The following is a 142517-nucleotide window of genomic DNA, read 5'->3' as shown; positions in this document are numbered from 1 at the left end:
TGGCCCTGGAGGGACTAGCGACTGCCTCTGAATAGAGATGAGGCAGTAGGCAAACAACAGTTTATAAAGGGAGTGGGGGACTCTGTGTCAGGATGTGTTGGTTTGTTTGGATTAGACAGGTTTGGTTAGTACAGCATTTTGGTGCCTGTACCTTGGTGGTCAGCCTCAGGCGGAGAAAGTGACCAATTAAGGGAGGAGACCTTGGTGGTTAGCTAATGGCTTAGCAAGGAAGAGGGAATGGGGGAAGGGCAAGACCTGCCACAGCCATACTTGCCATGCTCAGGCCTATTAGAGCCCTTCAGAAATAATCATCAGTTTTTTGTGTATTATATAAATAATTTTGAACTTGAATGATAACTAAAGCTTTTCTCTAAAATACTAGTGAGTTATTTTGTAAATAAAAGATGCAATTGGGTAAGAAGTTACTACAATTACAATAAATATTTCATGCAATGGTTTAATTTGAGTTTTACCACTTGATTATGTAAATGTTTATTGATTCTAGAAGCAGTCATGGAAGTTTCTGATCTGATGGTTTTTATCTAATCTATGCTGAAGCTTGGTGCTTTTGGAAAGTATTCCATCTCCATGTACCAGGCCCAGCTCCTAAGGTACTTACTTGTTCTAAATTCACAGCATTGACACAGTGAGCAAGGACAGGCTGTAAGCTGAGAACCAAGGGAAGCAATGACTTATTGCCAAATTATCCTCAAATCAACAACCCAGAACAGCCCCTTTGCTGACAAGAGTTGTAAAGATACCTGAGGAGTTGCATGGACATAAGGTGTGGATATCTTTAAAGTAAGTAAATGACTAAGCAGCCAGGTGAAGCAGAAACAAACACCCTTACAATGTGTTAGAAGTAAAAAAAGAAACTAAATCTTCTGGTACAGATAAAATGAATATAAAAAGGTAATTTAATGAAACATTTGAATATAGTGAAAATACATTTTACGTGAGGTAGAGTGAATAACCCTCCAAGGTAACGCAATTTGTCAAAAGCAATGGAAGAAAACCCCCTTAATAAATCAATAACATTGAGAGAATTGGAGAAAATTATCAAAGAAGTCTTCTAAAGTCCTTCATGAAAGCGTACTGCTTTCATGAACCAATGCTTCAAGCCTTCAGCTAGCAACAATTACCCAAACTTCGTTCTAATGATCAGTCAGAGTGCAGGAAACGTGCTCTCCTTTTTGTCTCATAACTAGGCTCGCTAAAGACACAAAAGCACAGGCAGTATGCAGCAAGCTTCATCCTACACATCCGTTCAGTGATCCAAGTCCAGAATAAGCCATTGACAAATCAAACCAAAAAATAAAGTATTATCTATACCCAAGAATTCTATCTGGGACAGCTTCTGTCCTGGCAGGGCTTCCTCCTCTGTGCAAGGGAATCACTCAATTGATTTTTAACAGGATGTTAGTTTTTTCTGCTTTAAGAACCTCTCTGTAAGCCTTCATTACAATGTAGTTCTGTCTTTCTTTTCCATTCAGCATTGTATTTCTGAGTTCCACCATGGTTCTGTGTGCTGGTGTGTGTCAGTTGTCACTGCAGTAGCAACAGATTGTGACTTTCTACTTATCCATTGTTGAACGGGCAGTTGAATTGCTTCCTGCTTGTTCCAATTCCACCCCTACATATGTGTACATTTTCACATATGTGTACTTTTCTGAGTGAAATATATGAGTCTCAAGGTGTAATTTAAATTAGAATGATACCATGTCAAAGTTCATCTGCTCCACACCTTACCAACACTGGAGATTTTCATACTTTCATTGTACTCATTCTGATAAGTCTAGTGATATCTTTGTTGTTTGAGTTTTAGTTTTTGGAGACTAATGAAGTTGAGCTTCGTTGTTTTTTTTTTCTATCTCTTTTTTTTATTGAAAATGAATGTTATTTTCATACAGTATATTTGGATCATGGTTCTCCTTCCTCATCTCCTTCCAGATCCTCCCCACCTCACCATCCACCAAAATCCACACCCTTTCTTTCTCATATTAGAAAACAAACAAAACAACAAGCCACACAAGAAAACCAAAACAAACAAATCAGAATAGGACAAAACAAAAAGAAGAGCCAAAGTAAAAGCACAAGAAACACACACAGATGCAGAGACACACATTCACACACAGAAATCCTATAAAACTGGAAACCATAATATGCAAGCAAAAGACCTGTAAGGAAAAAAAAAAAAAAACACAGACAAACCATTATGAGACAAAAAACCTTAAAGAATACCATTGGTTTTGTGTTGACCATCTACTGCTGGGCATGAGGCCTGACCTTAAGTGTGCTTTGTATACCCAGTGAAACTACATTGGAGAAAACAAATTTTTTCTTTGTGAAGGAGTGCCTATTGGAGAGAGCTTCTGGGTTAGGGATGGGGGCTTGTGTCCACTTCCTGTCTCAGCACTGGCACCCCGTCTGGCTTAGAGGGGGGACAGTGTGTATATGATGCTTCCACAGTCTCTGTGAGTTCGTAAGTATATCATCCCTGTTGTGTCGAGAAGACTTTGTCTCCTCGTATCTTCCACCCCCACTGGCTCTAACAATCTTTCTACCTCCTTTTCAAGTTCCTTAAGCCCTGAGGGGAGGATTTGATTGAAATAGCTCATTTAGACTGAGTGTTCCAAGGTCTGTCATTTTCTGAACATTGTCCAGTTGTGGGTCTCTATGTTGGTCCCCATCTACTTCAGGAGGAAGCTTCTCTGATGATGGCTGAATAAGACTCTGATCTATAAGTATAGCAAAATATCATTAGGAGTCATTTTATGAAGCCATATTCCTTTAGCAAACAATAGTGTTTGGCTTTTCCCTAGGTCTGTGATCTATCTAGTCTCAGGTTCTTGCCTACCTGAGCATTCTCAGGCATGGGTTGCAGCTTGTGGAGTGGACTTCCTTAAATCCAGACAACTTTTGTGCCACTATTCACCAGTGTATCACTCAGGCAGATGACTATTGTAGATTAAAGGTTTTTAGCTGGGTTTGTGTTTACTTTTCTCCTCTGGTAGCATCAAGAATGCCTTCTTATATCGTGAACTGGTCAATAGGGGGGAAGGTGCTAGGAAGGCACCAGTTTGACTTTTTTGTGTTCAGTGAATCATGGGGACGCTGTCTTGAGCAATAGGGCCTAACCATCAGTTTGTGGAGAGTAAGCAATAGCCATGGCCATAGCCTGGGTTGTTTGGGGGTTTCCATGGGGTCTTTCTGGCCAACAACTCAATTAGAGAGCATTGGAGGCTTCATTTGGTGGTGAAAAATGTCTGATTAGTTTTGTCTAATTTTCTTCTAAGTGGAATCATATATATGGATGAAATTTACATATGAATTCATATATATGGATGAAATATATATATATACTTTAAGAAGCTTCTACTATAGGTTTCCATATGACCCCTCAAATATGCCTTAGTTTTAGCTGTCCCTCCTTATATCTCCTCTCTTACCCACCTCTTCTTTCCCCTTCTCCATTTAATCCTCAGACTATATATATATATATCATACAAATATGTGTGTATAACAATACATATATGTCCCTATAACCACAGAAGTTAGGTATTGAGTACAGGATTCTGAGGAGGGAAGGGCTTCCTGAGGAAGAAGAAATAGAAAATATAGCCAAATAAAAAATTTAGACTGGTTGTGGGGTGGAGGCTGGAATAGGAGAATTTTTTTCCTTTTTAGTTTTTAATAGGACACTTAGGACAGAATTTCTTTTCTTTGAATCCCTGTTATATGCCTATTTTTCTCTTGGAGTCTCTCTCTCTTCCTTCCCTCTCTTCCTTCTCTGTCTTCCTTCCTTCATTTGTTCATTCATTCAATCCTTCCTGAGCTCTCTCTCCCCTCAAATATAATGTGTCAATTATTATATTACCTCTTTTTCCATGCTGCTTCTAGTTTACTACAGACTCTTTCTCTGTGTATGATCAATATTCAGGAAGCAGAACCAATGTGTTGTCATCTCAGCATCGCCCTCAGGACCTGACACCAACTGTTGTCCTTACAACATTTGCTTAAAGTTACCTCTTGGTCTAACCCTGACCCTGATTAGAAGATTCTCTTCCGCTGATGAGTTCGTTGAAGGGTCTAGTCCTGTGGTTGTTTTGAAATTCTGAACATGGTTTTTAAAATACTATTTTTCTAGGGAAATTGAGGCAAAACCACAATGAGGCAGCTGTGTGGAGGTAACTTGGTATATTTTATATATCAAGATATAAAATCAATTATTACTGTTGTTGAAAATTATTATTTGGGAGAATATGAAGATCACATGGACTCTCTCTACTATAAGGATGAACTTCGCTTGTGCAGTTTCTTCCCATGTTTCTCTCCAGCTCACTTTACCCTTAATAATTTCTTCTCAGTGGAAGTTACCCACTAACTGAAAGGTGATTCTGCTTCCTTGTCCTATTTTTACCATGTGACTAAACTCTTCCAGTGTTTTGGGGTGTTCATCTGTTCTTCTCATGTGGTAAGTATTCCAATTTTGTTATCTCTCTTCCTGTTTAGGTTCATTCATTAAATCTTTTTCTTGTCGTTTTCTAGTAATAACCAAGAAATTAGCTAGGATTTATAAATATCGTTCCATCTTTATAATTAACCCTATTCTAGGTAGTTTTAATGCACTCTGTTTAATCTTAGCATGTTTATTTTAACAACATTTAACCACATAAACACCTATGTTTCCTGGAGTACCCCAAATTGATAGCTGGGAAACCAGCATTGGACTGTTCCAGACCCCCTGAATGAGGATGTCAGTTGGAGGTCTGGTTAATCTATGGGGCCTCTGGTAGTGAATCAGTAATTATCCCTAGTACATGAATGGACTTTGGGAACCCATTCCACACAGAGGGATAGTCTCTCAGCCTAGACACACAGGGGAGGGTCTAGGCCCTGCTCCAAGTGATATGACAGACTTTGAAGATTCCCCATGGAGGGCCTCACCTTCCCTGAGGAGCAGAAAGGGGATGGGATGGAGATAGGTGGGGGGCAGGAGAGGCGGGGAGGGTGAGGGAACTGGGATTGACATGTAAATGAAGCTTATTTCTCATTTAAATTTAAAAAGGAAAAAAAATAAAAAGAACAAAGTTAATTCTTTGTTATAGGTTTAAATTCTGTTCTCTGCTGAGTTTTATAGCTCATAGATACAATTCCTGGAAGATCTTTTCTGTGTTCATAGCAGTTCCCATGAAGTATTTATCATATTTTTTCAGATATATTTTTATTTCATCTAGTATTCTCCAAAGAGGAAAATTCAAAGGCAACTTGAATTGACTTCAAATTTCTCTACCAATTTTCAACCACAGTTGCATGTTGGAAAAAAATCCTGGGGAGTCCAAAATGTAGTGGCATATGGGACTCCCTCAGATAAAGTCACTCTGAAATGTAGTCTGGGCATATGTGTTTGAAGTTCTTTAGGAAAAGCTAGCACTTAGCCAGAATAAAGAAGTGCTTTGCTATAGTCATGAGTATGAAGAAGCAAAATGTGTTAAGAAGTTAAGGGTCAGTACTTCATTTGGATCTCCAACTCTATATCCTCAGAGGCGGGTGATCATCCTTTCTTTGGCCCAGTTCTGGATTTCTGCTTGTCCAAATATAAGGTAAAAGATCATACCAAACATGTTGACAGCAGCAGACAAGAAAAACACATTCCTCCATCCAGATTCAGAATCCTGAACACAGAAACACATAATAATTAATAATTTTATAAATTACTTCAAATCCTCTACTTTGATGTTGCAGTACTCATCACAAAAAATTTAGGGGGCAAATACAGAACACACTTAGCATCTTGTTACCCAAGAGGGGCCATAAAACTGTTGGGAACCAAATGACTCTAAAAAACATATTGGGTCCTGTTATGTGGTATCTATTTCTTCAAATAAAGACAAATTAAACAATATTGACATTTTTCCCAGAAATCTTGGTTTTAACAATTATGAAAATGATGCTTTATAGTTGTGATTAAAATGCATCATTAAGATCGTTTGTTTTGTTTAGTTTTTTGGCTGCTAAATTCCATCAGCTCAACTCCTAAGGAGGACCATTTAATGCAGTGTGAGCTACACTTGACCTGTTTGAAAAACCCTACTGTCATGCCAGTCATAGTTCATTGTTGGCATTATCACCATAGTGAATTCCTACAAATTTACTAAGAAATCAGCCTGGAATCTAGGTTACCTAGCTGTACAAAACACAAAGCAAAGATTTGTTTTGACATTCTTCTATCCTAGCCCGATTCTCCCTTTCCTGCCTTCCCTCTTGCTCACTAGTGCACACCTTCAGGCATGGAGCAAACCTCCCAACCCACGCTCACTGAGCTCTCGCAGCCATTCTCTTCCATCTACAGTTTAAAGTTCTTAAACTGACTCTGGGATACTTAGTTTTCCCTTTTATAAAACTGTCTATGATTGGTCTGGTTGGACTTCCGTGATCTCCTTCCTTCTTCCTTCTGTCTTCATCCCTTACTAATTCTCGACATGTCTCTATCACTCTAATCACAATGAAGGCGTCTCTCTTGTCTGTTTGGTTGTAAGCCTAGTCTTTAATTGCTGAGCTATCACTCCAGCCCCCTCTCACTCTTCTCACCACCTGGAAGTCATAGAAAAACTTTCATTTGCATCCAAACAGCTCATTTTCACAAAATGAATATCTATCCCTCTTGTAAAATTCAGCTTCCATTTTTCTCTTTTGGGAAGCATGGCGCCACAGAGTCTGATTTAGAGGTCTTCGGGAACTGAGTGCTCAAATGCATGCTTGCTTCCCCTGTCCAGCCATACCATCCTTGAGAGCACAGTGTATATATTTTCAACACCTAAAGCAATAACTGCCATTTTCGAATGTTCAATAACATGCCCAACCTGACTGATGAGGAATCCGGTGGTAGTAGAAGAGATGATCCCTGCAGTAAGGCCAAATCCTCTTGAGATGCCCATGAGGAAACTTGCGTATCTGTGGAGATGATTTTATGTAGAAACTACCTATGACAACTGAAGCACTTGAACTTTCATGGCACACATTTCTAAGGGCAAGGTCACTTGGTCTAGTGCAGTGTTTATTCCTAAAGACATCCAAAGGGATGTCTGCTCCCCATCTTTGAAATTATCTGTCCACTGAAGCAATAGCTAGAACAACCAGGGAATTAGTCTCTGTGGGAAATGAGTGTTTTCATCACAGTACTGAGTGCAGAAGGCAGTTTGCATAACAGGCAGGATTTTGACCTCAAAGCTTCACTCTGCCTTTAGATCCTGTCTCAACTCTGTGTGGTCATTGACTTATCTTGTATACCCTTGTATACAGTTTGTCTCCTCTCCCTGAATTAGAGGGTCATAATAGGATCTACCTAATGTATTTGTGATGATGACATGTATTGATTTATGAGAATGTATTAGCATAGGTCTGGTTCATGGTGAGTAGCCCATGTGTGGTGGCTGATAGGATAAACACCCTGAAAATTTCCAAAACAGATGTCTGTGGCCTTTTCCCAAAGCACACAGTCTAATCTCTTATCGGGAAACTTGAAAAACTTTCATCTAGCCAGGAATGAGACATGTGGTCATGGCTGTGAACCAACATTTCTAGTTATCTGTCACTCATCCTTGATTTAGTATACTTCAGCAACAGACAGGCTTTGCACATTGATATTTGACGCTGAGATCTGCCAGGACTTGAGTGGTCTGATGAAGGTAAGACAGAAGCCCTTACCTGGGGGCAACATCTAGGGTGTTGATGATGAACCCCGAGTCACACAAATTGCTGGTCCCAGGAATAAGTATCAACAAAACAATGGTTGTTATGTAACTGGAAGTCACAAAGGGCAGGGCCACAGCACAAAGCGATGGAAGAAGGAGCCCTGGAGAATGAGGACACAATCAAGTGGCTTCTCAAACCCCATGTGGGATGGGGGTGGTTACCTGAATCCACACACCTATTCTTACCCAGGGATGAAAAGAGTTTTCGAACTGTGATTAGGCTGAGAAGATTCCTGGACAGAAGGAAATCTGCCATCTGACCTCCTAAAACTGTACAGCTTGAGGCAGCAATAAAAGGCAGGGAGGACAGAACCCCACTCTGAAAGAAGGAAATGGACACAGAGCATCACAGAGCAGTGCAAGGCACCAGCATTTATCACACAGACCGATCTTAGCCTAACTTCCACCACTCCAGGCTGTTCGAGGGAAACCAGCACCTTTGTCACACTGGGAGAACACTGTCTTTGGTAAGAGAACAACTCCTAAAAAAAGCTATGTCACTTTCTGGGGGAAACTTTTGGACCCTCGTGAGTGGCAAAAGACCACAGTGATTAAAAGCCCAGATGCACAGCAGCTCCACTGTGCAGTAGCCACAAAACCCAAGGCAAATTATCTCACCTCCGAGTGTCCCAATTCCACTGCTGAGGAATGGGAATCATGGCACTGCCTCAGTTACCGTCATTGTGGAGGTTAAATGATTCTATACACTGGAATATAATGGACAGCAAAGGCTGACAGTCATTAATATCACCGTAATAGAAGAGGAATGTACTCACATCTCTGATGTTAACGTGGAGCACCGTATTGATGTATGTCGGTAGGTATGTTATGATTATGGTGCATAGCCAGAAATGACTGAAAAAACCCATGAAAATGGCCCACAGTGGCAGGCATCTGACCATAGCCTTGATGGGGATGGATCTTCTGGGAGAACTAGACTGAAAAAAACATTAATCAACATTGGCATTAGGACAGATCCGCCTAGAAACAGTGCTCTGCAGACCTCTGCATGGCCCATGGGTGGAAGGAGAGGGTGCAATGTACCTGCTGAGCCAGTGAGGATGTGATATGTTCCTTTTCCTTCCCACTTATGCATGGGTGATTCATGGGGTCATCATAAATCACTGTGAACCACAGGACACAGCAGACACAGCCAATGCTACCTGGGAAGTAGGGATGAAGTTAATGTTCAGGTAGATCCATATTTTGAAACAACAGGTTTTTTTTTTCCCCTGAAATATCCCATCATTTCTATCACATATATCAACTTGGGATTATTCCACCATAAAAACCTAAATTTTTCCTATCTTCTTTTGCAGCCTGCAACACTCTTCTACTGAACCTTCTTAGGTGTCAGAATCTTGGAGACATTGTGAGCATGAATAAATCACAGCACAGCTGAGGCTTAGGGATCTAGTGTTTATACTCATGTGGTCTTAACAGTAATTTCTTAGCACACATATCATTGTCTTGTTTTGGTTAGAACTGAAGAAAAAGTAGTTATGCATGCATGAAACTACTGGCCACAAAGTCAGTCATTGTGGCACAGAACTATTTCTAATACGTCTGCAAGAGATTGTAATTTGTATTCAAACTATAGATCCCTTGTAGAGTCCCAGGAGGAGCAGCTCTCCATGCCTGGTTAACATATGTTAAACAAAATGACTGGATTCACATCGTTAGTGAGAATGTACTTCATGCCAGGAACAAGTTTCACAATACCATTTGGGCTACAACAAAAGAACAAACTGTAGAGAGTTGTCTACTTATTGGGATTTTTGTCATTTCAGAAAATATTCTGTGTTAAAAGATTTTGGTGACTAATGCTCTTTAAATCCATCACTTATTATTGGATTAATCTATTATTTTATTGGGAGCTAAGTATCAGAAGCTATGATCACCAAAGTAATCTGGAAAACACTATATAATGAACTATTTGATGTGAGCATTTTCCAGCTTAGTGAGGAGACGAGAAACACATTAGAACCTAAAAAGGAAGTACTAGGAAGATCACAGAGGGGAGAAAGGCTGGACCTGATGGATAAGCCACAGAAGGTTCCATGAAGGAAGGAACATCTGAATTAAGCTTTGCATGATTCACTTGGTAGAGAACAGGCTAAAGACATAGTGGAAGAAGGTACTAGTTACTACAAAATGTGGAGACACACTGAACCAACCAGCTTTGATGTCTTAATTGTACAGAGTCACAAGGCCAGGCACTTCATATGTGGTGGTAGAGATTCTGGGGGCGGTGTGTGTGGCAGGCATTATAACTGATTTCTCATAAGCTGGAATGTGAAGAGTGATCTTGTCTGCCCTGTGCATATGTATTGTCCACACCACTAGGAAGGTGTGAGACCAAGGTACATGAACTACAGTAGGAAAGTTACCATCCTCAATATTTTTCGACACTTTTCATTTGACAAAGGACACGGTGAAAGTGATGTATGTCTTAAAATCAATGACTGAAAGATGGAAGCATGATTTAAATTTAAATTGGGATTTAGGAGACAGTGACTCACCAAAGATATAGAAGACAAAAGGCCAGCCCAGTGCTTGTGAGATTAATCCCCCCACACAGAGGATGATGAAGGACCCAAATGCAGCCCCTAAAGAGAAGACAGAGAAAAGTCACTTATGGAAATATCAATGACTAGATTGTGCACCTTGTGCCTGCAGTGAGGTAGCTGATTTGGGGTTACTGGGTGATGAGAGGATTCATCCTCTTCACTAGACTCTTCCAACATCACGTGAAATAACAAGCACTGTAATAAGCAATAGTTTACCTCAGTGGCTCCTTAACAGTAATGTGACCAGTTCTAACTGCTCAGTTTGTGATAGAAACTCTCTGCAAGTACTACTTACCAAAATTAAAGAGGTATCGTCCCTGCCTTCAAGGAGATTCTGGCTTAATTGGTGAAAAAATAATGAACAAAATTCACTCTTACAAATGTATTCCAACTCAATTACAATTGGACCTTGGGGTCTACACTGACAATAGTAACAATAAGGCATGGTGGTACATGCCTGCAATCCCAGCAATCAGGAGTCTTAGGAAATAGGAGTAACATGAATTTGAGGCCACTCTGGGCTATATCAAGAGTGCCAGCTATGGCTATCTACTAAAACCTTGTCTCAAGAAATAACACCCCCTCCAAAGAAAACAAAACCAAACAACAGCTTTATATTTACAGACTATGCATTTCACAGTAGGAAATGCATTTTACATAGCAATATGACATATACCTAGTATACATAAACACTTGCACATACAACCACAAATACAGAAATGTTTCAAGTCACCTGTGCGATCTGAGAGCAATCCAACGTATTTCATTCCATTCAATTCTATTCTCTCCAACCCTATTTTATCCTCTCTGTCCATTTTCATGTTTTAAATTCTAGGCTTTGCTGCCACTAAATTGGTATCATGATATAGTCATATGTCTTCAATTTGAAAAGTGATGTAGAATGTGTGATAATAAGATTATATACTGTGCAAAGGGAATGAAGTTAGATTAATAGCAATTGGAAGGCTAAACAATTGCCTCAGCAGAACAAAAGCATTGATGGAAAGAGAAAAAATCCAGCCAGAGAAGAAAGATTAGCTGGGAGAATTTTGAAATAGAGGCAGTAGTGACAACGCTGCTGGAGAAGCAAACAGGACATCTATAAGGGAATAGACTTGTGCTGGACACACAGGTGAGGTGTTGCTAGAACTTCACTTCTGTTCTTCACATATGTGTTCTCAGATTTGCAAGCTGCTCTGGTCTTCCCTGAAAACATTATAATATAGTCACTGGCATTAACGAATAGTAGTGATGCATTGCCATGATTCTTCAATGACTCCTCAATACCAATGTGACCGAATCTAAATACCTCAGTCTGCCATGCATCCTCACCTGAGCCAGCAATGCTGGTGAGCTTGCTCCGTTCAAGTGGAGGAGCCCACTTTGCCCAAATTGTAAACTGCCCGGTCCATGCCATTCCCTGTAACAACAGTCATTAAAATCTTTGTTCTTTTGGAGATGTTGGAAATCTGTATCCCACTAGGTCTGAGAAAACGTCTGGATACCTGGGCCATCCCCTGAACTGTGCGAATGGCAATGACCAAAATCACCCCAAATTCAGCAGCCATTGGAGTAAACAATGTGAGCAAGGATGAGATGAGCAAACCAGCACCAAGTATGTGTTTTGCTCCAAATATCCCCGCTAAATATCCACTTGGTATTAGCGTCAGTATGATTCCATAGCTGATGGAGCTAAAGATGATGCCCTGAGTCTCTGTGCTCCACTGATAAACAGCAGCCTGGAAAGGAAGAAAAAGAGCAAGTAAGTGAATCCTCTTTGCTAAGTCTTGATTTGAAAAATCTACTTTATATTCACAGTTGTCAGGTATTCAAGAGATTCTATTATAAAAACACTTAATTTGGTTTAGGTTTATTTTCTCTCAAATTTTTACCTAGCATTATTTTTATTTGTTCTACAAGTAAACAACTTTGTCCCTAATTTGTTTCCCTTAAAAAGAGAAAATTTCAAGCATAAGAGATAAAGATACAAGGGGTGGTGGTGGCACATGCTTTAATCCCAGCACTCGGGAGGCAGAGGCAGGCGTTTTTGTTTTTTTGTTTTTTTTTTTGTTTTTGTTTTTGTTTTTGTTTTTGTTTTTCGAGACAGGGTTTCTCTGTGTAGCTTTGGAGTGTATCTTGGCACCCACTCTGGAGACCAGGCTGGCTTCAAACTCACAGAGATCTGCCTGCCTCTGCCTCCCGAGTGCTGGGATTAAAGGCATGTGCCACCAACGCCCAGTGGGTATGTGCTACTCTTACAGAGGACTCAGATTCAGTTCCCAGAGTCCACGTGGTAGCTTACAACTGTAACTTAATCTCCAGTGGATCTGATGTTTTTTTTTTTTTTTTTTTTTTTTTTTTTTGGCTTCTGTGGACACCAGGCACATATGTATGTAGAGGACATACATACACACTGGCAGGTGTCCATACACAGAAAATAAAAATAAATCTTTACGAAAAAGATGAACGATTGCATAGATGAGAGGATGAAAACAGTAACTAACCACAGCAAGATGGCTTAGTTTCTAAAGAGATTCTTTTATGTATTTTTTTCATTTTTAGTTAAATTAGAAACAAGATTGTTTTACATGTTAATCCCAGTTCCCTCTGCCTCCCCTCCTCCCCTGCCCCCCACTAACACCCTACCTATCCCATACCCTTTCTGATTCCCAGAGAGGGTGAGGCCTTTCAGGGGGAATCTCCAGAGTCTGTCATATCCTTTGGGATAGGGCTTAGGCCCTCCACTGTGTGTCTAGGCTGAGGGAGTATCCCTCTATGTGAAATGGGCTCCCAAAGTCCATTCCTATGCTAGGGATAAGTACTGATCTACTACAAGAGGCCCCATAGATTTCTGAGGCCTCCTCACTGACACCCACGTTCATGGAGTCTGGATCAGTCCTATGCTGGTTTCCCAGCTATCAGTCTCGAACCATGAGGTCAGCTGTTTCTGTGGGTTTCACCAGCCTGGTCTTGACATTTAAGAGCACTGGCTTCCAAAGGACGTGGGTTCAATTCCCTGAATCCACATGGCAGCTCACAACTGTCTGTAACTCCGGTTCCAGCAAATCTGACACCCTCATACAGACATACATGTAGGCAAAACCCCAAACTACATTAAATAAATAAATCTTTAAAAAAAATTTAAGAGCTTCTTTTAAAACCTGAGTGCCATTGGCTCTCATTGAATAAAGTAAACACAACTTTGCAGATTTCTTATCAAAATTAACCCCCCTGATTGAAAAAAAAATCTAATTTTGTGTGATGTGCCTGGAAGAGCCAAGTTATTATGACATGCATTATGAATCAATAAATTCTTCTGACATAACTCAACACATAATTTTGATAGTCTCTAGATATCTAGATCTGGAATCATATTATAAATTGTATCATCAAGGAATGTAAAACAAGAAACACTTTCTTCACTTAAGATAAAACTTACCAGCTGGGTCTTGGTGGACCATGCTTTTAATACCAGCCCTAGGGAGGCAGTGGCAGGCAGATTTCTGTGAGTTTGAGGCCAGCCTGGTCTATACAACAAGCATCAGGACAACCATGGCTATACAGAAGGGCCCTGCCTCAAAAAATAAACAAGAAAAAAGAATTATTATAACTCGGAGTATATGATTCATGTTAGAATTAACATTTGAGGATCGACATAAATAGAACAGAAAATTTGAGAAAGGGAAGACTTTTTGGGAAGGTCCAAGAGAGGGAACAATTTTGAAGAATGCCTGTGATATGTGTAAAGAGAACACACACAAAAAAATGCACTCCTATTGTATAAAAAGAAAACTAGGCGGTTACATCGGGGATCTGAGCTGCCTCCATACTGACAGGGACAGTGGCTGGCTGGCTGAGAGCAGAGATTTTTTGTGGCCATTTATGGATGGGAGTGTGCTGAGGAGGAGGACCAGGCTCTGGTGGACCACAGCATGTCCTGACACATGTCAATTAACTTGAAGGTGCCCTGAGTTCCCGAACACAGGAGTGTGAATGAGTATGTGAAATATAATACAATCATAAATCATGAATTAGAGGGATGACATTAGGAATGTGTAGTAAATGAGAGGATAAAGGATGCTTGAAAAAATATGATATCTCAATGATTCTTAAACAAACTCGATGAACATGTTATGGAGGTATTATTTAACTGATTGGTTAATGACAGAATTGGTTAAAATGTGGTAGCTTGTGAAAATGAGAATGAAAAGCACCACACATATTTAAGTTGGACAGAAAAGCTGGCATGGAATTTAAATAGATGACACACTGCCTTATTCAGCCACAGTGGGGGGGGGGGTGCTGACTGGGGAAGAGTAGAGATCAAGTTTCCACAGGACTAGAATCATAAGTATTTTTATTCATCATATAGAATTTGAAGAACGATATCTAGAAACGATGAAGGCTGCGGGGACTCAAATAGAATTGGATAACCCAGAAGGGTTCCCCCAGACAGCAACTAGTTTTTCTCTGAAGATTCCCAAGTAGTTCTTAAATTGTTAACATTTTCTTAAAACTTGTCCATAGTATTGCTATAAAGAATGATTATTACTATCACAGACTCAAGTAATGCCTCAAAAATCATTTCAGTTCTTTTCCGTTTACAGTTGAAATCTATACTCAGCGGAGTTAAGAGCAAGCCTCCTTTCCTGTTCCTCCTTCTTGTTAAAGCTGTTATTTTCTCTCAGCAGACAGCCTTCTCTCCACCACACTCACCCGTGTGCCAAAGTCCTTGACGCTTCTGCTCCGGTTACTGAGGGGGTCTGTCAAAGGCCCCTCAGTGGCTGCATTAGCTGGGTCCTGATGCTGTGTGCTGTTCACCATAGCGATGATGGCAATGCTCAGACTCACACGCTGCGTTATCATGGTGAAGTTGGAGAAGTGCATGATGAGAGCCAGCCCATAGCGTAATGAGCAGAACCCTGAATCTAGGCGGTACAGAGTTACACAGTGAGCACCCTGAAGGACACTACTCCTTTTCATTCTTCCACAGTTAGATCTGAAAGAACTCCAGACCACACAACACAATACAACTGTCTTGGTTTTGTTTCATTTTGTTTTTCATCCTTGTTTTCCTTCTTTCTTTCTATTAAATCCCATCTTTGCATATGCTTACCAGGCAAGCAGTCCATCACTGAGCTTCACCCCCAGCCCTTTTCAGAATGCTTTTGAGACTGTTCTCATTAAGTTGCTCAGAATTGCTCTGAATTTACTTTGTATCCAAGGAAGGCCTTGAACTTGCACTCTCTTCTGCCTCAGGCTTCCGTGATGCCAGAACTACAGACCAGTTGCCATCAGGCCCAGCTAATCCCGATGACCATCTTTCACCTCCAAACTCCATTACCATACTATTTTGCTAGCTTTGTTACAGTGCATATGACGAGTTTGGGATCTTGCAAATATGGTCTCCTTTTAGAAGTATGGAGATAGGTGATGAGTAAAGGAAAAACTTTAATGCAAGGGTCTCATGCTACATTGCTTCAAAATCACAGACTGGAGGAAGCAAGGTAGAGCCAACCATGAATGCTGACTCTGCATTACAAGTAAGTGGTCCATCTCATTCTTTTCTCAGAGAGCTTTGTGAGATTATACACTGACAGCCGCTTTTCAGAGACACTACTTCCCTGTCTGAGAATTCTCCTTTAAACTGTCAGAGAAATGAGGTTCTTGTCCCTTCCCGTTCTCTCTCCCTTACTATCCTGGTTTTCTTCTTCTTTTCATTGAGACAAGGTCCTGTTTTGATGCCTAAGGTAGTCTAGAACCCCTAGGCTCAAGCGAGACCACCAGCTCAATCTCCTGAAGATCTGGGAGCACAGCTGTTGACCACTGTGCCCAGCTGAGAGCTGATGCTTCACAGTCCTCTGAACACTCTGTTGACTCCTTTCCCCCTGTGTGTTAGTAGAGCCTGGCTTCATGGCTCTTCTAACTTTCAAACAAACATGTAGAAGCAATTTTACTAAACATATCAGTAAAATGATACAGAGTAGTATTCATTGGATGTGTAACACACATGTATATATTTATGCATTCAACAAACTTCCAATATATATGTATGTATCATGGTTGTACTGATATTCTATATCTATTCCTAATAAAATAAAGCAATGGGTCAATGTTCGAAGGATTTCCATGTGACTGATGGGTTAGGCTTTTTCCCCCCTTGTATGTTTGGAAAACTGAATTGTGGGGCACAAACAGGATCTGTGAAGAAACAGAAAAATAAATGGTAGAAATCTCCCAGTAGCCTGAGGGGTAGAAGTAGTTGCCTGCAAATGAATTAGTTCATTATCAATCAGTTTGAGTTTCCAAGCTCAGAGGAAGCGGTCAGCCACTTGACAAATGTGTTCCTCAGGGATCTGCGCATAAGTTGGCAGTTTGCTTTAAAATCACTTGTTCAAACTCATTACATTCCTTAGATACAGGATTTATTGATCATTTGGTTCAATTTCTGTCACATTAATCCATGATGTTTCCTAACAATAAAGCAGCAGATGACATTTTGGGATTGAGGCTGGGTCTGTTTCGATTAGTCCAGCCCTCAGGAGACTGATAGGATCAGAGGTTCACTAAGAGCATCTGGAGGAGCAATATAATGAAAAAGCAAGGAGAGGACAACAGGCAAGGGTGAAGAAGCTGGAGCCAGGCAAGGGATCTTCTCTAATGACCTGCAAACGAGGACAGTGACCTTACCTTTCTTGGTTGTAGGCTTCTCATCCATTTTGCTTCTCTGGGGAATGGTATGTACTCTGGTGGAGTTCCCCTCTGTCCCAAATCACTGTCACCACGACAGACTTTGACCTATGAGAAGAACATCATACAAGAAATGACACACAAACCCCTCCTGTCAGGGCTTCCTCCTCTGGGAATCAGGAAGAGGGGGGCATCTTTATGATTTCCACATTCTGACTCCCATAGATTCTGACTCTGCTTGCAGTAGACTATGGTATTATGAGGGAATCTAACTATACACCCTTAGAGCAAGGTGTTTAAATTCTCTAACCACCCATTTCTGCATCTGTTTAATAAGTTTGCTTTCTGAGTGGTGCTATAAAACTGAAAGAAGGAAGCTGCAAAGGCTTTTTCAAATCACAGAGAACCATGCAATGCTAGGAAGCATCGTACTTATAGCTGACCGTAAAATATGACAGTTGAACTCAAGAGCAGCCTTTGCTCTCATCCTGGCCATTTTTCTGTTCCCTCTGGACAAGCAAGGTGTTCCGTGGCATCTTCTTTGAAGATGCTCCATGACCTTCACAAGTTCTGACAGTCAGTGCTAATTATCAACTTGGTAGAATCTAGAATCACCGGGGAAGATGGACCTATGAGTACCCTTGTATGAGATCTTGATTATGTTAACTAAGATTAGAAGTTTCATCCAATATGGGTGGCACCATTCCCTAGGCAGGGAACCCTGGACTACAAAGAAAGTTGAGCATTAGCATACATGTATTACTACTCCCTTTGTTTGATTGAGGACCGATGTAATATGAGTAGCTGCTTGGAGCTCCTGAGGCCTTGACTTCCCTTCCATGATTAAAATAGTCTTTACTACACATCAAATGACCATTCGACTGAGCTGACAATATCTTTGAAACATTTATAAAATTATAGTAAATGAGGCCTTCTGTTGTAATCACAAATGAATTTACATTGAAAAGCCAATAAAATTTATGGACCCAAATATGGATATGCTTAATTCAGTATTTGTATATCTTTGGAAGGGATATATTCATTTGCTTCTTTTGTTTGTTTGTTTGTTTGTTTTTTGTTTTGTTTTTCGAGACAGGGTTTCTCCGTGTAGCTTTGGAGCCTATCCTGGCACTCGCTCTGGAGACTAGACTGGCCTCGAACTCACAGAGATCCACCTGCCTCTGCCTCCCAAGTGCTGGGATTAATGGCGTGCGCCACCAACACCCAGCGTCATTTGCTTCTTTTAGGAAAATATGTACATTCTAAGGATCTTGTACATTATATCCATTTTAGACTGTATCTTCAATGACTGTTAAAAAAAACTACCAGCATTGTACTTATGTTTCAGAATTCAGGATTTTATATTTTCTGAACCCAAATTTAAAGAGATATTCCCATACTCGTGAGAGTCTCATAATCTGTGATCTTAGGACAGAGGACCATGATAGAAGATATAGATGAAAAATTTTATCGAAAAATATTCATGGTAATATTTTTTATAACAGCAAAATATTGGTGACACAGTAGGAGGTACTCTTGACCGAATTGGTACAGGAGACCACTTCCTGAACATAACACCAGTAGCACAGACACCGAGATCAACAACTAATAAATGGGACCTCCTGAAACTGAGAAGGCAAAGGACACAGTCAGCAAGACAAAATGGCAGCCCACAGAATGGGAAAAAATCTTTACCAGCCCCACATCTGACAGAGGACTGATTTCCAAAATATACAAAGCTAGTCACCAAAACACCAAATCATACAACTAAAAAGTGGGGTACAGAACTAAATAGAAAATTCTCAATAAAGAAATCTAAAATGGCTGAAAGACACTTAAGAAATTGCTCAATGTCCTTAGTCATCTGGGAAATGAAAATCAAAACAACTCTGAGATACCATCTTACTCCTGTCAGAATGGCTAAAATCAAAAATACCAATGACAGTTTATGCTGAGGAGCATGTGGAGAAAGAGGAACACTCCTCCATTGCTGGTGGGAGTGCCAACTTGTACAGCCACTTTGGAAATCAGTATGGTGGTTTCTCAGGAAAATGGGAATCAGTCTACCTCAAGAACCAGCAATTCCACTCTTAGTTATATACCCAAAGGATGCACATTCATACAGTAGTATGTCTGTTCAACTATGTTCATAGCAGCATTATTTGTAATAGCCTGAAAGCAACCTAGATGTCCCTCAACTGAAGAATGGATAGAGAAAATGTGGTACATTTATACAATGGAGTACTACTCAGCAGAAAAAAAAATGGGATCTTGAAATTTGCAGGCATATGGATGGAACTAGAAGAAACCATCCTGAGAGAGGTAACCCATCACAGAAAGACAAACATGGTATGTACTCACTCATATATGGATTTTAGACATAGAACAAAGGATTACCAGCCTACAATCTACACCTCCAGATATGCTAGGAAACAAGGAGGACCCTAAGAGAGACACAGTAATCAAATTGTATGGGTCTGGATAGCCAGTTTTGAGGACTTCTTGTCATGGACTGTGCTAAAACAATGCTTTTAAATCTATTGAAATAATATCAGAGAAATACTTATATTCAGAAAGTGTAAGCAGGATAATGTGTAACCCATATGCAGAGAAAATTTTACACAAGTAGAACCATCAATGTTCCCAAGGGCCACTCTGAGAGTTACTTTAACTTTATTATTCATTATTTCTCTTATTTATGAAGTTTTATGTGCATGTGCAAGTGTATATGTTCATGTATGTTCAGGTTCCATGCATGTGTGTGTGGGTGCATGGGGAGGCCAGAGGTTAGACTCACATGTCATTTCTCAAGAGCTGTACATCTTGTTTTTTTGAGTTAGGATGTGTCACCAGGACCTGGGTCTGCAGAATGGGCTAGGCTGGTTGGCCAGGAAGCGTCAGGGTCCTCCTGTCTCCGTCTCCCTACTTCCTTACCTCGCTACATAGAAGGAGCTGAGTTCACTTACAAATAACTATTAAACTTCTCAATTTTGAGATAGTCTTGTTAATTTTTCCCTTTCTTTTCTTTCTTTCTTTCTTTCTTCTTTTTTTTTTTTTTTTTTTTTTTTTTTTTTTTTTTGAGACAGAATCCACTGTATAGACCAGGCTGATCTTGAACTTCTGAACCTCCCATTTCAGCCTCCTGAGAGCTGGGATTAATTGAAACTTTATTTTATTACAATGGACCCACGTCTAGGCTCAACTGCTATGAAGAAAAGATGAGTACAGGGCTGATGCTGGCTGGCTGTTCGGACCTGAAAGGCTTCCAAGTCTCAATAACGTCTGGATGATGCCAGGACTCATCCCACTTTTCTACATGTAGCTGTAGAGGAAAAGATACCTGATAGGTGATGTCCTGTATAACCAGGAGGGACAGAAACTCCATCTACAGACACGGGTCTTCTGCTAAAGGTGCACTTCACTGGTGAGGAAACGTGTGGGGAAGATTGGAATGTTGCCTCATCCTTAGTTCCCAGAGTCAGCACATGGTCTCTGAAAGGCCAGGCCACTTGAGATTCTATCTATAGTAGAATCTCCTTTTATTTTCTTAACAATTTAAGTTTAAGCTTAAAAAACCATAACTAGCTTCATTCTGAAGTATTCTAAGCTTTAATCATTTATTCCCAAGGGATGATTAAAAAGTTTAAGCTGAATTTTGATTTGAATATTAAAGAAAAACAATCCAATTGTCTCTTGCATTTTCTGTTAGTGCAACTGTATTATAAACCTATTCTGACCATGGTTTCAGCCCAAGCCTAAAAGGAATGAATGGTCTTAAAAGCCTTTTGTTTCCCCCCAAGGATTGCTTCTAGAACCTCATGTGTGCCTTCAAGCACTCTGGGCTACATTCCACCACCCCAGGTGGTGTCACATGGCTTATACTGCCTGCAAGTATTGCTTTGAATTTTGTCTGAATAGTTTTCTGTTGCTTTGTTGTTGCTGGCATTTCCTTTTCATAAAACAAATACAAAAACTGGCCATTCCAAAAGGTAGTCTTTCTGTGACATAATCATGAAAACTATGCTTCTAAAACAATCACTAGGTTTACAAAGTCACAAGTCATCAGTGTGATTGATAAAAACAGTCTGGTCATTCTAAGTCTAACTGTAAACAGTTGACACCATGGAAATTTTCAAAGACCTTCTGCTTCAGGAAGTGATAGTGAATCCTAGTAACAGTGTTTCAAGGAGACCTAGAAACGCTGATGTGAAATTAAGTTAAATTTATGTTTAAAAATTTTTATGACAGTAGGTTGTATTTAGGGAGAAAGGAAAATACAGACATATGGTCATGCATATAGGGTTTTATTTGAGGGGGAATCAGAATATAGACATTATGGTTACATAAGGGGCTTCATCCTATTCTTCTTAGTCTAGAACACATTATTTTGTTGCAACAGTGTTTCTAATACTCTTTGGTTTTCCCTAACAAACTGCTTGTCTTGCATAATTTTGTTAGTCCAGTCTCCGGGTTTACTCAGAGTAAATGTTGCATATTGTTCAAATATCAGGAGCCAGTAGTTCAGAGCCTGAGTTCCCACTCTGTGCAAATCATAGCAAGTTTCATATATTCTTAGAGCCTTACTTGTTTCAGAGAGGACGATATTACTTCATGGGACTGTTTGTGTGAACATAAAATGTGAGGTGTGCCTGGATCACCACAAGGAGCAATACGTTGTCAAATGTCACTGGTATTAACAACAGCAGTAACTGCCACTATGTCCCACTCAGACCATGTTAGACCATCTCAGATCCATAAACAAATATGGACATTTAGCAAATAGAAGAAACCATCCCGAATGAGGTAACCCAGTCACAAAAAGACAAAAATGAGTTTTCATCCAGTAGGTGATGGAAGCAGAAGCAGACACCCACAGCTAAACATTGAGCTGAACCCTGGAACCCAGCTGCAGAGAGGGAGGAGTGATGAGCAAAGGGGTCATGACCAGGCTTAAGAAACCCACAGAAACAGCTGACTTGAACAAGGGGTTGCTCATGGACCCCAGACTGATAGCTGGGAAACCAGCATAGGACTGATCCAGACCCCCTGAATGAGGATGTCAGTTTGGAGGTCTGGTTAATCTTTGGGGCCTCTGGTAGTGGATCAGTGTTTATCCCTAGTACATGAATGGACTTTGGGAACCCATTCCACACAGAGGGATACTCTCTCAGCCTATACACACAGGGGAGGGTCTAAGCCCTGCTCCAAATGATATGACAGACTTTGAAGATCCCCCATGGAGGGCCTCACCTTCCCTGGGGAGCAGAAAGGGGATGGGATGGAGGTTGGTGGGGGGCTGGGGAGGAGGGGAGGTGAGGGAACTGGGATTGACATGTAAATGAAGCTTGTTTCTAATTTAAATAAAAAAGAAAAAACATTCTGATAAAATAGTTGGTTTTAAACTTTTTAAAAAGTGAGTTCTTCTGCCTTGGAATCTACAACATGGATGAAGAGGGTGTTTATCTTGCCACATACCTGAAAGAATGTGGGGAAAGCAATCCTGGGAGTGTTAGACAAAATGAGGTCTTCATATGCTCTCTACTTTTCTGAGGGACTGAAATAAAATAACCTATTTCACATCTTATTATGTCACTCAAACAATGCATTTATAAGTTAAACCATGGCAAAAAGAAAAAAAATCTCCTAGGGACAGAGGTGGAAACTTCTAGAAGTCAGGTTATGCCAAAAAGCCAAGCACACTTCAACTGTACCACTGTCCACAGGGGCTGACAGATTAGGAGGGGCCTCACTTGGTTCCACTTCCCAGTACAGAGCTGTGCTTTCCAGTCAGGATTCCCTCCCGGTAGGATGGATCGAGGCTTGGCTCCCACTCAAGCAACAGTCACCCACCACAATCTCTCTGGGAACCTCTTAACTGTACAAAGGCAGCAAGCCTTCTAGAAACGTTCAAGTTCTCTGGATTTCTGTCTTACTCAGACTTTGTCAGTCTCGTTTTCTTGAGAGCCAAGATCAAGTATCTTGAAACCAGAAAAGACTAACCCCAGTCCCAAAGCTAAACCTCATCAGCGCATTTTTCATTTCATCCTACAGCCAAAACCAATTGAACTCATCTACCTACCGCAGTCAATACTCACTAGTTCCTCTGGCTAGTAACCACTGACCACCTTGGCACCAGTAGCCTCTCAAGCTTCAGGGTCTTGATTGGATGGTTATTTTGTAAGAAAGCCTCTTCTTCTCTTTGGAACCAGGCACCATTTCCAAAAGGAGATCCTCAGGCTGCAGTTGGTATGTTTTTGAGTGCTTGTAAAATTAATGAATGCATCTCTGATAGTTTAGTAACTAGCATCTTATTTAAAAGAAGAAAAGCACTTACCTTCACCATTAAACTAGTATTTGAAGCCCTAGACTAGAAAGCTAGCTTGGGGAAAGAGGGCGTTCCTGTCTCTCCTTCCCTCCACAGGGAAACATAATGAGTCACATGGGAATGGGACCCCGCCAGGTTTGACCCTGTGTTCTCAGGACAGGGAGTCTGCATTTGGCTTGGCCGATTAATTTTTAACTTCACTTTCAAGTTCTCACTAACCTAGTGAGTATTTCAAAGATGTCACTATGTTTTTCTGCTTTGAACTGTGCACACAGCCATTCAGTCAACAAGCCATTTAACTGAGTGGCATGGAAGGGAAGCAGGAGTGTTTTCAGTGTTCACAGACAAAGCACTCCACCTGTTAGAACTGGTTGTCTGTGTTAAGGAACTAGGCATGAAATGTTCACAATGCCGAGTTCTTGAACAAAGGACATGGAATCTATTTGCTAACAGGTAGATGGCCTTAATGAGATGTTCCTGCCAAGGGAGCCAGTCAATCAGCTAGACTGTCCTATCTCTAGTGCCCACAATGAATCAAAGAAACTGTGGCTCTGAGAATTTCCCTCCTCCCAACCTTCTATGTCTCTGTCCACCTGATGTGCTTTACTCGGTTTGTGCTGCTCCTGGTTTGTTTTGTGACTTTTAGGTTTTGGGATATGGATCTTAGTAGATTTTTCTAGTTTGTCTTTTGGCCTGCCTAAAACAAGTAGAGGGCCTGCTCTCTCTACTTTTAGTCACCGCAGCTGAGCTTCTGACCCCAGTGCTGTCATCATAGTCCCCCAAAGAGCCTATACTACACAGCCCCTGAGCCAGACTGAGTGGTCTCTGTTGATTTTCTTTTTCTTTTTCTTTTTTTTAATTATTTAATTTTTTTCAAACTCTACTAATTTTATTTTCATTTATGTATGTGTGTGTGCTTGAGTAAATGTGCAGTGTGTGAGTATGTAATGAGGCCTGAAAACCCCTGGAGCTGAAGATACGGGTACCTGTGACACTGCTCTCATGAGTGTTATGGAAACCTGTAGGGGACACTGCAACCACGCCTGCCTACAGGTGTGCCTGAAAGGGCGGGGTCAGGGTGATATAGGGAAGGTTCAAGAGTGAGGGGCGCACTTGTGGGCTGCCCTTCTTCCATTTCATCTTCGGCTTGCTGTACTTACTGCTGCCCTGCCAGCTGGCTAGATCGCTCTGTAAGGCTTTTTCCTAATAAATTCCTTTGTATTTTTACCTGACTCCATATGGGTAATTCCCACAAGAGAAACCAAACTCAGGTCCTCCAGAAGAGCAGTATGTGCATTTGGCCACTGAGCCATCTATTGTGTGACACTTCTTCCAGGGGAGGACATGAACAAAGATCTGCTCAACCAGACAGGGGACAAACAACAGACCAAAATAAGGAGACCACCAAAGCCCAACTTGGCAAACAACTGAGCTCTGTTGGGTTGCTTACAGGAGTATAGGTGAGGGTGTTTCTTATAAGAGCTGCACTACCAGAGGCTAGTCCCAGCATGGCTGACAACTCACAGAAACTAGAAATCTGGAGTTCACTGACAGGTATCTCATTTGACCTGAGATTCTTTTGGGCTGCTTAGCTTGTCTGAATAGTGGTGTGTTGTGTGTGTGTGTGTGTGTGTGTGTGTGTGTGTGTGTGTGTGTGTGTGTGTCTGTTTGGAAAGGGTGGGACCTGATGTATCTGGTAAATTTCAGGGACTTCCTGAAGCCTTTCAGTTGTTTACTTCCTGAGTTTGTCCCCTGTCTGTCCTGAGTTTAAGGTGGCCCCCTGCAGTACAGAATGTTTCACTTCTCTGTGATCTCAAGGCGTTTCCCTCAAGTTGTATGTTCATCTGGCAGGACATTGCTACACAACACCATCTCTCCAGCTTCCATAATTTTCTATTAGTACTGTATTTGATCACTTACAAACTTAGGGTGTTTAAAGCAATTTATGCTTATCTTCTTCAAAATGTGTTTCACTAGGACAAAACCAAAATGTCTGCAAGACAGAGCTCCCTCCAGAGGCACGGTATAGCAGCTGGAACAGGATAAGACAGTGTGTGCTCAGTAAACAGTAGTTTATAGGATGAATAACTTCTTGAGTTACACTTACAATGAAAAAAAAATCAAGACTTTTAGAGCTGGCTCAAACTCCTTACCCACACTGTGATTTTCACATGATAAACTCAGTATGGCTCACATTTAGACAATTTAGATTTTGGGAGGATGAGCAGGAGAATTATGAGTTTAAGGCTTGACTGAGCTACATAGTGAAATCTAGGGATATAGCTCAGTAGTAGAGTATTTGCCTAGCTTACAGGATGCCCCCAATTTGGTCCCTAATACTAGAAAAAAAAAGTTGACTCTATTACATCAGTAACATTCATAAACACCAAGAGTAATAGAAGAAAATTGGTAAAGTCTTAAAAATATAAGTTTCTCTGGATTGTTGACAGCTGTCCTCAGTTAAAGCTATTTAACTGCAATGCTTTTCAATGCTTTCTAAATTTGGTATGTTCCAGACACGATGCCTGCTTTTTGAGAATATAAATTAGTTTAATGCCTGCCCTATGATCTACAGAGCCCAAAGTCCACCGAGTGGGGCTGTACACAGGATGAAAGGTAATGAGCGTAAGCCACACAATCTTGCACAAGGTAGTAGGAAAGAGCAAACAAGGACCCCTGCCAACATGGGAAGGCTTCTCGGAGAAGGTGGGGCTGTGGCTGGTTTCATAGGCTATATGAATAAATACCACGAGGGAAGGGCCATCCAGAATGATCAAAGCCATGGAAGGTTGGTATGGTTCCTCATGACTGAGGATTCCTCATGACTGGGGATTAAACTGCAAAACCATCAAGGGAATTTGGTTAACTGACTCGAAACATGATCATTCTTTTCAGGAAATTGATTGCTTGTTCTCAGTAGTAGAAATAGATTTTCCAGAATAAAAATAGAAAAATGTTGTAATGTTTCCTGCAACAAAACTGTAAATTTTTCTGTTTGCCTTGGTCATGTGTTTTATCAGAGCATAGAAAAGTAACTAAGAAGCACATACTATGTTCTTAGATAAAAAATCTTAATATTACAAAATATTAACCCTTCCTAACTGAATAAATGCCCCCCCATAAACAATTTGATGGCTATTGGGTTAAAAGAAAGGAAAACAGAAGGGCATGATAGATATAGCCTAAGGTACCCAAAGGAGACAGAATGAGTGACACATGAGGCCTTCACCCCAGCAAAGGAGGGATGAGTCACATCTATCATGTGGATTTGGTGCTTTTACACACATAAATATGGGTTTTTGAGTCTTATTTGTTATGTACACCAACCTGTTGTCAAAGTGGTGTTCCTCTTGCCTCAGCATCTGGAGTGATAGAATTACAAGCATGTGCCCCTATGCCGAGCTAATGCAATGTAGTTTTAAATAAGTAAAGAAATAGAACATGCATATAAAGGGTCTAATAGTTTTCTAAATGTTTTCTCCCAAAGACTCCTCTCTCTCTCTCTCTCTCTCTCTCTGTCTCTCTGTCTCTCTGTCTCTCTCTCTCTCTCTCTCTCTCTCTCTCTCTCTGTGTGTGTGTGTGTGTGTGTGTGTGTGTGTACTTGATTACATGAGGTAGATTACTAGTCACTTTGGGACCTAGTAATTGTCTTCCTTCAGTTAGAAAACTAAGCAAAGAAAAAGATGACTATAAAGGCTGGTGGGATGACTCAGTGGGTAAAGAGTGCTATCTTAGGGCAGTGTAGGAGTAATTGGAAGAATATACTCAGCAAAGAAACATAGACAAATGGGGAAATAAATTTTCGAGTCAGAGGCAATAGACAGAAAACTCTGAACACTGCTGATGGGTGTGTCCAGAAGCACAGAAGAGACATAGTTGAAAGAATAGTAGCCAAAAGTTTTGTGGAACCAAGAACATTGCTTTCTTAAATCATGAATGTATTGCATGTCCTGGGCAGTAGAGACGGTGACTCTGGCTTCTCTTTTACCGTCTCACTTTGTTGTACTGTACCTCCATTGATCCTTATGTTGTCTTAACAAAGAGCCTTTTCCTTGTGTATTTCACCATGACAGCTTTTAACTGTCTCTCATTGCCATGGCATTCAAGTCAGAGAGCTGCTTTTTCCTTAGTGGACCTCACCCTGGGTTGGCTTTCTCTTGTCTCTTCTTGACATTTGGGACCTAAGATGTTGAGGGAAGAACTTAAGGTGTGAGTCTGGGGAAAGCTGAGCAAGATGTTCTTGACTAGAGTGATCAGATGCAATCACACTTGGAGTTTCCAGTGTGGTCCAAGCCAGATCACAGGGATGGAGAGGCTGCATTCAAAGTTCTTGTGGTCTAAATTTTTAGAAAAGATTAGTGCTTTCTTGCTAACAGACCCCCCCACAATGTCTTTGTGAGGTTGAGGTAGTTCTTGGTGATTTTTTTTAGAGCCTTAGAAATCTTGGTCTATAGTTATCTCAATTTATTAGCCATTCCAAGTGACAAATGCATTTGCTCCCTCACAGAAAGAAGTGCCTGTGTGCAGCCTCTGTAACATTTTCCTTTGCTTTGTCCTCATCCTCACTTGGGTATGGTTAGTCTTTGCTCAGGAGCAAGTATCAGGCTTAATTCTGTGACTCTCATGGCTGATTTCTCAGTCCTGATTTCTCACTTTGAGATGTGCTCAATGGGATCTGCCAGACATTGTTACAGAATTCATATGCCTTCCCAGTGAGAAATCACTCCACTAGAAGGTTAATAAAGGAAAATTCTCCTTAATAATACATGCAATGGTTCTGGCTAATCACAAAAGGGAGTCAGCATCAAACAGAAAAGTTTACCTGCTTATATAGGCTTTGAACTTGCACAGTCCACATACACTGTTATCCTTAAACGCCTCTTAGGTCCTGGTCCCATGTTACACTTGGAACAATTTAAACAAAGACAGGAGGCTACAAATCTAGCCATTTGGGCAGAAGGGAGATTTCCACAATAAAGAAATTGCCAGAATTATTTCTGAAGTATACCAGTGCTGTTCTTTTTGGTATAGTTGTTACCCAAGTTCAGGAACTATGGTTCTCCTGACAAGACCACATGGAACTTGCAGCAGACCACGACTTGATGGTGGTTGTCACTCTACTGTCTCCTGAGATGCCCATTAGAGGCATGTTCTTTGATAGGGGGATGAGTCTCATGGCTGGTTGCAAGTCAGGCTTTTCTCCTTTTGTTAAGGGAATGGTGCCTAAGTGGGGGGTCAGTCTTGATAAAACAAGCATTATGTTTTCTCAGCCACCCTAACAACAATCCTAAACTTCAATAATGCCATAAATTTTTCTTTCCTATAGTTTCTAACAGGTCTGGTTAGTGCACTACTCATCTCCAAGTCATATTGAAGGGAGTATTCTTTAGCTAAATTCTACTTTATGTAACTTATTATGTCCTAAGAGAGTTTATTAGTAAATCCATTATACCAAGTTTACTTCAAGTTTTTATTGTGTCATTCCTTTTGGTTATAATGATTAAAATAAAGCTCCAGTTTAAAACTTTGTGTTACGAATGGCTGAAAAACAAAGTCAACATCCTTTATCATCTGGAAAATGCAAATCAAAACTTCTCTGAGATTTCATCTTACACCAGCCATAATAGCCAAGATCAATAAAACAAATGACAGCTCATGCTGACGAGGATGTGAGGGAAGAGGAACACTTACCCACTGCTGGTGGGAGTAAAAACTTGTATAGCCATTATAGAAATCAATGTGGTGGTTCTTCAGGAAGCTGGGACTATATCTACCTCAAGATTCAGTGACACCACTCCTGGGCATAAAACCAAAGGACTCTATACCCTACTACAGAGACACTTGCTCATCCATGCCCATTGTTGCTCTATTCATAATACCCAGAAATTGGAAACAGCCTAAGTGTCCATCAACAAATGAACGGATAATGAAAATGTGCTGCATTTACACAATAGAATATTACTCAGATATTTAAAACTGAGATCATGAAATTTGCAGGTAAATGAATGGAGAAAAAAATCCTGAGAGGTAACAGGCTCCAAAAGACAAATGCTGTATGTATTCACTTATATGTGAATACTAGCTTTTAAACCTTTGATAGGCATGATAGAATCCATATAACTACACAGGTTAGGTACAGAGTAAGGGACTAGGGAGGAGGGAAGGCTCTCCCAAAGAATGGGAAATAGAATATATAGTTATGGAGAGACAGAATGGAGACTAAAATTGGATGATTAAACAGAGAAGGGAAGAGAAGAAGGGGGCAATGGAAGGAATACAGGAAGGGACAACTTACACTAAGGGCCATTTAAGGTATCAAATGGAAACTTACTATTGTAGAAGCTTCTTAAGATATATACATATATGAAAAAAATCTAAATGGAGTCATCAAATAATGGGGAAGGCAATGTCCTAGCTAGTCATCTTTTGTCACCAAGAAAAACTTCCAGTGCCAGGAATAGGTTATATTTGAGTTTTTGACACTTAAAAGGATCTCATGGACACATACAAATAATTCAGGCTATTTCCAAGGTTGCTCCCTAAAAATTGATGGTGAGGCCCTATTGCGGAAGACAACACACACACACACACACACACACACACACACACACACACACACACACACACATCTTATTGAACATAGAGAAATGAAGCTAGTGCCTACCTAGAGCCTTCACCCTACTGACTAGTGTTCGGAGTGCTGAAAGGTACTCTGCATGCTACCAGAGGAGAAAGGTAAACACCAAGCTATCTAAAAAACCTTCAAGCTACAATAGTGACTTGCCTGCACAATATTCTTGTGCAATTGTGGCAAAAAAAAAAAAAGTTGTGGGAGTAACCAACTATCTGACCGTATTTATCTCCCACTCTATGAGATGGAACCCATGCCTGACACTGCTCTTGTGGTCAAGAACCTGAGTCCAGATAGGCTACAGGCCTAGAGGAAAATCAAATACTATTGTTCTGCTAAAGGAACATAGCAATAAAAGCATTCATAATGACAATCTGCTATAGATATAGATCAGTGTCTCAGTCAGTCACCATTATAGAAACTTCCTCTTACAGTAGTTGGGAACTAACAGAGACGCACAACTAATATAGGAAAATGTACAGAGAGTGAGAGACTTTGGAGTACTCAGGTCCTAAATGAGATGTCTTCATTAAACCCCTCCCACAAGGCTCAGGGAACTATGAAGAAGGGGAGGCAGAAAGACTCTTAAAGCCATAGAAATGGATGGCACCAAGGGAAAAGTGTCTTCCAGAGACAATAGGACAGACACATGAACTCACAAAGACTGTGGCATCATGTACAGGGAGGATTGCACAGGTTCAAGCCAGATAGGGTCCCAGTGCTGAGATGGGCAGTGGACAAAAGCTCCCATCGCTAAACAAGAAGCTGTCTCCAATTGACAATTGCTTGCAAAGGAAGTACTAGTTTTCTCTAGTGGAGTTTCACTGACTATATAAACCACACTTAGGGGTAGACCCCAGAGCCAGCAGTAGACGGTCAATACAAATGCTTTTTGTATTTTTTTAGGTTTTTTTAAATCTCATATTACTTTGTTTGGTCATTTTTTATCTTATTTATCATTTGCTAGTCTATTAAGCTTCTGATTTTCTGTTTTATGGGTTTTGTGTGTGTGTGTTTTGTTCTCTTTCTTTCTTTTCTTTTTTTTTCTTTTCTTTTCTTTTTTTTTTCTTTTTTTTTCTTTTTTGGTTTTTTGAGACAGGGTTTTTCTGTGTAGCTTTGGAGCCTATCCTGGCACTGGCTCTGGAGACCAGGCTGGCCTCGAACTCACAGAGATCTGCCTGCCTCTGCCTTCCGAGTGCTGGGATTAAAGGTATGCAACACCAATGCCTGGCCTTTTTCTTTTTTTTATTCTGTTTCTATTAGCTGGTTTATTTTCTAAAGGAATTGAGAAAGAATTTTCAAAAGGAATTGGATGGGTGGGGAGGTGGGGAAAATCTGGAAGGAAATGGGGGAGAGAAAACCATTATCAGAATGTATTGTATGAAAAAATATTTTTTCAATTAAAAAAAAGCCCACCAGTAACTAAAGAGACTAAAAATGATTCTGTAGAGCCTGCAGCATTGTAATTAGATCAGGACCCAGTCTCTCTGGCACTCACTGGGTCTGCTGAATGAACCTGTCAGCAAATTAAAGATGAGTTGTCCAACTCTCAAAAAAAAAAAAAAAGTCTGTGTAGGGAATTGAACATTCAGGGTCCTCTTGTTTTACCATTGATAATTTGACTCTGAGTTAATAACCATTTGTAGCTTTACAGTAGCATTTTTCTGAGAGATGACAAACTGGGTCAAATAGCTCAGAAGGTAGGGTCTGATAATATTCCTAGAATGACCAGAAGAGGCCCTGTCAGAGATTAGCCAAGCTCTCCAAGTACAGTAGCTGCTCCAAGAATTTGAGGAATTCTCCAGGACCTCTCTTATGTTGGCTATGTATTTTTTGTTGTTGTTGCTTTTACCACAATTTGATTACTCCTGGTTTGGTAACATATCAGCACTTTTTACTCAGAATGGCACATAACCCAAACAACCCCACCCCTTTTCAGCAGTTAGTAGTCATAAGGCTTTATTCAATTTTAGGAAAACATTTTTATCATCTACAAGGACCAACTTTATTTGGATGCATAGCCAGTTATAACTCATTACAGAAATTAGACATATCTTAATTTTTATAGACCTACTATTTGTAGATACAACACAACTAGTAAAATGTTTTGTGTTAGAATCTAGACCTGGGCCAGAAACTGGAAGCAGCCTAGATGCCCCTCAACCGAAGAATGGATAGAGAAAATGTGGTACATTTACAAAATGGAGTACTACTCAGCAGAAAAAAAAAAACAAAAACAAAAAAAAAAACAATGGAATCTTGAAATTTGCAGGAAAATGGATGGAACTCGAAGAAACCATTCTGAGCGAGGTAACCCAATCACAAAAAGACAAACACGATATGTACTCACTCATATGTGGACCTGCTTTATGATACATAGTAGTGACCGTGCTTTATCAGAGCTGTTTTTAATGATGTTGCTCAGAATTGTTTCCTTCCAGATGATGATTGAGAAGCTAATTTTTTTAAAAAATGGTGCCAGGTACCACAAGAGTAACACAACTGTGCTATTTCCTGGGATTTTGTTTTTTACTTTTTGTTGTTGTTGTTGTTGTTTTTAAATGGAGTATGCTGGATGTCTCTACAATTTTGTTCAAATGACTGCAGAACCTGGAAAAGCTGTTGCTGCTATTGATGCATAACATACTGCCATTATTGGTCTTTTATATATATATATATATATATATATATATATATAATTTGAATTTTTGGAAACTTTAGCTGTGCTGTCAACTTTGGAAAAAAGTATCCCAGTTTACCATGTTGAATTTGCATTGTACAGAAATTAACAGCCATATTGGTCTAGAAATGTTGAACTTAATTTTTCTCCATTTGTACAGGGGTAACACACTGTATTAAATATGTAAGGTCTGATCTACGTGGGTTTGATTACAAAAACTAATAAAATATTCTCTAAATAAAAGAAAAAAAAAGAATCTAGTCCTGGGGGAGCCACTGTGGCACTCCCTGTAGAAGCATTATGGCTAATATTACCATGAATCCAAAGAGAAGAGGGGGCATGGTGACTCCTGTCTCCAAGTGTCCCCTGGGAAATTCCTCAAGCTTCAGCCATGCATAGAACCATTAGCATAGACCCATTAGCATGCACAGACCCATTGCAGCCAGAGCAGGGCTGAAGACCTAACTAGTGTCTGAGTCAGAGGATGGTCTGGATGGACATTCACAGGTCTCTTCCTCCTCAGGCAATGCTCCTTGCTTTCCACAGGTGTGGTGGATGACACCTGTAACTTAGTGTTTAAGTGAGTGTCCGTAGTTCAGCCTGATATGATGACTGGTTCTATGGCAGAGCCTCTGTCATATTAAAATCTCCTTGGAACTGAACCCAGCGATCCATAGCCAGTGTGTGTGTGTGTGTGTGTGTGTGTGTGTGTGTGTGTGTGTGTGTGTGTGTATGAAGGCAGACACCTTAAGATTTTATTGTGCTCTTATCATCCAAGCAAACTCAGCCCTTCCTCTTGGGAACCTGGTACAGTGCATTATTCCTCTGGCTCTTTATGCAGGTGCAAAGGTCCCTTTAAGAGACAAGCTCTGCCCACTTTCGCCCTCTTCTGCTGTTTCTTCTTCTGCTGCTGCCTTCTGAGGAGGCAGAATAATATGATAATTCAATGAGGCTCCCTTATGGTTCAGACATTGTAGCACTCAGTCTGAGGATTCCTGGAGACAGGATCGCCCATTTGGTTTGGTAGAGGTAAGAAGTCTTTCTTGTGATTGGCTCTTTTACTTCTCTTACCTTTTAGCTTTTACCTTGATATCTGACTCCGGGTTCTTAAGGCCAATTAAATTCGTGCTGTAAGACCTCCAAAATATTTTTTTCCTCTGGCCCTTTTAAAACTTGTATCTGTAACCTTGAGTCAGTTAAATAGAAAACCACAAAAAACAGACCTCTAAGAAATTCAGAAAGTGGTGCCATCAAGTTGATTTTTTCCTTACTCTGTCTATGTCTATGTCCTTATAACTGAAAGTAAAAACAAAAACAAGACTATCCAGACTTGGTGGAGTAGAAACAAAGGCAGACCACAGGCACAGGGTAAAGGAACCCCAAGAAAAGAAAGACTATCAGTGAAAGGAAGCAAGCTGGGGTCAGGTCCAAAGGACACTCTGCTCCCCAAACTCTGGCACCCATTTCCAGCAGCCTACCAAAGGAGCCATTCCTTATCACTGCAAGAAAGGACAAATGACTGTCTTTGGTACCTATTAGCATACCAAAGCATGCTGGCCTCTGGTGGCTTTATCTGGTGTGAGATCCTCTCTCCACCTGGCTTAAAATCTGTGTCCCCTCCTGTTGGGAACCTGAATCCTTATGGCTCTGCCAGCTGGCCCAGAGAAAACACACACACACACACACACACACACACACACACACACACACACACCACCAGCAGCAGCACCACCACCAGCACCACCACCAACAAAACAAAAACAAAAACAAAAAAACCCTCCACCTGTCCCCTCCAGGAACATGAACACTTGCTTGTTTTGTTGCTTGACTCCTGCTCACAGTCAGGGTTGGTCCTTGTGTGGAGGTGGGAGGGGCTGGGCCTCTCATCCAGGCCCTCCTTGTCATCTAATGGGAATGCACACAGGGAGGGGGAAATAGTTCCTCCAGGTGAGCATTCCCTCTGCTCCCTGCTTGCTCCAAGCAGCCCTGGGAAGGAGAGAAGTTCCCCCGGACTAAACTGAAGGAAAACAGAAATTTCCACTCTTTTCTCTTTCATGATTTATGTCACTTTTTTTTTTGTTTTTGTTTGTTTGTTTGTTTGTTTGTTTGTTTGAGACAGGGTTTCTCTGTGGCTTTGGAGGCTGTCCTGGAACTAGCTCTTGTAGACCAGGCTGGTCTCCGAAGTCAGAGAGACCCGCCTGCCTCTGCCTCCTGAGTGCTGGCGTTAAAGGCGTGTGCCACCACTGCTGGGTTTTTATGTCACTTTTTAAAACCAAGAATCCACATATAATTGGAAAAGCCCATCATTATCTTAAAAAAAGAAAGGAATGAGCATTCAACACACATTTTGAGATGACAGTTCTCCTGACTTCAGATGAACTTTCTTCTCGCTAGAATGAAAGAGAGAGGAAAGAAAGAAAGAAAGAAAGAAAGAAAGAAAGAAAGAAAGGAAGGAAGGAAGGAAGGAAGGAAGGAAGGAAGGAAGAAAGAAAGAAAGAAAGAAAGAAAGAAAGGAAGAAAGAAAGAAAGAGAGAGAGTCACTCACACACACATTGGGATTATCTGTACTTCTCTGCCATTTGCGGATGGTGAGCTGTCTGAAGTCCAACTCTCACCCTAAACGGCATACCACAGTCATTGAGATATGCACTATGGGTAGAATGCCACTAAGGACCCTAAATGTCACTGAATGATTCACACAGAAGAAATCTGAATGACACTACAAAAACTTTGAGAGCTGACATGCCAAGGAATAAAATAGGATAATGAAATCTGAATCTAATGAGATTGATTTGCTAAATTAAAATAAATCAATAGAACTTAATAATTATAAAGATCAAAGGCTCTTATGAGGTATTATTTAAAGTCGTCAAGGTGCCTAGGAATGTATTATAACTTAGTTGGTAGAATGCCTGCCTATCATGTATGAAGCCCCCTACTTGGCCATCAGATTCACATAAATTGGATGTGGCAGTGCCCACTTATTTCTAGCATTCAGGAGGGAGATGCAAAAGAATCAAAAGTTCAAGGTCATCATCTGCTACATAGTGAGTTTGAGGTTTGCATGGACTACACAAGATCCTGTCTCTAAAAACTAAATCAATTAACCAGCCAATAAATCACAGTTGTACATGGTAGCTCATACCTATAATGTCAGCGCTCAGTACTTGGAGGTTGATGCAGGAGGACTTCCATCCATTTGCAGCCAGCCTGGGCTACATGGTAAATTCCAGGACAGCCTAAGATAGAGTCAGACCTTATCTAAGAGAAATAAAAAAAATGTTTATGTGAATAAAATTTAATATTATTTCCAGGTGTGCTGTGTATGCCTTTACTCCTAGCACCCAGGAGGCAGAGTCAGGCCAATGGAGCTCACAGCCAGCCTGGTCTACACAGCTAGTTATAGGCCAGCTAGAGTTACACAGTGAGACCCTGTCTTGAACAAAAATGAAAAGCAGAAACAACGAGAAACACCAAAAATATTGTTAAATTAAATTATTTAAAATAAGTTGTAAGAATAAGATGAATTTTTTTATTTATTTGATCTTGGTCCAAAAAGTATTTATGTTTTATTAATGACAAAGCTGCATGACCAGAGCCACCAAAAATACAAGAGTGCCATCTACTGGTCATCAGATTACCTAACAGCATGGTGAAGCTGCACAGACTACTTCAGATTGTGTGCCTCAGGTGTAGAGTATGTAAACTATGAGAGAAGGATGGAATAAAAATTGAGAAACATGGCTTTGAAATTTTCAGGAAACTGAAAAATATATACTCAAAAGTTCACACAAAGTATATTGTCAAATGTAGAAGAAAATGGTATAAAATATCTTTTCAGTTCCCATGCCTCTTTTCCAGAGTAGAAATGAAACATGGATATCAACAACCACGATATATGCATATATATGTACAGTATGTTTAGAATCATTCAATAGTTTAACACATTTTGAAAGAGTTATTTTAATATGTTGAAATCTGCATTTTTGTAATGTGGTAGTCTAGTTGGCATGTACCAAATGGTTTTACACACAACTTTGACTCTTGTGTCCTTTCAGAAAAAAAAAACAATAATAACAGCAAGAACAATGGTTAAGTTGATGTTATTTTTAGTTCTTGTTCTTTTATTTAGTTAAAAGACACGGTCATTAGTTCATCTCTAACACAAGAGTTTGATGCGCATTGGAAACAACAATGTAAAGACTCACAATTTTGACTCTGGAATATCACAGCTCTAAGGAGTATTGCAGATCAAAGTCCTGAACCCACAAAAGGCAGTAGTTCTCAAAAGGTCACTACTTTTCTTCTGTCTGCAACAAATTTACATTATGATTCATAACAGTAGCAAAATCACAGATATGAAGCAGCAACAGAAATAATTTTATGGTTGAGGGCCACCACAGCATGAGGAACTGTATTAAAGGGTCACGGCGTCAGGAAAGCCGAGAACCACCACACAAAAGGGAAGAACAAAAGATACAGTTGTCACTATTATTTTGCTTTCCTTTCACTGACGCTGACCATGTATGGTATTTTTAACATTTCTATCAATCAAATCAATGCACATTTACTGAAGGTTCAGTAAAAGCATTGGAATAGCAGTGAAGAAAAGCATTCAAGTTTCTTCCTTATGGGATTTATGCATTTTCTGTGCTACTTAAACCGTGGGGATTTTACCTCTTCCCTTGATCATTTCTGGCAGGCAGGAACAAAGGAGAATTTTCATAAACCTGGAAAAAGAGCCTTAGAGTATCCCAGAAGGAAGCCTTGGGGAAGGCGAAGATGTGCGAGCCAGTGGTTATGTTGTAAAAGGAGACAACTCCAGCCTCGTAGTCTAGGAAAACTCCACAAGCTGGGGCTTCTCACTCAGGCAAAGGGGAGTAGGAGTGGAAGTGAGAGCTACAAGGCCATCCTCTTCACACATCTTGATGGTCCAGTATCCCAGCTCAGGCTCCTTCATGTGAAAGCCCCTCGGCACATCCTCTGTACAGGCTCCCATATCCCAAGTGCTTGCATTCTCAATAGACACTTCGAAGTAATATCTTCCTGAAGGAAATTCCTTACTGCCCAGGACACAGGGCAAAACATAAAATCTCTTGGCAGAAGCCTCAAGCTTCTTGTGGTAGTGTCTATAAGTCACTTGTCTTTGGTCTTTAGACAGAGTTAGGTCACGATGGGCTCTACTGGGGTCCAGAGTCACACTGACTGTAAAACAATCACAACCTGTCTTTTGGGAGCTGGAAACACAATGCTTTCCAAAGAAAAAAGTCTGTGCTCAAATCTGGGCATGATTTGAACATTTAACTTTTAGCTACACAGCCTATAATAAAATAACTATAAAGGGGAAATCATTATGCCTATTGTAGACATCAGTGGGGAGAGTTAAATGAGTTAATGTTTCTCTGGGATACAGTACATGCCTAATAAGCTGTGGTAGCAATACCATCAATCCCAGCATCTTGGGTCATTCCGAGATGCCAAGGATCAGAACTATTTGGAGTCATTCTGGTTCTGTTCTGCCTAAAACTCCCCTGCATTTGGAACTTTTAGGATTTCTGACATTGATTGTAGAGCATAAAGGAACCCTTCCCCTCTCTGTTCATGTTTTATACAAACACAATCTCAAAATAAAAGAAAAGAAAACACAAATAAGCAGAAACCACAAGCAAAATAATCACCAGCCGAAACAAAACAAGTGACTTTCCCAAGCTTTTATTGACAAGAAGTTTTTGAATTTTGCTATCATGGAAAAGAAGCTATCAGATGTAGCAAGCACTGAGCAATAGAACTGAGCAGGAAGCTTATTCACTGGGATCAGTAACACTTCATTTTTATCTTGTATCTAACATGTGCATTCATTATCTGAGAAGAGTCTCCGTCTTAGTTAGGGTTTCTATTGCTGTGGAGAGACATCATGGCCACAGCAACTCTTATAAATAAAACCATTTCATAGGGCTGGTTCATTTACAGTTTCATAGAATCAGTCCATTACCATCATAGTAGGGAACATGAAGCATATAGGCAGACATGATGATGGAGAAATAGCTGAAAGTCCTACATCTTGCAGGCAACAGGAAGTCGACTGACACCCTGGGCGGTATCCTGATTATAGAAAACCTCAAAGCCCTCCCCCACAGTGACACACTTCCTCCAAGTCACACTTCTTAATAGTGCCATCACTCCCTTTGGGAATTATTTTCTTTCAAACCACCCCATTCCCTAAAATCATTTCCAGCATACTACATACTGATTAGCTACTGTGGTGTCTGAGTGACAATGGCCCCCATAGATTCATATCTTGGAATACTTGATCCCCAGTTGGTAGAAATCTTTGGTAAGGATTAGACAGGGTGGCCTAATTGGAGGAGCTGTGCCACTGGGGCTTTGAGGTTACAGAGGATTCTAGCCATACCCAGTCTCTACTTTCCACTGACTACTTGCAGATCAAGAAGATGTAAGCTCTCTGCTGCTCTTGCCGCCATGCCTGTGCTCTACCATCATGAACTCTAACCCTATGAAACCATAAACCCCAAATTAAATGCCTTCTTTCATTTACTGTTTCCTTACTGTGATCAAATACCTAACAAAAACAACTGGGTGGAGGGTGAGGGGATATATTCCTCCATATTTCAGAGGAATGCAGTCCATCACAGATGGAACGTGTATCTGCAGGGATGATTTGGTCCCTAGCACTGACTAGGAAGCAGAGATCTGTGATAGGCTTGCTTTCTCTTTTTTCTCTTTTCTTTGTTTAAAGACTCCAGCCCATGGCATGATGCTGCCCACATTCAGAGTGGACCTTCCTTTCCTCATTTATTTCACAGGGAGAGACTGGTGTTTCCTGCAAAGACATGGCTAATATTAGAAAAGCAGGACCTAGACAGCTCTGTACAGAGCTGTGCATAGTATGAAAAGGATGCTAAATACTAAGAAGCAAGAGTGTGACAGCTCCTCGAAAAGCAAGCAACCAGATCTTCAGATGTGAGTAATATCCTGGAGCAACTGTAGAAACCAGGAAATTAAAAATGGACCATTTCTGGGATGGGGAGGTGTTAGGGAGCAATAGAGAGGAGAATAGTACTGTATAAGTGATCTGATTGGGGAAAAGGGAAAGGGGGGTCTTTGGCGTGGAATGAGGGAGGTAAATCCAGAAGAAGGAGGGAGGATGGCAAAATAACAGTAAGGAGGTCTTACGAAAGTCAAAAGGAGTCATACTATTAACTATCTTTAATTTTAAAACAAGTAATTCTGTGCATAAGTAATAGATACATAGTTTGAGTGAACTTTTCTCATCTGGATTGACAATGTTTCCTTCAAGATTCAAAATGGTCTAACAAAAACCACAATTCCAGACATGAGAGCTCTTGAGTTGCTGGTCAGGGTAGATCAAGAGATTTCCAGAACATACAGCCTATTGCTATTGCCCTTACAGGTGGAAGGTAAGTCCCTATTGTTGAAGACACCATGAACTTCAGACACAGGGATCAGAGGCCTCTTGTCTGCAACTGACCCGACTGCCTCCTCCCTAAGGACTAGTTTTCATGGTACCAGAGGTGTCATGAAAGCTTCCAAATGAAGGAAGCAACCAACAGTCCTACCCAGCTATGATGCCTCTGAACAATGACCAACATTACACAGTAACCACAAGGGAATAGTAGTGGTACACACACCTTGGTAGTAACCAACAGCTCTCTAATTGGACTTAAGACCCACTCAACAACGGGGAAACTATGCCTGGTTACTGGAAACTCAGCCAGCTACTCAGTGTTAGTGAATTCATGGATCTTGGAGGGGAACCCACAATCACACCTTACTAAACCAACACAGTCTCTAACTACAATCTAAATATTTGTTCTTGTACCCACAGATAAGTGTAAAAAAAATAGAAGTGAGGAGGTGTTGCAGCAGGAGGTGAGACTGTCTCCTGTGTAAGATCCTCCAAGCCATAGATCACACACCTACCGTGGTGGTGTCTTACCAGTGTCTCCACATCAAAGTAAAGCTCAGAAACATTACATGTCATATTAACCTTCAGGAAATCAACTTTCAGTGTTTCTAGGTTCATAGCCTCACACCTAGGAGAAACAGAAGACGGGGCTTTCCTCAGTGTTGTATTCCAGTCAGCAGTATATGCCCTGACCCCTTCTTTTGGGTGTTCATGCAAGACTTACCTGCTCAAAGTATTTTTCACACCCTGTGAATAAACAAAAGCAGGGGATTGTATTTACATTAGGTCTCATGGAGTTTTCCACATGAAGCTACTTTCTGAAAAAACTCTCACAGAAGGAATAAGAATCACCTACCGCCCCATAAGATGGACACCGAGGGGTGTTTTACATCCAGTCTCTGGCCAATAAAGTAGGAGCCTGCTTCTCTATTGTAGAAGCTTGTTGACCTGTAAGACCTACAGTGTGGACTTCTTGGAATTCGAATTAATGTCTTTGCTCATCCTTCCTCTGGCAAGACTGCTTTCGGTGACTAAATCTCCTTCATAGAGAATTCTCATTAGAGATAACTAGTAACACAAGTCTCTAGTGATCCATGCACAGCTCCTGAGGCTGGGCCACTGAAATGGAAAAGAAGCTATCGTAGTGGAGTGGAGCTAGGTGCACCATTCTTAACCTCATGCTGTAACCAGCAGCCCCAGCAGAGGAAGGAGAACTCAGAGCTCCAGATGTTTATTTTGATGGAAGGGACACATCAATCATACAGCTGTGAGTAAGTTCTGGATCAGGAACCCTAGAGGAAGTCGTGGAGTTGGTATTATTCTCTTATGTGTCTACACTGTCACAATCTGTCACTTGGAAGAAGATTTTAAGAATAAGTCTATCAGATACCTCAGTGGATAAGCTAATGTGAGCAAGATGGCAGAAATTATCCCATTTAGTTATTCCATGTTCAGCCAGAGAAAGTGAATTTTTCTAATTAACCTAAAGGATCCTGTAGCCTAGTGGAAGTCACTCTGATGCTACTCAAACATGACCCTAAACTTCCCACTCCAATATTACTGCCATTCTGAGTGGAGGTAGGCCTCACCAATCTCCATATTCCTTTACTGTTGGGAGCCAAATCTCAGGGCTTGGCAGGCCACATAGTTAACCCTTACATAGCAGCTCCTTCGAACCTCAGCTCAAGAAAAGAAACAACCTGACCCAGTCCTCCACCCACAGGCTCAGTCACCTAAGCAACCCTTCCTGGACCTCTTACTCATAAATTCTTTACCCTGCCAAACATCCTCTTAGTGGCTTCCTAAAATCCCACCTACACTAACACCTGGCTCACAAACAACCCATTCTTCCCCTCCCCATATCCTGCTCTGTTGACTGTATAAGCTAGCCTGAGAGAAAAATAAAGTTTGCCACTTGATCAGAATCCTGTCTTGTGGTCGTTCTTTCTGCGTCTCTTGTCCCCATTCCCTATCCCTGACTCTCTTGCTCCAGGTTGACGTCCTGCAGGTCGGGATACTTTACCATTGTCTTCTCGTTAATCATATGCCTTCTTTCCCAACTCCTAGCCCACACCTTTACCTGTAGTATTTTTCTGGGTGAGCCCTGACATTTTGCCTCCAGTTCCTGTCAATTTTCTCATACTGCTGCTGTAGATTGGCCTCATAGCCCTTCAGTCTCCTCAGCACCTGTTCTTCTTCATTCTCCAACCTCCAAAGGTAAGACTTCTCTTCTTCATGTAGAAAATTCTGGATATTCTTGAAGCTAGACTGGATCCTATATGGCAGCCTAGAGTCAATGAAAACTGATCAAACTTGGGAACACAGCAATCTTTGAATTAACCACTAAATAAACAAAATGTGGTGTAGAAAACTCAACAAGGAGGAAACTCGACGTCATCCTGCTAATTGAAATAAGTACAAAACTTGGGAAGTAATACTTTTACAATTCTTTCACTCACATCACCAGCAGTGGTAAATTTCATAGACACAGATTACAGTGGTTACCAAGCATTGGGAGACAGGAAGAATGGCAGTTCCTGTTTCAGTTTGAAGAGTAGAAAAATGTCCTGGAGATGAATATGGTGATGGTTATACAACAGTCACAAAAAGCTCTTAATGTCCTCAACTGTATAGTGGACCATGGCAAATAGTTAACCAAGGCAAATATTATGCTACATACATATCACCACCACCAAGCCCCCCAAAAGAAAGCAGGATCAGCTTCACTGAGGTAAGTTCCTAATGAGTCACTCAAACTGAAAGAATGCTTTAAGTGCCTACCTGGCACTCAGAAGTTGGTGGAGATAGTGTCCCTAATACCTTAATTAATTTAATTCCTGATTACTTTTTCTTCTGATTCAACCACGATATGGGAGAAAGGTGGGGTAGGAAATCTGGAAACTTGAATTATAGAAGCAGGGCATTGTTCAAAACAGTGGTAAGGGGAAACACAAATTTGTATTTGATGAGTAAGAAGGCATCTCTGAGGCTGGTGGAATTCCTTGCAAGCTGTGAAGAACATCACTAAGAAGGAATTGTAAGACAACTACACTGGTACAGGAGACGCCTTGATTCCTGGAAAAGGAGGTACTGGTGTATCTGGCTTTTGATACGGCTGGGGACCATTACCCGAAGCCCAGGGTCACTGTTCATTCCTAGGCATAAGTCAGCAAGACCCAAATGTTTATGTGATGGGATTTGACTTTCACTTTGAAGTCAGAGACTTGAAATGTTCATGAATGCTCTCTGAAGTTGCTTCACTGACTATCATGCTGTGATATCACCATGGTTTAAGATTAATGGACATTGTATGTGGGAGACAGGCACAGCTGTAGCCTTGATACAGATGAAGTTCTCCATATATATTAGATACTATTGGTTCCCTCCATTCCCCACAATCCAGAAAGACAGGAAGTAAAGGAAAACATGTTCAGGAAGTTAAACATCCGTATGTAAAGGAAACTGAGGGAAGAAACGGCACTAGCTGTGGAAACTGACTTTAGAGTAATTGGTAAGTCTCAAACCCAGGGTAAATGACTCACTGGGGTACCTATTTAACATATCAAAGTGGACCTGGCCACCAGGTTCTTCTAGCATCCCTCAGTCTCTACCTGTTACAGGGTCCTTTTGGCTGGCATGCCGCATCCTTACACTAAACTTCTGCAGCCCAGGAGCAAGGTCATATGAGCAAAGTTCATGTGAATTCAAGTTGTAGACAATCACAGCAACAAGGCATGCCTGGAAACACTATCTGAATAGCAATTATAAGATAGTGGGAAATCCGAAATAAATCCACTTCTATTTATTACACCTTGGAGGGGCAGGAAAGCACATTCCAGGAACAATCCTGTGTGGAGCGCTGAGGTCACAAGACTCTTGTCCTGTTATCTCACAAGCACTCAGAATCACTGACAGTGTTCCACCACTCAGGCATCAACTTTCTGACCTTGCTATGATAGTCAGAATTCAGCTCTTGAGCTCACCAGGTCAGAAACCAGTCTTTGAGAGAATTCAGCAAGAAGAGTCACTCCAGGTTGAGTATCATGAGGGCAGAAAAGGAAACCTATGTGATTTCTAAGACAAAGGGGTGGGTATTGCTGTAAAACCTGCATACCATGGCTGCAGATCATAGAACTTAAGCCATTTCCATGGCTGATTGTTGAGACTGCCTACATGTCTGAAGTATTTTCTTTCTGGAAATTACTTAACGAAAACAAGGGAAGGGCATGTCTGCTCCTAGATATGGTACAGAAGAAGGTTTAATGTGGATATGAGGAACAGTATAGCAAGAGGCAGAGACATCTAAGAGAGTCCAGAATGAACATGATCCTGAGGCAGGCCACATGAAGGGATGGGGGAGTGGAGAGCAAGATAGCCAAGAGAGTAAAGGGTGGACCAAAAGAGCCAGGTAACCAAATGACTGTATTATATTGGGAGAAACATAAAAATAAACTGGCAAAATATAATATAAATTATATAAAATATATTATATAATCATTAAATACAATTTAACATAAATAAATTAAAATATAAACTGTCTGATGCTCTTGGTTGGCTATTGCATGAGACTTTAGTCCACCTCATTTTTAGGCTCCATTCTTCCAGGTTCCACCTCTTCCACAACACTGACACCAGAGTACCAGGTTAATGCATTTAAAACATGAAACAAAATGTGCCACAGAGTGAATCAGTATTATTGAGTATTAAAGATGAAAGTCTTGGGGCTAGAGAGATGGCTCTACAGTTAAAGAGTGAATACTGCTCTTACAGAGGACCTGATTTTGGTTCCCAGGACCCAGGTGGTTCACAGTCACCTGTCACAGTAGCCCCAGGAGATCTGATGCCCTCTCCTGGCATCCTTGGGTACGTGAACTCACACACCCGAAACTCATACACACATATATTTAATTTTTTAAATAAAATATTTTCTTTTAAAGAATGAAAGCTTGGGCCACAGAACAAAGATGGGGGTTGAGGACATCCTACTAGGTAAAATGTGTATGAGATGTTGGTACATTACACCTAAGTACGGTGGCAACAAGTTCATATCTTAGAGAGGAGGCTGAGTCCAAGGAAACTGAGAAGCCAGGTTAGCTTCTGACTGGATTATTAGAAATCCCATTCAGATGGGAGGACTTGGTGACAATATTTCACGGATGTAAACAACTAGGCTATGGAAACAGTACTGCGTTCTTTGGGTTTCCTCTGTATTGGTGATAACCAGCCATCCTGTGTTTCTCCCAGTCATCCTCGATGCCTAGACTCACAACAAAAAGGCACTTGATACCAGTGAACTTAGCTTCCAGGTATTTATTTCAGTTGTCATGAGATGTATCTGAAATTTGTCATCTTTTCGGAGTTCACTCAGTTTTGTCACAGTATTCTCATGCTTTTCCTGATGAAAACACAAATTCATATCAATCATTTTGAAGCAGGGTGATCTTGATCTCACTGAGTAGTCAAAGACGGTCTTGGACGTCCTCCCTTCACTGTTTGAGCACACAGAACATACTTGCACCACCATACCCTACTTTATGCACCATTGGTGAACATTGAACTCAGGGCTTTGTGCAAGCTGAGAAAGCACACTATCAACCTACTACATTCCCTCATCCTCAATTTGATTCTCCACTAAGCGTTTAATATGCATCTTATACTCTAAGATGTGGTAAAATCACAGTGAATAGCTATTGAGCTTTTAATAAATTTCTCACAGAGCATGCTGAAGGTTGTATATATGGTAACTTACTGAGTGCCTTAGCAATCCTCACAGTTGGTAGGATTCTTAACATCCTTGCTGTGCCATGGGGAATGAGGTTTAGAAAGGGGTCAAGTAACTCGCCTCAGGAGCCATAACTGGGAATCTCAGGAGTACAACTGGGATTCCAGTCTCATTTGCTGAACCACCTCCATCACCACAGACTCACTTGGGGAAGGTTGTCCTAGATTATCATAACCATTCTCAGGGAGAGTTTATAAAATATGAGCAGAACCAAACGTAGCCAATACTGAGATGGTTGACACAGCTGGGACTCTGTATGTATTATGGGTGAGTTAGAAAGGAAAGGTCATGATATTAATTGAATTTAGTACAGTTTGGAGAGAAGAGGGATCTGGAGATGGCACCAAGAAACCACCTTCAAAGAATTGGTGTCCTTGTCAAGTTTCTCCCCATCCTCAGGTTAATTTCCAGTGTGGTTTCTCATATTTTCACTGAGAGCAATTTGAGGCTACCAGAAACTGCCAGTAAGGATCAAAGATAAAATAGTTGACTTCAGTCCTCTGTGAACTCCACAGATGTGTATGCATTGATTTCCAAGGGATCTCACAGAGTCTGTGACTGATTTAGAAATGCACACTATTGCCTTTGCTGTATGTCACATGTTCTAAATTTTACATAGTATAATATCTATAAACAAATATAACCCACAGCATATGTGCTGAGGACTCCAATGCCATCATATCTGTTTACAGACAGGAATAACAAGATAGTAAAACTTTAAGCAAATTAGCACAGTTATCTATCTGCTCAGTGCCCAGGTATAGCTCCACCCTATCAGTCTGCCTCTGTGACTGGTCACTGTCACCCTGTTTTGCTCCTTTTCTTACTACTCAGTGGAATAATTATCCAAATAGCAATCTCTGCATTGCAGTTGTTCATGGGAGGCTAAGGAAGAGCCCTGTGTGCTGAGTGGCAGTTGGCACTAATCCATCCTTAGGAAAGACCTGAGGCCTTTATATAAGACTGAGCTTCATGGAAGAGAACATGAGGAGCCCACACTGAGTATGTCTTCCTGCAAGTCACAAGAATAGACTAGGATCAAGACAGCAGTCAGGTATGGTGGTGCATGCCTTTGATCATCACAGCACTGGGAGGCAGAAGTAGGGAGAGTTCAAAGCCAGCCTGGTCTACATAATGAGTTCCTGACAGCCAAGGGCTATGTAGAGAGACCCTGTCTCAGAAAAACAAAACAACAACAAAATCAAAAGAGAGCATGTGTCAGAGCAGAAGGCCCTGTGCTCTCAAGGGAGGGCCTAAGAGCCACGGCAATCCTCCCTCCACATAAATACCACAAGCATTTATTTTGAGATCTTTGATTCTTCAGGAGTCTTGTTTGAACCTGCCCTTTCACACTCTTAATTATGAAGATAATTTGAAAAGTCCCCTTGATGTTTAAATTTTACAGCACCAGATCATCTCAGTGCCTCTGGCCCTTCACTTCTCAAATGGACAGTCCTCCATAGTTTGTACCATTTGGCCTAGGATTTAGAATTGGAAGTGGTGGGAAGGGTCTGGGCTTTGGCTTTTTTTCTCCATGTAATCACCTCCCTTTCCTTCACAGGGCTGCTTGGCTTGGCCATGATGATCAGGAAGTTTCTATGGTGTGACTTTGCTTGTGTAGAGTCTCTCCTACAATCTTGGTGGGTGATGATGATGATGATGATGATGATGATGATGATGATGATAGGCTTTTATGTGGGTGCTGGGATCTGAACTTGGGTCCTTGTTACACGGCAATTCTCATAAGAGAATGGACACTTTTAGAGCCCCCCCAACCATTATACTTACCTTATAGCCCTGGTACATATCTTCCACAAGAGCCACAGAGTGACCTTTGTGCCAAGCCTCCCAATTACAGCTCCAGCAGAGGAGCTGACCCTCATCTTCACAAAGGAGATCAAGCTTCTCATCGTGGTCTTCACACAGCATCTCATCATCCTTCCCTTCCATCTCCTTGATGACATCAATTATGTTTTCCAGCTCCTTGTGGGGCCGGAGGTTCTCTAAACTAAATGGACTCCTACACAAAGGACAGCCCAGCATTATCTTCAATTCTGTCTTTGGGCTGACTTTGTTATAGTAGCTCTGGATGCAGGATTTCCAGTAACTATGTCCACAGTTGATACTCACTGGGTGAGTTCTTTGCAGATGGAGCAAGAAGAGATCTCTATCATCTTTATCATGCTAAAGTTTAAGCCCATGGCTTTTCCTGAGAAGTTTGCAAATGAAGCAAACAGAAGTGAAGAAATAGTTTTTATGATGCTAGATGTACAGCTCACCTAAACTCAAGTCACTGGCAGATACTGGTTTTGGAGGTTTGAAGTCTCTAGAAAAGAGAAACATTGGAATTGAGAAGATGCATAAATGGTCTCATGGTATTTACATAATAGCCACTATCCCATTGGGCCATTTACATTCAACCTAATAAAAGTTTAATCATTTTAAAGTCCAGTTTCTCAGTCTTCCTGGGCACATTCCACTTTCCTAATTGCCACACAAAGCTGGTGATGACATGATAACCCAGACATAGAATAGTTCATTTTTGTTCAGTGTTCTCTTGTGCCATGTGTTGAGAAAGGCAGAGGCAAAACTACTTCTCAGAAGTTGAACTCAACTAGAGAGTGTGAAAAACTTTCCCATTCCAATGAGCTCAGGAATAGTGCAATAGATGTCATTATTTACAACTGCTGGGACATTCAACCTGTCTACTCAACCAGATTTTGCACATTCTTTTCCTGGGTCTAGCTGGGTTAGTGTGCCTGATTCTCCCCTCAATGGACCTTCACTGAACTCCCAGATCTAGCCCTGCATGCATCCCATACCCAGTGTCCTAGCCTAGTCTGGCCACCCCTACCTTTGTCACAATCATCCTCGAAGCTTCCACCAGGAAAGGCCCCCTCTGCCCCCACCCATAGGCTCCTCCCACATCACATCTGGCTTCTCCACTCAGACAGATCCTGCACATCCTTCTCCATTGTCTAGCCTGGTAGGTCTGCCTAAGTTGTCCCTTCGCATACATTCCTCGCTACCCAGCTCTAGCCCCAAACCCCAGGATTGGACCAGGACACATACTGTACACCAGCCCAGCCCATGTGTCCATTTGACTTCATTTCATCTAAACCATACCAAGCCTCTAGGCCTAACCCAGCACACACCCAACCTCCTCTGTCTGTATCAGATATAGACCTAACAAAAGAAGTGCACATACCCAGATCCCATTGCAAAATTACAAATAACATGGAACATCAAGGCTGTATCTCCCCACCCCTCAAAAAACTCACTGTTCCTGGAGAAATGTTTGCCAATGAAGTGTTCCCAGCTGAACCTCTAGACACAGAATTTAAAAGAAGAACCACAAACCTTATCATAGAATTAAAGGGGTTTAAAGAAAAAATGAAGAAACAGCTCAATGAACTTAAAGAGAAAGACTTGGAGAGAATAAAAGTGATGCTCAAGAAAACACAAACATATGGCTGATGGAATTGACAAAGAGAATCCAGGGTTTAAAAACAGAATTCAGTAAAGAGATAGGAACATTTAAGAAGACTCAAACTGAAATGAGGATGGAACTAAAAAACCCAATTACCCTACTAGAAAACCCAAACAAAAGCCTTACAAGCAGGATGAATCAAGTGGAAGACAGAATATCAGGACTCAAAGATAAAGCAGAGGATCTAGACAACAAAAGCAAAGGCTGGTTGACTAGATCCAGAAACAAATTTCATTTATCTTTTATCTACAAGAAAACATAGCTTTAAAGATAGGCACTGTCTTAAAGTACTTCAATTAAATGGGACCAGGAAGCAAGCAGGTGTCACTATCCTAATATCTAACAAAATAGACTTCAAACTTTATAACTGTTGGGAATACTCAGATGGTCAATGGAGATTCCAGTCAGATTATCAAATTTGAATCTTCCTAAACCCCTACCCCCAAAGATCACAATGCATCTTGATAGTAAAATCTCAGTGAAGACACAAACAGGAGGATGACAAATATAACTGGAGCAACTAGAACTGATTTATTGGTGAGACTTTTTTGTCTGTTTGAGACATGGCTTACCTACATAGCCCTGACTGGCAAAACAAACAAATCAACCAACCAACCAACCAACCAACCAACCAACCAAACAAACAAACAAACAAACAAACAAAAAACCCAAACTCTACGTTTATCAGTCTGATTTGGGAGGTAGTTCATATGTTTGTCTTTGCCTCTGAGTACTGGCATTACATGTACATACCACCAGACCTGGCCAAAGATTGGTTTGATTCTTGTGCCAAGAGAACTGAAAAGATGCCTGATGAGGGGAGAATGGTACAGGGAGCAGCATTCCTTAAGAACTAGGGGGTTTATATCTCTTCTCTGTGCCAGAACCTGTTCCCAGAAGTTTAGGTGGTGAGAACTCAGGGAGTGTCATGTCAGAGCCTAGGATATAGAAAAAGTGGAAAGGAGGCCAGACCTCAATGAGAACCACAGTTCTGATATGCCCCATGAGGACATGACCAGAGGGAGTGGAATGGTGTTTAACAGCAACACTTTCTGCTTCCTGTCCTATGGCAGCTGCTTCTGAGACCCATACCAGTTCTACACATACACACACACACACACACACACACACACACACACACACACAGAGAGAGAGAGAGAGAGAGAGAGAGAGAGAGAGAGAGAGAGAATTAAAACAGAAATTCAACTAAACTGAAAAAGAGGCTGCATTCCTCTTAAAGCCAAGACACAGAGCACAGAGCCACAAAGGATTTCTTCAGAAGCCTTCTGGTCACAGGTAAGATACTGATACCATGGGATGCAATTGGGCCTTCTTTGTAGGGAGATACCACATTCCTGGCAAATGGGCTTCCCCAATTCTTCAAAGATCCCAGCAGCCCAGCCTAAGCTTCACTCACCTGTGTTTTCTGAGATTGCTTGTGTCATTTGAGAAGTAAAAGCAGACTCAGATGTGAGAGGAGCTTTTTCCAAGCTGTGGGGAGGGGGCCTCTGTAATGTGGAGACACCACTCTCCACTCAGCTCTCCCCACATTGCATATTAGTCACCACGTTTAACAACCTTCCCTCCCGAGTACACAGGCTGGCATCTCAGGAAGACAGGCATGGATCTAGTACTGCCCTGCTGAGCAGTTGTCAAGCCCAGAAACCCTAGGAATCACTGCTGAGTCACTTCACAATCCAAAGCACTGTGGGAGGCAGGTAGACGGCCAATGGAGTTGCTCCTGTCCTTTGACCCCTCTTATCCTTAAAGAAAGGAGAGGACAAAAAGAACACGATGTAAAGTATTTAACTCGAGGAACAAATTAGTGACAAAGCTCAAAACTCTCTTGTGACCCAGCAGGAAGAGTACAGAGGGTCAGCACATGCTCCGATGTGAGTTCTCTCTACTTTTACTTCCAACCCTCTTGGGACTCGAAAGGCTTCTAAAGCTATGTTATATCATTGGCATTTTGAGGTCATTTATTGATTTGCAACTGCTCCAGTAGCAGTCGTGCAAAGGGGAGGTTGTCATAGTTCACTGACATTACAAAATTTCCCCAAGCCAGCCAGCTGTTTCTCTGCCCTGCTCGGGAGTTACCTTTCCTCTTCATCACGCCTCTGCAGGATACAAATCCATTTCAATGAGCAGACTCAATGATACAGAACAGGGAACAACAGACACTACTGTTGAGACAGTCAAGACACTCCTCATAGATACCTACATGCCAGTGTGCCCAGTGCTTTATAGAGAAAAGCTTTATAGCTGGAGGTGAGGGTATCACATACTGAGTGATTCAGCTCAGCCTCTCTATTCCAAAATCCAAGCAAGAGTGATATTACTAAGATAGAATTATTATAGAAAGGAGGGAAATGAATTATCCTATTCAATCAAGGCCTGACCACATTTGTAACTCAGGTTAATGGGAAAAGTACAAATACCTTTTCTGCTTGCTTAAGTAATAAACACATACAATGGTTCAAGGGAGCTGAGGGCACAGGAGGGAGCATGAGTTAAACTTGGATTCTGGAGTCACCTGAGGAATGATCCTGATAGTTGCTCGTGTCTGGTGCTGGATCCTGAGATTGCAAAGTGTACATGGAGTTCATTCCAGCCACTGTGGAATTCAGAATAGAAGCAAATGTTAGACCAGTTCCTACCTCCCCATCTCAAATAGAAGACTCTTCAGCACTGTGAGGTCTAGAGGCGGCAACAGTGCCACATACCATGTGATGAGGTAGAATGATCTCCTGTGTCCTGGATTCCAGGATGACCCCCCACACACACCCATGACTTTTGTTGTGTACTTGTGAGTCTGTACTCAAGTATGATTCATCTCAAGATCAAGAAATGGAAGTTTATGAATGCCAAAAACAACTACCACTACCCCAAAACCCACCAGCAACACAAAAGCAAGAGTCTGTCTCATGACCGCTTTCCCTCACACCTGTGTCCTATCTCATGAATAACAGTGTTGCAGAATCCCAACTGGTGTCCCTTCGGGGTGGGGGAAAGGCATAGGCAACAAGTTGAAACAAGAAGCTCAGTTTATTCCGGAAGGGGTTAGCCTTACATACTCTTCAACCCTGTCCTAGGGCAAAAGAGTCACTGAGCTGACATCTGCTGAGGTGATGTGGTCGCTGTCCAAAGGTCCCTGTCCATGTGGTCAAGGCCCTCTGGCAGACCCAGGTTGGCTGTCAGGAAATATCTACTGTGCATCCTCTTACTATCAGTCTAGTCTGGCTGTTAAGGAGATTATCTACTCTACGTGCCCTAGGCCAGCTGTCAGGCCCATTAAGGCTTAGTTATCCCCCACAACAGGGCATAAACAGGGAGAGAGGTTTTCAGGTAAGACTTCAGAGATATACTGCCAATGCTAAAGCCCAGAAACACTGTCCTGTGTCGTTTTATGTCAACTTGACACAAGCTAGAATCATATGAAAGGCTAGAACATTAACTGAGGAAATGCTCCCATAAGACCCAGCTGTAGGGCATTTTCTTAACCAGAGAGTGATGGGGAGGGCCCAGCCCACTGTGTGTGCTGTCATCCCTGGGCGGGCGGTCCTGGCTTCTATGAGAAAGCAGGCTGAGCAAGCCATGAGGAGTGTGGTAGTTTGAAGGTAATTACCCCTCCCCCACCCCCAGTGTCATAGAGACTGGCACTATTAGGGAGTGTGGCTTTGTTGGAATGGGGATGGCTTTGTTGGAGGAAGTGTGTCACTGTGGGGGTGAGCTTTGAGGTTTCCTATGCTCAGGATGCCACCCGCTGTATCAGTCAAATTCCTGTTGCCTGGAAGACGTAGAACTCTCAGCTACAACTCCAGCACCACATCTGCCTGCCAGGCTCCTAGCCATGATGATAATGAACTGAACCTCTGTAAGTGTAAGCAAGCCACCCCAATTAAATGTTTTCCATTTATAAGAATCTCTATGGTCATAGTGTGTCTTCACCACAATAAAAACCCTAACTAAGACAAGGAGCAACCAAGTAAGCTGCTCCCTCTGCCCCAACCCCATGGCCTCTGCATCAACGCCTGCCCCAAGTTCCTGTTTCTGTCCTGTTTGAGTTCCTGTCTTCCTTCAAGGATGGACTACAATTTGAAAGTATAAGCTAAATAAAACCCTTTCCTCCCCAGCTTGCTTTGGTCATGCTGTTTCATCACAGCAATGGTAACCCTAAAACACCAATGGGAGCTTCTACATACGGGAATTCACAACATTCAGCAAGGAAAGCTGGCCTTGGTCCTCGGAGCTTGAGACACAGTAATACAGAGACTAAGGATGGAGAATAGGCCAGAAGATTGCCTTGAAAGGCCCACCTAGGATTGGGCGTTCTCTCTGTGAGGAAGGGCCAGCCCCAGACAGCCCTGATGAGTCTGCCCTTGTCTGTTTGAGGATTCCCTTCGCCACCAGGCCTACCCTAACTAACTGTTAAAAGCTGTACCCCTCTGTTATTCTCAATCCCTCTCATTTCCAGATATCTTTTTTTTTTATTCCATAGCACTTTTCCTTGACTTTTTATTATGCAAGATCTACATGGGTATTTTTTTTAATATTATTCACCCATGAATCACAAATATCTGTACAGTTTCTAGCATATGCTGAACGAAAGAGAAGCTTTCAGACTGGCACTAACCACACACCTAAAAAGATGTGTGTGTACACACCTGTGTAATTAAGGAGAGGGATGTGATGTAGTTAGTATGTGGTCTGTGTGGTGACGCAGGTTGCATGTGTGTACAGCACCTATGGGTGATGTGTTAGCTACTACTCTCGGGTGTTACAAAATAACGGACAGAGCAACTTAAGGAAGGACTCATTGCAGTTCCTAGTGTAAGGTGGGATGCCTTCTACATTCGAGGGGAAAGCACTGCAGGAGATAGAATCTTCCTCAGTTCATTCAGTGTGAGACCCCAGCCCAAGGAAGAGTGCCACCTAAACACAGCGTGAGTCTTCCTTCCTCAGTTAAACTCCAGAAGCACTCTCTTAGCTGTTTCCATGGTGGCTCCACATCCAGTCAACCTGACGATAAAAGCTAACCATCACAGTAGAATGAAGCTTAATGTGGCAAAAATGTATCAGAAAGTGCTAGAATTCATATTACCTCCTGACTGCCACACACGTGCCATGGCATGTGTGCCCATACATGTAATAAGAATAATACATCAATAACTTTTAAAAATTGAAATCGTATAAGAAAATACCTATTGTATACAAAGTAAACCAGTAATGGAAGAAAATAATAACTAACATGTTAATAATATATATTTATCAATGTAGCAATTTATCTGTATATATGAATACCAAATTAGCAGTTGCACATCTTACTTTATCAGCATCTATACTAAATAATTATTTAAAAGGTTATATTGGCCAAATAAGTAAGATATGTGATTATATACTATCAGTGACATGGATTAAACTGGGAAACAGAAATAGGATGAATTAATGGGTGGGAAAGGTATAACACAATCAGTACTCCAAAGAGAGCTCGAGTAACTGTCAAAAACAGGCAAGATAAACCACAAGAAAACCATTATTACAAGAGATTAAATATAGCATTGTGTAAGAAAAGCATCAGTTCATCAAGAAAACATACCATTATACACATACACATATATGCTCCTAGCAACAGAGCCAAACATTCATGGACAAAACTGAAAGAACTGAAGTGAATAATGGGAAGCTCAACAGTAGAAGTGAGAGACTTCAGAGTTCCTTTTTCAATAATGGATCCATCAAGTAGATGGAAGATCATCAACGAAGTAGAAGGTATCATAGGGCTCTAAGAACCATATACTGTACCTATGGAATGCTTTGTCCTTATTTTCATCAGGTGTACCCAGACCATTACTGAGTATAGACCATATAGTTGACCCTGGAGTAAGTATCCATAGATATAAAAGGATTGATATCACCATGGAGTAAGTATCCATAGATATAAAAGGATTGATATCACCATGGAGTAAATATCCATAGATATAAAAGGATTGATATCACCCATTCTATGTTTTCTGGCCACAGTAGAATGGAAGATCAATAACAGGAGAGAGAAATAGAAAATTTATAGACAGACAAGTGGTAATTAAATTACATACTCCTGAATAATCAATAGCCTAAATATGAAAATCACTAAGAATAATTAGGAAATACTTTAATATGAAAGAAGATAAAAACAATATATGAAAATCTACAAAGCACAGTGTCTTAGTTAAGGTTTTTATTGCTGTGAAGAGACACCATGAGCTTGGAGACTCTTCTAAAGAATACATCTATTTGGGGTCACTCACTTACAGTTTCAGAGGTTCAGTCCATTACCACCATGACTGGGAACATGGTGGGGTGCAGGCAGATGTGATACTGTAGTAGCTGAGTGTCCTACACTGTTTGCAGGAAACAGGAAGTTGACTGACACAGTGGGTGGCATCCTGAGCATAGGAAACCTCAAAGCCCACCCCCACAGTGACACACTTCCTCCATCACGGCCACACCTACTATTAGTGCCACTCTTTATGAGATTGGGAGAGGGCAATTACACTCAAATTACCGAATACAGGAATACAAGTAATAAGAAAATGTCTACCTATAAATGCCTACATGAACAAAGAAAAGACTCTCTAGTAAGTAAATTAACTTCTATCTAAGAAGCCAGAAAAGAAAAGTAAAATAAATCCAGAAACAAGAAAGAAGAGAAAATGAGCAAATGCAACTAAGAACAAGAAACGTATTTTGCACATAACAGTTACATGGGTCACAGATTTTTCATGGGTATAAAACAAACAAGAAAGGTCAGTAATAGCTAGGCATAGTAGCATACACCTTTAATTGTTCTGGGAGGCAGAGAAAAGCAGATCTCTGTGGGTTCAAATCCAGCCCGGTCTACATAGTAAGTTCGAGAACAGCCAGGGCTACATAGAGAGAACTGTCTCAGAAAAAAAAAGTCATTAAAATCAGAGCTTTTGGACAGACATGGTGGGGAACACCTCTAATCCCAGCAGTTGGGGGACAGAGGCAGGTGGATCTCAGTGAATTCGAGGCCAGCCTGGTCTATAAATTGAGTTCCAGCCAGAACTGTTATACAGAGAAACCCAGTCTCAAAGAAAAAAAAAAAAAAATCAGAGCTTTATCCAGAGGTTTTTGTTTGTTTCAGATGGAATGCTAAATTATTACAATCATGGATTACTTTAAACTCCATTAATAGCTTGAAGGGTTTTCTCCAAGTATGTAGAAAAGCTGGTAAACAGTTGATTACAGTTTTCTAGATGTCATGGCTATTATTGGTTATCAACTTGTCTACATCTGGAATTAAGTAAAACCCAAGTAGCTTGGTACACCTGTGAGGGATTTTTTTCTTAACTAAAACATTTAAAGTGGAAAGATCTGTCTTTAATTCAGACCTTTTGAGGTGGTAAAATCCACCTTTAACCAGGGCCACACCTTCTCAAGGCAGTTTATATAAAGGACATGGAAGAAAGACATTCTCTCTCTGTTTTTTTTTTTTTTTTTTTCCTGCTTGAGTTCCATATTTCTGGCAAGTTCATTTCTTCATTGGCATTAGTACCTACCTCTTTGGGATTTCAGAGTATTTCAAAGACCTACTGAGACATCTGGCTTCATGGACTGAACAACTACTGGATTTTTGGACTTTCCATTGGTAGACAGGCATTGTTAGACTAGCTGAACAACAGCCTGTAAGTCACTTTAACGAATTCATCGGTGTGTGTGTGTGTGTGTGTGTGTGTGTGTGTGTGTGTGTGTGTGTGTTTGTGTGCTTTCTGTTTGTTTTTTGGGGGATATCACTGCTTTTTTGTTATCACTGTTTATTAGGCATGTACCATATCCCAGACAAACATTAACTCATTTAACTCTCCCCACTGATTCTACAATAGGCATAATGATTTCCCCTTTATAATTATTTTGTTATATGTTGCATAGCTAGGGTTTAAATGTTCAAATCATGCTTAGATCTGAGCACAGACTTTTTTCTTTGCAAAGTATTGTGTTTCCAGCTCCCAAAAGACTGGTTGTGGTTGTTTTACAGTCTGTGTGACTCTGGACCCCAGCACAGCCCACCATGACCTAACTGTCTAAAAGATCAAAGACCAGTGACTTACAGACAATGCCACAATACAGACAATACCACAAGAAGATTAAGGCTTCTGCCAGGAGATTTTATGCTTTACTCTGTGTACTGGGCAGTAAGGAATTTACTTCAGAAAGATATTACTTCAAAGTGTCTATTGAGAATGCAAGCACTTGGGATGTGGGAGTCTGTACAAAGGATATGCTGAGGGGCTTTGACGTGAAGGAGCCTGAGCTGGGATTCTAGACCATTAAGATGTGTGAAGGAAGAGGGTGCCCTTGCTGCTGTCACTTCCATCCTTACTTTCCCTTCTCTGAGTGACAAGTCCCAGCCTGTGGGAGTTTTTCTAATCTATGAAGCTGGAGTTGTATCTTTTTACAATGTAACCACCGTCCCCCACATCTTCACCTTCCCCAAGCCTTCCTTCTGGGATCCTCTGATGTTGTAGAGGATGTTTGTGCACTGAATGACCAAGAGCTAGGCAGGGAGAGGTCAGGGGGGACTTCCAGGGATGGAGAAGGCTCTGGGAAAAAGAATGTCAGAGTGCCTAGCCAGATGGAGAGGAAACAGGAAGTGCATGATGAAAGAGAGGTAATGCTATGTAACAGAATGTAGATTAATATAAATGGGTTAATTTAAGTTATAAGAGCTAGTTGAGACAAACCTAAGCGAAAGGCTAAGCTTTCACAATTAATAAGAAGTCTCCATGTCATTATTTGGGAGCTGGCTGGCAGGACAGAAAAAGACTTGTTTGTTATATTTGAGACCCCTTTCCCCAGGTTTATGAAGAGTTTCTTTTGTTCCTGCCTGCCAGAAATGATCAAAGGAAGAGGTAAAATCCCCACGGTTTAAGTAGCACAGAAAATGCATAAATCCCATAAGGAAGAAACTTGAATGCTTTTCTTCACTGCTATTCCGATGCTTTTAATGAACCTTCAATAAATGTGCATTGATTTGAGTGATAGAAAGGCTAAAAATACCATACATGGTCAGCTTCAGTGAAAGGAAAACAAAATAATAGTGACAGTTGTATGTTTTCTTCTCCTTCCCTTTTGTGGGTTTTGGATTTTGATTTTCAATGCTCTTTAGGGTGATGATAAAGTGACCCCAAGGTCAAAAGTTTTTGTCTTTCCTCTTTATTTGGTGTCCATCAACCTCCTGTGTAAGGAATGAATGAATGACAGTGTCTTAACTGAATAAAAGAACAAGAACTCAGAACAGTATTAACTCAACCATTGTTCTTGCTGTTGCCCTTGTTTGTTTTTTCCTTCAGAACACCAGAGTCAAAGCTGTGTATAAAACCCCTTCTCATACCCCAATTGGCCTACCACATTTCAAAGAAGTAGATTTCAATATATTAGCATAACCCTTTCAAATGCATTGCAATGCTGAATAATTCTAAACAAACTGCACAGCCTTTATGTTCAAAGGAAGAATTTTAATATAGCAATTGCTTTCTGTTAATAGTGACAAGATTAGAAATGTACTATTGTTTATATTTTGTCTACCTCAAGGGAGGCATGAACTTGAGTAAGTCAACTTTGTATGAAATTCTGAAAAGAATTCAAGAAATACATATTGGAAAGCTGTGGTAGAAGCTCTCTCCAACTCCTTCCTACCTAAGCTTCTCGTATATTCAGCCAGGTAACCCCTCATGAGTATGCAGAATTAGTGGGTATTATTTTGTACACACTTAGCTAAACATAAAAGGAGGATCTTTCCTCAGAACTCCTATCCTTACTTATTTGTGACAGTCCCTTCTCCTGTAATTGAATGGCAGGTCTCGCATGGGTGGGGCATGGAGAAGACCAGACATATAGACAGGGCACAGCAGAAATGTTAGACAGGGACAACAGCTGAGACTACTGGAGGAATATAAGCAAGATAATACACAGAAGTCCATTATTGGGTCAGACTGCGCTCCCTGGCACAGTTCTGGTCCCATAGACCTCAATCTATTAAATTCTAGTAACATTAACGGTAGGATCTTCCTGTAAACATTTTTTATATTTTTGTTCTTTAATCAGTTAAGGTGTTTTTCCTATTTGATTTGATTCCCTTATTGATAGATGTTAGCCACTTTCCAGGTGCCCCTGCTGTATAGGAACCACTCCTGGGTCCCTCCTTTAGTGCACTGCACATTCTGGGTCCATTGAAAATAGTGAGAGCTAATCATGCCCCTAAAATCTTGCTATGGGACAGCCAGATCTCCACTGATTTCTGGTTATCTTGATCAATGGAGAGATAATGGACTAGGGAACCCTTCCCTCTGGTCTCTGCTGGAGCTGTGATCTTGGGTTCCCATTGAGAAGTGCAGGAAGGAAGTGCTAGGCATTTTAATGACATTAATGAACTTCACCATCAAATTATTTAATTATTGAAAAGCATATATCCCTCCCCCCACCAAACTAAGTAGCTGAGGATGACCGCGAACATTTGCTCTACTTCTCAAGCACTTGGATTATAGCTGTATACCACCATGGCCAGCTAAAATAGAACCACCCCCAAACAACAGGGAAAAGATTTGAACTTCCAGCCTTCCCATGGTAAGTCAGATACAGTAAGCAGCTCCCTCTCACAGTCTCTCTTCTGGGAGGCAGTGCCTCAGTTGGTTGAGGGAGAGGCCTAGGGGCTGTGAGGCATACTGATTCAGGGTCTTCCCCATCAGCTGTAGGGGGCCGAATCCAATTATCCAGAGAATCCTCAACTCAGGAGCTGACCAATGAACTGTAAGGGGACTTAAGATCTTTTTTGCTGCCAATTCACAATTTAAAACAATAGGTTCTGCAAGGACATGATCATGAGTCTGTTTCTTGTTAAGATGTTTGGAACCAGAAATCATGCTAACCCAAAGAAAATGGACACAGAGAAAAATAGTGGCTTTTATATTCCTTCAATTCTTCCAGATATATGACTTGTATCGGTACTGGTTTGTATCTTAAACATGATCCCTTCCTTCCTCTGTCTGCTGCTTTCTGCATCATCTTAAATTGAATCATTAGCCACTTAAGCCTTCTGTCTCAGTAATGTTTCTATCGCTGTGAAGAGACCATGACCAAGGCAACTTGTACAAGTGTAAGACGCCCCAGAAGCTCAGGCCTCCAGGATCTCAGCCCAGGACATCGGTCACCCCAATCACCAGCTGGAGTCGAAAGCTTGATGGAAACAGCATGAGGCGCTATTATAGTTGTTTAATGAGCCAACCCCACGTTAGCTCAGGCCTTCCATCCATCCAATGTGGCAGATGGCTAAGAAAGACAGCTCGAAGCGTCTGCATAGAGATCTTATAGGGCAGCGTAAGGGGAGTATCTAGGGGTACGCACAGGCTCAGGATTGGTGTGCCTCCAGGCTTGAACGGTTTGCCTTGTGTTGATTGGTCAACTGGTTGTTATGGCCCATAGGCCCTCCCAGGGTGGTTGCTATGCTCTGCATGTCATTGCTGTGCCCTTGTCCGTAAAGCACACCCAGAGCTGTAAAGCATAGCACCACCAGCTAACTTCTGATTGGTTCCTTGCCACGAGGCAGGCATCTAACCTCGTAGTGACTAAGACAAGGTCAGACAAGCACGTGTTAGGCTGTTATGGCTGCCGAAAGTGGCAGGCATCTGACCTTAGTGACCAAGACAAGGTCAGGCAAGTGGGTGTTCGGCTGTTATGGCTGCTGAAATGGGGAGCTGGTCCCTTCACAAGAAAGAGTTTATTGGTGACTTACAGATTTGAGGAGTTAGAGTCCATGAACATCATGACAGGGAGCATGGCAGCAGGAAGGCCTGGGATGATACCACTTATAATGAGCTAGGCCCTCCCACAACAATCACCGATTAGGAAAAATGCCTTACAGCCAGATCTTATGGAGACATTTTCTCAACTGAGGTTCCCTCCTTTCAGATAACTAGTTTGTGTGTCAAATATGTTGGGGTCCATAGAAATGGCTTTGCTTCATTTTGGCTTAAGGTCAGAGAGTTCAAAACTATCCTTACTCTTCCAAGGTTAAAGTCATTAACAACTAAAAGTCTAAGGTGTTAGCTCTTAGGTGTGTATGTCTTATCTAAATAACAAGAGACTTAGTCTAAGGTGTGGTTACTCTAGCCCTCCATGTAATGCTGCCCCATTTTTATTGCTGAACTACTCCCACCAGATAGTGAACTAACAATGTGACTGAAGAAACACGGGTCATGTAATATATTCACCACTCAAGGTACACGAGAGGTGTGAATGCTTACCATATAGTTGGAAGAGGAGTTGAATACCTGACTTTAAAAATATGTTATTTAGTTATAACTCATACACTTCAAGTAACCACTAGACTTAACAATGGGCTCACAAAATGCCTGAAAAATTTCCAGCTGGCTCTTTCAAGCTACCAAATGCTAGGATGTGACCTTTATCACAGATGATATACTCTTGCTTGAAGTAAGATATGTTGTTATTATAACCCAGGCTACAGTTTCTGGAGGAGTAAGCAGATGGTCAAAGCTCAGTGTTCAGGAAGAGATAAAGCAAGTGCAACTTTATCTTCCTACTATCAAAGCTTGGGGAATTTCTGAACACTCAAACCCTAATAGCTGAGCAGTGGGTTAGGCATTGATTCCTATCACTAAGAAGGCATCCTCTGGGTGTTTGATTTCCCAAATTGGCCTTCCTACTGGAAGAGGAAGTCCAGAGCAGCTAGGGTGGAGATGGGGCAGTTCTATGATTTAACTTAAAAATATAAAAATAAAATATAAAAATATAAAAAATAAAAAATTTAAAAATAAAAATATAAATTACATAAAAATAAAGAAGATGGTGTCCTATGCTATGATAAAACACCATGACCAAAGCAACCTAGGGAAGAAAGGACTTACTTTTTTGTCTCCTCATCACCGAAGGAAGTCAGGACAGGAAATCAAACAGGGCAGGAACCTGGGGTTACAAGCTGATGCAGACACCATGGAAGAGTGCTACTTACTGGCTTGCTACCCCTGTCTTGCTCAGCCTGCTTTCTTAAAGAACCCAGGACCACCAGACCAAGGATGACACCACCCACAATGAGCTGGGCTTTCCCCTATCAATCACTGATTAGGAAAGTGCTTTACAGGCTTTCCTACAGCAGGCCTTATGGAGTCTCTTCTCAGATGACTGACTATAGCTTGTGTCAATATTCACAATTAGCACAGGCAACACAGCAAAATTCATCACAGGCAATTCTGAAAGACATATGACTATCTTGAAAAAAAGAAATGTAGTTTGCATTTTTGTAATATAAAATAAGGACTAATTTCTTACATATACACATTCATCTATAGACAGATACATGCCAGAATAAAGTCTTGTTACGTCACATAAGGTATGCCACGTATCACTGACAGTAAAAGAACTGTTTCCCTTTACAGATTCAGCCCAGGGACAGATAGCACAGAATGTGTATGTATTATCCCTACAAAAGGGTGAGAAAAAAAGAGAAACATTTGTACATGCTTTTTATTTGTATTTGCATAAACCATGGCCAGGACAGAAGCATGAAGATCAGTGTGTATCTTTCCACATAGTTTTGACTTTTGAAATCATTAATATTACCTACTAAAATTAAATTTTAAAAAGCTGTGTCAATGGTAGTTGAGGTCTGTCAGCATTTTGTCCTTCATTATTTGTATTTCAAAGAACTATATAATGATTTCATGAAAAACTGTAATTTATTGTCACTTTTTACCATTTGTTTTCACAGAAATCCTATCTCTGGGAATCTCTTTTAAGACATACTTGACAGTGACCATGTAGGTTTGTTAAAATTTTAAAATGTGATAGGTTAGCTAGTTAAAGCAAGGGAGCATACACATGAGGGAATGCTACAGTGAATTGCTAGGCAATGCTTTATTAAACATCTAGCTAGCGGATAATATTTCTGTCTTAATCTGGCTTTGCTTTTCAAAATTTATAAATTACATTTATTTTTGTGTGGGGGAGGGTGGGGTGTGAGCATGTCATGGCACACACGTTGAGTTAGAGGACTTGTGAGAGTTGAATTCTCCTGCAATGTGGGTCACAGGGATCACACTCAGATCTTAGGCTTGCAGCAGAAAGTATCTTTACTTCTGTTGCATCTCACCATTTCTCTAGCCATGTTTTATATGTAGATTAGGATCTTCTAATTTACACTCCATTGTACCTCATCAAAAAGCTGAAAATATAAAGAAAACAATAGATTCTCCTCCTTCCCCTCAACATTTTCCTTTTGTAATTTGGCTACAAGACACAATAAAACCTGCCTGAGAGCTTCTCCTCTGACTTCCTGGCCCATCTTTCTCCCATCTGTGTTGTGATTATTGTAGGAGCTAGAAAATCCCATTATTTATAGTGTACATGTATTCCTTTATTGAGGTCCTACGGGTCTTCAGTTATTTTGGGTGATTTTTCTCTGCCTTCCCTTTCAAAAAGCTCTAAAGGTAGAAACAAAGCAAGTAGTAAAGGATAGAATTTGGGTCCCTAAGATTGACTCAGCCAGAAAGGGTGCCTGACCTGCTTTTAGTCTTGCTCCCCCTAACTCCCAACTCCCATGGTAGGAGAGGACTGATTCCCGAAAGTTCTTCTCTAACCTTCGCAGGAGACTGTGTCATGTGCTCACTCTCTCTCCTTCCTCCTCCTCACCTCTCTCTTACTTACAAAATAAATAAATGGAATAATTTAAAAAAATAGAATATGTGTGTGCCTGCTGTCAACTTGTAGCCACAGGAAGCTCTGTTAAAGTCTCTGCTGCTTGTATGTATAGGTAGATCTGTCACTTCTGCAGTCAGGACATCAGTCTAAACATAGACCCTCCAGACTGGAAGACCATGGTCACATCTCAACCACAGGCTTTCAGAATATTCCACAATGACCACCAATATGAAATATTGCTGAAAATGATGCAGAAAATGCATGTACACAGCTAACAACATAAATGTCTAAAATACATACTATATTCCGAGAAGACACTTCCCCTCTGTGATGGGACATGCTGTAACATGTTCTGTTTTATTCCATTCCTACCAGGCTAGGATCTCCAGTAGAAAAACATTACTTTAGCCAAGCACGGTAGGACATATTTTTTGTAATCATGGCACTTTGGAGGTGGAGGCAGGAGGCATTCAAGATCATACTCAGCTACACACTGAGCTACATGAGACCCCCGTCTCAAACCACTAAAACCAACTAAAGAAACCAGATTACTTTAAGCTTTTACTTTGAAGTAAACAAATGGAAGCTCCCCAAATTTAGACATATATTTATAATTATGTGTAACAAGTGTTCAAGGCCAGATTTCCCTCACCCTTTGACACTGAATGATTCAGGAACCAGATCTCCCCACCTCCTCTCTTTTTCTCTCCGTACTACCTCAGTCACTACCTTGATGGCCTGACCCAATCTCCTAGCTTTAAAAACACATATCAAAAATTTAAATTTATAACTTCATCCTCCCACAAGCTGTTATCAAAGCCATAAAATGATTCCGAGCAGGGAACTAAGGAACTCTGACTTACATTAGTCCATCAACAGCATTTGACTCAGCTGTGAGTCCAAATTCTACTTGGTAATTTCCCAGGCTGCAGACTCACAGAACAGATTTGCCCTTTCTCAACTCCATCTCTTCCTTCTGCATCTCTCTTAGAAAAACAAGTTTCATTCTTCTACTCTTAAGTCTTCCCATCACACCATGTTTGAGGGCCTAACATTTAAAAAAGTACTAAACAAATTAAAATTATATCACTATATAAAGAAAATCTATCAACTATCCAAACAATTTAAGTCAAATGAAAATGAAATGGAACTACTTAAAATGCATATACTAAAAAGTTAATAAGGAGCCAGGCAGTGGTGGCGCATGCCTTTAATCCCAGCACTTGGGAGGCAGAGGCAGAGGCAGGTGGATCTCTGTGAGTTTGAGACCAGCCAGGTCTGCAAGAGCTAGTTCCAGGTCAGCCTCCAAAGCCACAGAGAAACCCAACTCCCCTCCCCCCCCCGCAAAAAAAACAAAAGTTAATAAGAAATATGCTAATCAGCATCCAATACAATGTAAATTAAAACCAGGAATTAAAATGCCTGTTAAAATCAATACCTTTTTTTTGTAGCAAAAGCAACACAAAAATGGATGGGATTAATACTGGGACTTTTAAAAGGTGGATTTATTTATTTTGCTGTAAACTATGAAAAACCCCCACGTTATTTTTAAAAGAAAAAAAAATAGCTGCTCTTATGCTAGTCCTGACCATGTTCCATGTCCTCAGTGGTAGAGACCACTTCCTGCACCTTAAGGACCTGAGTTCTCAGCCTGTTGGCAGCACAAAAACACTTACCTGGGAGAAGTACCTGTCAACCATACTAATACACCATCTGGTAAGGCTAACTTATCGACCACACCTGAAGATGGTGTGGTTCCTCCCTGGGTTACCATTTCGTTTAACTCCACCGAGCTAAGGTTATTTCGCAAGAACTTGGGAATGCTACAGACCAACCATTGCCTGTCACTGATGGGTTTAGTGGGGAAAAACCCACAGCTACCTAATCAGACGTACAATGTTTACCCAAAACTTCAACATAGCTTGTACCAAGTACAAGAAAAGTGAGGTGAGTGCCAAGCTCTTTTGAGTTATGTAGGTGGCTCTGAAAAGAGCCGTTGGGTTACTGGAAAAAAAAAGCCTCCAACCGAACTGTTCACTTTTTCTTGGGCGCCGCCTTCTTGGGCTTAGCCGCGGTTTTCGGCTTCGTCACCTTCGCCTTTGCAGCCTTGGGCTTCACCGCCTTAGCCTTGGCGGGGCTCTTGGCCACTTTCTTGGGTTTCACCACCTTTGGCTTTTTTGGGCTCTTGGAAGGCTTCTTGGAGACTGCAGGCTTCTTTGGCTTTTTCGGAGTCTTCACAGTCTTCTTAGCTGCAGCCCCGGCGGTCTTCTTGGGTTTCTTCGACGCCCCCGATGCCTTCGCCTTCACTGACACCTTGGTGGTGCTAGACTTGGCCTCTGCCTTCTTGTTGAGCTTGAAGGAGCCGGAAGCGCCGGTGCCCTTGGTCTGCACCAGGGTGCCCTTGCTCACCAGGCTCTTGAGCCCCAGCTTGATACGGCTGTTGTTCTTCTCTACGTCGTAGCCGGCGGCAGCCAGGGACTTCTTGAGCGCGGCCAGAGACACGCCGCTGCGTTCCTTGGAGGAGGAAACAGCCTGCACGATGAGCTCAGACACCGAGGGTCCAGCCGGCTTCTTGCGAGGTGCCGCAGCCTTCGCCGGCTTCTTAGTCTTCTTTGCAGCCGCGGGCTTCTCTGGAGCAGCGGAAGCAGCCTGAGCGACGGGTGGGGTCTCCGACATGGTTGGTGCAGATGATAGCACAAGTAATGCCAAGGCGAAGAAAAGAAGTAAAGAGACAAGGCCTCCGCGCGGCGTATTTATAGAGCAGGGCCGCGCTGTGATTGGTGCACGCTAAAGCCCGCCCCTTAGACCCTGGAAGCCCCGCCCCCACGGTCCCCGACGCGTTTGCAAGATCTTTGCTCCTAACTAGTTCTGAAGTCCAGGACTCTAGGGACCTATAATCACACTGCCTCGCTGCGCGCAGAGGCCCTCCCAGACCTTTCTGGCTGGCTGCTTAAGGTGGGAATTTCAAGCACAGCAGGGACACCACAAGACCGTAGATGTCTATCAAAAAGTAGCTGAAATGGTGAAGGGTGTCTAAATTAGCCAATCAGAACCCAAGCAGTTTGGCTGTTGAGGTGTTAGAGATAGCTTGTAGATCAATACTTCCATGGTTAGAGGATCAGAAAACCAGGCTGTAGACCTTGTAGACGAGCTTCTGTACTGAAGAGCTATGTAACGTCACTTTATATTTTAGTTAAGGTATAGTTTTTTAGGGATTTAAGAAGCTTCTTGCTATAGTGATTTAACATTTCGAACCAATAGCGCTAATAAGATGTGGTTGAACTGTTCACTACAGTTCTGACAAAGCACCCATTATTGGTCGGGAAAGCAAGGCCATGACATGAATTCTCATCCCGACAAGTCCAAAATAGCTAGGAGGGGGAAAAAAAAAACTTGTCTAGTTTCTTTTAAAGAAAATACAAAATAATATAATCATTATGACCGGTAATAGTGTCTTATAAAAACAAAAGTTGGAAGGGTGATTTCTGGCCAAGAATACTGGAAAATGTTTGAGTGCAAGAACTCAAAGCATCTAAACAGATTCAGCTGTTTAGTGGATAAATATGCAAAATAACGTGACTCAGATTTCTGTACTATCTTAATGCCATGTTTCTCCCCATTGTTTTAATTGTAGCTACAGACCAAAGGGAGACCGGGCATGCAAATAAGGGATTCAAGATCTGCTTTTTTAGTGGCTACTGAGGAAAACACAGTAAACCAATCAAAACGTAGAATCTGGCCTACCGAGGCAAAACGCAGAATTTCATTAAGCATTTCAATACTCGAGACATCAAGTTTGTTCTCGATTCTTTAGTAGCAGCAAAGCAAACTTTCTATGTGTTGGCCGGCAGAGGTGCTGGAGAGATTGACAGTCACCACAATCTTATTTCATTTTATTTAAAACACACACGCACACACACACACACACACACAAGGGCGGCTGAAGACTAACTTAGGGAAAATGCAATGGCAGTTCTTCAACCAATCAGAGTCTTAAACGTCACAGGTGAGCAGTCGTTTCACCCAATCATTAGTTTTTGTAGACTATAAATACTAGCTCGGTAGGCATCCAGAGCCGCGTTCCAAGTACTCAGTCTTGCACTGCTACACTCAGTCTTGTACTGCTACAAGTGTCCTCTATGGCTCGTACGAAGCAGACAGCCCGCAAGTCCACCGGCGGCAAGGCCCCGCGCAAGCAGCTGGCCACCAAGGCTGCCCGCAAGAGCGCACCGGCCACCGGCGGCGTAAAGAAGCCTCACCGCTACCGTCCCGGCACTGTGGCGCTGCGCGAGATCCGGCGGTACCAAAAGTCCACCGAGCTACTGATCCGCAAGCTACCGTTCCAGCGCCTGGTGCGTGAGATCGCCCAGGACTTCAAGACCGACCTGCGCTTCCAGAGCTCGGCCGTCATGGCGCTGCAGGAGGCCTGTGAGGCCTACCTGGTGGGTCTGTTTGAGGACACCAACCTGTGCGCCATCCACGCCAAGCGAGTCACCATCATGCCCAAGGACATCCAGCTGGCCCGCCGTATCCGTGGGGAGAGGGCGTAATTAGTTACGTTTTAAAGTGTCAACCAAAGGCTCTTTTCAGAGCCACCCACAATTTCAAGTAAAATGGCTGTGAAAACGCTCGGTCCAGTTCTCAAACCAAGCTGAGCTTGGTTTGAATCTAAAACCATTATAACTTCTCAATCTATATCATCTGAGTTTATTCGATTCTAAGTTTGAACAACCCCTCAAGGAGCGGAGTGGCGTTTTGAGCGTCCGGTTCTACCCTCATGGTTTTATTCTCAGTTTTTAAATAAAAACTTCCCTTGGAATGAGTATATTTAACACACGCTTTACATTGAGATTCCCAAAGCACTCGGGTAACGCTCAAGGGTGGCGGCTGTGGCGTCACTTCCCGCCAGCGGGCTTTCGGTTATGTTGGGCAAAAGACCCGGATCTATGTGCTCAATTTCCCGCCAGCGGGCTTTCGGTTATGTTGGGCGAAAGACCCGGATCTATGTCCTCAATTTCCCGCCGGCGGACTTTCGGCTCTGTGGAGCAGGTTAAGGGCGGGGTTGGTGACGTTACTTTCCCGCCGGCGGGCATTCTGCACTGTGGAGCAGGTTAAGGGCGGGGTTGGTGACGTCACTTTCCCGCCGGCGGGCTTTCGGCTCTGTGGAGGTTAAGGGAGGAGTTTGTGACCTCACTTTCCCGCCGGCGAGCATTCGGCTCTGTGGGGCAGGTTAAGGGCGTGGTTTATGACGTCACTTTCCCGCCCGCGGCTTTCGGCTCTGTGGGGCAGGTTAAGGGCGGGGTTTGTGACGTCATTTTCCCGCCGGTAAGTTTTCGGCTCTCGCGTTCTGTTGGGGTGGGGACTGAGGCAAAGCAACTATATAAGGACCCGCTCCCTTGTACCGCTCATTTTGCATCGCTCATCTTGCTTTCAGCTTTGCTTATTTCTCTAGCCATGTCTGGTCGCGGCAAGGGCGGGAAAGGCCTGGGCAAAGGCGGCGCCAAGCGCCACCGCAAAGTCCTCCGCGACAACATCCAGGGCATCACCAAGCCCGCCATCCGCCGCCTGGCCCGCCGTGGCGGAGTCAAGCGCATCTCCGGCCTCATCTACGAGGAGACCCGCGGGGTGCTGAAGGTGTTCCTGGAGAACGTGATCCGCGACGCGGTCACCTACACGGAGCACGCCAAGCGCAAGACCGTCACCGCCATGGACGTGGTCTACGCGCTCAAACGCCAGGGCCGCACGCTCTACGGCTTCGGCGGTTAAAAGCCTTTCCATTCTTTTGTCTATTCTCATAACCAAAGGCCCTTCTCAGGGCCGCCCATCTACTCTGGAAAAGCGTTGTAATGCTGAGCCATGCAGCTTGCTTTGGATTACATCCCGGAAAACGAAGGCTGGGAGAAACCGAGGAAGCACAAGTAATTAATCGCTTTCTAATGAAAATACAGCTTTCTTTAACGTTTCCCCATGTGCATTGCATTCAGTGGTTTGGTTAGTGAGGTCTCCAAGGTATTAGAGGCGTCTTGCAGGACAAGTACTGACTTATCAAGTGTGGGTAGCCAAGCGGCCTCTTTCTTGGTTTCCTGAGGGAAGCGATAGTGAGGATGGATGGGAAAGTGACTACACAGTTTTAATTCAACTGTGAACACTGGGAAGTCCAGATGTCGGAGAAACATTTAGTGCTGTGTATAGCTTCCGTTTCATGGCCCCCATTTACACCCTCACCATGTGGCTGCGGTTGGTAAAGGCAGGTGTGTTCTTTAAATGGCTTCCTTTACTTAGGATTTTTGTGCATGGATGTAGGCAAGTATCTCCTACAGCTTCGAGTTCAAGCCGTGTAAATTTCAGAACCTAACTAAAGGCGATGTGAACTCACTTGTTTTCTAATCTGTTTTCTTCTGGGCTGGCCTAGAAAACTTGATTCTTTACCTCCTAAGTGCCAGGATTACTGTTGTTTACCACCACACCCAGTTTGGCAGGACCTTTTTTAAAATTTTTTTTTTAATTTTAGGCATTACTTTTTATAAGGGACAGATTAGAATCTCACTCAGCCTATCACTGTTAGCTATAGGTCTGGATGTCTCTCCCTGATTTGGTATTTCTGTTTTCCAACCGTGGATTTCTTGCAGGGGGCGCGAAGGGACGGGTAAAGTATTAAGCATAGCTGAAAAGAATTCATAGGTACATCCTGGAAGGTTTCAGGAATAGACCAGAGGGTGGTTGATCATTTTATTACTTTTTACTTGAATTCATTCCGGAGCTATTTGGTATTGTATGTGTTCCCGGAGGCCACCAGAGAGCACTTCGAATTCTCATGAGCAGTAAGTCTGTAGCTGCAGATCTCTTATTTGAGAGATCAGTGGCCAGAATAGCCTTTAAGGTAGGCCCGACCTTTTCTTAAATACTAGTAGACATATATTCTCCTGGTTGGTATCTACCTCTGCTGTGGCTAGAAACCTCACTTTCCTCAATCAGTTTATAATGTCCTGGATTTGCAAGTCTGCATTAACGCTCAAGATAGACAGGAAACACCCTTATTGAGTCCATTGGGGCAGTGCTATAGTGTGGCTTAAGTGGAAGTCTGGGAACTTTGTACACGGTTTCATGACCTTTTCACTTTATAAAGAAATAAAGACTACAAAATTTAAGATGAGATTGGGCTATAGCCTGATATATCTCAAGACGAAAGTCAGTGACATGACTAATTGGGTAAAGCTGCTGCCAAATCTGAAGAACTGAATTCAAATTCCTGGACCCACATGGGAGACCCAGTTCTCCTAAATTATCCATCCTCTGGCATCCACAAGTATTCTTTGGTACGTGCACACCAGCAGACACACACACACTGACACAGGTACACATACAGTATCATAAAATAAAATATCCTAATTTTTTTAAAAGACAAAAGAGAACCGGAAAGATAGATCAGTGGCTAAGAGCACTGGCTGCTCTTCCAGGGAACCTACATTCAATTCCCAACACCCACAGGATGCCCTGCAATCCTAGGAGCTCCAATTCCCTCTGGTCTCTGGGCAACAGGCATGAAAGTGGTGCGAAGACATACATGAAAGCAAAACGTCCATACAGCAAAGTAAAAACACCTGGTAGAAACATTGGTCATTATCTCTTTATCTCTGCCCCACCGACCCCAAATAGGAGTTGGGGGCCGCCCAAGTACAGAGAAACCGATAGCGTAGTTCAGAATGTAGACACAGAAATGCACAGCTTTTTGAGGAACGAGTGGGTGGCCCTGAAAAGGGCCTTTTGCGACACTGGAGAACAATGGCTTAACCGCCGAAGCCGTAAAGCGTGCGGCCCTGGCGCTTGAGGGCGTAGACCACGTCCATGGCGGTGACGGTCTTGCGCTTGGCGTGCTCCGTGTAGGTGACCGCGTCGCGGATCACGTTCTCCAGGAACACCTTCAGCACCCCGCGGGTCTCCTCGTAGATGAGGCCGGAGATGCGCTTGACTCCGCCACGGCGGGCCAGGCGGCGGATGGCGGGCTTGGTGATGCCCTGGATGTTGTCGCGGAGGACTTTGCGGTGGCGCTTGGCGCCGCCCTTGCCAAGGCCTTTACCACCTTTGCCGCGGCCAGACATAGTTAAGTCCTTAAGCTGCTGAACAACAAGCCGGAGAGCCTAGTTGACTGCGGCTTATATTATAGACTATCGGACCTGGTTGAGAACCTCATATGGGCGGGGACCAAAAGGCTGCCAACGCGCCGGCAGCAGGGCGTAGACCAAAGAGCAGAACACAGTAAATATGGCTTTTCTGCAGTATCCCCGTTTTTTCCCCGACTTGGACTATGCTACTAATCTATCCTAAGTTATATTTTTGCTTATTATCCCAGCAAAGAATTACATTTTTATGGCCCAGTACTTGAAGGAGTTAAAATATATACCGCTCTAAATCATGTACGCTTAAAGCATAAAAACAACAAAAATAAACTGGTGTTAGGATTCAGGTATTATGCTGGCTTGCCCCTGACACCTGGCAGAATGCACTTAGGCTGTACCTTGATCAGCCCAGGGTTCCATGATTGCATAGTCTGCACACAGATGCCAAGGACCCCTTTAAAAGAAAAACCCCGCCCACTTTTGCTGTCTTTCCGACTCCTCTCTTTCTAGATCTCTTTCTGCTCTCTCCCTTTTTCCTGCTGTTTCCTGGGTCAGACAGGACTTTTCCTGTCTCCCTCTTCTATTCTGTCTACTCTTTCTGTCTCTGTGTCTCTTTACCTATTTTCTCTACCCACCCCACGCCCTTCCCTTTCTTTCTTTTTTTTTTTTGTTTTTTTTGTTTTGTTTTTTGTTTTTGTTTTTTTCGAGACAGGGTTTCTCTGAAGCTTTGGAGCCTATCCTGGCACTCGCTCTGGAGACCAGGCTGGCCCCGAACTCACAGGGATCCGCCTGCCTCTGCCTCCCTAGTGCTGGGATTAAAGGCGTGCGCCACCAACGCCCGGCACGCCCTTCCCTTTCTAATAAAACTACTCACTAAAAACTGTCTGCCTGGCATGTTTATCCCTCTGCGTAGGTCACCCTCGCTTGCCCCGGAATCCTCCAAGGATCCCCTCGAGCTTTATCATAACAACTGGTGCCAAAAGAACAGAAAAGTGAAAAATCCGGTGTGAAAGACACTAGAACAAAATAAAATATTTTTATTACTAGGAATAACTGAGGCAGAGAAAAATTGGTACAAGTAAATCTTGTTAAAATACTCCACATTGCTCAAGTCCCTTTGCTTTGTCAAATCGTTGCACTTGGCTATTCTTTGCCTGATTCTATATGTAATCGATTCACTGCTTCTTTTAATTATTTTTTCCTTTGTTTTTGTTTTTGGAGAGAGTTTCTCTGTGGAGCCCTGATTCTGGAACTTGCTCTGTAGACCAAATTGGCTTAGGTTTGCCCGTCTCTGCCTCCCAAGTGCTGGCTACTATTTTTTAATTAGAGCAGTAAAATTGTTAAATGCTTGGTGCTTGTATTCTCTTAATTTAATTTGCAAGTCCTAAGCAGGACTCCTAGAGGATGGAGGTGGGATTTTTCCCAAACCTATACAATGTATGTTATCATTCAAAGGGATAAATTAATAGACTTTTGAACTGTTTTCCCCTACTTCCGTTTAGCCTATAAAACTCTTCTGATAATGCTGTCAGTATTTTGTGAGAATTGGATTGCATAATACATTAAGATGAGATTGTTCCAAAGCAGTAGTACTACATAAACATATTTGCTTGTTAATATTTGTGCTGGCTAGTTTTATGTCAACTTGACACAAGCTAGAGTCATCATAGAGGAGGAAGCCTCAATTGAGAAAATGCCTTCATTAAGATAGGTCTGTAGGCAAGCCTGAAGGGCATTTTCTTAATTAGTGACTGATGAGAGAGGACCCAAGCTCATTGTGGATGGTGCCATCCCTGGGCTGGTGGTCCTGGCTTCTATAAGAAAACCAGTTGAGCAAGCCATGGGAGCCAATTAATAAGCAGTACTCCTCCTTGTTTTCTGCAACAGGTTTTGCCTCCAGATTCCTGCCTGAGTTCCTGTCCTGACTTTCATCAATGACTAATAAACCCTTTCCTCCCCAAGTTGCTTTGGTAATTATGTTTTATCACAGCAATAGTAACCACAACTAAAACTTTTAATACAGAAATATTTTTATATCAGGTTATTACTTCCAACACACTATCACTATCATGTGTATTAGGATTGCTTTTAATCACTATATGAATATATATGATAATGGCATATCCTTTTGTATTTTGTGGGTGAAATTTTAAAACTTGTTTGAAAAGTTCTTTTGGTCCTTTTCCCCAAGGTGTATTGGCAATTATACCCCAGCTTTTTCCAGTCAAGATGCAGTGTGATTCTAGTTTATGAATTTCCATTCACTTTTTTTTCTACATGCTTAATTTTTCTCAGATACTTCTTACTCAGGAAGTTGCTTCTACTGGTAAAGACAAAAAGTCCTTCTGTCTTTCTATCCTCTCTCCATTTTCTATTTCCTCCTCTTCCTTGTTTTTTCCAGAAAGAGTCTTACCATGTAACCACAGATGGAATTTGCAGTCTTCCAGAGCTAGGTTACTTACTTGTGCTACTGTATATGACTTTGCTGTTAAACTTTTAAATCTAAAGAGTGGGTCCTGAACTTCAATACTTCCTTTTCTTTAAAAGCCTTGAATGCTCAAACTGTTGTCTTCAAAAGCACTAGCTATAAATTTCATCCTGTGCCTAATAGCACTCTGTGGTACCTGGATGATAGGTGTTTACTAAAGATCTTGGAACAAACAATATCTAATATATCTAATGCATGCTATCTATTCAATTATATATAGAGGAAGGTAAAACTTTACTGTTAGGACCTGCATCTAGGCTTGAGAATGAATTTGGCAAAAATGTTTTATAGAACTTATAGGACAAGGCAACTAGACTCTATACACAAATGAAGACCAAAAGAAATAAGAACTTAAAAGTGTTTTTATTCCAAGTGGAGGTACAGACAGGCAATTGTGGGAGATTAAGTTATGTGTGAACTCTAAAGAAAGCTAAACATTGTTTTAGCAAATTTCCAAATTCACTTAGCCTTCAGTACCTGATAGTTTGTTACATAATGATCTCATCTATAGCCTTCTGCTCAAGAATATTTCATTTCTCCTGTTTTAGGGAGAGAATAGGGAGATATTAGACAAAAATAGTTCTTGTGAAAACAAAAAAACAAAACAAACCTAAAAGACCTTGAATTTCTTCCATTGTTCATTTTTAAGTACATGCTAATACTTTATAAATTGAGATTGTATGCAACTAAGTGATGCCAAGTGAAAAGTAAAATAAAGAAAAGTATACAGTTCAGAAAAATTGAAACCAGACATTCAAATATATCCCATTGACAATCAAGTAAGATAGATGGTGTTGATCCCATTTTCAGATGGAGAAAATGATCCCTTTCAGATGACACAGTAGGCACCAAGGGTAGCATTTGAGTCTGAGCAAGCTTCCCACAGAAATGGCTACATTATGATGCTAGGTTCCTTCCCTTTAAAGGAAATTTATTTATCTTTGTGAAATCCTATTAAAGCCTCATGTAAAGGAATACTGAATCCAGAATCCATTTTTAACCCTTGGTTTTAGGACTATGGAGCCAGCAAGAGCCAGGCTAATTTAAGTTACCCATCTTACTATTGAAAAAAAATTGGAAGTACTGTCAACACCTAGCCACAGAATACTAGTTTCTTAGAAAGGAGAAGACAAATAAAAACCAAAGTGAAACAAGAGACATCAAAGGCAACACAGCTAAAACCTAAATACTGATATGCTGGGCCTTCAAGGGACACCATTGTCAATACCTGTGGATGACAAGTAGTTGCCAGGCACAGCGGTCTTTAACAGCTTCCGGGGGAAAAAAAAAAAAAAAAAAACTACCTGGAAGTACACCGTTACTCTCTGCCTCTTTTGTTTGTTTACTGGGTATTGAATCTAGGCCTTCACACTAGCTAAGCAAGTACTGTCTCCCTTTGACCTCTATCCCAACCCCTTCTAATTGAGACAAGGTACTACTAAATTACCAGGGCTATCTTTGTACTCACCCTATAACCCAAAGTTCAAGCTTGTGATCCTGTCCCCCTAAGCCCAGTAAATGCTGACTTTCATTATTTAAAAAAAAATATTTTGTAAATCTAGAAAACATATACAAACAAATTGCCCCTTCAAGTTAGAACTGGGCAACATCCCATTGTTTTTTCACACACCAGATGCAGACTATTAGGTATATGACACTCGTGGAAAAGGAACATGAAACCAAGATCTGTAGTAAAAGAGCCTCTATAGTTGAAAAATATGGTACAAAACTTTTACTGTATTTCAATATATCTCAGCATAATGTAAATATTTTAATGTAAATATTCTACTTCCAATTACCTACTTACCAGCACCTGATCCATTAAGCTCTCACTTCTAGAAGAGGAATATTTTTTTCCAGATTTCCAGTAAGAGCAACACCTCTGAACACTGAATACACCCTGGTAATAAGGTTGTGAGACATACAAGTGGTACAACAAACTTGTACACAAAAAGATTTTTTAAAAAAATACAATAATCCAGGTAAAATCAAAGTCAAGAGCAAACACATGGATCCGATTTGTAAAAAACATGAGCATTTGCTCGGCAATTTACCCGTTTAAAAAGTCTTGACTTTATAAAGCACAACACAACAGGACCATCAAACAGTGCCATAAAAGGTGAAACCACTTTGAATCACAGCTGCTTTTACAGAAGATGTGGGTGGCTCTGAAAAGAGCCTTTGGGTTCTACTTGGCACTCACTACCGTTTATGCTCTTTCTCCGCGGATGCGGCGGGCCAGCTGGATGTCCTTGGGCATAATGGTGACTCGCTTGGCGTGGATGGCGCACAGGTTGGTGTCCTCAAACAGACCCACCAGGTAGGCCTCACTGGCCTCCTGCAGCGCCATGACGGCCGAGCTCTGGAAGCGCAGGTCGGTCTTGAAATCCTGAGCGATCTCGCGCACCAGGCGCTGGAACGGCAGCTTGCGGATCAGTAGCTCGGTGGACTTCTGGTAGCGCCGGATCTCGCGCAGCGCCACGGTGCCGGGTCGGTAGCGGTGAGGCTTCTTTACGCCGCCGGTGGCCGGTGCGCTCTTGCGGGCAGCCTTGGTGGCCAGCTGCTTGCGCGGGGCCTTGCCGCCGGTGGACTTGCGGGCTGTCTGCTTAGTACGAGCCATGACTGTAACAAAGGAAGAAAGGTATAGACTATGATACTTCGACAGTCGTTCTGCATCTTTTATACAATGAGACTATCGGCTATTGGACCCAAGAAGATTCAAATAAACCCGCGCTTTCCCGGGATTGGTCGGTCTATGCTCCTAAATCCTGATTAAAATATGCTTTCAGGTTGTTGAATAAACGTATGCCATCTCCGCCCCTCGGTGCCTCCGCCCCTTTGCTCCTCCGCCCCTTCGCTTCCTGTCTTATGCTTTCATCACTGTAACTGCTGTGGACAGAAATCTTGCACCGAATCTGTATATCCAATAGCCTCAGGATAAAAATATTCAACTCAGGTAGTAATATATCTCAGCATAGGAACTTCACTGAAAAAAAACTTTCATGGGATTGACTAGAGGTACTGTAAGAAGTAAATACTGCTTATCACATCCAAAGTCAATGTTGGATGCCGGGTAGGATTCTCATGGAGGTAACTCCTGTCAGTGAAATCCAAGGGGGAACACAAAACTACGAAGTACGCTTTAATGCTGGGTAACCGTTAGTCATGTCTTTACACTTTGAGATTGATGGCTTTAACAATCAGGTGCTAGTGGATTGTTTTAGTTGAAGTATACTAACGGTTCTCATCCTGGGGTCGACGCCTTAGGAAAACACCTGATGTTTATACTAAGACTCACAAAGTTGTCTCAAGAACGGAAAGGCTCCACAAGTGGGCGAAAGGGCCACAGAAACAGGTTGAGAACAGATAATAGCAAGACAACTCAAAACTATGTAGCAGCTCATTTTCCGGGTAAAAGTGAGTGGCTCTGAAAAGAGCCTTTGTTTTATGTAACTTGCACTAGGGCAGTCCTAGACAAAGATCAGAGAATTATTTTCCCTTGGCCTTGTGGTGGCTCTCGGTCTTCTTGGGCAACAGCACAGCCTGGATGTTGGGCAGGACACCGCCCTGCGCGATGGTCACGCGGCCCAGCAGCTTGTTGAGCTCCTCGTCGTTGCGGATGGCCAGCTGAAGGTGGCGCGGGATGATGCGGGTCTTCTTGTTGTCACGGGCCGCGTTGCCAGCCAGCTCCAGGATCTCGGCCGTCAGGTACTCCAGCACCGCCGCCAGGTACACCGGGGCGCCGGCGCCCACCCGCTCCGAGTAGTTACCCTTGCGGAGCAGACGGTGCACACGGCCGACGGGGAACTGCAGGCCGGCCCGGGAGGAGCGGGTCTTGGCCTTGGCGCGAGCCTTGCCACCCTGCTTGCCGCGTCCAGACATAACTGGCCTTAGATGGTAAGAAGAAAACAGAAGTAAAAAAAGTGTCTCACAATAAGAAACTGGGAACGAGAAACATTTATACCAACTGGAGGGATTCCGCTTGTGTTTTCTCATTGGTTAATATATAATACCCAATAGAAAAGAAGAGTTTGGCTGCATCATTTGCATATGGCGCTTTCTCAGTTTTTTTTTTTTTTCTTCTTCTTCTTTAAATTGCTACTTAAAAAACAAACCAAATTATTGGTCCTGGAAGTTGAACTGTGCTTCTCAGGATTAAGAACCGAGAACTCTTCTTACTTACTTTCCCAACCTTTCTTTGTTTCTTTGTTTCTTTCTTTTTGGTTTTTTGAGTGCCAATAATTGAATTTTTGAATATCATTTTTTTCTCATGATTTTGATATTCTTAAAACCTCTCAAATACAGAGCAGAAGTGTTTCTGAGTTGTCCAGAGCCATTTGTTCTTTTTCATGTTTTAGAATTATGCCTTTGTGACAGTGAAATGCTTCCTCCATTTCATATTTGTGCTAAGAGCATTTCAGGTCTAACTAGAACTTGATCTTGTATAATTCCATTCAAAAGCACCCAATTCTAGGAAACAGAGGTCAAGATGCCCCAGCTAACTTAGCTTCTTCTATTAAACTGTCTCTGAAGTTGCAGAATGAGACACCAGCCTGTGTGTTTTGTCTTTAAAAGCCCCTCATTCTAAATGCTCAGGACTAGGATCCTGAATACCTAAGGAACAAATAATTTCAATTAGCTATAAAGTGTCTGAGTGATCATCCCTGGTGTGTTTCTCATAAGAGGCTGAGTACCTATTCTAAGATTCTATACCAGGGTTTTAGCTTCACAAATTTCAAAAAGAAAAAAAAAAAATATATATATATATATATATATATATATATATATATATATGTTTGTGTGATATGATATATAATATACACATTATTTTTTACATTGGGCAAATTATCCCTAAATTGCCTGATGGAGGACACTGAGAACATGGAGACTATGCTTAGTCTCTGACCCAAAAGTACACAATAAGATGTTAGGCCAATGGGATCCTGAAGTATATGCAGTAAAAATCATTCTTGTCTTGGTGATTGGAGAAAGCTTAGATAGATTTCGATCCATCATTTACCATCAAAGGTAAGACTGAGTGAATGAGACTAAGGACTCGCCTGCTCGTTGGAAAAGCCTTGCCCATCCTTCTGCCAAGCTATTTCCATCACTGTCTTGTTCTTTTTTTTTTTTTTTTACTTGTCCATAATACAAAACATGTTTATCATTTCCAGAACTCACTATTATCCTGCATTCTACTGAATGGACTAAAATGGGAAAAATTGATAAAAGTCTAAAACTTGGACTCCAAAACCCAAATAGAAAAAATCTTAAGCCTCTTTGAATTTCCAAAAAGGCAGCCTGACAGATAAGGCCAAACGAACTGGGAACAGATAACACCCTGCAGCTGTGTCAACATTTCTCTGTCCTGAAGATCAGATGGTTGTCCATTTGTAGTTGTAAAAGTGCCTGCCTAGGACATAATTAACAAACCTGTTTCCTATACAGCTTCCTGTTTAATTGCATCCTGCCTAAACATACAGTTATTGCTTTATCCTATGCAGCCATAAAAGCTTTGTAATCTCAAGACATCCAGTCTTTTGAACTTTCCCTTAAAAAAACCCCTCAACAAAAAAGTAGCACTTTCCTTGTTCCCCAATGGGCAGGGTCCTAGTTGCAACTTGTAATAAAGAAAGCTTTGCTTTTACATTTGGTATGTGGCTCCCTTGGTGGTGGATTTTTGGGGTTCCAAGTTCTGGGCATAACACTGCTACGTATGCATATCCAGCTCCTGAGTGTAACGGCTCATGGGCTGATAACTTAGGCCTCTGAAATACAGTTGTAGATGAATGAACAGTGGAAAACATATAAATTAGCAGTCTGGAAGAATCACAAGAAAGAAAAGTATGTACTGCAAAATCCAGTGTAAGCTAAAAGGTCTATGATTTTTTTTTCACTGTAGACCATGGGAATATAAGAAAAAACAAGTACCTTTTTTTTTTTAAGGGATTAATACATATGTGATCAAGTATATTAAATGAATGATAATAACATGTCTAGTGCTAACTTGTATTTCTTGTGTAAACTTGCCCTGCTTCAGGTTTACAAAAGATATTTGTCAAAATTGAACTTTTATAGTGTTTGTCTTCAGATGACTAAGAAGGGGTTCAAGAAATTTATGTGTTGGACTGGTATTTTCAGAATTATTTCATTACACTGAAGGATTTTTGAGAAGTATGGATTATTTTAGTCAATGGAGAAGAAAAATAAAAGAGATGAATAATGAAACCACAATAAAAGAAATGTTATAAGAATGTATTGTTTTACCCAGGCAGTGGTAGCACATGCCTTTAGTTCCAGCACTCAGGAGGCAGATGCAGGCAGATCTCTGTGAGTTAGAGACCAGCCTGGTCTACAAGACCTAGTTCCAGAACAGCCTCCAAAACCACAGAGAAACCCTGTCTCAAAACTGCTCCTGAAGAAGAAGGAAAAAAGGGGAGAATGTATTGTTTTAAAATAGAGTGATTAGATTATGTTGCCATTAACAATTGCCAACTGGAAAACATTTAGGAAATTGATCATACACACCTTTTGGAGAGAAAAATGCTACTTTTGCTCAATGTAAATAGCAATTCAGGAAGGCAGCTAGGAAATAGGTATGGAAAATATGCTGTTTATCATTGAACCCACAAATCATACCTCTAATATATCCCATAATGGGTTTTCATAACTACATAGAGAATTATCAAAACATAATTTTATTATTTAAAAACTTGTCTCAGTTTGCCTGCCATGTTTGGAAATCACTGGTAGTAGTGAATATTTTAAGTAATGGGCAGGTGGCATATTTTCAATTTAAAATTAAAATCTAAAAAAATAACCACCTGATTCACACACATATAATTTAAGTCATAAGATCAAAAAATACCAAGCAAGTAAGCAATCAAAAAACAAACAAACACCATCATGGGTTCCAGATGTAACTGGGTGAAAAGAATGCTTGTATAATATACATGAAGTCCTGGGTTTGAACGCCAGAACTATATGAACAGATACTAATGGCATATGCCTACATTCCCGGCTAATCCCAACACTTGGCAGGTAGAAGCAAGATGATCAGAAGTTTCATGCCAATCTCATCTACATAGTGAATTCAACTTAATTTAATTTAAAATTTGGCTGACAGATGCTGAAGGCAGAATTGAGAAACCTTCATCTTCCTACCTGCAATTAAACAAAAATAGGGCATCCTTTGGCTCTTGTTTATGCATTTGGCCCCCTATTTCTGCCACCCATTTTGTTGAAAACTTTCCTGATTTTCAAAAAATTGTCATTGTTCCTTCCAGTATGGCATAATATGAAGTAAAACATCAACTAATCACATCTTTCTGTGTGAAAAATAAAATAAAATAAAGAGGAAAAGTGGGCTAGCAAAAAGAAAACAATCTAGAAAATAATCACTACTTTATGAGATCATCCAGAAAATGGTAAATAATACAACCATGTTTTACTTCAAAGGGACATCCTCGAGGTAAGTTTCTTTAACTGCATACTTTGTTTGGGTCTTTTCTCAGTGTTGGGGTTGGGGGTCTATTCTGATAAGAAAATATTTTTAAGACAAAGACTTTAACATCAGTATTTTCTGAGTAGTGGCAGTCTCCTCTCTCTGTCTTTGTCTCTGTCTCTTTCTTGTATGTTTATCTGTCTGTGTATTTCTTGTTTTCGATACAGGACTTCTCTGTATAGCTTCAGCTGTCCTGGAACTTGTTCTGTAGACCAGGTTGCTCTGTAGATCTGCCTGCCTCTGTCTCCAGGCTTTAAAGAACCATGCCACCACTGGGTTTAAAGGATTGATCCACCATGGATTCTGACAGCTCTTGAAGTATTTGCATAGAATACTCAAGAGCCTGGCCTTCATTTCCAAGAAACCATTAAATCAATAAGAAAAGCTAGGGGTCAGTCCAAAATCATGGATTCAAAATACATATTGAAATATTTTCAATGAGTTAATCATTTTGATAAACTTTATTTCCTCACCTCTAATTACATAACCTCAAAGCCAGTGGGGGGAGGTGACTTATTTTTCTGTTCAATAAGTCTTTTGTCTCATCTGGCATTGTCCATTCTTCCTGTTCAATCCTTAGCTAGTCAAAGCCTTTACCAGCTTCTAGATATTTCTTTCAAAGTCTTGGGAGTCCGGGAGTCCAGTTGTCACCATGGTCCTTCTCAGCAAAGGAAATTGGTTAAAGATATTTTTTAACTCTTGTGAATTCCAGGCCCTATTACTGCTCAACCCTGACTATACAAAGCCCAAAATTTCTGGACGCAAGAAAATTTTCTAATTTAGAAAGCTGTGGTTGATTCCTATTGAAGAGCTGAATTAGCTGTTTATATACTAATTTTACACTAGAAACGTAAACTCTGTAACACCTGTAAACTGGAACTCTGACTATCTCAACACCTTAAGGACAACAAGAAATGGCGTCAGGTTTCAGGAAAAGTAAGATTATAGTCTAAAAATTTTGGGCAAAGGCCCAGCTTCAATTGCTTTACATGAACGCTAACCTAAGTGCCACACAGAAAGACACCAATTACAACTCTGTTTTGATAAGTGTGAGTGGCTCTGAAAAGAGCCTTTGGGTTAAGAGAGAGATGGGCGAGCTCACTTGGAGCTGGTGTACTTGGTGACGGCCTTAGTGCCCTCGGACACAGCGTGCTTGGCCAGCTCCCCGGGCAGCAGCAGGCGCACGGCGGTCTGGATCTCCCGGGACGTGATGGTCGAGCGCTTGTTGTAATGCGCCAGGCGAGAAGCCTCGCCCGCGATGCGCTCGAAGATGTCGTTGACGAACGAGTTCATGATGCCCATGGCCTTGGAGGAGATGCCGGTGTCGGGGTGAACCTGCTTCAGCACCTTGTACACGTACACCGAGTAGCTCTCCTTGCGGCTGCGCTTGCGCTTCTTCCCGTCCTTCTTCTGTGCTTTTGTAATAGCTTTCTTAGAACCCTTTTTGGGAGCGGGAGCCGACTTGGAAGGCTCAGGCATCGTTTTCAGACCAAAGCTAAACTATACTACAGTATTACAACGAGAAAAAGAAAGCTGATATGAACTAGAGTGTTTCATTTATAGTCTTGAAATGCAAATGAGGCCGTTAAATTCCTCACTTGTGATTGGACAACAATAAGACTTTGCAAATGAGGGTACCTAAAGTCTTATTTTCTACTGGACGTAAAAGCAAGCTTATTTTGACCAATAGGACAAAACTCTTTTGTGACCAAGCATAATCTACATCTGAATGTTGCTTTTCACTGTTTACATAACTTACATAATGTTTGGACGCGGCACGCAGGGCAGCAAGGCTCGTTCCAAGGTCAAGACCCGCTCGTTCCGGGCCGGCCTGCAGTTCTGCGTGGGCTGTATACACCGCCTCTTCCACAAGGGCAGCTAGTCCCAGCGGGTGGTCTCCGGCGCCCCTATGTACTGTAGTGCCTAACCGCCAAGATCCTGGAGCTGGCTGGCAACGCCGCCTCAGACAAGAAGATGCTCATCATCCCGCGCCACCTGCAGCTGGCTATCTGCAGCGACTAGGAGCTCAAGCTGCTGGGCCAAGTGACCATCGCGCAGGGTGGCGTCCTGCCCAACATTCAGGTGGTGCTGCTGCCAAGAAAATCGAGAGCCACCACAAGCCCAAGAGAAAACAGAGCCAATACCAAACTGGGGAGGTACTGCCAATTTATCTAAAGGCTCTTAGAGCTATCCACGCTTTCACAAAATGAGCTGACAACAAAGATCTAGTCTCCTACTTTTAATCCATGATTGCAGAAACAAATGTTGCCACGCCTAAGTAAAATTTCAAGACCATATTCTGTCGCCAATTTACTCCAAAACAAAATTAACGTATTACGTGTGTGTCTAAAAGTTCTTAAATTCCAAAAGCTATGCAGGCAACGCGTCACCCTATACCCTTGGGATACTTGTCCTTTTAAAGAGCAACAATCCAAATTAGGTTTATAGAATCATAATTTTACCTTAACTCGGAAGTAGTTATAAGGCATTACACATTGTACCGTGGCAAAAAAAAAAAATAAGGCCAGGAAGCGCAGAAAAAATGGAGCATGATCAAGATGCTCAGTCTTCAAATTCTACATAAAACGATCGAAAAAAAAAAAAAGTAATATGAGAGGGTCAGAATGATTTGGCCAATCAGGTACTCCTACGCTGCACATTACTCAGAGTATTATTCAGCCAATGAATTTGTGGCGCGGGACTTTCGAAAAGTTACAAGGCCAATCAGAATGTTTCTAAGTATATTTAAGGGCAAGATTTTCCTTTCTTTGTAACACTTGTGTCTCTTTCCCAACCATGGCTCGTACTAAGCAAACCGCTCGCAAGTCCACCGGCGGCAAGGCTCCGCGCAAGCAGCTGGCTACCAAGGCTGCCCGCAAGAGCGCACCGGCCACCGGGGGCGTGAAGAAGCCCCATCGCTACCGACCCGGCACCGTGGCGCTGCGCGAGATCCGGCGCTACCAGAAGTCCACCGAGCTACTGATCCGCAAGCTGCCGTTCCAGCGCCTGGTGCGCGAGATCGCTCAGGATTTCAAGACCGACCTGCGCTTCCAGAGCTCGGCCGTCATGGCGCTGCAGGAGGCCAGTGAGGCCTACCTGGTGGGTCTGTTTGAGGACACCAACCTGTGCGCCATCCACGCCAAGCGAGTCACCATCATGCCCAAGGACATCCAGCTCGCCCGTCGCATCCGCGGGGAGAGGGCATAATGTTATTGCCCTCAACATTTAAAAAAGGCTCTTTTAAGAGCCACCCAAAATTTCATGTAATAGTGCTGTACCTATGAGTGCGTTCTAACTTATTGTCTTGCTGGATTCTTAATGCCTAGTAACACTGAACTGAATCTAGATAAAATGTTCCATGTCATTACCTGTATCTAATACTGCACATAAACTTGCCAGAAATTCAGGTGAACCCCTTAGCATAGTGTTCCTTGACGCCTCACATTAGAAATGGCAGCAACAATTAGTATTGCTTAATATATAAGCATCTGTAGACACTTCATCTCACTAAGCCCAAAATGAGTATAATTAAATATTTGTCACCCAAAATTCCAAATGTTCTATATCATATCAATCACATGAAGGTTGCTTCTGAGACGGTTTCTCTGTAGCACTGGCTATTCAGGAACTGTTCTGTAGACCTGGCTTGCCTGGAACTCTGAAATCTGATGGCCTCTAATTGATAGGTGTTGGGACTGACTAAAAGCATGGGCCAACACATCTGGCATGAGTTGAATTGTAATTGAGATTATGATCAGGTGAACATAAAATGAAGACCTTCACTATATATGATGCAAATATTGGAAATATAGACTAAAGAAATGAAACAAAAAACAGCCTAAATGACATAAAACAGAATGACTACAATCTTCAAACCCCGTCCAAGGCCTTTTAGAAGTTGGAGATCAGACACTTGGCTTTCATTAACTTCCAGGTAAACTTCCCTCTAAACTTTGGCTTTTTCAAATTATACATGGCCTGCATTCATTTTTGCAGAAGCTCATGTGCATTAAAACTCTGGCACTGGGGTGTAGCTGCTTTCTAGAATGCTTTGGATGGCCATGCCATTATCAGAGAAAGGGGAGAGGAGCACATAGTGATCAATAAAAACAATAAAGTCAGTTAATAAGCAATTTATAGATTTATTCAGTATTGAATAACATCTAAAAAGAGAGTGATCCTTGTGGGAAAAAGTACAATTAAAACAGTGGATCATCAGAGAGAACCCCCAGCAGACAATATTGGTATGAATAAAGTACTGAGAAGAATCCTTAGCTTCATCAGGAGGTTGAAGCAAGCTGATAAGGAATTTGAGGCCTGGCTGGACAGTGAGTTAACATAAGTCAGCATGGGCAACAAAAAGGACATCTTGTCTCAAACAAATGCAAAGGTAGTCAGACTGGATTGTTACTTATAATTATTACTAGATTTCAAAGCATTTTCTACCACTTCAGACTTAAGGATTTTAATAAATTAATTAGCTACCAGCAAATATTACCAGCCAGTCTCATAGCAAACAAATACAATCAATACCTTCTGATAAATAGGTTTGTACCAAAATGGATGATCAAATATAATTTCTTCTTCATCTTCAAAGGTGATTCTGTTTCAGATATAAGGCTGCCTCCAGGTAGACAGGAGAAGCTGTGATAGACTGGCCTTGATTAGATTCTGAACTTGGTCAGAGCTGACATGAAGAGACATGGGTGAGGCAGTAAAACACAAGATATTAATGATTCTCTCTAAACTTCAGGGCCACTTCAGAATTATTGCTTCCTTGGAAAGCGCTAGACACTACCCCAGAGCACATGTTTTTGTTTTCCCTAGACTATTTACTATGAGAAATGTCTAGTTCAAACTGTGCTTTAAATGTAGTTTTTTCCAGATTACAAAGAGTTCATATGAAAAAAGTTAACAAAATATTTTCGCATTACTTATTGAAATATTTGTTTATCCTAGGTTGACAGAATTAAAATATGTTCCAGTTGTTTCTTTTTAATTCTTAATGCAAGATTAGAAAATTTTAATTAAATGTTTCATATAGTTTTGTGGAAAATTATTACTATATAGAAAATAATGATACTGCCTCGACGACCAGAAGCCACCTAATTGAATCCTTAATGTTGCCAAGCCTCCATTCTTAATCTCTAAAATGGAAGTAACAATAACACCCACCTCAAGGTGCCATGCCAAGACTGTTATGAAATAAATGTGTAATAAACAGCTACAGTATTTAGTTTACTACAAATAAGTGACCAGGAAATGCTAGCTCTCAATAGGTGATGTTACCACCAGTCCCTAGTCCCTGATCCCTTCCAAACTACTCCTACTAATGCTGGATGGTGTAATCCTGCATCCATGGTTTTTGTTCATCTGTAGCTAGGATTTCAAATGCAAAGCTATTGTCTATATTTCCTTTCAGTTGGTGTAGCTCAATTGCCTGTTAGCTTTAGGCCTAGGGCATGTAATACTATATCTAATTGTTGAAAATTACAAAATTAGTATGGATGGATATAAGCTTGGAAAAAAAAAAAAGAATGTTACTTCAATGTTTGCCATGTTGGCATAAGAATTATGTTGAACTGAAAATCAGCAAATGCAGGAAAAGTCTGTTTTCCTATAGCCTACCTAAAATCAGAATAAATTTGTCTTGTGAAGGAATCTCCATTCTTATACTTGGACAAGGAGAGCAATTCCTACAACTCTGGATGTGGAAAGGGCAGTGACATGAGGCCTTACTCAGACAACAAGACTGTCAACAGGGTTTGAATATCTGTCTCCTACAAGTTTTCACCAACTGTGTCATCTTTTTCAACTCGAACCCCACTTTCCTGGGCTACCATAATTCATTTGAAGTTGCTCAGTCTAACATCATCTTTGAGCTTCATTCATTTTCTATGAACTCTGTGCTTACAAAATATGAATGAATTTGACTTTTTTTTTTTTTTTTTCATCTGAGCTTTATCAGTTCACAGGTCACCAGGAAACACAAAAGTACAAGTAGGCAATTTAAAAAACATAAACTGAGAAAATAATTTTTCTTAAATAGACCAACTTTTAGGCTTAAGATAAACAGCTGGTCAGACCTAAGCCAGTCACCTATTGGAGCACTTGTGTTGTGAGGAAAAGGGAAAAAAAAAGTAAAGAACATTAAAAAAAAAAAAAAAAGATGGGGGGTTGTAATGTGGCATCTAAAGGCTATGGGTGAGATAATGTTTACCTCTCAAATTAAAGGAAGGTGTTCCATATAAAAGTACAGACACAGGCTGGGTATACAGCTCAATGGGAGATCATTTGTCTGACATACACAAAGTCCTAGTACCAAAATTGAGGAACATTTACAAAAGGAAAAAAAAAATATTTTAAGCAATATTTCCTATATTGGGATCTTTTTTTTTTTTTTTTGAGCTTTGTTGTTCTACTATTATTAATTTCTTTCCTGGTGATGGAACTCAAGGCCTCACTAAAGAAAAGCATGCTGCTTCCACACAGCCTCAGTCTTTAAACACTATTTGTGGTTTTAGTTGAAGTAACATTTTTGTTGTCTGGGTATTTGGTTACTTTGATTTTTGTTTTCCTGGTTTGTGTGTGCCTTTGTTGTTTTGGTTTGGTTTGCTTTGTTTTTGACAGTCTGTCTACATAGCTCTGGCCTTCCTATGAAGCCTTGAATTCTCCAGGTAGATCAGGCTGACCTTGAGCTCACAGAGATCCACCTGCCTTTGACTCCCAAGCGGTGGGATTAAAGGTGTGCACCACCATAACCAGCACGTATTTTTTTGGTGTAGTTGTTTGTTTGTTTTGTTTTGTTTCCAGATAAGATTTTGCTAAGTAGTTCAGTTTGGGTCTACAACTCAAGACCATCCCACTTTAGCTCCCTAAGTGTTGACCTCAAAAATGTGCCACCTCACCCTGTGCTATATTTAGCATCTACAATTATATCCCTGGTTGCTACAACTTGATTCAATTCAGGTCAGTGATGTATTTCCAGTGACAGGAGTTCACATGCCTCAGGGAGGAACTAGGAAACTCCACCAAGGGATGAGGAAATACAGCCTGCACATCTTTTATCTAGGCCCTCCCCTGTAATTTTGCTCTATTCTACCCTTTGGCTCAACAGATTCTGTTTCTACTTTGTGGTGGCTCAGAAGACAAGGCCCCAGTCACCTGACAGCAGGTTACCTCTGCTCCTGTAACTCCGTTCCATCTTTTAACTATTTTTTAAATTTTTAATTGATTTAGTTTTGATTAAGGGTCTCAACTATGTAGCCCTGCCTGGCCTAGAATTCACTAGACTAGGCTTATCTAGAACTCGCAGAGATCCTGCTGCCTGTCTGCAGATGGCTGGGATTCATTTTGCCATCACACCCAGCTCAATTCCATTTTGAATAGAAAATTTCTGATGATCTTAACTGGGCCCAATGACATCAGAAACACTCAGACATTATCTTCATAATTTCAGTTATGAAGTATTAACAGTACATATTTTTAACATTCTTATCATAAACAAAGATGAGAGCAGAGGTCTGAAGTCATTCTGAAGCTGTATTTATCTATATTGTCTCCACAGCCACAGGTGGCTAACCAAAAGCAGGAAATAGTACATATTCTGGACTGAGATTCACTATAAGTAAAAAATACATATATCACAAAGATGCAGTACAAAAACAAAATTGTAAAATATTACCTATCTTATATTCATGTTATATTCAATGACAATATTTTGGATGTAGTGGATTTAAAATGGATTTTACTTGTTTGGTTTTTTTCCTTATGAATGGTGCCAAGAAGCTTTCTTCTGAGTGATATGATAAAAGAGAGCATATTAAACACCAAAAAAAAAAAGGAGGGAGAGAGGGGAGGAAGGAAGGAAGGAAGGAAGGAAAGAAGGAAGGAAGGAAGGAAGGAAGGAAGGAAGGAAGGAAGGAAGGAAGGAAGGGGAAAAAGAAAATAACTGGGCATGGTGGCAAAGACCCAGCTATAGGAGGCTGAAGCAGGAAGGTCATAAATTTCAGGCCAGTCTGGGCTACAGACAGGATGAGACCTATTTCACAAAATAAAAAGTAAAAACAATGGGACACATTTCAGTAGTAGAATACCTGATAGCATGTTCAGTCCCCTGGAGAACTATTAAGGAGGGGTCGGGGTGGAAAAGAATTATTTATCCCTTATTGAAGTCATTTATGTTAACAGTTTACCAATCAATATCTGAATCCTTGCTATGTGTTAAGTACCTTCCACACTAAATAAAGACTGTAAGTCTACCTTAGAAACTACCAGGAAGACCCAAACAGAAACTTGAAATTTAGTCCATCCAAGGAATTTAGCTTATGGCAAACGTGAAACTAAAGCTGGGAAGAATGGAGAGTTCACAGATAATCCCGAGGGCGTGGGGAAAGGGGTATGGGTCTGTTTACTATGTTTGCACTAAAAAAAACTATTTGTTCATTTAAACTGAGGACTCAAAAACACGGAGAAAACTACGTTTTCCTTTCTTGATCTCCTAGCTTTCCCAGGTGATAAACGTTTGGGATACTGAAATTAACACTGGATCCATTTTTGTGGAAATGCGTTTTGGTTTCTAACAGGCATGCTTCCCACCACTATGGGAAATACCAGCAACGATCCAGACTTCAACAAAACCTATTCCGATTTAGTGAAAAACGGGAATCTTAATCACTTTATCTAGGAGAAAAGCTGCGAGTATGAATCTCCAACAGTGAATGAAAACGAAGAGCTTTTATTTGAAACATCCCAACACATCGTCAATAGGTAGCCAGTAATTTATTCCTCGCTTAAATATTTTGGACTGCCCAAAGCATAGCAAGAAACCTCAGTATTTATGCAAGGTCAGTCGTTAAGAGTCGACACACATGTACAACTGAAGCACTTCAGGAAGCTGAGGCACAGACACAAATGGCTGACCAAGGTTGTGACGCAGTTAAGAGTCGAAACATCAACTGTAGAACTTAGGGATGCTGAGGCACACACACACACACACACACACACACACACACACGGCTGACCAAGGTTGTGACGCAGTTAAGTCGACACACATTAACTGAAACACTTCGGGATGCTGAGACACACACACACACACACACACACCCACACACACACACACCCACCCACCCACCCACCCACCCACCCACCCACACACACACACACACACACACACACACACGGCTGACCGAGGTTGTGACGCAGTTTGACCCGCCACTCCCTACTCCCTCTGTAGCAAACAAACTGAAAGTACGATACAGTCCCAAGTCCGGCATAACTGGGCGGGTGGGTCCTTCCCACAGTTGTCAACTTAAATGTCTTTAAGTCACGTCGCTGGCGCCAGCACCAGACCTTCCCCCAAGCTTCTCAACACCGTAGGAAAGAGGCTTTTATCCAGGCCAAGTTAAGGCTTCGGGAGAACACAACACCGACTGGCGCCCAATCAAACTAAGGACTGAAGTGTGGGGCGGGAGGGAGCCAACCCGCAAACAGGGCGGAACTTTCAAACGATCTAGCAAGTCCAACACTGACTAGCGCCTAGGGTTGCTCTTGGCTGTTGACAGCCGCGGAAGGGTGCAACAGTAGTTAGCACCCCCTCTGCTGCCCAGCTCCACCCTAGGTGAAGTAGAACCCCACCCCGGAGAGCGCTGACTGTATTGAATCCCACCCAACCTGCCTCTGCAGAAAGCAAGTGTCACAGCTCTTTAAGTGGGAGTGGTGGCTCTGAAAAGAGCCTTTTGGGTATAAGGAGGACGACCGCCTACTTCTTCTTGGCTGCAACCTTCTTGGGCTTAGCAACCTTGGGCTTGGCAGCCTTTGGTTTCACGGCCTTGGACGCAGTCTTGGCTTTCTTGGGCTTGGCAACCTTAGCCTTCTTTGGACTCTTGGCCACTTTCTTGGTCACGGCAGCCGCTGCGGGCTTCTTCGCCTTCTTCGGGGTCTTCTTGGCGGCTTTCTTGGGTGTGGCAGAACCAGTCGCCTTCTTGGGCTTCTTGGCTGCACCCGCGGGCTTCTTAGCCTTGGCCGCGCCTGCCTTCTTGGCTTTGGGCTTGGCCTCGCCGGAAGCCGCCTTCTTGTTGAGCTTGAAGGAGCCGGAGGCGCCGGTGCCCTTGGTCTGCACCAGGGTGCCCTTGCTCACCAGGCTCTTGAGCCCTAGCTTGATGCGGCTGTTGTTCTTCTCCACGTCGTAGCCGGCGGCGGCCAGAGCCTTCTTGAGCGCGGCCAGGGACACGCCGCTGCGCTCCTTGGAGGCGGCCACAGCCTTGGTGATGAGCTCGGACACCGGGGGTCCGGACGCCTTGCGACGAGCCCCTGCGGGCTTCTTAGCAGCCTTCTTCTTCGCAGGCGTCTTCTCCGCAGGGGGAGCGGCGGCGGGGGCGGCAGGAGCAGTCTCCGACATGATGAGGATCTGAAAACTCAGGAACTAGAGTCAGTACACCGATGGAGTAGCGCGGGCCCGGCTGCCGTATATATAGAGCGCAGGCGCGCGCTGATTGGTGCTCCGGCGGCCTGCCTGGCTGGCAAGCTCAGAGCAGCCGCGCTGCGCCCAACTTGTGTTTGTTACACTTCACAAAAAGGAGAAAATATTAAAATGTCTTGCTCCAAATCTCTCGACTTTGGTCGGGAAAGGATCCGAGAAGCCTCAGGCTTCAGAATATCTGTTTATTTTTTCCTCATTCCCAAAGACAACGTACATAGAAGTCCCTAACTCCCCCAACTCCAAAGGAAGTCCCAGGTAAATAGAGACCACTTTCTGTTTTTCTTCTAAATTACCTGGTCGCTCCTTTGCCCCTGAAAGTTCTTTTTCTCAGGGATTATAGGGCACATGCTTCCCTTAATTTAGGAACAAAAATGAAATGATTTCCGCCTAAATTTTCACGATTATTCTGTTTCTTCGCAAGGGAAGTAACACAAGTCCTTAGTGACTTCTGAGGACGTACCCACCATAACCGTGGACTAGGACTGGGATTTCCAGTCTAAAGCACTTTTGGCAGGTTGAGAGGGGGTTCATAGGCCTTGAGGGAATACCATGTTGTGGGGGTCTTAGGACTTAAATATCTGATTTAAAGACACTGTCCAATTCTTTTCACTGGTGGGGGCGGGGCACCCTTTTCACTTCTTCGAAGGGGAAACATTGGGCTGTATTTTTAAAGCTCTTGGTTCCCCTCTGAGTTTTTCAAGGTAGGGGGTCTAGCCCTGAAGAATAGAGATAATAAGAAGGGAAAAGAACCCCATAAGTTTGCATTAGCCCCCTTCCCCTAAAAAAGTGTCAATTAGAGACTGAAAGATCTGCTTTATACCAAGGAGCAAATGTTTGCTTATTATGCTGCTACGCAGAATTTCAGAGCATGGAAATTCCAATTTAGAAATAGTTTGTCTTGGTACAGGAGGGCCTTCTATATTTGGAGACAATAAGGTACAGATGGAAATGAAGGCACTAACTTTACTAAAGGCTACGTTTGACTTAGATTTGATCAATCTGAAGATTTGGAATAGAAAATGTAGCGAGTTTTTAACTGAAAGACAAGAAACAAAATAAGTAGTGGACAGCTCTACGTCACCTCTTCTCAGCTCCTCTGAATAGGACAATCTGTATTCTATTCGAATTAGCTTTGTTAATTTAAGATCTTTAGCTTCATATTTCATCCTTAAGCACCAGTTAATTACAATATTTTTAGTTAGAGGAAATGCCAGGCAAACTCTCTACTTTTATAATTAATACAATTCTTTATTTAGGAGCAAAGGACATTCCCCTAATTCTATCAGAAATCTCTATTCAAGTATATGTCTACAAGAAAATATGTGGTGAGGTTGTTAGCCTCAAAGTGTGGTAAAGTCACAAGGTTATACAAATTGAGTTCAGGGATGTTTGCAAAACAAAGCATATTTTCTGAGACTGAGAATGATAATGTGGTTTCACTAAGTAACATTTGTTTAGTGTTTGGAAGCAGCATACACTAGGCTTGTATCCTTTGGGAATTAACAGCCTAATGAGATTAGGGATGGATGAATTGCCACCAGTAGAACCACTTTAGAATTGCCATCCTGTGTGGACTTTGGAATGGGAATTGTAAGACATTATAAAAAGTATACAAACTACTGAAGCACCTTCAACATACTAATACGGTTTAATAACAGAAATAAGAACATGTCACTTGTTCTGATTATGTGGGGAATGAACGAATGAATGCCTTTTTTTATCTGATAAGTGTTCATCTCCCCTGGGAAAATAGCTGTGTGCCATCTAGCTCCCCAGTGCTTGCTTGTCTTCCCTTCATTGTAAATTAGCAACTTATTTTTAAATCTGAGTCTGTGATTCGTTTGCTTATTATGACCCTTCAAGCTGAGTCACTCAAATCATAGCTCTTTAAATGAATTCATTGGTAAGTTTTGCCTGCTATAACTGCAAATTAATTATTTGCAAAAGAAAAGATAATCCTGAAAGTTGTTTGTATTGTACAATACTAAGTTGTATGTCTAACTTTTCAGTCTGTACAGTGCTCTTTCCATGCCTGAGTAAATCACACTTTATCTTCCTATATTCTTCTTTGAACTAACTTTGTCATCCAGCTTGCTTACTCACTAATAAGTTCAACTATTCTTTGACAGATATATGAGCTTACCACATGTGGTATTTATATGTGAGTCATATTTTTAACTCTTTGGAAATTATATGCTGGTGCTTGATTAGTCAGCATGCCCTAAGGTCATCCAATCAGAATCTTCAGAAGTCAACCTCTAAAATGGAAAAATATAAAATTTGGGACATCAACTTTAAAGCAACCTGAGATTTAGTAAGTGTCTCTTGGAGTCTTAGATTTTGAAATAAGTTGAATAAGCTTGTGGGCAAGACAACTTTTATTAATATGAGCTCCAAGCAAAAGTTCAGATTATGGATGTGACCTTGCCATGAAATGAGGACACTGATGAAACATTGTGGTGATTGTCATGTAATCTTGTATATTTGTATGTATGATGAAGATTATAGATAGCTAAGTTTTGTCATGTCATACTGTTCAGGCTGTGTTCCCATGCTGGGCAGAATTAAATATATAGATAATGTACTGTCTAATCTTTAAGCAACTGGAAACAAAAAATGCTTAACAGCAAGATACACTCATAGGAGGGTGAGAGTAGTTAGGACATAAGGAATGGAGTCTTACACTTTTTCTTTTCCATTTCCCCCCTCCAACATGACAGAGTAGTGTTGGAGCAGTTTTTAGAGGTAGCTAGTTAACCACTACTAGTTAACCACTGGATATCCCCTAACAGATAGTATTGATCCCAACTTTGATGATTAGAACCTGCTTTTTCTTAACTCATCAAGGGATGATGCTAAAAGCCACAGCCATGTCTTCAAAATGATAACTGGTGCACTGTGAGATAATTTGGGCAGCATAAGAAACACTGCATAAGTGATGTCAGGATCCTTGTACTGTGTTTTCTCACTTCAGCTCATAATTGATACACTTAACATCAAGCAGTGTTTCTGTTATTTTCTCAATCTCTCCAGGCAGATGTCTAACAGTTACGAGATCAAAACTTTGCTACAATGGTTTCCCCAGATATCTGAGCACTGGAAAAGCCAAGACCTGAGTTACTGAACTTTTATTCCCTGATGCACTGTCAAATGCACTGGGAAAACCCGCATACACCATGGTAGTAAAGCATATAGGAAGGAGGAACTTAATACAAATAGAGAATTACAAAAGGAGAAACTCAGTGCAAAACTTTCCCCCTGACACTTTGGATGTGGAATTGCCAACTGACCCCTGGGATATACCACCACCTCCACCTCCTTCTTCTTCCAACATTGTTTTCAAAGAATTTAAAACAGTTTCAAAACCTCAAGCCCACCTTCCAAAGATACAGATTTGTCAATCATCAGAATATACTTTTTTTATACCTCTCCTCTCTAAGTCTCCTTACAGTGAAGACACAAGAGGCAGACATAAATTACTCATCTTGACCAGAACATTATCTCATACAATGGTTGTTTTGTAGGAAATATGATATACAGACTGTGCTAAATATACTAAGACACTATTTTGTCATCCTGGACCACCAGGATACTGTGGGCACTGCACTGGACACCCTCTTAGCACTCACTTAAGCATGGAACACCTGTTGTGAAAATAAAGATCAAGCAAGGGGAGCTTCTCTCAAGACCAAGCCCTTACTGGGACACGCACAAACAAGCATTTCAGAGCAAGAACTCTTGATAGAAAAGCAAAAGAAAAAGAAAGATAAAGGAAGTTAATGCATAGCCTAAACCTTTTACTTAATCGATTAAAGATCCAGCTGTGAAACTGTAACACAGGAGAACTGCCTAAGCTCAGCAAAGGGGATAAGCCTGTCAGCCCAGCACTGAGGATAGACAGGCAGGAGGGTCAGAAAGTCAAGACAGAGTTCAAGGCCAGCCTGTACTATGTGAAACCTGTCTCAAAAAGAAAACAAATAAGGAGGATAGATTAACCTACTGGTCCTCAAGCTCTTAAATTTCAAACTCTTTTTCACTCCAATAATTTAGTAAATCCTCTGAAAATCATTTAATATACTAAATCTGTGGTATGTACCATTTTAGAATTGAAGTGAGGTATTAAATTAGTTGATAGCCATGATTTATTTGATAATCCTTTAAGATATATACTTAGTTAAATGCATTTATCACTATATGCTATTCACATGTATGCTATGTATTCTACACTACAGATTTCTATTGAGTATATAAAGAAACCATACAATATCAGCTGGAAATTTCTTCATGCTTTAGTTCATTGAGAAGGCCATACTAGGCTGACCCAAAATGTGTAAGGTTGCTTGTGGGGTGGAGATTACAACTTGCTGGTGACGTAGGGGCCGGAGAGACATAGTGTTAATTCGTGTGCTAGGGACCCTGCCGAGTTCCTGAGCAACAATTTCCACTTAGTGAGGAGTAATGAGTGTTCCTCCTCTAGCTTTGGTGTAGCTCACTCAGCCACTCCTATTTAACAGTTATTCCCACTAGACACTAAAGATATGAGAACCCTCTGTTGTGGGCATGATTCTAAGAAAGGTAATCCTCTCCTGAATCTGGAGAGGTGGATGAGATTAGTCCAACAAGCTGTTTCATTCTCTCTGATTATTTGTTCTTTTCTTAGATGCATTCCAAAGGTGTTATGCTAATAAGGGGAGATGGTGCTGAGCCATCACACCTAGAAAGGAGTGGTGTGTGTCTGTGTGTGTGTGTGTGCGTGCGTGTGTGTGTGTGTGTGTGTGTGTGTGTGTGTGTGTGTGTGTGTGTGCAGTATGCCTTTGCATAGGTGTAAACAAATGTAGATAATCCTTGAGGGATCAGTAGAGGAGTAAATAACGCAAGGCCATCACTCTCCACTTAAGGATCTGCCTCCACAGTTCCCCTGTTTCATGCCCACCGTGCAAGTTTGTGAAGACCCTCATGCAATCCCTCGGTACCTGCTTCCTCATTCCAGGAAGATCATACATTTGAGGTCAGGAGGGTATGGCTAGTGAAATCAGAAGAACCATAATGTTTCATCTCTCTGCATATATTCCCAGATTAACCTCAATCTGCTAATATTAAACAGAACTTCTGACGTGACCAAATTCTTATCAAGTTAACTGACCTAAGATTTGTAGCAGTCAATACATGAAATATAATTTTCATGGTTAATAGCAGCAGTTGTGTTTTCTTTATGATTTCACAAAACAAAGCAGCATTGTAGATTAGTCAAAAGCCTATCTACACTGGATCATAGCTCAATTATCTGAGTTAAATTCAGCTTTGCTGTTTTCTGGCTATTTAACCTTGGACAAGTTAATTAACCTGCCTATGTTTTAGTTTTATCATCTGAAAAATGACAGTAATAATACCATATGTTTTATAGGTTATCATGGGATTTGTGAATCAATGCACATAGCTCTGGCATATTTATAATGTTATTTTGCATGTGTACATACAGAAAAAGAATAAAAATTATTTTTAAAATATTGTACAGAAACAGTTGTATACTAAGTAGTCCCCAGCCCTGTCAGAGATGATGTGAGTGTCGTTAAGGTCCATGGACAGCCAACTAAACACCACTCAAACAGGCATTTCCTCACCATGGTCATCCCAGCTAACAGCATTCTACCTAGTGCTATTCTTTCAGTCCCAGCCTTAATACTTCAGGAAAAGAAGAGTGAGATCTCAGGCTTCTCTAAGACAGTGAAGCAGTCTTAGCATTTTTATGCCTGAAACACCACATAGGCATTCAAATAGGTATTAACTTTTCAACTGAAGCCATGAGTGGTGGCATACTCACTCCTTTAATGCCAGCACTCAGGAGGCTGAGCAGGCAGATCTCTGAGTTCCCGGCCAGCCTGGTCTACAGGGCAAGTTCCAGGATAGGCAAGATACACATTAAGATTTTATGAAAACATAGATAGACTGATAAAGAGAGAGAGATAGTGCCAGGTGTGGTGGCTCATGCTTGTAATCCCAGGACTCTGGAAACTAAGGCAAGGGGATTCCTGAAAGTTGGAGACCAGTTTCAACTGCCTAATGAGATAGATCCTTTCTCAAAGGGGGAAGACGTCAATTGAACAAAACTTGAACAAGATAATACTTTTAAGTTCCTATATATAAACTACATAAAGCAAAAACACATCCATACTAATTAACTACTTACCAATATATTTACTTTTAGAAAGACAAGTTTTCACCCCTCCATATGTCATGCTGTTTGCTTTAGTAGACACTAGATGGCAGTGTTAAATAACAATGCTATCTTTAGACGCTATTTAAATTTCTCTTGACCTAGATAATTATTAATCTTTGGCTATGTCCATAGTTTTCCATCTCTTTCAGAAGTTATTAGCACCATTTGTCAGATAATCATTCTGAATAACTGGAAATCCACGAAATGCAACATCCCTACAGACAGGAAACATGGGAAGAAGAAATTAAGTGAACTGGACTCTTATCAAAGTGGTCTAGAAAAACCATGTTGGCTCATTCACTCTGCAAAGAGTTCATCAGCCGCTACAATAAGTCTAGAACCTGCCTGCCCAGCTTAGGGAATAACAAAGTAAGGGGACAGTCTGTTCTCATGTAAGAGCTGGACAACAAAGATCTCTAAAAAGATGAGAAAGAGCTCACACTGGTAATGAAAAGAAACAATGGTTCATTTTATATGGTGGTAGAGTTTAATAATAGAGCTGTAATTTATTAAATCTGCTCTTCATATTTTTAAAGTAAAATGACCACAGTGAAGAGGTTGACAGGACACTGCTGTGCAAAATGGTCTGGGGAGAAACATAAAGATGGAAGTTAAGAGGATACACAAGGCAATGGAGTCCCTCACCTGGTGTCTAGTTGAAGTCTGAGAACTAAAAGTCAACAATTGCAGCTCAATTAGCAGTATTTGTCATGAACGCAGCCTATGTCGAGACAATATTCCTTTTATATAGAGATGTTCCAAATGAGCAATGAACCATGCTTAAGACCTGAATACCTATGACCCTTCAATAGGTTTGATCCTTTCCTGTATGAGTCTGCAACTTTCTGGGAAGCTATTACAAACTTCACTTACAGTAAAAAATACTTATGTAATCTTTGTGCCCCATGGTTTTACCATATCAACTGCCCCATGTACACAATCAGGAGCTGACCTATGATCTCACGTAAGTCCCTGAGACTTCTGAAGCCACCAAAGTCATATACGTGACCACTATAATGTCACGTATGCACTAACCTATTGGGAAGCCTATATAGACACTTGGTATAAACTATCCTCCTGAACATCTCTGTCTGTAACTGAACTTAAATCTGTGATGAAACTTCTTTTTGATAAATTCTAACTCTGCTTACAGTCACTTCTGCTGAAATTCATTTTTGCAGGGCTAGTATGTATCCTGGCTCCATGTGAGCAGGTGTCTCTAAGAAGGACCAAGAACTATGCCTTGGCCCTCAATCCCTGCTGGAGATCACAGCACGAGAAGTGGCTCTTGTCTTATAGGGAGAAAATTGCAAAATTCATAACTAAGGTCTATCAGTAATAAATGGATTGATCATGATATGCCAGCAAGGAGATACAAAAGCCTCATAGCTGTGTACTGTGCTCAAGGTCAGCACCTGACTACAACACACATTTCCTGAGCAATACTCCCAACAACTCCAAGAAAAGTAGGCTGCACTAAAGTGTGACTATGTGGAAGTCTGACTGAACAGACACCCCAACTCTCTTGTCATTTCTAAAATGAACAACACCAATAAATATAATTAAAACATTAGGAGAGGGGAAAGAAACAAACATTCAAGTCAGGCATGATGGTACATTCCTGTAATTTTAAGCACTCTGGAACCTGAGGCCAGAGGCCAGCTAGGACTACATAGCAGGAACAAATGAATAAGAAATAATTTTTAAAATATATGCAAAAATCCCAGCTCAAATTGCTATCTAGTAATTTTATATAGTGTTAGACAAAGAGTCAAACAAGATGGGTTTTGGTTGTTTGACACTGCACTTGTCCAGGGGGAGGGGAATTGCTGAAGAGGAACAGCATAAAACAGTTCTGCTTTGCTCAGTTCCGCACATTAAGCTTGTGCAATTGTGAATGTTTGTACTGATAGACCCTACATGGAATTCCAGGTTAGATCTTTGGCTGGGGAGTAGCTGCAGATCTCACCCCTAGCTAATCATTTACTTGGATACTTTTACTCAGCAGATTTAAAAAACCCTTCCACATACAGGGTCTTTTGATGACAAAACTGATTACCCCTAAGTGACTATGACAGGGAGAGAAGCTGAAGGTTCCATCAAGTCAGGTCTGAGTTTCTTAATGTGTTTTCTGTTGGTTTATTTCTGATAGCAGAAAGGAAACTGAAAAATGGCCAACCATCAACTTATTTTTTTTTTAAGACAAATTCACTCTGTAACCAGAACTATTCAATTCAGAATGGCTTCAAACTGCTTACTCATCACAATCCTCCTGTTTCAGTTTCCCAGTGTTGGGAATACAGACATGAATTCAAATTTCTTAACAGGAACAAGTTAACAAATGGAGAAGAACCTCACTCCAATGGAAAGAGCCATTTTGCTTTTTCCAACAGCTGTTATGATGGACAGGTAATTTCTTGCACAGCACCTTGGGTTTCAGGACAAGACTGGTAATGTTTTATGTCTGTTAGTTTAGGCCAGACACCAAAAGAGGACATAGCTGTTTGGAGGGAAAGTCACCTCAACTGTGTCTTAAGGTTCAGTGCAGAATTAAGCTGGGAACACAAACACTGTTTGAAGCTAAATATGTTTATTCCTTCTCGTTATTTATTTTATTGACATAATCAAGTTCCAAGCCATTTATAAGAGAATACTGGACTATTTCCTGATAGAGACTGACAGTTTCAGACAAAAATGCTGTCAGTTAGTCCTAGTGACACAGGCCTGTGATCACTGCTGTTCAATACACTAAGGCAGGAGAGTTGAAACTTCAAGACCTGCCTGGGCTACAAACAAGTGTAAAGGCAGTCTGGGCAACTTAGCAAGACCCTTATCAAAATAAAAATTACGAAGTGGACAAGCTAGAGTTTTCCTGAATTGGTTGCCAGGCACTATGCTGAGGGCTTCAAATAAAATTTTGAGAGAATAGGAATTAAACAGATTTCCTGGTAGGCAGACAGATAAGGAGAGGGGGTCATGTCTCGGTAATAAAGGTGACAAATTTCCAAGATGACCAGCTTCTTCCTCACCCTTCTGACCTGAGACAAAAGCCTGATAGCTTCAAACAACAGCTTGACTGGCTTTTCTCTCTTCAGTAGGCCCTTGTTGATAGGTTGGCTCAAGAAATTTGAGACCTGAACAGGACAGGATACACAAAAGTTATGGGCCAAGCGACCATACTATCTTCCTTCAAACTGACCGACTCTAACTTAGGGGAGGAACCAGGGACTTAAGAACAAACAGTCACTGGGAAGAGTTTTCCAATTCCCGAGTGCCCATTCTGCTTTGTAGAAGGTCTTTTTCTCTGCATCTGCTGCATGTGTGTGTCTCTCCTCACCTTCAAGAATGCCTTTTTTAAACTACTGGTCTGCCTGCTGCTGTGTCCAGTATTTGAGATGTTGCAGGGGGAGATATTTTCCTGCTTTTTAATTCCATACCTGGAAGAGAAAATGAACTCAATCAAGATCCCTATACTCTATCAGCATTTCCAGTTTACTTTTAAATATCCTATGAAATAACTTGTTCATTTTTGTTTTGCAAATGAGCAAAGTGAGATTCATAGTTTTTAATCAGTTTTACAATACAACTGACTACTTGCAAATTGGTTTTAATTCCAGGATCTCAAAAGCTGCGGGGGTAGGGGTAGGGCAGACATAGGCATATAAGAAGAACTTAGCAGTTGCTTTGCTGAAAGGCTATCTGCCACTTTTCTCTTAGGCCTGCAGAACCCGATGAGTTAGGAAAATAGGATACAAGGCTGACATCTGTAGTGTGTGGTGATATCTTGCTTGACCAAATAAAGTTTGTCTGAAGAGCTTGTGCTAGCTAACCATAGAGGTCTGGAGGTCTGTATTGCTACCTTGACAGGACCTAGGATTACCTAGAAGACAATTCTTCAGGCACTGAAGGGTGGGCCTCTGGGTACATCTGTGAGGGATTATGTTGGTTATGTTGATGTGGAGAGACCAACCAAGATGGAGGACTTGGGTCCTAGACTACATGCAAAGGAGAAAACTAGCTTAGCATGAATGTTACTGCTCCTTCATCCTGATTACAGTTTCTGCTCTTGTATTAACTGCCATGATGGGTTGTACCTTCAAGTGAGCTAAAATAACCTCTTCCTTAAGTTGCTGTGTCAGGGTATTTTATCACAGAAACAGGAAAAAATAATGAAGCTAGCATCTTTGCTTTCGTGTCTTGTCTGTCTCCTTATTAACTTAATACTTTTGGTCAGATTCCCACTCAACTCTGCAAGTAGACACATTAACCAGCCAAGCAGTATTGATTGGTAGCTATCAATCTTCTCTTTTCAAAACTGAAAACACTAAGACAAGAATAACTAAGCTTGTGTCCTTGAGATTGCTCAGTGGGTAGAGAAACTTGCCTTATTGGGCTGGTGACTTGAGTTGGATCTCCAGATCCCACAGATTGGCAGGAAAAAATCAACTCCAGAAGGTCCTCAGATTTCCATGTGAGTGCCTGAGGCATGAAAATCATGCCACACAAAAACACATTTTTTTTTTTCACATTTTGCAGATTTGCAGGAAGATCCTATGCAGTAAACTGTCCACTGCTGGTTCTTACAAGATCCTCTTTCATCCCACTGGAATAGCCTCTAAACCACTCTAGTCATTGGCAAACCTTGAATGAAATTTGTGTTTTCACCTGAAGAATTCATTCCTTCAGACACTTTAGCTTTCAGAACAGCAGAGCCTCATCAGCAGAGTACCCCACATGATGATACTGAGTGACCCATTGTATGACTGTGCCCTCTAAATGAGATAGTTTACCCTATTGTGGTGGTTTGGATAAGAATGCCCCCCACTTGTCGTCCATAGATACATATATTTGAAAGCTTAGTTGCTAGGAAGTGGCACTATCTAAAAGGATTAAGAGGATTAGGAGGTGTGGCATTGCTGGAGTAGGTGTGGCATTGTTGGAGGAAGTATGTCACTGGGGTTGGTCTTTGAGATTTCAAAAGCCCGTGCCAAACCCAGTCTCTCTGTCTGTGGATCAGGATGTAGCTCTCAACTACTCCAGAGCCACCATGATGATAATGGACTAAACCTCTGAAACTGTAAGTGAGCCTCCAGTTAAATGTTTCCTTTTATAAGAGTTGCCTTGGTCATGGTGTCTCTTTACAACAATGGAACAGTGACTAAGATACCCATGGTGAAAACTAAAGTTGACCTCCTAAACACAAATAGTCATTTTATAGTGGGAATAATAGCTTCTGAGGCCCTTCAATGCCAAGCTTGAGATAGTGTTCAGCTAGACCACAATGTGGCAAAGACTTGTTTCCTGCCTCAGCTTTTTTAATATTCAAAATTAAAGCTCATGTCAGTAACTCTCATGACAGGGCTGAAAGTTCTGCCACATATCCCCATATGGCTGTATCACATAATGCAATTGCTATTCTCCCACACTATTACATTTTCATATTCTGTGTGGGAAGAAGCACTACACCTGGTTTGCCAGGAATCCACAAAATACAGCTGCTGCCTGGCCTAGGATCCAAGCAATATGAATACATTCGAAGTGGCATAAATGAAGACCAAGTTGACATGATTCATGTTCACAGTCCCTGCAGCACTTCAAAGAACACCAGGCTTGAGGCTCGTGTGCCTCCGATACAGCCTCATTTTCCAAGTTGTTATTTCCATTTCTGCAAGGTCCTTCCCTTCCTCTGGAGTATATAGTAAAACAGTAATAAATATAACAAACAGTATTGATAAACAAAAAGTCCTGAGCTCTTTACCATTTGTTTTTGGAATCTCCGCTGCAAGTCCAAACTGAAATAAGCTGCAGACTGAGCTTGGACTCAGGTCTGGGCCAGATTCTCCAAAGGGGATGGAAAAAATATAAGAGAGGAGGAGGTAGGTGGAATTAGAGAGAATGGACTTCCACTTGAGTAAATGGGTCAGAGGGACATGGTTGGAATACAAAAATTGTTTAGATGACAAATAAATGTGTTTTAAGGGGAGGAAGAGTTGTGTCTGAGATCTGAGAGAAATCAGGAAGTCCAATGTGAGAGGGAGTTCCTGACAGGGTCCCCCAAATTTAGTTTCTAGTATCAATGAACAGATGAGAAACATCTTGGGACATCAGAGTCTTGTATTTTACAAATGTTCTGGGCTGTGACCTCAAAGGGAATGAAAATTGCAAAAGTCTTTGGAATGAAGAGCAGGACTAACTCCCATTCTAACCAGGGTTTAGAAGCTGCTAACATCCCTGAAATCCAAAACAGATGATGACAAAGAAGACTTGGGACAGCACGTTGCCTTTGTCAATGGTGACTAAGTGCTGTCTTCAAAAGTAGTAGGGATGTGGGAAGATGCCTCAGGTGTAATTAAGTAGCTACCCACAGAATTTTGGAATCACCAGGACCAACACCAGCATTCTAACCTTGCATCTATCCATTAGTCCTTCACTAGGGCTCATAGACACACAATCCAGTGGTAGATAGGACATCAACCTAGAAGCACAAGAAACCCTTGTGACCTTCATGGCAGGGATGAAGACTTTCTAAAGAGACAGTAGGCTCTACTCTTGCCTCAAAATTGCATGTCTGTACCCCAAAGACAGAGAGTGGAGTGAGAGAGTCACTACACTTCTTTCTAATGTGATCGCAATTAATACATCTCCTCTTCCTTCTTCTTCTTCTCCTCCTACTTCTTCCTACTACTACTTGTATTTTTTTGTGTGCTTGTTTTGGTTTGTTGTTGTTGTTGTTGTTGTTGTTTTAGACAGGGTTTCTCTGTGTAAGGGTAGCTGTCCTGGAAATCACTTTGTAGACCAGGCTGGCCTCCAACTCAGAGATCCACCTGCCTCTGCCTCCTGAGTGCTGGGATTAAAGGGGCTTACAACTTGTATCCCTAATTGCCCTACTGGGAATGGGTGATGGCTTAGCTTATTAGGGTTTCCAGGACACAGGCTCTGACTCTAATAACTCTGACAACATTCTGACCAAAATCATAAGAACCTGAAATAAGAACTTGAATGATATTTAATTACACATTAACCAATGAATTGGATTCATATTTCAAGATGAAAAAGGCACCTGTGTCCTGATCAGAAATTCAATGTGAGAAAGTGAGTTTCTTTAGGGTCTGCTAAATGAGGTGGAAAGTCAGAACCAGATACATGTTACAATTACAATTATGTATCACCTCACCTAAAATAAACCATACTAACTCTTCCTGGAACTTGAAACTGAATTTCCCTTTTAGAGACCAGGGCATCTGTTCTTATTTGTAGCTGTTTGGTGCTTCTCTTAACTCTTTGGTGAGTATTCCCTGATCATTCTCTTGTCAGTCATTCTGGTTCCAGTAAGGGTTAAGTTATTGGTTTGAGGAAACTTCCTTCTCACTGTGTGACTGCATGATGACCTCAATTGCAATTTTGAAGTAACAGAGTAACTAGAAGTTGCTTGAGATTATGAACTCTCAAAATCCACCCTTAATGATGTTCTTCCTCCAGCAAGACTGTGCCACCTTCCCATATAGTCCCATCAACAGGGAACCAAGTGTTCAAATACCTGAGCCTATGAGGGGAGGGTTCTCATTCAACCTACCACAACATAATCAGCTTGCAGAATGAAGATTTAGCTGAACATAAATGAATGGACACTTTAAGAAGACATTCCTATGAGAAACTGCTCCAGAAAGTACCCGTCCTACTTAGTGTTTCACAATCACACTTCTTGGAATATGGTGTGTTGTGGTGTTTCTATAATGATAGGCAAGGAAGACCTGGACTAGAACAAGAGAGGAGGTTGCTTATTGTGGATGGAACATATCAATGTTGGGCGAACATGGCCATCTACAAAGAAAACCAGGTAGATATACCTGGTTTCATGGTGAAGTCTGTATAGTTTTCTTACCTTCCATGTGGGAGAGAAGTCAGGTAAGCTAAAGTTGGTTGACCTAGTGATTCTAGGATCCCTCACCTATGCAAAGGGATAGAAGGAAAGTCCTAGAAACCAACATGCCAGTGAGTGTGGAAATATATCAAAAGTGTGTGTGTGTGTGTGTGTGTGTGTGTGTTATCATTTCCTGAAAGCAGCCAATAGTTTGAAATCGTAAAACAAATATCTCATAATTATTGGAAGCAACATATGAATATAGGTTAGTAACATCTCTGTGGTTTTGAGTGCTACTCTGAGTATGAGTCATTTTCAGTAAACTCACTTTTGGAAAACTCTGTTAAAGATCTCTGAAAAAAAATACCTTGTTATCTCACATACCATGTTTTCTGTCTAGTCCAATAAATACAGAGGGAAATCCCTTGCTAGTCATAGGCACAGATACAAACAGGTATACACACAACACACACACACATACAGCACACATACACACAGATGTACAATAGATAGGTACCAGGGACAGATCAGACAAACATAACTGACAACAGATAGGCCAATAAGCACAGACTACAGGCAGATGGAAGACATAGAGAGACAAGTGGAGAATTGAAATTTGGGCTTATTCTTGGTCAAACTAATTCAATAGGAAACGTGTTTTTTATTTTTGTGTGTTTTTATTTCTTAACACAACATCAACTCGTTCTGTTACCCCCCCACACACACACACTGGGGTTTCTTCAATATATTAACTGACTTGCTTTGCTTCTAATTCCATATAGTACAGAATTCCATTATCTCAGTGAAGTAAGCCGACCTGCTTACACTGCCTGTTGAGCCTTTTAGATTATAAACCATAAATGGAGTGGAAGCCACAGTCTGACCTTCCTTCATTAGTGCATAAGGATCCCTAGGTCTTTATCCCTATCAATGAAGGGCATTATTCAACTTTCCAACTTGCTAATGCAAAATGAAATACTTTTTTACATAACCTTGATTACCACACAGTTGGGGCTCTTCAGTATATCCATTTATGTTAATTTCTTTCATCCAGTTCTGCTTTTGAGCTTCTGTCTTAAGCTTATTTATTCATCTACAAAAATTCCTTGTAAGTGGAATTTTCCTATCTCTCAGCCATTCTCAAATAAACACACTGAGGCTTATATTACAAATGCTCTACTGATAGCTCAGGCGGCTTACTAGCTAACTCGTACATTTGAATTAAATTAGTTATCTATGCTCTGCTATGTGCCTCATGGCTTGTTACCTCTTTTTCTACATGTCCTGCTTCCTCAGTGGCTGGCTAGCATCTCTGTGACTCTGCCTTCTTCTTCCCAGAGCCTTCTGTTTCTGGCTTTCCTGCCTATACTTCCTGTCTGGCTACCAGCCTGTCAGTCTTTTATTAACCAATGAGAGTAATACAAATTCACAGTGTACAGAAGGATTATCCTACAGCAATCCCTTTTGTATTCTAGTTATGAACTTATCCTTTTGCATTAGTGACCATAAATATGAATTTTGATGTTAGCAACTTTGCCCCTGGCTAGTAAAATCACTCAGTAGCTAAAGGTGCTTACTGATAGCCTGTCAATCTGATCTGTGGAATATCCCTTTACACTATGTGAATATATGTCATTGTGATTGTTTTAATAAAGAAGCTGACTAGCCAGTAGCTGAACACGATGAGGTTAGGTGGGAAAGCCAAACTAAGAATGCTGGGAGGGAAAAGGGCAGAGTGAGGAGTCACGTGATGCAGAGACAGTACAGCATGTACAAAATGAGGTAACAAGCCATGAGCTATGTAGCAAAGCACAGAAAAAAAATGGAGGGGGTGGGTAATATAAATGTACCAGTTAGCTAATAACAAGCCTGAGCTATTGGCTGAGCATTTATAATTAATATTAAGCCTCTATGTTGGTACTTGGCAGCGACTTGAGGGACAGAAACTTCTGCCTATAAACAGTGGCTCATGTCCAGAGCCATGTACATCCACAGAAACCCTGAGAAAGCTTTAAAAAAAAAGTTCTAAGTGCACAGAAACAGAGTCAAACTCAGCTTCCTAGTCTCCTGTGTCTCATGTTGACTGAAGCAACAAGACATGTCTCCCAGCAGCTGCCTCTGGGAAGAGCCAGCTGCCAGCCATCATATACTACTGCCATGCTCTAAGCTAAGCTACATCTGGAAGCATCTGACATAGAAGTTTGAGATTTGTTTCATTTGATCAAAAAACAATTCACTTACACAGTAGATATATTCAGACAGGAAAAAAAAAACTCTAAATGGGTCTCAGTTGTTTAGAACTTTACATAGGCTTGGGAGAGAGAAATAATATATAAAATACAGTTTAAGAATAATAAAGTCCTGAAAACGGAGTAAGTAATATAAAAGAAAAAAGCCACATAAAGATGGGAAATACACAAAGAGTCTGGATCCTGTATGTTATTGTGTTATCTTTAAATTTTTCACTGCTAATAGACACTGGATTAAGGCTGCTGGATTAAACCAACCTATATATTTTAAAAATATCTTGACTTCAAAATGGAAGTCAAAAGATATGTTACTTTAGGGAAGACACTCTGCTTTTATTTCCACAGGAAATGAAAGCCTATGGATTCATTCAAGATTAAAGATAAAAAGGTTTGATCAAGGAAGATCTGCTGAAATACTGGCTACAGACATTAAGAAATCAACCTAAAATAACTATAAAACATGTAACATATATTTTACCTGCTCAAACATAAAATAAAAAATCATCTTTGGTTGACTTGTGTACAATGCACAGTCTATACTTGTATTAATACAGATATGTACATAACTTTTAAAAGTTTAAATATTTTCAGAACAAGGAACTAGACGCCAATAAAAATGGACTGAGATAATCCAGCCTCACAGAATACTACAGCCAATACTTAGCCATTATCCTGAATTTTCTCAGGGTCCAAGTATTACCAGTGCCCCCAAACCATAGGATGTAGTCTACAGAGTGATGCCCACATTCCCAATATATTGGTTATTAATGTCTGTTATCATTTAAGGGGGAGTGGTTACAAGTTGTTATTGATAATGGTCATAAAACTAAACAAAGAAGATTAGATCTTAGGGATCTCATTCTGAAAAGAAAAAGGGGGAATAGAAATAATAGGATAAAAGGGTAGATTATTGAATCTACTTTTGAACTGTCGCGCCTATCTCGACCAGCAAGAAGGACATGACCATGACTCTTCTTCAAGCAGTTTATTCAGAAACCTTGTACATCAGCTTCTCCTTCTACTTCTACCTCAGCTTCTCTCTCTGCTTCTTCTCTGCTTCTTCTATATCTCCCAGCCCCCTGGCAAGCCCTTAAAAGCAAGCTCATTACCCAATTAACTCACGACACCTGGCAATCCTAGATAGCAAGCTCATTACCCAATTAGCTCATGCCACCTGGTGATCCCGGATAGGTCACAGCTGGAGGAGGCACACCAGATCCACTAAGCGCTTCCAAATAAGGCTTGTTTACAGCTAAGCTCTGTCTCCTTGGCATCCAGCCAGGCGCCATCTTGGGGCTGTGGCTCCCCACATTGAACCATAAAAAAAACTGGTCTTAAATATTTCACATTGGTATGAATTTTGATATTGATACAAATTTAAAGTTAATTTTTGTTATGCTGTATGTATATTTCTATTCTTCTTTGAGGTATTGTATTCATACAACTCATTTAAAAGTATTTATAACTAAGAAATACAAATTAATTGTTATCTATAATAGTCAAACATATAGTCATATTAGGTTTTCAAGGTCATACACACACACACACACACACACACACACACACACACACACACACACACGGTCTTTAAACACTTCAAAGACCTACAGAATACGGTATTTAACATATTTAATAACTTAAGGCTTTTCATCACAAAAAGACACATCTGCTCCTGGAAGCACCAATTTACTTCAGAGAAGATAATACGCATCAGGAAACTCTGTATGGAGTTTGCTTTCATATGCAAAGGCTAGCCAGTTGGGCAAAAAAACAACACTTGCCTCCATTTCTGACAGTGTACCTTCCAAACTGGACCAGCAGGATGCAAAAGAAAGTGACTGCCAGACTTTGCAAAGACAAGGTAAGACAGTCCTTCAAAATTCTCCGCTTTTCAGAAAAGTCTGTTAGATACACTAGACCTATAGGCCAAAGATGGATGCCCCAACATTACAAAAGAACTTAAGGTAACTGTCTAGACAGCCAGATGTCCTTATTGTTAGGTAACATTTCCCCCTTTTGGTGTCTTTGATGGAGTTAAAGACTAGATGGCCATAGTTAAAGTTTCCTCAGTTATGATAAAAGATAAATTAGGTATAAAATTTTAGAGTCACAAAAATAAAAAAGATAATAGAATATTTTCTTTAATTTTGCCAAATAAATGGACTAGAGATTGAAACTGTAGTTCTTACTTGAACACTGTTTCTGTCGTATATAATTTTAATATGTTAAAGTTAAAAACCTTCCTTTTTAATTAGGCAAAAAATGGAGGAGAAATGTGAAATATTCCTTTACACTGTGTGAAGATTTGTCTCTGTGATTGGTTTAATAAAGAAGCTCACTGGCCAGTAGCTAAACAGGATAAAGTTAGGTGATAGAGACAAACTGAGAATGACCAGAAGAAGGGCAGAGTCAGGAATCATGAGCCAGATGCAGAGGAAGCAGGACATGTACAAAATGAGGTAACAAGCAATGAAACACATGGCATAGATAAGAGATATGGGGCAATTTAAATGTAAGAATTAGCTAATAACAAGACTGAGCTTTTGGCTAAGCATTTATAATTAATATTAAGCCTCTGTATGGTTACTTGGGAGCAGCTTGGGGGCAGAAACTTCAGCCTACAGAGTTTAATCTCTGGTACCCACAAGGTGGAAGAAGAGAACCGACGCCTGCAAGTTGTCCATTGATTTCCCACATGCCCTCACACATATCTCAAATACAATAAACAAACACACAAATATATATGTATACAAATAAATGTAATTTTAAAGCTTTTATTCATCTCTATTTTACACTGTGGGCTTGAACGTTTCAGATTATGAAATAGGTTAGTTTTCATAACTTTGTGTCACTTCGAATTTCCTTTCTGCTGATGTCAGGTATTGGTGTATATTTGTGGGGTGAGCAGTTAGAGCATTTAGTACATACACATGAGTAGTAGACAGGGGGAGGCTAGGTAGATGTGTATCCGTGAAGGAAGATCATCGAAATACATGTGTGTGTGAGACAGGGTAGGAGTATTAACAGGACCTCCGGTGGTTATTTCTCATAGATTTTAACAGGTAACTGATAACAGATATTTCTCCCATGGGATGTATGTCTGTTGCTGATGTAACTTTGCAAACACTTGTTCATTTCCTTGAGTCACTAAGCTTTAGTGGCAGATGAGAACAAGATGAAGGTGCTATAAAGACTTAAGAGCAAAATATGTAAGCATTTACAGCAGCAAGATAGATGTCTATCACAGCATCACAAGGGATGAAAATCCTAACCTTAGCCAAAATTCAGACAAGCTAAAAAGTCATTTTACAGGACAAAACGATACATTCTGAGGGCTAGTAGTCTCCCCAAACTCACTTGTTACAAATAATATTGAGAAAAACTCTTTGATGACACAACCAACAAATAACCCAGACTCCCCACCCCAGAAATGAGGAAGGATCTGATAGGACATTTCCCCAAAGATTTTCAAATTGGCAATAAACAGGTAAAATGAGGTTCTATTGAAGGGACCAGCTCCCCTTTTGGCAGTCATAGCGGCCGAACACGTGCTTGTATGAGCTTGTCCTGGACACTAGAAAGTTAGATGCCTGCCTCATGACAAGGAACCAATCAGAAGTTAGCTGGTGGCGCTATGCTTTACACCCTGGGTGTACTTTATGGACAAGCACACAGCAATGACGCAAAGCATAGCAACCACCCTGGGAGGGCCTATGGGCCATAACAACCAGTTGGCCAATCAACACAGGGCAGTCCCTCCAAGGCTGGAGGCACACCAATAGTGAGCCTGTGCGTATCCCTAGACACTCCCCTTACACTGCCCTATAAGATCTTGGTTCTGCGGCTTCTCAGAGTCTTTGCAAACCATCCACCATGGCGGGTGGGTGAAAGACCAAAGCTAACATGAGGTTAGCTCGTTAAATTACAATAAAGCCTCATGCAGTTTGCAGCAAGCTCTCAAATCCGCCAGGTGATTGGGGTGACCTCAGTCGTGGCCTGGGACCCCGGATACCTGCTTACCAAGGAAAAGGAAACCCAAGTCCTGAGGTGCCATTTCCTACGCAGTGAGTTAGCTGGAGTTATAAAGATGGCCAATGAGGGATGTAGAGAAATCAGAGCTCTTGTACTCTGCTGAAAACAAGGTGAAATGGTGTCTACAGCTGCTGGAAAACAGTCTAGCTGTTTGTTAAAGGTTATTGTTGGGTCCTTTCCCATTGGGTTCTGCTGATCATCTCGTGACTAAGGGTGACCTGTGGGGCCCTTCCGCATTGGGGTCCGTTGACTGTCTTGTGACTAGGAGTTTACTTCCTTGTTTCCCTCCTTCTGACTAGGCCTGTTTGCAAGAATGCAAAATATCAGCCCATCCTTATCTCCAGAGGGACTTGGGGGTGTGAACTTCTGACCTGAGTAATTTTCCACTGTGTCTGCTGATTGGTATATAAGTAAGTCTCCTCTCCTTTGAAATAAATGGCTTTCTCCTTGCAAGAATGACCCATTGTCTTGTCTTTATTCAAACCTCAGATCCCTAGCCCAAATCCGTGAAAAGTGTTGTGCGCTACAGGTTATAATAGTTACTACACAACCTGTACTCACAAGTGTATATGTAAGAGCAAAGAGATAATAAGGAAACATTAAAATATATTCCTATGTTCATGACAATGTTATTCCCCAAAGCAGAAAAAAAATGGAAACATCTCACAAGTGCACAAGCTGAGGAGTGGATAAAATGTGGAGTTATGAATCCTTGTTAGGGACAACCGTGTAGGATAACAGTTTTTCTTTCTGTGTCACTGTATCTCCCTCCCTCCCTCCCTTCCTCCCTCCCTCCCTCCCTCTCTCTCTCTCTCTCTCTCTCTCTCTCTCTCTCTCTCTCTCTCTCATTCTCTCTCTCCCCCACACATACACACCAGCTACAGGAAGTATAGATACTATTTGTAGGGCATGTCAGAATTAAAGGAAAAGTAGATGAGTGAGTGTTCAGCCTGAGGGCTGGGAATATGCATGAATTTGAGAGATGATGGCTAAAATTGAGTGAGTAAGAAAATATAAATTGACTAGTAATTGGCAATGGCTGCTAACTTCATCAAATATACCCAAACCCACTGACTTTTACATATTAGACATATGAATCACATTATAATAAATGTGATTTATATTTTGGTAACAAAAAAGAAAAAGAAGAAAAAAAATAACCAAATGCTAGATACCCATTTTCACAACCTTATTTCAACTGTCCACATTCAGTTAAGAGCCCTTCATTTCCTAATTTGATTTTCTTCTTAAAAATGCCAAAATTAGCATCCTTAGAAAGGTACCACTTGCTAAATGTGTTAGATACTTTAAGGCTTGAATAAATATGCATTAAATTTATTAGCTTGGTTGCAATGCCTAAGCCAGAATTTAGACATTGAGTGTGAAATTGTTGAATATTTAGATGTCAAATTTGTGAGATAAGTTTTCTCGATTCACAGCATTCATAGTGATTTAAGGGGTGGGGTCTGCAGAGTGTCCAGAAGGCCACTGAGTGTTCCAAAATCAAGCACCCTCAGCTTCAGGATACAGAGTGCAAGTTCTGGATAATCTTTTCTTTCTTTCTTTCTTTCTTTCTTTCTTTCTTTCTGTCTGTCTGTCTGTCTGTCTGTCTGTCTTTCTTTTCTTTTCTTTTCTTTTCCCACATGAGGAATTTATTGGAAGAGAAGAGAGAAGAGGCAGAAAAGGGGCAGTGAGGGGGTGGGAGGCATAGAAGGGGCAGAGAGGGAGGCAGAGATGAATCCCTGGAAACAAAAGTAGAAGGGAAGGCTATCTTTTTAATCTCTCTGTCTCTGTCTCTGTGTCTCTGTGTACCTCCCTCCCTCCCTCCCTCCCTCCCTCCCTCCCTCCCTCCCCCTCCCTCCCCCTCCCTCCTCCCCTCCCTCCCCTCCCTCCCTCCCTCTCTCTCTCTCTCTCTCTTTCTCTCTCTTCACTTTGTAGCCTAAGCTGGGCTGTAATTCACTACATAGTCCAAGCTGGACTTGAATTTACTGCAATCTCTGCCTCAGCCTTGTGAAAGCTGGGGTCACAGATTTGACCACTGATATTTAGGACTTGTTTCTTTCCACCAATGGCCCGGAAAGGGATTTCGCTTGCCAGGAAGTTTTGTCTGAGAGGTTCGGAGCCTCAGCAATGGCTCCAGGGTGACTTCTTGGATCCTCCACGTTTCCAGTACCTAGTGAAGACAGGCGGACCAGACTGGGGACATGGACCTATCAGCTGGGCTCCCTGTGCTACTATTGCTGTTGCTGCTGCGGTCCATGGCCCCGCAAGCGCTGCTGCAGCGTGAGTGCGGGAGGGAAGGGGGGTGGGGGTGGGGCACAAAACCGAAAGTGGCTTTCTTGACGCAAAGAATTGGTCACTTCAGAGTGCCAGGGCCTCCCTCCAGGGTCCCTCTTCTAGCTCTCCCCATGCAGACCCCCGAGGGGGCATCTGTCACACAGCTAGCAGCCCAGGGCACTTTCCTCCCCTGCTCTAGCAGGCTGTCACCAGTCTAGGCACCGGTAAGAGGAGCCACTTGATGGAGCTGAGCCTGGGGTCTCAGTCTCGGATCTCCTTTCGTTTTTATTGTGAGCTATGCTATCCTCTACCACCATACTCACTCGGGATCTGAAATTTCTCACCAAGAGCAATCAAAGTCGCCTCTTCGGCGTTTTCACTTTTGGGGTGCGCTGAGAGACTCAGATGATTGCCCTGTGAGTGCTAGAGGTGCTGGGTCGCACCCCACTGTATTATTTTTTGGTCAGAAGAGGTGAAGGTCATTTGGAGCGGGAGAGGCATGGACATTTTCTCTCTCTTGGAAATAATTCCTTCATCTAGAAACGTTTTTTAATTACAAATGGATGTAATAGTGTAAACAAAGATTTTAGGGAAGAAGCCAGGACTCTGACAGCTCTTGCGGTTGGTAACAATGTGCCAGTTAAGAAGTCCAGTAATGAAGAATCAGATCTATTCAGTGTGGCCATATTAGAAAGATTAAAAATAAATAAATTGTTCATCCTGTAATGTAGTCGATAAAGTGTTCATTGTTAGGGCACCACATAACTATTTCTTCTGCCTCAGTGTGCTGCCTTAGCCTCATAGATAATTAGTTACCCTCCTGTGGGGGTGGGGAGGATTCCCGTCCTGAGGTTTTGATATTCCTGTAATACAGGGAACTTCAGGTGTGGGACAATGCTATCTTTGTACGTTAAGCCTTGGAAGGGGGTAAGATAGGTTAAGAAAAGAGAGTCCAGCAGGAGTCTGAGGGCAGCCTGAATGCCAGGCTTCTTCACCCTTTCACTCACTGTGGGTGAGAGGTCAGTGCCCTTTGGCAGTATCACCCTTTGGGCACCCCCAGAGTAGTGGTTCTCAACCTTCCTAAGGCTGCAACCCTTTCAATACAGTTCGTCAGGTGGTGGTGATCCTCAGCCATAAAATTATTTTCACTGCTGCTTCATAACTGTAATTTTGCTACTGCTGTGAATCATAATGTAAATATCTGATACGGAGGATGCCTGGTATTAGACTGTGAAAGGGTCGTTTGACCCCAAGGGATTTCCACCCACAGTTTGAGAACCACTGTTCTAGAGACCCTTGTTCAGGTGGGCTTTGTTGATTTGCAAATTAACAAAGGATTAACAGGCTTTTAGTGCTGCTTACTACACTTCAATAACATTTGGATCTGTGATCCTTTTTGACTAGTTATGCACTGGGAAGCAGCAGTTATTGCTAGTTAACTGGCTCTCACCTTAGATCTTTCCTCGGGGTGAAAAGAAATCATAATCTTCAAGCTGATCTTTCTTTATTTCCAGACAGCCCCTGGAGGGGTGTCTCCCTATGTAGTTCAGATGGGCGGGAACTCACCTGTGCACCCTAGGGTGGCCTCAAAGCTGAGACAATCCTCCTGCCTCAGTCTCCAGAGTATTAGGGGTAGAAGTGTGAGTGAACCACTGACTCCAGGCCAACAAGCATTTGTGAAGCGCTGACCCCATGCCAGGTGCCATTCGAAGTACTAAGTTTGCACCCCTGAGAAACCCTGTTCTGGAACTGAATTGGGAGAAACTTGGGAAAGCCCCGTGGTGAGAGTTCCTGTCAGTTTCCTTTCCCAGAAGGGACTCCTTCTGTTTGCTGACAAGTTGTCCTGAGCTGTGTGGCAGCACAGTCACCAGGATTTCTCAGCCAACATCTACACATGAAAATGTTCAGAGATGGAAGTAGGGAAAATTCACTTCCTCCAACTCCTTAGGGATTTCAACTTAACAAACTGAGCAGCAACTCCTTAGCTTGGTCCCCACAGAGAAACCCAAGTACTTTCCAGAGTCTCCCAAGAAGGTGAGCAGAGTAAGAGCAAAAGGTTGTGCTGGGAAGAGAACTGTGTCGCTCCACAGGGAGGCCTCACTCATGTGATAGCAGGAGCTGACCCAGGGCTGTGGAACCTTTGCCTTCTGGTCCCACTTGCTGCCCATTCTGAATGTTTGCCGACTTCCCCAGGGTCACATTCTCTGTACTACCTCTTCATGGGTGCCTCAGAGACAGAACTTGGGCTGCCCTTGTTTGAGGCTATGGGCTACGTGGATGACCAACTCTTCGTGTCCTATAATCATGAGAATCGCCGTGCTGAGCCCCGGGCCCCATGGATCTTGGACCAGACCTCAAGCCAGCTGTGGCTACAGCTGAGTCAGAGCCTGAAAGGGTGGGACCACATGTTCATTGTCGACTTCTGGAATATCATGGACAACTATAACCACAGTAAGGGTATGTGGAGAGGGGAGTTACCTCCCTAGGGTGGTCAGAGCACGGCACTATTTTGCTACCTTGGGGATACATCTTCAAGTGGACAACTGTGGGTGTGACATCCTGCTGGAGGATGGGGGACACAGAAGAGAGAGATAGCTGCCTGCCCCGATGGTTTGAAACCTGGGGGAGGTGGGGACAACACCTACTTCTTTGTTTCCAGGCAGTAAGCTGGGAGTGATGCCGGAGTCCCACATCCTGCAGGTGATCCTGGGCTGTGAGGTGCATGAAGACAATAGTACCAGTGGCATCTGGAAGTATGGGTATGATGGGCAAGACCACCTTGAATTCTGCCCCACGACACTGGAATGGAGAGCAGCAGAGCCAGGGGCTTGGACCACCAAGGTGGAGTGGGAAGAGCACAAGATCCGTACCAGGCAGAACAAGGACTACCTGGAGAGGGACTGTCCTGAGCAGCTGAAACAGTTCCTGGAGCTGGGGAGCGGGCTTCTGAAGCAGCAAGGTAAGAGGGACCATACTCAGGCCCCACACTCTTGAGTGGGAGTGGAAGGGAATCCAAGGTACCAGGTCAAGTTTCAGTCACTCCCAAGTTTTGAGAAGGAAAGTACTTTCTCAGTCCTAAGACTTCCATTTTATTCATTTCATTGTTTTTTTTTTTCTTTAGACAAGATCTCGCTCTGTAGCCCATACTGACTAATTCAATATGTAGCCTAGTCTGGGCTCAAACTCCCAGAAATCCCCCTGCCTCAGCCTTCCATGTTCTAGGATTACAATCATAAACCACACATGGATAATGCTATTATGGTTTTCTTGTTGTTGCTGCTTATCTGTTTGTTGTTGTTTTTGTTCTTTAGATGGTCTCTCACACTTTAACCTAGGCTGGCCTAGATATCACTATGCAGGCCAGACTAGCCACAGACACAGCAATTTTCCTCCCTCAGCTTCCCAAATCCTTGATTTCAAAGTGTGAATCACCATTTGGGATAGAGGTGTCATTTCATATTGAGGTGTACAACACAGCTATGAACTATAGAATTATTTTCTTCATGCATGTGGCTTGAAAGGAAACATCCAAACTCTTCTTCTGATGGAGCCATGGATCCTGTGTATGTTTATATCTTTTAAGAATACAGACATATCATTATCAGATGAAAATACCAAATAAGGCAACCCATCTGAACAGCAGAATCCTTTAGCAGTTAAGGATTATTTCTCAAAACTACAGCAGTCTCACTGATGGTACCCAGCTTACCAAGGCTCTTTCCTATAAGAGTGGCTGCTAGGCTCAACCAGATGAACAGAGTCCAAGTCAATCAAATGTGCTTCACAGAAAGGGAAATGTCTGCCTGGTCAAAGGGCTTGGGAAACAGGTGTTCAACAGGGGAGCGGACTGAAGTCACTGTTCTCCTTGTGGCACTTCATTAGCATCAGATTTTGATGGCATTTTTAAGGATACCAAAATGGCATCTCCTGCAGCTGGTTTTTCTGAGAAGGGTGTGCGCTTCCTACCACAAAGGAAAGTGAAAATGTCAGTCCTCCTGCCCAAGGTAAAACAAGCCCCTCTCCTTCCAGACAGCCCCTGGAGGGGTGTCTCCCTATGTAGTTCAGATGGGCGGGAACTCACCTGTGCACCCTAGGGTGGCCTCAAAGCTGAGACAATCCTCCTGCCTCAGTCTCCAGAGTATTAGGGGTAGAAGTGTGAGTGAACCACTGACTCCAGGCCAACAAGCATTTGTGAAGCGCTGACCCCATGCCAGGTGCCATTCGAAGTACTAAGTTTGCACCCCTGAGAAACCCGCAGGGACCTCTCTAAGATGTCAGGCTCTGAACTTCTTCCCTCAGAACATCACTATGAAGTGGCTGAAGGACAACCAGCCACTGGATGTCAATGATATCAACCCCAAGGATGTGCTGCCTAATGGGGATGGGACCTACCAGGCCCACATGACCTTGCCTGTGGCCCCTGGTGATGAGACAAGATTCACCTGTCAAGTAGAGCACCCAGGCTTGGATCAGCCCCTCATTGCCACCTGGGGTAAGGATGGGCATTCAGGGCAGAGATCATCTTCTCTGGGCTGGGATGTGGCAGTCATAGACTTGAATTTGCATTTGCCATTTTAGAGCCCTTGCCATCTCGGGCCATGATCATTGGAACCATCAGTGGGATCACCATTTGTGTCATCTTCTTTGTTGGAATTTTGTTCCTAATCTTAAGGAAAAGGAAGGCTTCAGGTGAGTAGGGGCATGGAGGAAATGTCATGGCACTTCTTTCTCCAGGACACATATTCCTGCAGAAAGTGAGACTTCTATTGGAAATCCCGCTCTATGGTCTTTTCTTTGAGAGTATTAGAATGTCTCTGGGGACATTTTGTGTTGTTTTGTCTTCCCTATGTAGGAAGTTCCCAATTCAGGAAACAGCTTCTAGGCACCTATTATTTTGCAGGTATTATTTAAGGTAGAGTTAGGGAGTTGAGGTTGAGAAAGCCACTGGTCAAGTCTCAGAGCCTAAACCTACTGTGGAATGGAATTTGTGACAAGTGTAGCTAAAGAAGATCTCTGAGAATGAAAATATTTGGGATGTCACTCGAAGAAATGCTCAAATTACATCAAGAAAGGTGATGGAAAACACGTGTGGTAGTTTGTGACCTTGATGTCAGGAAAAGGATTGCCAGGAGTTGAAGGGTTGGTTACTTTGTAAGACTCTCTCTTAGAATACACACACACACACACACACACACACACACACACACACACACCGCAGATCTAACAACCATGCTGAGTAAAAGAATGTGTTATTGGACCTTGTCCCTGACTTCATGTGTTCCTCATTCACAAATTGCCCCCACCCTATTTCTGGGTATCTGTAGCATTGGGAAATGAGAGGGAGACAGAAGCCAGGCTACACAGTCCTGTGGAACATTATGTTATGATGACTGGGGAGCTGATAAAGTCACAAAAGGAAAAGGGAACAATGTCTGTGTTTGTGAAAGGGGTGAGAGGGGGTGAGTTAGGTGACAAGAAAAGTAGCTAGACAGCTATTAAACACTGTCACATGGAGAGATAACCATCTCTGAAATCCAGTGGAGTTCCTGAAGAAGCATGGTCAGGCATAGAGGAGGTAGAAAGGGATAGGACAAGATGATGCTTGGACAATAATGTCTTTCCCTGGGTGTCTTATCTTCCCAGAAGAAACCATGGGTGACTATGTCTTAGCAGAGTGTGAATGACCTGCAGCCTGCAGACCCATGGAAGGGAGGAGACTCCACCAAAGACCTGGAGGAAGCACGCATGCTCCATTCTAGGACAGAGTTGGATCTAATAGACAGAAAGTGCCTGATGTACTCTGCTCGTAGCTTTCCTTGTTCACTTTCTTAAGATGTTTCCCCCAGTCAAGTCTTTGAGTTCCTGAACAACAGTGACTGCTCCAGATGTAACCTCTCCCTCCAGAACTGGTCTCATGAATCTCCAGCTGCATCTAGAGGCATCCTTCATTTCCTCCATCCATCTAGACTCCATATGTTTACTTCTTACCAAGGCTCTCTAAATTTGGAGGATACACAATTCATTTTCATATTTGAAGAAGCTATGAGTCTTCTTCCTGAGATACACACAACGTACTTGTGCCATAACTTTGCAACAAGTATCCTAGAATCCAGGAACCACTCAATTGTCCTTTGAGCCTCTCCATCTATCATCTTGTGATTCCTATGTCACCAAACTCTGACTTTTCTGACATTAGAGTGCTATATGGGTCATCAATACAACCTGAGGAGACACCCTCTGAGAAAATACAGACGTCTTTGTGCACAATGATGGCTATGTGTTCATATCTACAAAGCTGTTGGACAGATTTCCAATGACTAATTTCATGTGCATTGGTGACATGATGCCTGTGAAGTACCCTCTTTCCTTGCCGGATAATAGAAATCATGATTATAATAATAAAGTGTGGCTTGCACTTGTGAAGAAGTGCTCAATATTATACTCTGCTCTGATCACCTGCTACATGTAGACCACGGCCTGAAAGTTGTAATGTTTTCATCAAGTGGAAATTATTATCTGCACCAACTTCCCTTTTCTTTAGTTGCAGAAAATGAAGACCCACACCTCTCCAGAGATACAGACACACAAACAGTCGTAAGAGTATCATTCTGACTCTTTGATGCACCCTGTGCACTGGATTAGTTACATGAAGTGAGGGGAAGTGGAGAAGATTACTTTTTTCTTGTCTCCTGAGTTTTTTTTTTTTTTTCTTTTCAATAAGTTTGACTCATGTCATGAGAAATAGCTGCCAACATTCTCCAACCCTCAGCTACCATGAGTCCTTTCAATCTCCTGTTTTCTCTGGCATCCTTCTTTTAGTTCAATTTAGTTTTTTTTTTTTTGTTTTGTTTTGTTTTTTAACTTATCTGACAGATGTCCTTGAAGCTGATGCTTCTGGAGTCAGAACCTTCAAGTGACTGTCCTGGCAGCCAATAATCTGTTAAGCATTCTCATCTCAAGGAAGTAAATGGAAACTGCAGGTGGCCTGGAGAATGCCGGGAGTTACTGGGGTCTGGCTGCTCATTCATAGTTGTACACATTAAAGCAAAAAATGCGACTGAACTAGACAATTTAGAAATTACTAGGTTGAAGAAAAGAGGTTCATTTGTTCATGTTTGAGAGCCAAGCCTTATGTTTCTATCATGTTTGTGTAAGTACATATATCTGTCTTCATGTGTGTGTTCATATATGGGTACATGTGTATGCACATGTGTGCATGGGTACATGTCTTCATTCAGATGCCATGTATTCACTTCTCCCCCAAAGCACACATTTGCCTGCATGACTGTGCTATAAATTCCATCGTAAAAACCAAGTGCCTCAGACCAAGCTTTGAGCTGGGACCTCAACTTCACTTTTTTTTTTTTTTCTTTTTTGGTCTTGATCTTGTTTTCTGTTTATGAAAGTTAGGTTGAAGAAAAAAACAGCAAAATATGAATTCACTGTTGAAAATAGATGGACATACAGTTATCATTTCTTCAGTGAGTAACACTCTACTAACAACTGGTACATTGCCGAGGTATCACTCCCATCAAAACATGTGCAACTAATAAACACTTGATTTGGTAAATATGCCACCGTATTTTGTCCCACACAGCTTTATGATATTCTTGCCCATTATATGGATATAGTTAGGAACATTTTTATTTTGGTTTGGTTTAATTTTTTAAACTGTTCCCACTGTAATTGAGATTACATGTTTGTACTTTATATTTGTTTTTGTTTTTGTTTTTTCGAGACAGGGTTTCTCTGTGTAGCTTTGGAGACTATCCTGGCACTCTCTCTGGAGACCAGGCTGGACTCGAACTCACAGCGATCTGCCTGTCTCTGCCTCTGCTAGGATTAAAGGCATGTGCCACCACCGCCTGGCTCATGTATGTACTTTTTTTTCCTTTTTTCATTACACTGTGATAGCTTGATTGATAGTTTTCCTTTGCTGTAAGGACATTATCATCTGAGTTGTAAGTAAGTGTTTATCTACAAGCCGAGCTGAAAGCACGCTGTAATTTATTCTCTCTAAATATCAGTCTGTACATAGCAGAATGCCATGGGGTTTCCTTCACCTGGTAGGGAAATGTTATAGTTAACTAAAAAATTGTATAATAATTAGACTATGCAAATGATACATTTGCATTTTGGTGTATTTCTTAGTGTCATTTCTGACTTTTTCATAAAATTTTAGGGGGTGCATTTAAAGATTTAAGATTTAATTTTCAAATTTCCCATCTTCCCTCACATCCAAAACATTAACATAACGTGGAAGGTTGAAGAAGGATGACACCTAGCGGCTCATTACAATACATCACAGTTGGTTGCAAAGAGGTTGGGGACAAAGACATATCCCTAAGGTAAAGTGTTGATGAGGGGCTGCTGGAAGCAGCAACTCTTGTCCAGAAAAAACACCAGTTATGTTTGGCATACCTGTAATCGCAGTGAGTGGGAGGTGAATGCAGGAACATCAGAGGTCAGCTTATTCTCAGCTACACTGTGAGTTGGAGGCCTGCCTGGGCTAAAAGAAACATTCTTAAAGAACAAATAATAAGGCGTGTGTGTGTGTGTGTGTGTGTGTGTGTGTGTGTGTATGTGTGTGTGTGTGTGTGTAGAAGATATTTTTAAAGAGAAAGTGCATGGAAATTATAGAAAACAGAATTGTGTACTAGATACTGGAAAGGCTGGTATTCTGAACATCTAACAGAACAGAAGGCAAACAACCAACCCAGTGATCTCCAAGGCTCCTTCAACAGTGAGGCATGCATGCAGGGAGGTCCACTCTGGAAGTGCTTCCTCTCAAATGTTGCAATGAGAAAAGTCAGGTAGTTCTTTACTGTCTTGCAGCACTCCTCATTCTGCACTCCCCAGACACGTTTCAAAGAAAAATGATGCAGGTACAGTGCCAAAATTTGTCATGGTGTTACTTTTACACCAATATCTATGTTTTTTAAAATTTAATAACAACTATTAGACCACTCTGAACAGCTTTAAGCATGAAAGATGTGTGGGCTGACTGGTACCTGAAATTTGAAATCTTCCTGAATGGTTTGGAGCACAACTTGGTAGTGACTAATCCCTACCTTTTTCACATATAGATCATCAATGCTATGTTTCAGGACTCCGGGAGGCAATTTTTAGAAAGCATGGATGCTTTGATATATGCATTCACTTAGATATTATTGGATATCACCTGGTCATGCCCTGCCCAGCATACATTCTCATGGCTCAGGACTGCTGTTTCTTATTAACTGTCCAAGGTAGAGGAAGAGAAAAATAGTGTTTTGAGGAAAAGTTTTTCTGTCTCCCTCCTTATTTGCATGAATAAGAATTTGCAGTCCCAGGAACATCTTCTGTGGAATGAACGTTTTCTAAAACTAATTCATTTTCTGTACTGAGACTCAAACCCAAGGCCTCACACATGTCAAGCGAGTACTCTCTCACTCCCCCAACTTTTTGTAAAATTAACATTTTAAGTAATTTTACTTGAATACTTACTGGATGCTGTTCTCACTGTTAATTTCCCCCAGAGTTCTATAAAGAAGGGCCTTTTGGCAGAGTTAGCTTTTATTTCAATGTTATGAAAATCTGGGCATGGAGATTAGTCAGCTTACTATTTGAAATTTCTAGTTAATTGCTAGAAAATGACTGTGCTGGAATTTTAAATCTGCTCATAACCACTATAAGACTTATCTCCGAGCCAAGAAAGCCGGTGAGACACTGTGGCCATTTCTTGCCAAACTATGTAACGAATTGCCAATGCTACCTGGTAGCAGACTTCTGATGTTTTCTGTAGTGAGGAATAAATATGCTGTAACATTTCTAAATTAACCATAGCCCTGGGAATTTATCAGAAATATTTCCAAACATTTTTTTCTGAATGCTGGGGGTGGGTAACAAGAGACAGGAATTAGAATCCTTCAAATTGGTCAGAATGCTTTATCTATTTTAAAAGTGTACTAACCTATAATGGCTCCAGTATAGGTTTAAAGAGAAATCTGGCACTAGGGAAATGTTCAGAGATCCACAAAGATGACCACAACTAAGAATCTAGGCAGTAGTGGAGAAGCAGCCTTTGATGCCCTTCCCCTATAATGAGATTGATGACTACCTTAATTGCCATCCTAGAGCCTTCACCTAGTAGCTGATGGAAGCAGAAGTAGGCACCCACAGCTAAGCACTGAACCATACTCCTGGAATCCAGTTGTAGAGAGGTAGGAGGGATGAGCAAAGGAGTCAAGTCTGTCCTGAAGACACCTATAGAAACAAATGAACTAACCATGTGAGAGCACACCGTCCCTAGTCGTAAAGCTAGGGAACCAGCATTGGACTGAACCTGTGAATGTGGGTGCCCGTTAGGAGGCCTGGGCTGTCCATGGGACATCTAGCAGTAAACCAGTATTTATCCCTAGTGCACAACTGGACTTTGGGAGCCCATTCCCTATGGAGGGATACTCTCTCAGCCTAGATATACCGGCTGATGTGAGACTTTCATGATCCCCCATGGTAGCCTTCACTATCCGTGGGGGGTGGGTTGGGGGCATCAGAGCATGGGAGGGAGAGGGAAGGGGGTGGAGATTGATATGTAAAATAAGATTGTTTTTAAATTAAAATAAAATTGTTTTTAAATAAAATCAAAAAACGTTTTAGATTTTTTTTTTCCTGTGTGAGTGTTTTGCCTGCAGTAGTGGCACCCATGGAAATCAGAAAAAGGGGTCAGATTCCTAGAAGTGGAGTTATGGGAGGTTTCGAGCTACCTCGTGGGTGCTGAGAACCAAACCTGGAACCCCTGGGAGATTATCAAATGTTCTTAACATCTGAGTCATCTCTCCTATCTCCTTGTTAAATTAAAATTTGGAAGTCCCAAACCAACATTTAACCCACATTAAAAGCTAATGCTGCCTGCTCTTCTGCCTTAAAATATATATATTAGCCTTGTTTTGACATCACTAATCTTATCACAGGCTTCACCAGAACCCTGTAGGCTTTGTAATGACCTTAATCAAGTATTAGCCCTATGCTATAATTCCCAGATCTACAAAACACTTCTTTTCCAAAGCTGAGCAAGCCATGCTGTGATTAGTAAGGTCTGGGAGGGAAACAAACCTGGAACCAAGACAGAGTAGAACACACCAAGAAAAGGGCACCTGATAACCTACATCTTTTTGTACAATCTTTCTCAGTCTTTATAAAGAAGGGGGGGTGGGCGGTGGACTCACTAGGTGTCTGACTGGAGATGAGGAATTATGAAGTTTACAATTAGGCGGCTCAATTTAGACCCTTTTTGAAAAACGTTTTTGTCTTTACAAAACTACCGGCAAGAGGTGTTCTTGGCATATTTAATTTACCATTTTGGATATTTTACGTGTGTCTGCACAATGGAACCATCAAGTAATTTATTAGCAAGATGGAAATAAAAATACATGTGAAATATGGATACCTGCTTTGCGTAATAGTACCAACAAGCATTTCATTTCGCGCAAAAAAAAAAAAGGAAAAACAAAATTGAACATTTTCCGCGAGATTGAAATCTGTACCTCAGGATACAGAGGGCAAAAATAGCTGGGGATTGCTAGCCAATCAAAACCTTCAGTTATAATGACGCCTCCTGTTTGCTCCACCTTCTTTTAAGGTCCTGATTCGAAAGCCACGCCTAACGCCTGTGGTTTTCAATTAGGTCCGCAGGAGGACTATTTAAAGGGAAGCTTGGGTTCTGTGCGCATCGGTTGTTGCAACCATGTCTGGACGTGGTAAAGGTGGTAAGGGTCTGGGTAAGGGAGGAGCTAAGCGCCACCGCAAGGTCCTCCGCGACAACATCCAGGGCATTACCAAGCCCGCCATCCGCCGCCTGGCCCGCCGTGGCGGAGTTAAGCGCATCTCCGGCCTCATCTACGAGGAGACCCGCGGTGTGCTGAAGGTGTTCCTGGAGAACGTGATCCGCGACGCGGTCACCTACACGGAGCACGCCAAGCGCAAGACCGTCACCGCCATGGACGTGGTCTACGCCCTCAAGCGCCAGGGCCGCACGCTCTACGGCTTCGGCGGTTAAGCCATTGTTGCGTTTTCTCCAGTGTCGCAAAAGGCCCTTTTCAGGGCCACCCACAAACTCAGCAAGGAGTTGTTTTCACTTTTTCCGAGAAGGCGGTGTTAGTCTTTTATAAGTCATCTTTATTGTAGGTTTGTGAGGTCATTCTCATGTATTTTGAGGGAATCTTTTGATTTTTGTTCCTTTAGACAGCTTGTGAGTGTCCTAATGTTAATGTTAAACCGTGAAACACGTGAATATGGGAATGTAACAGGGAGTTGTACTATGAGCCCATCGTAAAGTCTGTTGTCTGAAATTGTAATGTGTGAATTATTTCAGTGCTAGATGCACTGCCATAGAATTGTAACGTTAAAAAGGCTACCATAAGCTGCGTGATGTCAGATTTCCACTGCCACTATGTAATGAATAGTCTACTTCAAGGTACCAGTCATTTAAAAACTTCCTTGCCAGCTATGTGGTTTATTCTCGTAACCATCCTCTTTAAATTTCAAGCTCGGGACAGGGGCCATCTTACCTAAAAAAGGCAAGGACTACCTCTACACAAATTGATCTTAAATGTTTAGCCAGTGTATGAACAAGGTCTGAATACACATCCTTTATTGGGAAGGGTCATTTTATACACGAATCGCATAGTGTATGATGGCTTTATATCATTTTAAGTTCTTGTGTGTGTATCGGATTCCCTGGAAACTGGAATTGCAGTGTTCTGGTATCCAGGCTCTGGTCTTCAAGAGCATCTTCATTAAACAAGCCGCCCAGCTATGGTCTTTAGTCACTCCTCAAACCAAGGCCTAAAATCGATGAATATGAATTAATATTTGTGGCACTCCTTAAGGCATAAAACCATTTTCCTAAAAGAATGGGGTTCTTTTTAATACTGCTCTAGTCGGTCTCCTGAAGCCTAGTTATTTTCATAAAATATACAAAACATTTCAACTGTAACTGTTAGGCCAATAGCATTAAACCATTTTGTAAAATGGAACAAAAATGGATCGTTAATGACAAACTGCAAAAACTTGAGTCTAAACATCTGGGTTCCCAGCGGTTAATGGTGTTTTAAAGGGTAAATTACAGTATTTGGTCAAAGTGGCAGCTACTACTGAACTCTACTTCTGTCCTTGATATGGTGGCGTTTCTAGGATAAAATACACTTATAGTGACCTTTATGCTAATGTGAAAGCACTAATACCCAATCAAGTCTGTAAATATGATACATCTAGAGACCTCCCAACGTTTTAACTAACTCCAGGGTTTAGAAGACAGATCCACCTGAAGACACTGTCCACCTCGTTTTGTTTAAAGTGTTTTGCCATTTTGAAAATAATGGAAGTGGCTCTTAAAAGAGCCTTTGGGTTTTTTTAAGCTGGCTTTGAAGCTCACTTCTTTGCTGCTACCTTCCTCAGGTCGGTCTTCTGCAGGACCATCTTTGGCTTGCCAGCATTGGGGTTGGCTGCCCTCGCCTTGGCGGGGCTTTTCCGCTGCTGTACACCCTTGGTGCCTTTGGTCTTCTGTCTGCTCCCTGATGCTTTTGTGGGAGTGGCCTTTGGCTTCTTGACAACCTTGGCCTTCGTGCTCTTGGGGGATCTCGAGGCCTTGGACAAGCCCAGCTTCTTGGCCTTGGCAGAAGCAGATTTCTTGACCTTACCCTTGGCATTCTCAGGAGCCGCCTTCTTGCTGAGCTTGAAGGAGCCGGAGGCACCGGTGCCCTTGGTCTGCACCAGAACCCCCTTATTCACAAGTCTCTTGAGGGCCAACTTGATACGGCTGTTGTTCTTCTCCACGTCATAGCCAGCCGCAGCCAGGGCTTTCTTCAGGGCAGCAAGGGACATTCCCGCCCGTTCCTGAGACATCGAAAGGGCCTCGGGAATCAACTTGGAAACCGAGAAACCCCGGGGTTTGCGAGCAGCAGCCAGGCCAGGTTTCTTTCCTCGCCTTTTAGATGGAAGTTTCTCGACAGGAACTGGGACAAGGCTACTTGAGGCAGCAGGAACCGTTTCCGACATAGCCAAGAATACGTCAAGATCTACACCCCGTGAGAAAAAGTATAAAGAGCATCAACAGCGCAGGGGGTCCTGGGGGAGGGGTGGCTTATATAGAGCAGGGCGCGCTGTGATTGGTGCATCCCCAGGCACCTCCCCCGCCCCTAGAGGAGGGGCGTTTGTGTTTCTTTTCCCCCCAAAAGTAGAAACTTACTTATGTGCTCACTACAGAATCGCTCAGGTTGCTACACCAGGTGACCCAAGGGGACTCGGATTCCACCTGACTTTTTACCTTTTATCGAGAAATGTTCCTGCATGCCAAAATTAGTGGGAAAAGCCCTTGATTTTCAATCAAATTCAAGAAGGAGAAGAAAAACTTTCTCTTGTCCTTGAAAATACAAAAGTAATTTTTGGTAGAAAATGTATCCAACATCTTCGGTGGGGTCTTCTATATGTGTGGCTTCTAACTGGTGAAGAAAATCAATTATTCAGGCCCTAATTCTTATCGAAATTATTTATATATGTGACGTAAGTAACACAGACGTCTTAGGCGGCTCACTGTGGAATTAGACGGTGGTCCTAGAATTGTCCCAAAACTCCAGAGTGACGCCTTCTTGAAGGGAGCAGGGACTAATAAACACTCCACAGAGCACGTGAGAGGCATGCTATTTCCCCTGAATCATAAGAGAAACTGCTAAGATCTGGTTATAAACATCTCACCCATAACACCTGGCAGCCAAATCAGCCAACCCCAAGAGAGTTTTTCAGCCGAGTTTGTCCTCCTTTCTCCAACTGAACGCCATGAGTATCCCGCTCCCTCTGCCTTATCTACCCCAATAGGAATAGGTACAGTGTCTACCCCTTAATTAACTATAAATTATAAAGCTGGAATCACAGATTACAATCTCCTAATGTGGCTGGGCTGGTAGATATGGCTCAGGAGTGTTGGAGAAGCATTCTTCTCAGAGCTTATCCATGGGACATGTTTGGAGATAAGGGATAACAGATGGATATGATGGCAACATGCTTGTAATTCTAGGTCTAAGGAAGCTGAGGCAGGAGGGAGGATTGCCATGAGTTTGAGGCCACCATGGACCAAAAAACGAAAGCATGTCAAAAGAAGAGGAGGAGGAGTGAACATGATGCTCAACTAGGAGGAAGGCATAAAACCCAATCCATCCTGGAGAAAGCTAAGACAAGGGTGTACTGTGATTTTGTCACCTGATGCAGAACATGTGACCCAAGGCAGCCAGCCGTTCTGCCTGAGTTCTTTCTGGAGATATCTACTCTTGTGAAGTAGGGATCTTAACTTAAGTCACAGAAAAGAATTTCAGGACAAGACAGTATAAGAAAAAGTTGATGTTTATTAAGAAAAAATTTGAAGGTGGGTAGGTATCTGTGTCTCAGGAAAAAGGACTGTGCTGTGTCTTACCAGTAATTGTGTGGCTAGGTCTGGTGTGCAGTCTGTAATTCCAGCTCCTGAAAGGCTAGAGAAAGAGGATCCAAATTCAAAGCAAACATGGGCTGAAGAGTAAGTTCACAGTCTGGTCAACTTCATGAGACCCTGTCTCAAAATAAAATCACACTGAAAACAGTGGAGATGTGTCTCAGTAGTAAAGCACCTATCTAGCAAATGGTAGATCCTAGGTTCAAACACTAGCACTACAGAGGAGTGTGTGTGTGTGTGTGTGTGTGTGTGTGTGTGTGTGTGTGTGTGTGTCTGTGTGTGTCTGTGTGTGTCTGTGTGTGTCTGTGAGTGTGTATGTGTGGTGCATGTGTGTGTGTTTGTTGTGTGTGTACATATTTGCATGTATATTTTGTTTTTGAAGCTACATTGCTCAACCATGTTTAAAGTTTAATAAAGCAGTTCAACAATTAAGTAAAATTTTATGAGTTGGTTACTTGTTTCTCTTCAAGAATTTCCTTTTGTGAATAAACTCATAGGTTGTTTATAAGATGCACTGTTCAGGTTTAGGGATAAGAAGGGAGTTCTGACAGCTATGCTCTAAGGTCACATATGCATTGTCCTTAAGCAGTTTGTGAATTGTTGTGTTCCTCTTGTTTGAGATGGTTGTATTGAAACTTGACTCCCAAACTGTGAAAAGCATAAACTAGACCCTGGAGTTGAGGTTGAGGTTTCTATAGTGGTTGGAAAGAAAATGGCCTCCAAAAGGTATGGCATTATTAAGAGGTGTGGGTTTATTGGTTGGGTGTGGCCTTGATGATGGAAGTGTGTCACTGTGGAGATGGGCTTTGAGATCTCATATATGCTCAAGCCACACCCACATCTCAGACCACTTCCTGTTGCTTGCAGGTCAAGATGTAGGAATCTCAGCTTCTTTTCCAGCACCATGTCTGCCTGAATGTCACCATGTCACACCATGAAGATAATAGACTGAACCTCTGAAAATGTAAGCCCTCCAATTAAATGTTTTCCTTTCTGAAAATTACTCTCTTCTTGGTGTCTCCTCACAGCAAATAAAAACTCTAAGTCAGTTCCCTGCCCCTGTCACTTGAATTTCTTGTCTACCTTTTATCACCAAAGCCCAGGATCTCAACCCAAAGAAAACCCATTAGGGATATTCTGTGAAGGTCCTTAAATGCTTGTATGAAAATTGTCCTGATAGTTCTCTGGTCCAAGCGCCATCAGAAGTTCAAGGAAATTAATTATTATGTTATAGTAATATATATCTAGGCTTTATATGTTTTGCATAAACATCAACACCATTAATGATAAGAGCTGAGTGAGACTCTTGCAGGGACCTTAGAATTAAAAAGGCATTGTCTAGGAGGACAGTGTGGGGAAAAGTCTGCATCTGAAATATTTCTGAAGCAAAAATTTAAGGATTAAAGCATCAAATTCCTGATTGCAAGATGACAAAAACATCCCCCCTCCCTCTCCTTTCCTGTCTCTGTCTCTCTGTCTCTCTGTCTCTCTCTGTCTGTCTCTCTCTCTCTCTCTCTCTCTCTCTCTCTCTCTCTCACACACACACACACACACACACACACACACACACACACAATTTAGAAAACAAGGGTATCTTAAACAAGGGTAACTGAATTCATATATTTTATTCTAGTATGTTTCATTTGGGAAAAATCAAAAACAAAAAACCTACCAGTTGAGAGTCACGAAACTGATTTCAACCTTGCCAGTGCAATGTGATCTTTCACTGTGAAAATGGGTGTGTCCCTCTGGGCACCCTATGAATTTGATATCAGTTTGGTTTCTCTGACCCTGGATCGCCTACAGACTTTCTGGGCCATTAACTGTCAGTGCCATACAAGAATCAGGTAGAGGTAGACCTTTACAAATTGGCAGAGCATATTACTCTATTGCTTTAAAAGTAACACAGAACTGGTGAATATAATGAATTCTTGGGTTTTATAACTGAAAATCCAGAAAAAGAACTTGGATTCATATTATGACCCAAGCAGCTAAAAACAATCACATATGTACAAACCTGTCCGAGTGTGTTTTTGGTCTCACAATGTAGCACTATGTAGCCCAGCTGCCCTTCTACTCCCAATCTTTTTTGTTTTAGATTCCTCTGTCAGTTATGGGGTTAAAGGTGACCACCGCCATACCTGCCTGCCTTTTTTCTTCTTTCTTTTTCTTTTCAAACACTACTGTTGGGGATTGAGCACAGGGCCTTGCACATGACAGGCATTCACTCTAGCCACATCCTTAGCCTATCTCAGTTGGTTGACCTAAGTTTTTTCCCCAAAAAAGAAAAAAGAAAGGATTTATAGGTGAAGATTTGTGATTTGCATGCTCTATATTCCACAAAAACATAGGATCTCAAAGTAACTAAAAACACAAAACTCGTTACATAGGTAGTGATTCATTCATATAATGTTATACACCCATAAATCACAATTTCTAACCATATTTAGTTCATTAAAATTATATACTTGTGATGCATTTTTGCTTTACATGACATTTTTATTATATGTACATTGCATATTAACACACAAATTTTTAAAAGCTTTCTTTTGCTAGGTGTATTTTAATTTTACTAAGAATATTTTAATTTTCTACATTCTTATCACAAATTTCTACAGTGAACATTTTTTATAGAATTTTTAACCAGATGCTTATCAGTTGTTCCTCAAGTTTTGAAAATACAGCCACTAGTCTTCTAGTATCACCTATTTCCATTGTCTCAATTGCCAAATGAAACAACGTCCAGCACTGATGAGTGGTAGAAAAGACATCATCAGGTCTACTCCTCCTGTAAAGAGAGAAAAAGAGAAAGGTTGACTCACTCTAGCTGTTCTGCAGATGCCTGCTGCTCTACCTGAAGGAAAATGAGGATGGGGATTAACATATATTGGATTCTCTGAGAGACTGGTAGAGCTCCGAGAAGCCTGTAAAAACCATTCAGTGCATTTGGTCACCACAACCACATTATGCCATAATGACAGCTGCTCCCCTCCTGGTTATAGAAGATGGAATTCAGCAACAGAGACACTGATTTCCCCGGGTGCTGCTAGATGCTGGGCCTCTGCAATAAAGCTGCCTCTGTACTCCTTGAGCCTGGTTTCACTAAAGGACTAATGGAATTACCGAGTTAACGCTTGGAAGTTCTGTTTGATGGAAACCTTAAAGGGTAGGAATCACTCGGGTGAAAAAAGAGAGTGAGGGTTGTTTCTAAGAGAAGTGGTGGCATTGCCCAAGTGCAGAGATAGTATAAAGTGAGAGCCTTGGCTTGAGCAGGAGCTCTGGAGCTCCTGTGCAGGACTGCAAGAGTCCCTGCATGAAGAAAGTGGGGAAAAGTAGTGTCTGTTATTCCCATGTGAGGTAGGCACCAAGTTTCCAGAAAACTTCATTCTCTCAAATGTTCATCCCTTCGGGCAGCTGTGGGAGAGCTCACTTCCATCTTCCTTTACAATAAAGGAAACTACCTAACGGAAAAGTGTCCCCTTCCCCCCAAATGCTAAGCCTATTTGGGGGGTTTTATAGAATGATCTGTATTTTTCTCTTCCTCTTGACAAGTAAACAAAGGTATATCTTAAGGTATGCTTTCTCCATGTCCAAGTCCTGTGCAGGAAATGTATGCAGAGTTCACATAGCAGAGAATTCTGTCTAATAGCTGTGGGCAGGCATATGAGTCTGGCAGGGAGTGTCCCAAAGTTAAGCTCATCAAAAGACTTGTAATTGTACCTCTCACTTGATCTATGTAACACCTAAGCCATCACTTTATTTTAGAAAGATTTCATTTCATAATATGTTTTGAAAGCACTTACAAAAAAGTACTCAAAGCTGTTCTTTGGTGGTTTCTAACAAGCAACTATCAGGAAGAGCCTGGTGACAATAGAGGGGAGCAGGGGTAAGGGAATTCTCTCTCTTTAGCCAGTAAAAGGTATGCATTTTGACCCTCTCTCCTAACTCAGGCTGTGACCTCTGAGGCCCCAGAGCTCATTGTATTTCTTCCAGCATGTTTGTTTTAATAAGTAAAAGTGTATGTAATCTTTTGTGAACAGAGTTGAAGTGGCATGGAACTTGGGAGCTGCAGAATGGGCTCAATGGTTAAGAGTGCTTGCTCTGCAATGCTGAAGATAAGAGTTTGGATCTCAGCACCTACATAGCAAGCTAGACATTTCCACAAATGTCTCTAACCCCAGCTCTACATAAGGACAGGCACAGAGGGATAGGTAGGGTTTTCTGGCTTCTAACCTGGCCAAGGAGGCCCAAGACACAGGCTCAATAGGGAGAGACCCTGCCTCAATGGAATAAGCAGAGAGTGATTGCTAGAAGAAAGCACCCAAGCCTTTCTTCTCTCAGTTTGTATGCACAGGTAATACACACACATCACACATCACACACACACACACACACACACACACACACACACACACACACACACACACGGGGGCTTGAATAAATATAAACACACAACATGAAAGGTAACAAAATAAAGGACTGTGCTGCAAAGAACCACAGCAATCCTTTCAAGTGTTCACACATCTTTATATCTACTTCTTTAAATCATACCAACAATTAAGGCAGTACAAATAACAGCAGGGAAATAAAGACAAGCACTTGTTTTCTTTACTGGTTTAATCCCTCAAGCATTCCTTCAGCTAACATTGTATTGTCTGTGGATTAATTGAGTAAAACTCTTAGAACAGTGCCTCCCACACACTATGCTACATTTAACTGCTAATTATAGCAAACATTTGCATCAGCGTTCCTAGTTCTTATATTTGTGGTCATGCATAATCTTCCTTTCTCTGCTCTATCCCTTCCTTTTCCCCAGAATTTAGGTCATTCTGACATTCTGGACAATTAGAATTAGATTAACTATTGCTTGCACTTTGTCTTCCCAGCTGTGGTAGAAGTCCCATGAGGGTGAGCACTTTGTCCTTTGCCCAAAAGACAGTCTCTGGAGATACATGGCTCCTTAGCAGTGAACCCACAGGGCAGGTGAAGAAAAAAAAAAGGCTCCCTCCTTAAATCACTCTAGGACTGTGGCTACATAGCAGATGCTGTTAACTGAAAATCCATTGTAGGTTGCTTTTTCATAAGAACAGAAGGGTAAATGTAGGAGGCACAGCTTAAAGAAGGCATTGTAAGAATCAGATTTGTAAAACACTCAGGCCTATTTTCTTCAAAGGAAGAAAACTGACTAATGCCTGGTCACCAGGAGGGCTGGAGTGGATGTTGTCTGACAACATGGTAGTCTTTTTGCTATAGAGCTAGCCTTCCAGAATCTTCTGATATCCTGAGCATTGTTTAGGCCCCAATCCTGAGCTTCGTGTCTCAGTAAATGGAACCCATCATTATGAAAGAGGTCCCAAGTAATTTGCATCCTCCATCAACTGAATCTATCCTTATGCTTATTCCAAATCCTCTTTAGACCTTTGCCCTGAACATTGTTCATCAGTCAGTAGAACCCATTTTTATTGTAAAGGTCTCAGGCACTTTGCTACTTTGATAGAAAGTCTCTATGTAACTATACCTAAAGCTTTGCTGTGGTGTTTGTCACGTGGCAACATTTTCCCCAAAGTTTTACTGTACTTAAATGTTTAAGAAAAACTTCCAGATGTCAGACTCCAGCAGTTTTTGTCCCAGCACCTGTTAAAATGGTGCTGCCTTGAGTTTCATTCTTTGCCTCTCAAAGATTGTATTCCCTGTGGCCATGATGATTTCAGGTCACCAACAGGTAGAGATGGAAAGAAGAGGAAGACCAGGAACCAGACATGTCTTTTATCTCCTTCCAAAGAACCTTGTTGATTTCCCAAATGGGTAGGTGACTAGTTTTCATTTCTTTGTTTCCCCAATAGTAGCTGGAGCTAACTGAAGACCAAACAAAGGTGGGTAGAAAGATGTGTATCACTCCAGGCTTGGTTCTCAGAGAACCAACCACCACCACGATATGTCTGCTAGCCTGTGATGTCTGGGACCCAAGGGCATCCAAGGCACAAAGTGGAACGTGACATTCTTCTTGAAGGTCTATGGCACAAACTCTATCTCTTCCTCATGAAAACACTTCTTGTATTGGAACAATAAACATCTTGTGTTTCCCACTAAGCTTCAAGAGCTTGTAGATGTGTCAGCAAGTACTGTTTACCTCAGTTTGACCTGATATTTATCAACAGAAACAAATTCAACATTTTCATCCAAAGCAACACAGACTTCCCATTATTCCATCATGACTAGACCTTAATGCCATGTTCTAGTCAGTGATTACAAATCCTGTCCCCGACCAAACTCAAGCACCTTCAAGTTTCTGCACCTTAGCCGGCTTCCTGAAGAGTCCTAGAGAGCAGGACCTCGTAGGCAGCATTCTCACGGGCTTATCCATACACTCATCTGTCCACAGATCTCATTTCCCAGTCTGCCATTGTTTGCTTCTCCAGGATGCTCAGGGTCCCTCAGATTAGCCCTTTTTCATCCTTCTTATGTTCCCTGCCCCACTTTCTGTTTTTGTTCACTTACATCTGCACACTTGTAGAGCTGTATTTGAAGTGTAGATGTATTTTTAAAATTTATCGAAAAACTGGATCAATTTTCGTGTGTGTGTGTGTGTGTGTGTGTGTGTGTGTGTGTGTGTGTGTGTGTGTGTGTGTCTACTGGGTAGCAGGTTGAGCAATCTGTCCTAGGAATACTGTGGTAACTAAACTAGAGGATAGAGTCTACTTAGGTTACAGATAAGTTATGACAAGTCTGAATTGCACAGTGTTGTACAGGATCATTGGAAAGGAGCAGTTTAGATGCATCCCAGGTAGGAGTGGCCACATAGATGCCTGCAAAGAAGACACTTGGAAGAAGATACCTGGAAGAAGAAAGATCCTTTGCAATGCTACATAATTAGTTATGTTTCTTCTGGAAGGTGGGTGATATCACAATTATCCTCAAGGTACAGATGAAGATACTGAGGCACAGAAATAGTGGGTAACTTGCCCAAAAGTCTCCCCATGAGCATGTAATACCTGGGAATTAAACTTCAACCCCAGAGGCTTCCTCTTTTTCAACAAGGAACAATGCTTTGCCACAATTTTACTAGTGTGAAGCAGTTCTCAGTTCAGTGTTCTTCACTTGATGTTTCAATCAGTCCTCATCCCATCTTTCTGGGTGAATAATTACTGTACTGTGCAAGGTCAGTATGGTGGCATTTGTCAATACCTCAAGGACATTCAGTTAATTAATTGCACATATTTCCTTGTGTGTTGACTCCAGGCACAAACCACCACCAATACCCCCAGAAGTTTTTATGTGAGTCCTGAAAATTGAACTTTGGTTTTCATATTAAACACAGCAAGCACCTTATTGGTGGAATTATTTCCTCCATGCTCTTTTCAAAGGTAATTTTTAAACAGTCAATTACAAGTAGACAGTTCCTGGAAAATCAAATGCAACCAATTATTTTAGTATCCTAACCTTCTTTACAGGAGGGAGGGAAATTGCCTGTTACCAAGAATTAAAAGAGAAAAGCCCCCAAATAGTTTTTGGGTCTAAAACTTATCCTACCAAATTTATTAATTTGAACTTAGAACTTGAATTTAAGATTGGTAAAGAACTGACCTTTGCATTAAAATATGAGGATAAATCCCAATTACATAAAAAGTAAGCAGGGACAGTCTCACTTTAGAGTCTTGTGTACTAAACTGAATTACTATATTACTTAGGACTACCTCCCAACTTCCTTAAAACAGAGAGTAAACATAATCATTATCTTATATCCTTATTTGTTTTCCTCTGTAGCTAGGGAACTTGGTAGAAGTTAAAGACAGCCCTTAAACAAAACAAGCAATTGTGTTTCCTTATATATACACTAACAAGCCCCAATCCCAAACTTGTCTGCACCTCTAGGCCTATGTTCTATCTCTACTGTCTTTGAGTCCTACAAATTTAAAGTAGCAAAGGCTAGTGCCATCCTATATTGGAAGAACAGTGTTTTCTAATTTGTTAAGCAATACTTATTCTAACTTGTGTTACCAATAGTAGAGTTACACAGAACAACTGCCAGTGGCCATGTCAGAGGAGCTCCAGTCAGCAATGGAGCTTATGGGAAATAGCCCAGAGGATTGCAAAGCTACTCTGGGTGCATCCTGGAGAGGCAAAGCCCCCAGGGGGATTGTTTCCAGAATTCCCCTTGCTTCTGCTGTGCTTCCTTCTGTTTGCGGCTGCCCTACTCTTGCTGTATTTGGCATGGTGTGTTTACTGTATGAAGGGATCCCACTGCATCTAATATAATGTGATTGTTTCCTGGGATAATCCCACTCCTCATTGGGCAGTTTACTTGCAGATCATAACAAAGATGATTTTTATAAGAGTAATGATGATTAGTTAGATTTATGACTTAACTGTACTTTCTGAGTTAGCCTAAAAGATACAGGTGTATAAGACATAAAGATGATTAAGGAAATTGTTTAGGTTATTTTGCCAAGTCAAAAATAGGCTAGAAGTCACCTTCCCCTTTGTTAGATATGAGATTTATAGAAGACAGAAAATAAGAACAGGGAAGTTTCTTACATTATAGATCCATGAATTCTGCCTGTGGAAAAACAAGCTGATGACTAAAGAAAGCAATTATGTCCCTACACCCAAGGTTAGGCCTGAGTTCCTTGATCATGTAACTCACTGAAGAAAACAAAAATAGATGTATAAAGAAAAATAGCTAGCTAGCTAACCACTCACATAAAATTTCTCTAGAGTAGAAAATAAAAATCTGCTACAATAAAACCACAAATAGCTGCCTGCCTGTAAAAAAGGAACTGGCTGAAATAAACTCAGCTTGTTTAAAAATTTGTTAATCAGTAATAAAAGAATCATTGCTATGGGGTGAAGATGTTAAGGTGGGGAAATTAATATAAAGAAAAATGTTTAACTACTTGTGAACTTCTAAGGAAAACATGTAATTTATGATCTTAATGTGATTTCTTATAGAGATTTTAATTTGTTTTTGAAAAATATGTAACTTATGGTTGTGAGGTAATCTTTTTTTGCATAGAAATCTTTGGCTTAGGTGGTATAAAAGGGATAAGAAAAAAGGGAGAAGGAAAAATATATAAGGAAAACCATCAGGAGAGAAATAGGAGGGAACCATTGGGAAAGAAACAAAGGACAACATTAGGAAAGAGACAGAAGGAGAACTGGGAAGAAGGGAGGCATCGGGGTAGGAGAGCAAAACAGAGAAAGGATAGAAAAAGAACATGATCCATCCAGCAGGGAGGAAAATAAAATGAAGAATTAAACTTTTGCCCTCAGAAAAAGCCTCCTGTGTGTGTCTGTGTTATGTGACCTGCTGAGAGCCTGCTGGGGACTAGGCCCCTAGGCAGCAACAAACACTTCAATGTCTCATATTTTGTTAACTTCTAAGTTAAATATTATAGTATAGAACCAGAAAAAGCAGGAGAGCTATGCAAGAACAAAGCTGCAGCTTGGAGGAGGAGACGGAAGCTCCAAAAGGCTGAGGCCTTCCCCACACTACTGGCTTATAATGTAGACATAGAGTATCTATCTAGCACAGCTTCTAGAAATAGTGTAGGAGATGATTAGCATGGTGTTGTTCAACATTCATAGCAATGGCTTTCATTTCGGCATTTCTTGCTCAAATCTTTGGCTTCCTTCCAGTTCACCCTCACTGACTGCTTCGGTTCTCCCCCTCACTCCTCTCTACGTGTTCATGTCACTGGGACTATGAAAATGAAAGTAGCTTGGCCAAAGTGCTCTAACATGTGACCAATGTCTACATCTGCGTTTCCATTTCTCACCACAATCTCAGGCCGGCGATTGTCCGTGCCGGAGAGTTTGATGACTCCAGACCACATATTATACCCTATTAAGCTATCCAAAAGTAATCTAGAAATATGAAAAGGCTGTCCTTTGAAACAGGGTCTTCCCGTTTAGCTACTTCAAAATGAAAGCAAATGTGAGGCGATTCTTCCCAAAAATAAACCATCTGGAACCAGTGTTTTTAAAAGCAAACCTCCTCCAATAGTCACAGGAACTACCCGGTCCATTTATTGTCAATCTAATCTGTCACCCTTGCGCAATAACCACATTCCTCCGACACCGGAAATGACGTTTAGCACAAGGCTCTGTAAAGGAAAAAATCCGTACGGAACATTTGTCAAAACACAGCTAACAAAGCAGTTGTAGCTAAGTAACAAAAGATTAAGACTGGCGGATTAAATGAATGTTTCCCATAGCCTTGACCGTTTAAATTTCGTGCCCTCACAGCTGTATCCAAAAATTAAGCTGAATGCAGTGTTTGGCCACATCTCTCTTTGAAAAGGTGGGTGGCTCTGAAAAGAGCCTTTGGAATTCACAATAAGAGGCTTACGTGGGACGTCCTTTTCACTTGGAGCTGGTGTACTTGGTGACGGCTTTGGTGCCCTCGGACACCGCATGCTTGGCCAGCTCCCCGGGCAGCAGCAAGCGCACAGCCGTCTGGATCTCCCGGGACGTGATGGTCGAGCGCTTGTTGTAATGCGCCAGGCGAGAAGCCTCGCCCGCGATGCGCTCGAAGATGTCGTTGACGAACGAGTTCATGATGCCCATGGCCTTGGAGGAGATGCCGGTGTCCGGGTGAACCTGCTTCAGCACCTTGTACACGTACACCGAGTAGCTCTCCTTGCGGCTGCGCTTGCGCTTCTTGCCGTCCTTCTTCTGGGCCTTGGTCACGGCCTTCTTGGAGCCCTTCTTCGGGGCGGGAGCGGACTTGGCTGGCTCAGGCATCTTAGAATCTCTAAACACCGGAAGCTCAGTGTGGGTTGGAATTGGACTTCTCCTACTTATAGGGCGTTTATGCTAATGAGGGATTTCGAATGATACTTAGCTAATTGGAAGAAGAAAAAGCGGTGGCTTCGTGGGCGGAATTATGCAAATGAGGTTTTGAGACACAGATTTTCTATTGGCTACATCTCTGAGCCATCTTGTAACCAATCAAATAGTTGCTTTTACTATCCAGGAACCGACTATAAAAGCAGCCATACCTTTTGAAGCGGAGGACTTTGGTGGTTTTTTGCTGTTTTTACTATATCGTTATCATGTCTGGACGTGGCAAGCAGGGCGGCAAGGCTCGCGCTAAGGCGAAGACCCGCTCCTCCCGGGCCGGCCTGCAGTTTCCCGTCGGCCGTGTGCACCGTCTGCTCCGCAAGGGTAACTACTCGGAGCGGGTGGGCGCCGGCGCCCCAGTGTACCTGGCGGCCGTGCTGGAGTACCTGACGGCCGAGATCCTGGAGCTGGCTGGCAACGCGGCCCGCGACAACAAGAAGACCCGCATCATCCCGCGCCACCTGCAGCTGGCCATCCGCAACGACGAGGAGCTCAACAAGCTCCTGGGACGCGTGACCATCGCGCAGGGCGGCGTCCTGCCCAACATCCAAGCGGTGCTGCTGCCCAAGAAGACCGAGAGCCACCACAAGGCCAAGGGAAAGTAATTTGACAACCAGCCATCATAACTTCGGAAACTTCCAAATCCAAAGGCTCTTTTCAGAGCCCCCACTGTGTCAGAGAAAGAGTTGAGCAAATTAGAATAGCAGAAAGTCTTTATCCCAACCTTGATTTGTTGCAGGCTTTAGCTAGGAAAAATTGGTTTGAGATCTTAAGTTTATTGCCAAGTCTGTAGGCTCCCTGGAGTTAGGAAAGTTAGGAAATCTGAGAGTCAAACCTCTCTTGCTAGAGTTCTGGCCAGTCTAAGCAGAATGACAACCTGTCTGTAAATTGCCTGAAGGTTGTCTG

At 41.7% G+C, this 142517-nt stretch overlaps 14 protein-coding genes and 1 pseudogene across 15 annotated transcripts; 5 read left to right on the top strand and 10 right to left on the bottom strand.

Annotated features, from left to right (window-relative positions):
- Positions 1 to 5540: 5540 nt before the first annotated feature.
- Slc17a2 (solute carrier family 17 member 2) lies at positions 5541 to 17042 on the bottom strand. Of its 2 annotated transcripts, XM_035441509.1 has the most exons (11): positions 17015 to 17042; positions 15041 to 15252; positions 11830 to 12063; positions 11657 to 11744; positions 10277 to 10363; positions 8799 to 8917; positions 8531 to 8692; positions 7941 to 8073; positions 7708 to 7855; positions 6864 to 6954; positions 5541 to 5675 (listed from the first exon to the last, which is right to left on the bottom strand). In XM_035441509.1, the coding sequence occupies exons 1-11, from the start codon at positions 17040 to 17042 to the stop codon at positions 5541 to 5543; spliced, it is 1437 nt and encodes a 478-aa protein (XP_035297400.1). The 2 variants fall into 2 exon arrangements, with proteins under 2 accessions (XP_035297400.1, XP_035297401.1); XM_035441510.1 differs by lacking the exons at positions 7708 to 7855; positions 17015 to 17042 and having other exon boundaries at positions 5612 to 5675; positions 15041 to 15211.
- A 20281-nt stretch (positions 17043 to 37323) lies between these two features.
- On the bottom strand, positions 37324 to 48080 carry Trim38 (tripartite motif containing 38). Its single transcript, XM_027409250.2, is given in 9 exon segments — positions 37324 to 37499; positions 37502 to 37855; positions 40613 to 40725; positions 40822 to 40844; positions 42178 to 42227; positions 42230 to 42384; positions 45365 to 45492; positions 47668 to 48020; positions 48023 to 48080. Coding segments are annotated over 9 exon segments (1410 nt in total).
- Positions 48081 to 66056: 17976 nt separating this feature from the next.
- On the bottom strand, positions 66057 to 66802 carry H1-1 (H1.1 linker histone, cluster member). Its single transcript, XM_027409581.2, has one exon. The coding sequence runs from the start codon at positions 66758 to 66760 to the stop codon at positions 66119 to 66121; it is 642 nt and encodes a 213-aa protein (XP_027265382.1). The 5' UTR covers positions 66761 to 66802; the 3' UTR covers positions 66057 to 66118.
- Positions 66803 to 69484: 2682 nt separating this feature from the next.
- LOC100762720 (histone H4) lies at positions 69485 to 70046 on the top strand. Its single transcript, XM_035442880.1, has one exon. It carries the CDS (start codon positions 69539 to 69541, stop codon positions 69848 to 69850), a length of 312 nt encoding a protein of 103 aa, XP_035298771.1. The 5' UTR covers positions 69485 to 69538; the 3' UTR covers positions 69851 to 70046.
- Positions 70047 to 71824: 1778 nt separating this feature from the next.
- LOC100754396 (histone H4) lies at positions 71825 to 72223 on the bottom strand. The gene has a single exon (XM_027409544.2). The coding sequence runs from the start codon at positions 72181 to 72183 to the stop codon at positions 71872 to 71874; it is 312 nt and encodes a 103-aa protein (XP_027265345.1). The 5' UTR covers positions 72184 to 72223; the 3' UTR covers positions 71825 to 71871.
- A 4000-nt stretch (positions 72224 to 76223) lies between these two features.
- LOC100754104 (histone H3) lies at positions 76224 to 77353 on the bottom strand. The gene has a single exon (XM_027409513.2). The coding sequence runs from the start codon at positions 77307 to 77309 to the stop codon at positions 76899 to 76901; it is 411 nt and encodes a 136-aa protein (XP_027265314.1). The 5' UTR covers positions 77310 to 77353; the 3' UTR covers positions 76224 to 76898.
- Positions 77354 to 78109: 756 nt separating this feature from the next.
- On the bottom strand, positions 78110 to 78647 carry LOC100753804 (histone H2A type 1-B). The gene has a single exon (XM_027409509.2). It carries the CDS (start codon positions 78569 to 78571, stop codon positions 78179 to 78181), a length of 393 nt encoding a protein of 130 aa, XP_027265310.1. The 5' UTR covers positions 78572 to 78647; the 3' UTR covers positions 78110 to 78178.
- A 4590-nt stretch (positions 78648 to 83237) lies between these two features.
- On the bottom strand, positions 83238 to 83727 carry LOC100753502 (histone H2B type 1-B). Its single transcript, XM_027409529.2, has one exon. It carries the CDS (start codon positions 83670 to 83672, stop codon positions 83292 to 83294), a length of 381 nt encoding a protein of 126 aa, XP_027265330.1. The 5' UTR covers positions 83673 to 83727; the 3' UTR covers positions 83238 to 83291.
- Positions 83728 to 83751: 24 nt separating this feature from the next.
- On the top strand, positions 83752 to 84937 carry LOC100762429 (annotated as a pseudogene).
- Positions 84938 to 91333: 6396 nt separating this feature from the next.
- On the bottom strand, positions 91334 to 92647 carry LOC100752904 (histone H1.2). Its single transcript, XM_027409502.2, has one exon. The coding sequence runs from the start codon at positions 92590 to 92592 to the stop codon at positions 91954 to 91956; it is 639 nt and encodes a 212-aa protein (XP_027265303.1). The 5' UTR covers positions 92593 to 92647; the 3' UTR covers positions 91334 to 91953.
- A 22275-nt stretch (positions 92648 to 114922) lies between these two features.
- Hfe (homeostatic iron regulator) lies at positions 114923 to 123434 on the top strand. The gene is made up of 6 exons (XM_027409554.2): positions 114923 to 115315; positions 117503 to 117766; positions 117969 to 118268; positions 119544 to 119801; positions 119888 to 119998; positions 120953 to 123434. Exons 1-6 carry the CDS (start codon positions 115237 to 115239, stop codon positions 120991 to 120993), a joined length of 1053 nt encoding a protein of 350 aa, XP_027265355.1. The 5' UTR covers positions 114923 to 115236; the 3' UTR covers positions 120994 to 123434.
- Positions 123435 to 127008: 3574 nt separating this feature from the next.
- LOC100752605 (histone H4) lies at positions 127009 to 127401 on the top strand. Its single transcript, XM_035442882.1, has one exon. It carries the CDS (start codon positions 127035 to 127037, stop codon positions 127344 to 127346), a length of 312 nt encoding a protein of 103 aa, XP_035298773.1. The 5' UTR covers positions 127009 to 127034; the 3' UTR covers positions 127347 to 127401.
- Positions 127402 to 127943: 542 nt separating this feature from the next.
- H1-6 (H1.6 linker histone, cluster member) lies at positions 127944 to 130614 on the bottom strand. Its single transcript, XM_027409504.2, has one exon. The coding sequence runs from the start codon at positions 129344 to 129346 to the stop codon at positions 128720 to 128722; it is 627 nt and encodes a 208-aa protein (XP_027265305.1). The 5' UTR covers positions 129347 to 130614; the 3' UTR covers positions 127944 to 128719.
- Positions 130615 to 133151: 2537 nt separating this feature from the next.
- On the bottom strand, positions 133152 to 141553 carry LOC100752010 (histone H2B type 1-C/E/F/G/I). The gene is made up of 2 exons (XM_027409524.2): positions 141118 to 141553; positions 133152 to 133557 (listed from the first exon to the last, which is right to left on the bottom strand). The coding sequence occupies exon 1, from the start codon at positions 141510 to 141512 to the stop codon at positions 141132 to 141134; it is 381 nt and encodes a 126-aa protein (XP_027265325.1). The 5' UTR covers positions 141513 to 141553; the 3' UTR covers positions 133152 to 133557; positions 141118 to 141131.
- Positions 141554 to 141772: 219 nt separating this feature from the next.
- On the top strand, positions 141773 to 142274 carry LOC100751726 (histone H2A type 1-B). Its single transcript, XM_027409518.2, has one exon. It carries the CDS (start codon positions 141824 to 141826, stop codon positions 142214 to 142216), a length of 393 nt encoding a protein of 130 aa, XP_027265319.1. The 5' UTR covers positions 141773 to 141823; the 3' UTR covers positions 142217 to 142274.
- The last annotated feature ends 243 nt before the right edge of the window (positions 142275 to 142517 follow it).

This window comes from Cricetulus griseus, chromosome 3, assembly GCF_003668045.3.
Source record: "Cricetulus griseus strain 17A/GY chromosome 3, alternate assembly CriGri-PICRH-1.0, whole genome shotgun sequence".
Lineage (NCBI taxonomy): Eukaryota > Metazoa > Chordata > Mammalia > Rodentia > Cricetidae > Cricetulus > Cricetulus griseus.
This window is presented reverse-complemented; position numbering and strand designations above follow the sequence as displayed.

Coding starts and splice junctions, on each gene's coding strand:
- LOC100752010 (XM_027409524.2), bottom strand. CDS start 141,512: ATGCCTGAGCCAGCCAAGTCCGCTCCCGCCCCGAAGAAGGGCTCCAAG.
- LOC100752605 (XM_035442882.1), top strand. CDS start 127,035: ATGTCTGGACGTGGTAAAGGTGGTAAGGGTCTGGGTAAGGGAGGAGCT.
- LOC100754104 (XM_027409513.2), bottom strand. CDS start 77,309: ATGGCTCGTACTAAGCAGACAGCCCGCAAGTCCACCGGCGGCAAGGCC.
- Hfe (XM_027409554.2), top strand. CDS start 115,237: ATGGACCTATCAGCTGGGCTCCCTGTGCTACTATTGCTGTTGCTGCTG. Junction 115,316..117,502: donor CCCGCAAGCGCTGCTGCAGC/GTGAGTGCGGGA, acceptor CGACTTCCCCAG/GGTCACATTCTCTGTACTAC. Junction 119,999..120,952: donor AAGGAAAAGGAAGGCTTCAG/GTGAGTAGGGGC, acceptor TTATCTTCCCAG/AAGAAACCATGGGTGACTAT.
- Slc17a2 (XM_035441509.1), bottom strand. CDS start 17,042: ATGGATGAGAAGCCTACAACCAAGAAAG. Junction 11,745..11,829: donor CAGTTCAGGGGATGGCCCAG/GTATCCAGACGT, acceptor CTGTTGTTACAG/GGAATGGCATGGACCGGGCA. Junction 8,074..8,530: donor TCCACGTTAACATCAGAGAT/GTGAGTACATTC, acceptor TCCTTCTTTCAG/AGTGGGGTTCTGTCCTCCCT.
- H1-6 (XM_027409504.2), bottom strand. CDS start 129,346: ATGTCGGAAACGGTTCCTGCTGCCTCAAGTAGCCTTGTCCCAGTTCCT.
- LOC100762720 (XM_035442880.1), top strand. CDS start 69,539: ATGTCTGGTCGCGGCAAGGGCGGGAAAGGCCTGGGCAAAGGCGGCGCC.
- LOC100753502 (XM_027409529.2), bottom strand. CDS start 83,672: ATGCCTGAGCCTTCCAAGTCGGCTCCCGCTCCCAAAAAGGGTTCTAAG.
- LOC100751726 (XM_027409518.2), top strand. CDS start 141,824: ATGTCTGGACGTGGCAAGCAGGGCGGCAAGGCTCGCGCTAAGGCGAAG.
- LOC100753804 (XM_027409509.2), bottom strand. CDS start 78,571: ATGTCTGGACGCGGCAAGCAGGGTGGCAAGGCTCGCGCCAAGGCCAAG.
- H1-1 (XM_027409581.2), bottom strand. CDS start 66,760: ATGTCGGAGACCCCACCCGTCGCTCAGGCTGCTTCCGCTGCTCCAGAG.
- LOC100754396 (XM_027409544.2), bottom strand. CDS start 72,183: ATGTCTGGCCGCGGCAAAGGTGGTAAAGGCCTTGGCAAGGGCGGCGCC.
- LOC100752904 (XM_027409502.2), bottom strand. CDS start 92,592: ATGTCGGAGACTGCTCCTGCCGCCCCCGCCGCCGCTCCCCCTGCGGAG.